The 144179-nt window shown below is 48.3% G+C and overlaps 1 long non-coding RNA gene across 2 annotated transcripts; it reads right to left on the bottom strand.

Moving 5' to 3' along the window:
• Positions 1–74252: 74252 nt before the first annotated feature.
• Positions 74253–137016, bottom strand: LOC119464803 (uncharacterized). Of its 2 annotated transcripts, none has more exons than XR_007463569.1 (4): positions 136766–137016; positions 88484–88510; positions 76390–76464; positions 74253–75653 (listed from the first exon to the last, which is right to left on the bottom strand). It is a non-coding gene; the product is annotated as an uncharacterized LOC119464803 (long non-coding RNA). The 2 variants fall into 2 exon arrangements; XR_007463570.1 differs by lacking the exon at positions 88484–88510 and adding an exon at positions 77889–77915.
• Between the last annotated feature and the right edge of the window lie 7163 nt (positions 137017–144179).

The raw sequence follows: 144179 nt of genomic DNA, 5'->3' as shown, positions 1-144179 counted from the left end.
GAGGGCACCTCAACAGCGCTGTATGGCGATGGGTGAGGGAGAGAAGAGAGAGAGTGTGGGGGAGAGAGGAGAAACAAAAACACATCCAAGTGGTAGGTCGTGAAGGGGCGCGGTTTACAGCCGCTTGCACAGGTTGGAATCCTCCAGATAGTCGAGGAGCGCCAAGAAGGCTCGCTTGACGATGGAGGGATGTGCATCCGGGAACCAGAGCCCCCGTGCGCTGTCGGACGGGAGCCCTAGGTGACGGTAGGCGGCAACAAGTGCGCCACGCTCACCTGCGTGCGCGGGGCATTGCAGGAGAACGTGGTCGATAGTCTCGACGTCGGCGCAGCTGTCGCAGAATGGTGAGCCGCCACCCGACGGCCGATGCACTCGCTCCGGCGTCCGGCAGCAGTCGATGCGGAAACGCAGGAGCAGAGCGCGATCACGTCGGCTCAAGCCCCTCAAAGCAGATTCTATGGGTTGTGCGGCGGTCGTCGGGAGCCTTGCAGGGATAACTACGGAATCTGTATCTGACCGTTGTTGCGGCTCGGCCAGGCGCATCGTGTCGGGAAGTAGCTGCTAAGGTTCAGCCAAAACAGGTATCGGCAAAGCGTGAGGCAAATGGTCAGCATGCACAAAGGCCACTTCACCCGCCACATTCACAAGATATGTCACTGGGCTCGCAATCTGCGTAACTACGCCGTCTTCCCAAGCCGCATTTTCACCACGAACGCATTTGACAAACAATTTGTCATCCACTAGGAATCCACGTTCAGTACCCCGATGCTTGTCTTTCTGCCGCTTGCTGTTCAGCTGTTTATTGAACATATCTTGCTGAAAATTGGGTTTCAGGAATGACAACTTGGTCTTAGGTTGCCTTTTTAAGAAGAGCTGTGCAGGAGTGCTTCCTGTCACACTATGTGGAGTGTTTCGATAGCTCATCAGAAAGCTGTGTAACCCTGTTCGCACTGATTCTCTGTTTTGCGAGACATTTGATAACAGCTGCTTCAGCAACGCCCGCTTCGTTTTTTGCTCCAGACGTTCGTCTGCCCCGTTCGAAATGGGTGATAGGGCGGCGTTCTTGTATTTTTTTATGTTATTTTTAGCCAAGAAGTGCTCGAACTCTTGTGATACAAAATGCGGCCCATTATCACTCACAATTTCGTCGGGAAATCCGTACGCCGCGAAGACACTTCGCAGTTTGGACATCATTTGGCTTGTGACGGTTGAAGTCATTAGCCATACTTCAATCCACTTAGAATAGGCATCAACTAAGACTAGGAAGTTAAACTGTCCTTTCATGGCAAAGTCAACATCCAGCCTTTGCCAAACATTGGACGGATAAGGTCAAGGGTGTAGTTGTACAGGCTGCGCGGCTGGTTGAACGACTTGACAAACCCGACAGGTTCGTACGTAATCTTCTACTGCTTTATCGAGACCTGGCCACCAAATGAAACCTCTAGCCAGCATTTTCATCCGTGAGCTGTCTGAGTCGTCCCCATGCAGCAAAGACAACACAGCCGGTTGCAATGCATAGGGCACGATCACCCTTGTGCCCTACGTGACGCAACCTTGCTCGAGTGATAGCTCTAGACGTCTAACGTAGTATGGTTGGAGTTCGTCAGGCACTTCTGAAGGCCAGCCATATCCCGTGTACTCGACGACTCTGCACAGTTTGCTATCACGTGCAGTGACCTTAGCTACGTGAGAAGAGTTCAACAGAGTGCTTTCGAACACGGAAAGGTATTCCGAACTCTCAGATTTGGGACAAGATGGGAAAGGTAGACGATACAGAGCATCAGCCTTCGATTTCAGCCCCTTTGCGATACTTAAGCGTATACCGGTACGCTGGCATTATCAAGGACCATCTTTGTAGTTTGGCAGCTGCTTGCGACGGGGTCTCTTTGTTTAGTCCCAAGATGCTTACGAGTGGCTGATGGTAGGGGAGCAACATAAACTTTCTACCAAAAATAACCTTGTGGAACTTTTTAAGTCCAAAGATAAGCGCTAGGGCCTCTCTTTCACATTGTGCGTAATTTTTCTCGGCTGACGTCAGAGCTCGCGAAGCAAAAGCTATCGGACGCTCTTCTCCGTCCGGTAGCACGGGAAAAATAATGGCTCCAACGCCATACGCAGGCGCATCACATTGCAACCCGAGCGGCTTGCATGCGTCGTAGTAGGTAAGAGCACGGCTGTTTACAAGCAGATGCTTAGTTGCTTTAAAAGCATTACTACACTGCTTCGTCCACAGCCATCGTTCGCCCTTCCGCAACAATCTGTACATTGGTTCTGCCACAGATGACACATTATTCATAAGTTTGCTTTAAATGTTGAGCAGCCCTAAGTATGCTCTTAATTCGGTTACATTTGTTGGTTCAGGAGCGTGCAGGATTGCCGTCACTTTCTCTTGTGTGGGAAACATGCCATCGGCGCTCACCTTGTGCCCAAGGTACGAAACAGAATCTTGGAAAAACATGTATTTTTCCGGCTTTAACGTAATGTTATACTCCGAAAGCTTGCCCAGCCCCCGCTCGAGTGTTCTTTGGCAATCGTCCACGTTCTAGCCTGCAACAAAGCGCACTTCTCCCGCCACATCCTCGTTGATTGTGTCCAGTGGGCCAGGTTATGGCGATCCCACCCTCGTCGCCAGATGAACTAACGCAGACGAGCGACAATTAACGGTCCAGGAGTAGAAAGGCAACTCGCTTATTGCCTAGAACGACTTGTTCTTATACAAAGAACGCTATGACGTTACACCAAAGCTTGCGCTACGACACTGATCAGTAGGTGGGTGGAGCTAAAGAGAGGGTATCAATGACGTAGAGGTGGAGAGATCGAGTGAGAGTGCGCGCCAAGCATTAGTTGAGCGGAGCTTAAGAGAGACAGAAGTGATGACGTAACCATGACGTGCACGGTTCTTCTGAGCTGAAGAGAGCAAAGCTCCTCAATATTCGAAAAGTAGCGACACGCTTTGAAGTATGCTGTCTCCTCCTCACGCGCCCTGTCCCTGGCCGACGCCGCGCCGCTATTGGCCTAATGGCATCACGTGGGCCCTCGCGCCGGCTTCGATGATTATGATGATGATGATTTAATGACATCCTCTTTGAAACAGGGTGGTGACAAATAGTCACCTAGACTGCTTGATTTAATCACGTATACTATACATGTTCTTTATCTATCATTTTTGTATACATCTAATTAATCTTTTTCTTTTTTCATAATCTACCTTGTACCGCTACCTATGATTTTAGGAGATCAGGTCGTATCAATCTCTTCCCTGCTGTTTTTTCCACCAGTACTCTAATCGTCTCCTGCTTATCTCTACGGCTGATCGGTTGATGTTTCCATCCATTTTAAACCAAAGAGCTTCTGAAAGTTGTACGTTACCTACGGTTCTCGCTGGATGAACCTTTTCGCATTCCACTAGGATGTGCTGAGTCGTCTCCGGGTCTTTACTGCAGCATACACATGCCTTATCTAGTTCCGAATATTTGCTCCGATATGTTTTGGTTCTTAGGCAACCTGCCCAAGCCTGAAATAGCAACGCTTTGTGTTATCGTACAGATTTTATCTTCTAATTTCTTTCTTCGCATTCTTGTAATCTCCAAGGTCTTTGTTGTTTATATATTTGCATCTGATTCACTGTCTCTATTTCTCTCACTTTCTTTCTCATTTATTCTTTCACTTTCTTTCTTTTTTTCTTTCGTTTGGTGACAGTCGTGCTCCATCGCCATTTTCCTTTGAGAAGCGTCTAGCGTGGAGCGCATGTCAGCGCCGTGGCTCTTCCGTCTCTCTCGTTTTGGTTTGCGAACGCCTTGAACTAAGTTTTTCGGCAAGTGCGACGTCGCTTCACGGCATTTTCCATCACCATGACCTGCTATGCCTTCGGATGCCAAAATAGTTTCAACAAAGGCAAGAAGCTCAATCGTTTTGCACGCCAACAGGCGTGAGTTCTCGGGCACGCGAGGCTACGTGTGAAAACATGATAACGAAACTTTTAAGATTCAGCGCAATCCTTTTGACAACAATTGAGGCTCGAGTGTGAAAACTCACCTTAGGAAAGCAACTCTGCCTTTTGTAGTTACTTACTAGATTTGTTTAGAGCGAATAGCTTTGTTTGCCCCTTTTGTTCGTCGTTGGCGGTCGCCCGATGAATTTGCGAAAGAAAGGCACTGATGAAGAGCGTTCGTGCTTTCCCAAAACCAAGTTACGGGATGCGTTCTTCGCCAAACGACCACATCATGAGTCTTCGAGACGTACGTGCTAATTCGCGTGAGCTTTAAAGTGTGTGAAGGTTACGATGCGGCGGTGGAACACTCGCAAAGAAAACGTGCGGTCGGCCGCTGGTTCACTGGCTGGTTTAGTCGTCGTTTGTTTAGTCGTTTGCTCGTTCATTTATTCGTTTGCACGCTCGTTTAGCTGTTCGCTTGCTTGTTTATTCAACTATTAGTTCATAAGGTCTCTATGTCTCGGAGACGCACTTGCTGTAGGGCACTAAGCTGGTGCGTCCGTGCCCTCTGCCACCCTTTGAGTGCCATAGCTGATACGCGCCGCGAGTTCAAGTGGTAGGTTTGGCGCGGATTATTTAGGTTACTGAGGGTTTGCTGGAGGCCAGGATGTTGGCATTCTATCGTAAACGTGTTATTTACAACCATTCGCACAACGATACTAGAGAGTTATAGCACGGCTAGGTCAGCTGGTATACCACCCAGGCAAACGGGAATTGCATCACGAGCGCCAGTTTCTCCCCTGGTGCTTGGTAGGCCATGCTTCTGAGAAAAAAAATCAAGCCTGCTGGTATGGCAACGGTTTTGCTGATGCGCGAGGGGGAGGCGGCCATCCCACTTATCTGCAATGCGCTCGACGAGTGCGCGATTTTCTCGGCAGACGAAAAAGTAAACTAGCACGAGTTCCGTTTGCTGCTACAGTCTGAATTATTCTAACGGTTGTCATTTTCAGCCTGTTCTTTTTTGCAATGACAATTTCCTTTTGCGTGTGTGGTTCATGTATTGAATAAATGCCAGCGGCACATCTGTGTTTGCTAACATTTTACCCTATTGTGTCGTGATACGTGGATCCAGCATGCCATAGCGTGTGGCTATTGCGTTTCGCCAGGAGACTAACAGGCATTGAAATGTGCTTTATCTTGCTATTTTATTTGCAACATTTGTGCAGCAAGAGATGCAATACACAAAAGAATATTGTAGACCTGAGTATCTCGCATCTACAGTACAAACTGCACATTCTATAGGCGCATATACAGAAAGCTTCTTACAATTTCTGAATCGCAAAAGTCATGTTTTGTTACTGTGCATGAGACAATCCTACCAACGCAAATCGTTTGTCGCAGCAGTTATCAGTGATTACTGATTCAAAAAAGCATAATTAAGCGAGACCGGTTGAAATACTGAAGGCAGCACAATTCGCATATCCTAACACAGACGAGGTGGAGTTATCCGAGCTGGAGCTGTGGTCTGAAAAAAAATGGAAGTAATATAAGTTTTATGCTTACACACAACGCAATTGCAGGAACAAATTTCAGCAATCCTTCCACAAAACAGTGCTTTCAATTCATGTACGTCAACTCTTATTATATTTTATTGCAGGTCTTATGCTAAAAATATGGCACAAAGATTAAACAATACAAATTATTATTTTAACTGCTGCTATATTGCAATAACAGGTTTGGTAATGCTGCTTTCTCAACAGCTGTCTGAAAACACTGATCAGTTTCTTACAGCTAAACTATATTGATCACTGAATTTCATATTCACGTGTCACTAGGGCACTGGCGGATTAGGTTGTTCAACCTATTTGTATACTCCTTGTCTTAGTTCTGCAGAATGCCTATTACTGGAAGACGATGTTTCAAAAGTTATAAGCCACTGGTAAACCACTGGTAAGTCACTGTCTATGAGCATTTCCTATTATTGACCGAATTGTTTTGCACAGGAGGATTTGCGAGAAGACCTGAGCACATGGCTCGCTCACGCCGACGTAAGCACCTTCGTACGCATTGCGCGCCAGCGCGACTTGATCCGAAGGTAAATTCGTTCGTTCTGAACAAAAACTGCTCGCCTGCTTAGTTCTCAGTTAAGAACCGCGAACATCGCACATCGCAGATGAATATTCATAAAGAAGAACAGACACATTATGACACATTTCGCTACGCAACGTAAAATGCACCCGGCGCCGTAGCAGTAACGCGAAGAAAACGGCGCTTACAGTGATTTCTGCACTAACGCAGCACTCCTTCAATTGGTTTCCGCCCCTTGTGAAGCTCAAGGTGACTTGCGATGTCTAACCAAGAACAGGCAAGTCTCTAAGTTAACCCCTTCGTCCGTGCAGCAAGCATTCAAGGATCGTCAGCAAAGTTATCAGTTATTCCATAAAGCGAACAGCAGTCGCCGACATATAACGAAACGCAATTTCCGTCCGCGGTTCAGCTAGCACTCACTCGTCTCAGAATCTGCTGTCGATAGGTAACTTCAATATATTTACAAACCACAGAGAAATATACCGCGTACGGAATAGCCTTCTTTTCGTCTTACAGTCGTTTCGATAATGTTAGTGGCTATTCGGTATAGCAACTGCATAAAACGCGTGCTTACTTTTCAATCTCTTGGAAGCAGAAAAAATTGGCCCTGCTGTCCCTTCCCGTGCTCGTTAACCACAGAGCCGTGCGGAAACGTCCTGTGGCCTTTCTTCTGTTTTTCGTACATCGCTGGAGCCACCGGCCGATACAAAAACAAAATGTTTCTGTTTCTGTAGGTGCAGAGAGCGGCAGGAGCAGACGAACGGAATGGCAGCCGAAGCGATGAGAGCGAAAGCGCCGCCCGTTGGCAGAACATGTGCAGAGATTAAATAAAGGTGTAGAATACTAAAAAATGAAAATAGAACACATTTTATTTCTACATAAAATTGTATGACTTTACTTTATTGCTAGGCAGGTTGAAAAGATACAGACACATATGCAAAAGTTAGTGCATTTTTCTTTGGCTACCCGTGTCATGGCGACGCTTTATTGCCAATACCGAAAATATCCACCGCCTGGTTATAGCTCAGAGGGTTAACGGGCCAGCGGAACGAGAGGGCGAGCGGAGAGGGCAGCGAAGCGCCGCACGAAAAGAAGAATTTTAGCTCAGCGATCCCTCGCTCGGTTGAGCCGAGTAAAGTCCCTATACATCGCTTGCACGTGACGTCACATCCGCGGGCTCGCTGCCGCTGCCGCCCTGCTTGCGAACCGCTTGTCGCTAGTCTGACGCGCGCGCACTGCTAGAATCCGTCGAGCAGTTGTTTTCTCTGTGTCGTGACAGGCTTCCATTCGTCTTTTCTGTGGGCATGCCAGCATTTCCAACTGCACTGCCCTTTTGCGAGGACTACTTCACACAGTTGATTGGATTTGCGCGTGTACGGTACAAAGAAAAAAATCAACTTTGCGAGAGCGTCGATCCCTACACACTGCCCCTGGGAATGGTTGGGTGAAGCGTTTGTCGGCGAGGAGGCTCGGAGAAGACAAAATGCTCCTACTTGGAGAGGTAAGCGCAGAATTTTTCACTTTCAAGGTCTCTCAACTGGTCGGTTTCTCCAGTCGGGTGCGGCGAGAGGGGCCGATCGGCACACGGCTGCAACCCTGTCCTCGGCACGCCGTTCCTGCAATTCGGCTTCCCGCTTTTTGCGACCGCTTGCGGCTGTTCGGCGAGTTATTTTTCCAGGTGTTGGTGTCGTGAGGGATCCGTGTTCATGGCGCTGTAGCCGGGGAGAAGCGACGGAGCCCAGTCAAGGTCCGTCTCGTCGAACAGTTTAGCTGGCTTCCCCAAGAACGCAAAATGAACAAAGTTATAAAACAAACGCTTCCTTATATATCGCCGTTATCACGCTGTCGAAGTCGAAAAGAATTATATTTACCTGCAAAGAAGTGTGCGCCACAGACTCGCAGGTTGCGGTTCTCGATGTCTAAGTTGGCACGTTTAATGCGCGCCAGCCATAGGCTGCGCCGCTTCGTGCTCAACGCGTTCATGCTCTCGCACTGGTTCTCCGCGATCTTCGGTAATGAAAATAAGTTGCCGTTAGTCCGTTTTCTTTTTCTCCCGCGGGTGTCACTGTGATTGGAACAACCACATAACATGCACATGATCATTATCACAACACGTCTTGCGGGACTTGCAACGACTGCGGGAGAGTGAGCGGTTCATATGCATCGCGGACGCATATTCCAGAATTCCTTTCACTGACGTCAGTGCAAGCTATCTATACCTTCGGAAAACTACCGCCATCCTTTGAACAACACCGCTTCACTCGCTCCTGTATCTCCGATTGGACGATGATAGCGCGCGCTTTCACTTCTTAATATTTTCCATTTTTTTCTGTCTCAGCGCCATGTCGAATGTCCCTCTGCGCAGCCGCCGTCGCCGGCGGCAGCGCGCGCCCAGCCTGAAAGTTTTAACGGTGGCTTTCGAGGGGCGCCACCATCGACTTGCTTTCGCAAGAAAGAAGTAAAGAAAAAAATCAAACAAGCGTTTTAGGAGAGGAGACGGCGTAGGATAGAGTAGATGGCGGTACTTTTACTATATAGGAACTTAAGAGCTGAGCGCTTTGCTGAGCCACCTGTGGAACATGGTTGCAGTAAGCGTCAGCTCGCGGCGAAGCGCACGCTTCGGGTTCTCGATCACGGTCAACCACTTCAAATCGCCGCCAAACGGCCTCGCTGCTGAAATCTCTCGCAGTATACAGAGGTCCTCTTCAGTGGTGAAACACATCCGAGGCTTCTTGGCATGCAGGAGAGCCAGCGCCGCGTTTGAATACGACGCGGACGACATACGGCTATCCGCGCGGGTGGTCGCCATGTTTGTTTCGCAAAAACGCTGGTCCGCCGAGCGCGCTCCTCTGGGGAGAGGAAACCAGCGGTCCCGTAGCGAAGGGCCCGCTCCGTCAACACGCTGGCCGCCCCAGCGTACCGCACATGCGCAGTGGCGTCTCCGGTGGCCCGCGGGACCCGCCGGCCCCTAAAACCGCTGAGCTATAACTCTCTATTGTGACACGCGCTTGCGAAATGTAGCGCATGTGATGCATTCGAAGTCGTCATGGTACGGCGTTAGCGCTCGCTTAGATACTTAAAAAACAGTTATCAGAACAGGAGAAGGAAGCTGCCGTCACTGAATTTGTATATATATATAACCCTCAGTATAGAAATCCTATGCTGTACACGAAGTCACTCGGAGCTAGAACGCGAACGCCTAAAGCGAACCGCATTACTATGCGCGCATTCACTCTGCGAAAGGTCGTCTGCTACGCTCAAGCGATGTAGGCAGCACCACGGTAGAGGAGGGAGCGCGATAGAGAAAATAGGAGTGAAGGCCCAGGACGAATGTCACTACTTTACGAAGTTTCATGGACTTTAGAAGAGAGCGTGCGCTGGTGGCGGCGTCATTCTGCGTGACCATGGCTGTGACGAAGACGCAGTTTTATCCCGAAGAAGAATAGGGGCGGTGTCGTCGGCGTCGTGATGCTATTCTGGAGCGGCTTCAACGACTGTGCGCAGATCTGGCATTCCGAGCAAGGCCTGCTGAATGAAAACGACGGAGGAGGGTTGGAGATCCCGAATTTACAGAGAGAGAAACTACGTCTGGGCAACGCTACGAAGAAAATCGCCGTCAAGATAGACAAATTGATGTTTAAGGAAAGTTAAAGCTAAGCAAAGGCAAAAGTTAAAGCTAAGTAAAATCAAAAGTTAAAGCTACGTGAAACTTCAAGTTAACGCTAAGTATAAGCCAAGTTTTACTTATAGCTAAGTAAAAGCCAAGTTAAAGCTCAGTAAAAGCTAGCATAAGCCACCAGCTCCGCTGTTTCATCCGTCTTCGCGCTGTTAAGTCTGTGAAGCTGGCTAATTTTTATTTCCCGCTTTAAGAAAGATTCGTCTCACATAGATTTCGATGTCTGCGTTGGATCTGCATATTTTCCTCCCTTGTTATTCTTGGCGCCAATTTTTAACTTGTTCGTTTAACACTATGCTCTTATATTATGTGACCCCTGCACAAAAGATAATATTCCTAATCTTGAGAAAGTCGGAAATGTGCCGTACAAATTATTTATAACAATTTAATTTGCCGTTCAGTTACTGAGTGGTTAACACGAGCAAAGGGAGCCCCCTTAGCAGCGAAGCTTGCTATGGCTAGGATCCGGGATTTTATGGTGTCCGCGCGGAAAAATTCTAACGTAAAAAGTGAGAGTGTAAAAGCCAACAACAAAAGCAAAAGCATAATGCCACTCGAGTAGGAGCTCGCTTTAACAACCACCCGTGTGTAAAACGGCGCACCCGCGGTGGTTGCTCAGTGGCTATGGTGTGTGAGCACGAGGTCGCGGGATCGAATCCCGGCCACGGCGGCCGCATTTCAATGGGGGCGAAATGCGGAAACACCTGTGTACTTAGATTTAGGTGCACGTTAAAGAACCTCAGGTGGTCGACGTTTCCGGCGTCCCCCACTATACGGCGTGCCTCATAATAAGATCGTGGTTTTGGCACGTAAAACCCCATAATGTTATTTTTTTAAACGACGTGTCTCTGGTGAATGTATGACGTAGGGCGTGACGTAGCGTGCGCCTGATAAGGCGAACAAGGGGAAACCGTTGATGACCCTCAGCGCAACCGCGCGAACCCACTCGTGCCACTGCTGACGCATTTTGCAGAAAATAGCGCCTCTTCCTCTTCACAACCACAATTTCTCTCTCTGCGCGTGTGTGTGTGATGCGTTCGTCGTCATCGTCGTCTGCCATGGCTGGCTCCGTTGCCGCTCATCATTCCAGCGTAGAATTTCACTTCTCTTCTGTCGTCGTAATGGGGAGGCCGCGGTTACGCGGGTATGAGCCCTTGCTTATGGTATATGTCTATCTTATGTGGCGGACAGATATATTAACAGAGGTGATACGCGAATGTGTGTGCGTACTTATCGTCACGATGAACACCGATCAGGGCCTTATGCTCATAACTCTGATGAAAATTCTGTGTCAGCTCAGCGTCGTGCCCTTAAAGGTTATTCGGTCATCCACCTTCACAGAGTGGAATGCCTCATCAATTTTTCCTTCTGTTGATGTGACACATCAGAGATACGACCTTTTCTTTTTATAAGGACTGTATAATATATCTTTTTCTGCCCACGAACAGTAAGGCACTGTTTAATTTTAGCAACAACGTTTTCCTAGCAAATTCATTATCTGCGTTTTCAACTTTTTGATAACTAAAGAAACGTTTATTCCAGTTTCCGCGTAGTTCTGTACCTTGTTTTATCTAGATTGTAATGGTTTCCTATTGATCTGCCTTGTTTATGCATATTTGGTAAGCTGTGAGTGCCCGTGTCATTATCTTGTATTTTCTGTTAGCCTGTACCAACCCAGGTAAAAAAACCCTATAATGCACCCCCCCCCCTCTGAATTCAGTACCAATACAGAAACTAAATAAATATATGTTACTTAGGATACATTTCCTAATCCCGAATTGAAATAAAAAGCTGTGCATAGTTGCCTCACATTTGTGGCATTTTAGTATGCCACTATGAGAAAATATTATCTGTAGCTTTTCTTACGTGTCGATGTTTTCGGATGTTGAGTATGTACATGAACTGGGAGATACGTCATGATTCAGCTTTCATGCAGCAGATGAAACCAGGATGCCATCGCCTAGTACCCGGAAGGCTTTCGGCTGGGGAGCAGAAGCACCCTCACATTATGTATAAGGACAAATCGCATGCACTCAATAACGCCACTACACATGTTTTATGCTAGAACTGTTCTTCAATCTCAGATTTTATGCAACTGATGGCCTTGAATGCAGGCTAGCACGCATGAACTAATCCTTTTATTATTGCGATAGCAATTATATGGCAACTCCACGGGCATTATTGCCGTCGCCGTATTCGTCGCCGTCGCCGTGAGGTTCCGTATAAAGTCCAACGGCGATAGAACCAGTCGCCGCGCGCCGTACGCCGTGTGTGCGAGTGAAAGCGCGCGAAGGTGAGCCGGAAACCGCAGCTTTATCTCGCACATGCGAGCGAGGAAGGTGGCCGGAAGAGCGAGCTTTTCGTTCGCTCGCGAGTCACGGGGAGGAGGCCACGGAGATAGTAGGGTTAGGGGTGCGTTGTGCTCTTGCGTCTGCTGCTGACGAAGCTTCCGCGCGGGCACCGTACCTTGAAAGTCGATATGCTCTGTGGCCGAAGTGCGCGGAGGCCTCATCTTCAAGGTAATCTGCGATGTGTTCAACGTGCAAAAGTGCACGCGCCGAGTGCCGGTAGCTTCGTATGCACCGTACTGTCGACGTTTAGTTCGCGTTGAAGCGAGACGTGAGGTACCGCGAAGGTCAATTTGCCCGCTGCTAATGGCGCGCTTTCTCAATCGTCTTAAACAGTTTCCGCGGTCATCGAGCGAGATGTGTTCATGTTTACCTGTGCGCGCGAGACACCGTGCTGGTTTATTTTGTTAGTGAGCGAAAATTTACAACTTCATACGGCGGATAAATCTACTATCCTTACTTTGTATAGCTGTCTACTAATTTGCTATCGTAATCAACCGCAAGTTTCGCCTTTCGGGCGAAACTGCGACTTTTTTACTTTCAACTTATACCAACTAACTCCTTGCAAGAACCATCACAAACCAGTATTTCGCTACTGTTCCGCTCAGACGACACGCCGGTTATTGCCTTCATCTCCGCTAGTAGAACTTCAAGGGGTAGTTTTGTCAAAACACAGGTTTTCGCAATCTTGCAATTAGGCTTATCGCAACTTGATAGGTTGCAGTAGCGATCTAAGAGTGCCGTGACGTGATATTTTATTTCAATCGGCTTAAAAAAAACACGCGCCCTTCTGCCTTTAAGCGTTCTGACAGCCCAGAGAGTTCTCGACACATTCATTTCATAAACACTACCACGAGGCGTACGCATTTGGCGCCAATGAGCTTAGCAAGAAAGAAAGGGAGAACAGTGCCGTTAAAAGCCCCAAGGAAAAGTGGAGGGTAGCGAAGGCACATCAGACGCAATGTTCGCGCTTTTTGTCACTGGGACATTAGTTGGCCACGCAAGGAGAGAGAGAGAAACAACTTTATTTTCCACGCAAGGATAATCTTACTCCGGGGTCACAGAATTCTTCGCGCACTCCTATTTGTCGAAGAGATTATTCTGCATCACTAGATGTATCCAAGAGATATTGGACAAGAGGAAAGCATGCGAGAAATTATTGATAGCTTTAGCTGATGAGTAGAAATGAAAACCCGAACCCACTACCTCCATAGTAGGCGTGCGTTTCACTTCGAATTGTACTAAGGTAGCGGCTATTATCCCGTCCTATTCTTTGATACTTATGTATACGTGCAATATAAAACCACTACTCATCGAAACAGCGCCGTGACAAATAGTCACCTGGCCTACTTGATTTACTTAGGAATGCTTTACACGCTTTGAAACTGGCAGTTTTGTTTACACCTCTTTAACTTTTTTTTTCTCATGCTGAACACTTCTATACCTACCTTGTACCGCTACCGATGCCTGTAATGGACCCGGTCATATCAATTTCGTCCCCGCTTTTTATTCACCTTTACTCCAAACGTCTCTTGCTAATCTCGACTGCTGACCGGTGGATACTTCCGTCCACTTTAAATCGATGAGCATCTGAAAGGTCTGCTTTACCTACGGGTCTTACTGGTGAATCCTTTCGCATTCTATAAAATTTAGCTGCAGCATACACATGCCTCATCTAGTTGCGAGTATTTGCTCCGGTGTGTTTTTGTCCTTAGGCAACCAGCTCGGGCCTCGAATCACAAGGCACTTCCCTTCTTGTGATTATACAGATTTTCCCTTCTGATTTATTTCCTCTCATTCTTATAAATCCCAATGGTCAATTTTTGTTTCCATTCTTTGCGTCCAATTGACTGTCTCTGTTTCTCTCAATTTCAGTCTAACGGCTCATGCATGGTTCTCTATTTACACATTCAGTTTCCCTGTACTTGGTTGCCGACTTTCTTGACCTATTCCTCCATTCTGTTGTCACGCTTTTCAGGTGCAGATGCTTTCATTCTTTCATTCATTCATTCTTTATTTGTTTCTTTCTGCACAAAGGACAGAAAATGGAGCAAGAGCAAAATGCTTGTAGCCTGACAAAAAACTTTTGCTCCAATACAGTGCACATTAGCCGGCTGTTTATTTCGATCCATGTTCCTGAGTCTTTCTTCAAAACTAATTTTGCTCTGCACTTCTCTCACTTTAAACGAGGCCCAACCAATGTAACCCTACGCTGCCTGATTTGTTGTTTCCATGGGCTCCCAAAGCCGATCTGCTTGCCGACTTTTGATTACCTTCCAGCCTCGAGAAGATATCCATTTTTAAGCACAGAATGACATTTGTAAACGTTAGCACTGGCACCTTTACTCCTTTGCAGGTTATACGCAGCACCTCATATTCATTGGCATAGGTCGGCGCACTCACTCATGAGTGCACTCACTCACACTCACTCACACTCATTTCAAAGGCGTGAGTGCGAGTGCGAGTGAGTGGCAGTGAGTGTGAGTGGAGGTGAGTGCGAGTGCGAGTGAGTGCCAGTGAGTGTGAGTGGAGGTGAGTGCGAGCGCGAGTGAGTGCCAGTGAGTGTGAGCGCAGGTGAGTGCGAGTGCGAGTGAGTGCCAGTGAGTGTGAGTGCAGGTGAGTGCGAGTGCGAGTGAGTGCCAGTGAGTGTGAGTGCAGGTGAGTGCGAGTGCGAGTGAGTGCCAGTGAGTGTGAGTAGAGGTGAGTGCGAGTGCGAGTGAGTGCCAGTGAGTGTGAGTGGAGGTGAGTGCGAGTGCGAGTGAGTGCCACTGAGTGTGAGTGCGAGTGAGTGCGAGTGCGAGTGAGTGCCAGTGAGTGTGAGTAGAGGTGAGTGCGAGTGCGAGTGAGTGCCAGTGAGTGTGAGTGGAGGTGAGTGCGAGTGCGAGTGAGTGCCACTGAGTGTGAGTGCGAGTGAGTGCGAGTGCGAGTGAGTGCCACTGAGTGTGAGTGCGAATGAGTGCGAGTGCGAGTGAGTGCCGCTGAATGTGAGTGCGAATGAGTGCGAGTGCGAGTGAGTGCCGCTGAATGTGAGTGGGGTGAGTGCGAGTGCGAGTGAGTGCCAGTGAGTGTGAGTGGAGGTGAGTGCGAGTGCGAGTGAGTGCCACTGAGTGTGAGTGCGAGTGAGTGCGAGTGCGAGTGAGTGCCATTGAGTGTGAGTGCGAGTGAGTGCGAGTGCGAGTGAGTGCCAGTGAGTGTGAGTGAGTGCCACTGAGTGTGAGTGCGAGTGAGTGCGAGTGCGAGTGAGTGCCATTGAGTGTGAGTGCGAGTGAGTGCGAGTGCGAGTGAGTGCCAGTGAGTGTGAGTGGAGGTGAGTGCGAGTGCGAGTGAGTGTGGGGCCTGGAAAAAATTATGGTGAGTGAGTGTGAGTGAGTGTTCTCCCACACTGCCGACCTATGTTCATTGGGGCCCCGCAGTGCTCTGTGTTTTATTCACAGTGCTCTGTATTTCATTAGTGTTGCATTCCGCTTGCCCTGTTTTGTGCAGCTTATCTTGGTGGGTGCTTGAGTAAGTCTTTCCTTAGTTTATCTATACGCCGAGGTATTTATATTGACTGACTATAGGTATCACTGTTAAATTGACACCACGTAATTACTCGTCTCTTCATTAAAGATCCTAATTCCCGATTTCTCTGTGCTAAACTCGAAGGCCTAGATTTGTCGCTGCATTGCCACACATATTCGCAAGTGTCTGTGAATCACTTGGTTTCTCTGTAAGTAACCCTATGTCGTCCGGATACATAAGTCCGGGGAGCTTCTGTTGCACCATTTGTCAATTATGCAGGTATGAGAATGCAAACCATAATTCACTGTTTTTCCAGTCCTCTTTCTGTGCCCTTAACATCAAGCGTGAAGAACAATGGAAGCGGAGCACATCCTTGATTCAGTGTTTGGTGAATTCCCACCATATAATTACCTTTTCGACCTTCCCATACAACTAGTACTTGGCTGTCTCTATATATCTCCCTCAGCAGCTCCGCGAAATCGTCATCTATGCCTTCGTGCTTATAATAACCCATACCACTTCCCTGTCTACGTTGGCACAGGCTACTTTAATATCTAGAAATGCTATCGATAAAGGTTCATTATGAGGTACTGAAATGTGTATGCGTTAGTTAGTGCAAACATTTTATCCTCTAAGCGTCTGCCTGGTCTCAACCCATTCTGTAGTTACCCCAGTACATCATTTTTGTCCACCCGCTTCGATAGTTCTAATTTTACAGCTTGCATTGTCGCTCATATCACCAACGTTACTGTAACTGGCCTGTGCGAGCTCGTCCTATCCTTATCTCATTTGCCTTTGTAAATTAAGTTCACGTTGCTTTGACGACGTCCAAACGCAATTTTCTTCGTTTTAACCACTTGTTTAGTGGCATTAGTCAGCAATGCCTTACTCTTCGGAACGAGGTTTTTGATGAGCTGTATTATTATTTCAACGCGTACTGCCACGGTGTTATTAGGGACATTTTCTGCTGTTGTTTTCCAGTAAAATATTTCTTTGCTAATTTTGATTTCTCAGGCTTCTCTGTTGCTGCTGGATCTGTTTGAGTTAGAACTACGCTTTCTTTCGTGCCAAAGTTATCCCTGATAACGTCCCTGGTGTACTGCAGGACATCGTCTCCTTCGAAGATGTTACCGTCTTCATCCCTTACAGCCGTTTGCGCATCTTTAGTTAGAGCTGCGATTGCTTTTGTATGCTTCCAAAATCTTCGCGGGGCACCTTTGTCTCTTTTCTGAATGTAATCCACTCAACGTCCAATTGTGCGTTTAATTTTCACTTGGACGATTTCACTCCCCAACCTAACTTTTTCGCGGTATTTCATCGTGAAATGCCAACTTTTTGGCTTCTCGTTGATCCCTAAATGCCTGCTTACCCTCTTCTATAGTGTGCATTATTTTCTTGTTCTACTTCTAACGTGGTTTTCCTCTCTCCAATCCAAAAACGTTTTTGCTGTGTGCCTAATGTCCTGCTGCATAACGTCTATCACTTTGGTATACTCACACCCTGTTGTAAGAAACGCCTTCCTTTTCTTCTCTATGTTTTCGTGACCTCTGTTAGTAGCTGGTCATTAATTTTTACAAATCATGTTGCTATTGGTTCTTGTGTTGGGTTACTATATGTCCGAAGTTTTAAGAATAAATGTTTGTAATCGCTACACAGGATACATTTTCCATGATCATCTATCTTTATCTGGTCAGAAGTACGTGATACATGACTGCCACGTTACCTGTCCCTGACACTTATTCTCCCTGTTAACTGCTAAAAGGTTGTGTTGATCGCACAGATGCAGATACACATCCCGAGAAGTATTATGCAGCGCCACGCATGGTCCTGACGGCCATTCTAAAGCCCAAAAATATAAAAAACAGCTAGAAGCATTCCTATACACAAGTCAGGAAGCAAGTAAGACGTAACTAGCTTGTGGCTTATTTTATAACATACGCGACTTCCAAGATACTAGAACTTACTATTCTCAAGCATAAAACATCTTGCCATGATGTTTATCATCTTATTGCCCTTCCATCATGACATTCCCCGTGAAGTGCCAAAAGTGACGCGAAGCTTTAAAAACTTCTCTATGACCTGCGTCCTTCGACATCGACACTAAACATCAAATCGACGTAACAACACCAGTTAATTCAAAGGCCCTCGATTGAGTATCACATGATAAACAGTGTGTAATCGTGAGTGTACTCTGGTAATTCAGCCAAATTTCTTTCGATAACTCATTATTTTAGTTATAATTTTTATGTTCATTTAAATTCATCGTCTGTCATACAAGACTACCGGCATACAAGACTACTAAAGTGGTACGTGGTGTTCCCAGGAATGGATTTTGGCTCTTGCCCTCTTTTTAAAATCTATATAGTTATACTTTACTAATGTACCCATTAATAGTACATTGTCTGCCAGTGGTCGTGTTCTTTATAATGCAATAGCTCGCATAAAGATAATTACCCTTCGACTGCATTTTACAAGCTGTATAGAGATGGTTCTTCTTCTTCTTTCTGGGGTTTTACGTGCCAAAACCAGTTCTGATTATGAGGCACGCCGCAGTGGAGGGCTCCGGAATAATTTTGACCACCTGGGGTTCTTTAACGTGCACTACAACGCAAGCACACTCCCGGGAGTTTTTGCATTTCGCCTCCATCGAAATGCGGCCGCCGCCTATAGAGATGGTGCTTGTGTTTCCTTCGAACATATATTGAGCGAAAAAGGATGTGAAGTCAATCAGTGGCTCATCAGCCTTGAAAGAAACATGCATCTTATTACACTGTCAGTGTTCTGGTGCAAAGCTTCGCTGCAGTATTTGAAATGTTGAAGCAAATTAGCATACACAGAATGCAGGAAGCATGACGAAGTAATCGATGAAATGTAATCGACCCCTCCTTAAAAAATATCGCTTACAGTGCTCTTGCTTCTCCCAGTTTTCATTTCGTCCCCAAAGAACAATTGCTGCTCATGCACCCCCCCCCTCTCCCAGAAAAAAGAACTATCGCTGTGAGCGCCACTGGCATTAAGTGAGGCTGGAATATTTTCATACCGGGTGCAACACGAAAGCTCACGCAAAACAGCAGGTTAGGTGAGCTCGTGTGTGCGAATTCTCAGTAACACGAGGTGACACAACTTGACACTAGGTGACTCACTAATGCTGCTATTGGCCATTAACTACTGAATACTGTGGGTCATCAATGTATGATCGAATGAATAAACTTTTATTTCCCTTTTTAAGAAAGGGGAGTTGAGGGGGGAGAGAGGGAGGCCTATGTGATCCAGTCCCAGCAGGCGTCCATCACCACCTTGTGTTATTAGACTTCAGTCTATCGGGTCGTGGTACGCCTCCGCTACCTCTTCAGCCCACCTCGGCACTCGGTCCAGCAGTGTGCGATCGCAGCTGCACAGGGCACTCTCTCAGAGCTCCTGGCTACTGAAGTAAATGGTTTGAGGGATGCGGGGGGAGGGGGGGGGCAGATCTGGTGGAGCATTTCCACATATGACGCTCGGCGAACGTTCCCACCCGGGGATCTGTCTCATCAGGCAGCTGTGTTCCTTCCGTTGGTGGCACAAGAAATATTTTCGAGCTCTCATGAATTCCGTACACATGTACACAGGCTAAACTTAGCGCTTTGTCAAATGTGCGGACAAATGTCAGAATATCATATTTATGCATCAGTCCACCGCTAGCACTTTGGCATGTGGAATGTGCTTCGTCTGAATATTTTTACGATTATCTGCCTCAGTCATATGCGTCACAAGAACGTCACGCGAAATATGTCAAAGGCCACTTCACCACCACATTTCCTGTGACGTAAATATGAAGCTGAACTTTTCTGTTTGATCACTGCATGATATAAGGTTCCACATATGTCCTTTTGAAGCCATGAATAAGCTTTGCAATTTTCTGAAAGAATGCGAATGGCGTTCATCATAGGAGCAAGATGCAACCGACGATAGCAGCACTTGAGGACGCCGTTTCGTTTCCGGTGCCATGGCTATGATATGTCAAGATCTTCAAGTGCTTGGTAATTTTTGAAAATAATGATGCTAATCTTTATCTATCATGAGGCCGCCGTATATAAATTATGCTTGTATGGCATTTGCTTAAACGATAGATTAACGATGACACGTAGCACTCTTCTTTTTACCGATTTATGTAGTGCCACTTTTTTGCATGCTTCTTTGCTTTAAACCAATGTGCCACGGCTTCTAATATTATTAACCGAGTTGGTTAACAAGAGCCACAATTCGTTTGTTCCTTAAAAAGTCGGCCCTTATGTAAAAAAATCGCTTAAAATGTCTTCACTGGAAAGGCGTTTTTGGTATTTACACTTTGCCCTCATGCATTAGCTCTTTTCGGGCATTCCTACATTTATTTCAGTGTCATACTTACGTGTACACATGTATTTGCACTCTTTCAACTGTTATATGCGTTTAACAATAATTTTGTAATGAAAGTGTTGGTATTTTGCACACGCAGCTACCAATAGTTAAAACACAGTGAGCGCCGTCCTTGGTAAAAAATACACCCAGTGTAGATGAGGATGCTACATAAATGCCGATGAACTTATTAAGGCTGAAGTACCATGAATCGCCGTAGCTAAAAAGCAAGATAGAACTATAGTTGGGTACAACTTGAAAGGGCAGGAGAGGCCCCGCCCAGATGACCAAAGCGCGGCAGCCGATGGCCTACGTGACTAAAGAAATAGTGTCACTAAAAAAACGGCCTTCTAAAACGCACGCCTATTTCCCGGTATAAATGAGACTTTATATCTCGATGACTGGTTCGATAGACCTCTCGCGATGGGAATGCTACAGCACATGCCGCATTGCGAGAGCAAAAAAAAATACGAGGGGTCCCCTATGCTACAACTAAGACGACTTGAAGGCGAAATCCCGAGCGCCAGTAACTGAATGACATGACGACCGTTTTTTTTTTGTTGAGTCATCATCACTCCGAAACAAAAATTAAGTCATTTTTGCAAGTCACCCTTCTGATGATTCATCAAACTCAAACCGTGACTCAGCACATTTTTTTTATTTTTTGCTGAGCCGCTCCCACTTGGACCCGCAAATCTAACATGCGAGGTGTGTTCAAAAAGAAACCGAACCTTTGAAATAGCGCACCAACCGGCAGAGGGAGTGCTGCTGTGGCTACTGAGCGCATGTAGCGGCAGGTTTACACAACAAACTGCCATTTGGCGCGTTTCGCTTTGACCGTTAGTTGGCGAGCTACAGCCGCTGAAGTGAGCAAATGAACTAGCTGTTCCTCGGATTGGTGCCAAAGTAACAATGAACGAATACACTGGTACCTTGTGGTAAAGTACTGTAACTATAGACTGGTAAGACGCATTGTGCATTGACACCATAACGCCGGGAGCACTGTTGAGCACTGGTGACAGCCGAACCCACAGTTTACGAATTACACGCGTGTCCTTATAGAAATAGCGCAATGGTAGTGGAATTGCAGTTTTTGGGACGGGAGCCGAACGTCCAGCTTTCACAATACACGTGCGTCGCACTACCAATCGTGCAACGATAGAGAAAATACGTGTTTTTTTTCGGGAGGAGCCGGACCCACAGCTTTCGCATTACACGTGCGTTCTTAAACCAATTGTCCCCGCAGGGGCGTCTGCGTCAGCAGGCGTTTGGTGCGTTGCGGCACCACGGACCCGAGCTCATGAAGATTGGCCCCTCCCGCGTTTAACCGTACGTGGCTTAGCCGTGTCCGGGGAAAGGGGGATTCTGGAGGTGGAGCCGAAACCGGGTGTTTGGACCTTTATGGCCCCCCGGCGGACGCAACACACCTCTTTGGCCTTCGCTTCTCGTAGACGGCACCCCCGGACTGACCCACACGGGGGAAATCGGTGGTCGCCTTCTCCTGTCCCTCTCCTAAATCTTTTGCTTTCCTATCAACTTACCTTTCCGTCCTGTCATCTCCTTTCTTCCCAATTTTTCTGTTTCTCCCAGGTGGCTTGGTTTAACCTGGTGCGGTATATCCAACCTTGAGTATGGCGCATTGGGTTATAGCAGTGATGCACGGCTGGCGTGTGCAAGTCATTGCTATTTCAAACTTGTAGCGTCCCCTTGTTGGGCTCCGTGGTGGGTGGCTGCCATTGCTGCCTTAGTAACTACATCCTGCATGCATAGAGCATCATTTCCTCTGCTACCCGATCGTACCGCTACAAAGCGCGTACGCACCGAAGTCTCCTTGACCTTTTTCACTCCACGCAAAGAATATTTTCCACGATATCACGTTAGCCACAGGGATAAACCTGGAAAGCCCGTAAGAGTAATATCACATTTCCTCGTATCTAAATCCCTGACGGACACCATTGAACCAGGCTGTAAAGCTAGCAAGAAGGCGAGCGGCGACCTCTTCCTTGAGGTTCGTGACAAGCTGCAGCATGAAAAACTCGCAAATCTCACAACCTTTGCAGACTTCCCTATAACAGTGACCCCACATCGTTCCCTCAACACAGTTCGAGGCGTGATTTCCGACTCCGACCTCTTAGAACTAGCAGAACTGTTGGGAGGCTGGCAAGACCAAAATGTCATTGAGGTAAAAAGAATAAAAATCAGGCGAGACAACAAAGACATTCCCACAAAACATCTTATCATTACATTTGCCTCTAGTGTGCTACCAGAAACCCTTAAGACTGGTTATACGAAAATCCGTGTAAGACCTTACATTCCCAACCCTCGTCGATGTTTTAAGTGTCAGAAGTACGGCCACGGCTCGCAAAGCTGCTGAGGCCAACTCACCTGTGCAAAGTGTGGCGACAAAGACCACACTTCCCATAACTGTTCTGGAACACCCAATGTGTGAACTGCGAAGGTGACCACCCCGCATATTCCCGATCCTGTGAAACCTGGACAAATGAAAAAGAAGTAATTACATTGAAAATCAAAGAAAACCTATCGTTCCAAGAAGCACGGAAACGTGTTTCTCTTTTCGTACCGCAACGTATGCTGAGGCGGTGTGCAAGGGGGCAGCGTCGCAGCAGACTCCGGCATCGGCCCGGTCCACAAACAGTGTGGCTGAGGCTGTGCCACCAGCCCCCTTGGCGAAAGCGGCTGACGCTGCTTCGGCGTCCGCAAAGGGGGGACCGTCAACGTCCGGGGTGGTGGCCCCAAAGGTCTCGTCCGACGTGTTGGACGAGACTTTTGGGGCCACCAAACTTGCGTCATTTATCGGACGCAAAGGTCTCGTCCTTCACGTCCAACACAGCGCTCTCAAGGGCGCATGTCCAGCGCCTCACGAAAGGCGACGGACATAAAACCTATTCAGACGGCGCAGCCAGCGCCTAAGCAGCGGCGGGATTCTCTCGACCGCTCCAAAAAAGAGAAAACTCGCGTCACGGCGCCTGAAAAGTGCCCCGTGAGCTAATATTAGTCCATTAAACACACAGCACAAACACTTTCTTCATTATGGAGATACAAATACTGCAATGGAATGTTAGAGGACTTATTCACAGCCTGGACGATACAGGCGAACTCCTACACAAACATCATCCAAAGTTGCTGTGTGTTCAAGAGACACATCTGAAACCTACAAATACAAACTTTCTTCGTCAATACACCATCTTTCGAAAAGACCGCGATGAGGCTAACGTATCGTTCGGCAGTGTAGCAATAGTAGCAGAAAAGTCTGTAGCTTGCTTGCCAACATGTTGCCCTCCAGACGCCCCTTGAGGCAGTGTCAGTTCGGGCAATTCTTTTCAGCAAGTTGATAACTGTATGTTCTATTTACTTACCCCCAAATCATCACCTCGAGAAAACAGACTTCTATAATATTATTGATCAGCTTCCCGAGCCTTACATACTCGTGGGATATTTTAACGCCCGAAACACGATGTGGGGAGACTCACGGCGCGACGCGAGAGGCCGTTTCGTAGAAAACGTTTTAGTAAACTCCGGTCCATGCCTCTTCAATAAGAAGGAGCCAACGTATTACAATCTTCAACACAATTCCTATTCATCGATACACTTGGCAATTGGATCTGCTTCTCTATTTCCCGACTTAGAATGGAATATGATCAAAAACCCTTTCGGAAGTGACCACTTTCCATTAACTCTAAGCTTAGTAAAGGAAGACGACTCCCCTCCTCATGTCCCTAGATGGAACTAGCCTCTGCAGATGGAAACTTTTTAAAGAATTGACTTTTCTATCCTGAGATTTTATCAGCGAATTTAGTATAGATGACGCGGTAGCGTATTTTATTGATTTTATCATCGAGGCAGCAAAGAAGTTCATTCCACAATCAAGCGGTCGCTCATGCAGAAGACAAGTTTCATGGTGGAATGATGAGTGCAAGGAGGCGCGTGAAAAACAGAGTAAAGCGTGGGGCATACTTCGCCGATTCCCAACTGCAGAAAATTTGATGGAATTTAAAAACATAAAATCACAGGGAGGGCGAACGTGACGGCAAGCTAAAAGGGCAAGCTGGGAGAAATTCCTCTCCGGCATCAATTCATATACACAGGAGGCAAAAGTATGGAATAGACTAAGGAGGCTTAAGGGACAACAAGTTCATTCGTTGTCCGTGGTGGATAAAGAAGGAACCACGTTGGAAGACCAGGCCAATGCTCTTGGTCAACACTTCGAGTATGTGTCTAGCTCCACCCACTACTCGGAGAGCTTCCTGAAGTACAAAGCAATAGAAGAATGTAAGCCACTGAACCGAAAATGTAGCCCAAACAACCCTTATAACGGCCCTTTTGGCATTGCCGAACTCAAAGTCGCCTTGTCAGCATGTCAGTACTCTGCACTGGGTCCGGATAGAATCATGTACGACAAGATTAATCAGCTGCACTCCGACACGCAAATCACACTACTCACACTTTTTAATACTATCTGGGCCGCCGGGTATCTGCCATCTAAATGCAAAGAAGTTATTGTCATCCCAGTTTTAAAGCATGGTAATGATACATAATTGCTGACCAGCTACCGGCCTATAGCGCTTACGAGCTGCCTTTGCAAACTTTTTGAGAAAATGATCAATCGCCATCTTGTACATTTCTTAGAGCTGAACAAAATGCTTGGCCCATTTCAATGTGGCTTTAGGGAAGGCCGATCTACAACCGATCATCTCGTGCGTATCGAAGCAAGCATCCGTGACGCATTTGTACACAAGCAGTATTTCTTGTCTATATTTTTTGATATGGCAAAGGCGTACGATTACGACATGGTGGTACGGTATCTAACGAGACCTGTCGCACATGGGCATTCGAGGGAATATGCTGAGCACTATAGAAAGCTACCTGTCTAACCGTACTTTTCGAGTCAGAATTGGCAACGTATTGTCCCGCCCATTTACACAAGAAACTGTTGTACCTCGATGAGGGGTGTTCAGTTGCACGCTGTTCATTGTTAAGATGACCTCGCTCCGTGCATCACTACCTTCAGCGATTATCTATTCTGTCTATGTAGACAATGTGCAATTAGGCTCTAAATCTTGTAACCTCGCAGTTTGTGAACTACAGGTACAGCAAGGCCTAAACAAAGTGTCTAAATGGGCAGACGAAAAGGGATTTAACCTTAACCCCCAAAAAATTTTCTGTGTTCTTTTCGCAAGAAAGTGCCAGATCCCAGTATCGAAGTGTCTGGGCAGCGAATACCTGTGAACAAAGAGCACAAGTTTTTAGTTATTGTACTTCATGAAAAATTGACCTTCATTCCACATATCAAATATCTGAAGGCAAAATGTCTAAAAACAATGAACCTAATGAAAATTCTCTCATACAACATGGAGAAGTGATAGGAAGTGCCTATTGAACCTCTACAAGAGCCTTGTTCGATCACATTTCGATTACGGTGCCATGGTATACCACTCAGCCGCGCCAATTGGGCTAGAAATACTGGATCCCGTCCACCATCTGGGTATCCGATTAGCCACAGGTGCCTTCAGAACACGCCCAATTGAGAGTCTATACGTATTATCAAATGAGCGGTCCCTTCACCTACAAAGAACATACAGCAAATTAACCCTCGACATCCTTGCTACAAACATGTTAACGATGTGGCATGTGCTCCACTATTCCATAATCGACCCTCAGTGAGAGAGCCTTTCTTAATGCGGGTCAGAAAACTTTGCGATGAAATGAATGCCCCAATCCTCGAACATTGCCTAATATCTCCAGTAAAGCTGTTACCACAGTGGCAATGGCAAATCGTTCAATGCGACACATCATTTGCAGATGTAACAAAACACGCCCCAGAGGCGCACATACATATGCACTTTCGAGAGCTTCAATTGAAGTACAGCTGTGCAGAGTTTTACACAGATGCGTCGAAATCACAAGCCAGCGTCTCTTACGCGGATGTTGGCCCATCGTTTTCTGACTCCGACGTTCTACATCCTGAAACCCGTATCTTCACGGCGGAACGCTATGCGTTACTGTCGGCTACTAAACACACCAAGAAAGCAAAGCTCCCAAAGGCCATTATATTCACAGATTCCTTAAGTGTCGTGAACTCTTTGAAATCGCTACGAAAACAGAAAAATCATGTTATAACCGACCTCTATTCGCTGCTCTGCAATATGTATGCTTCTAATCACCAGGTTGTAATATGTTGGGTGCACACGTGTATAGAGGGTAACGAGCTCGCCGACAAAATGGCCGCTTTCGTAGCAACAAAACCTAGTAAGTTGTCCATACCCGTTCCTACCACAGACTTAAAGCCATTTCTACGCAAAAAACGGAGAAACTATTGGCAACACTTATGGGATGAACAAACACTGAGTAAACTCCATGTAATAAAGCCACGTTTAGGCAACAGGCGATCGTTGACAAAGTCACGACATACTGAAGTTCTCTTTTGCCGCCTTAGAAATGGACATAAATAATGTATACATTCACACCTTTTAACTGGCGCTGAACCTCCGCTCTGTGGCAGATGTCGGGAAAGGCTGACCATACTCCACGTATTACTGGAGTGTCGGGAAGCCGAAACGGAGAGAAGGAAAGATTTCCCTGTAGTATACCTCTATCATATCCCTCTTCATCCTATGATGTTTATTGGCAAAGAACCGCTTTTTAACACCAAAGCAGTCCTCGGTTTCTTGAACGATGTTTCACTACATGTTATTAGCCCAATAAGTTCTTAGCACATCATCTCTCCAGAGGATGCCACTGTGATAGTTTATTTTTATAGCACATGCCTACAGGCCTTTGTGTTTCAAGGGCTCTGTTCAGGCACTTGTGTTTCTGACCAATTCTTGCGTCTGTTACATTTTGTAAATCGTACCATTCTTCCTCAATGCGTTCTTCATTTTCATAGTACACCTCATTAGTCATTGCCATGATCTTAATACATGTATATTTTACGCACTTTACAGCGACTATTTTAGGCCCCTTAACAGCCAACCCTCATCTACTTCTCAGAATTCATCGCTCCACTGCGAATTCACAAACACTGGCATGGCGCTCTTTGGCCATAGTTGCCCCTTGCACTATTAAACACCATACATCATCATCTTATACCAATTGTGCAATGGCAGTGGAATTGCGGTTTTTCAAACGGAAGCCGAACCTAAAGTTTTCGCATTACACGTGCGTCGCACTACCACTTCTGCAACGGAGCAAAATTGCGGTTTTTCAGACCGGAGCCGGACCCAGTAGGTTCGCAATACATGTATGTTGCACTAGTAACTGCGCAAAGGCCGTGAAATTTAGTTTTTTTTTTCGGAAGGAGGTGGACCCAAAGCTTGCGCAATAAACGTGCATAGCAATACCTATTGTGTCAGTAGTGGAACGGCAGCTCTCGGATCTTGAATTTTGGATCTTGTCCTCTCTTGCCCTCTCAGGATAGGACACACATACAGTACACACGCCTACTTATTGTCCGGTGGCGATCCGCCTATCTGTGATGACTGTGGTGAGCTACTCAGTGTACTTCATGTCCTCCTGCAGTGCCGTGAACTGGAGCCTCAGTGGAAAAAACAGTTTGCATTACCATTACGACAGAACCTACCATTGCATCCTTGTATGTTTTTGGGCAATGAACCTATTTTTAAATACCAATCCATTATCGCGTTCTTAAAAGATATACAGAACTTTCGTGTTATACATCCAGGTGACTTGTAGCACGGCCTCTCTGGAGAGGCCGCTGCGGCGGTATTTTATTAAAGAAAGCACGTGCCTCATAGTCTTTGGCCACAAAGGCCTTCGGTAGGCGTCGTGATACATTTATACCCTTAATTTTAGTACCATCACCACTTATCATACATTCACGACCCACAGTTCACTCCACACGTCACTGCCATAATTCTATTCGATGTATGTTTTACGCTCGTATACCGCGATTTGTTCTTGGGCGCCTTTACAGCCACATAGAATCCTATCATGGAAACTCACTGATCATGGCAAACATACCATTCATTGTCTTGGCGCTCTTTGGCCACATTTGGCCCTTGCGCCACAAAACACCAAATATCATGATCATCAGTTTTCGCATTACACGTGCGTCGCACTACCACTTGTGCAACTGTAGTGGAATTGCGGTTTTTCGGACGTCCCCGATTCTCCGGTGTCCATGTGTTTGTGCAAGATTAACATTGTACAAGATGTACAAGAGACATTGTACAAGATTTAACCCAACCAGGGCAGGGTTAGTCCGCGCCAGTAAGTGCCATGGTGTCACCTCATGTTTCGCCACCATGGCCATGACAGGCGACAACTTGTCATGGCGGCGGGCCATAACTGGCGGGCCATGACAATGCTGGCCTCTGGCGTTTTCGGAAACGCCAGAGGCCATAATTGAGGGCGACCAGTGCTGCAATATCGACGGAAAGTCGCCCCTCAGTGTTGTTCATCACCGAACGCAGTGGTGGCGTCCGTATCCTTGTGCACACAGGCGCAGAGGTGAGCGTTATCCATTCGCCTCCAGCTGACCGTAAGCGCCCGAGCTCATCTTCATTACAAGCAGTCAATAACACAACGATCGCTACTTACGGACATCGCTCGCTGTTTCTCAACCTAGACCTAAAATGAAGATTCCGTTAGATTTTTATACTTGCTGATGTGAAATTTGAAATCCTCGGCGCCCATTTCTTCCGTCACTTTGGTCTTTTGGTAGACGTGCGCAACCGACGCCTTTAGGATCCTGTGTCGCAAGCAACAGTGCAAGGCAAGCCCTCAAGACACCCTCCGTTAAGCCCTACCTTGGTCGGACCAGACAGGAACATCTCGTTTTGTAGCAATACCGAACGAGTTTCCCGAACTCGTGTGGCAAGCAAAGGTGGACACTGCGGCTGAGCATGACGTGCTCCATCATATAACTACGCTTGGTCCTCCCGTCCATGCCAGACCGCGTCGAATGTCCCCTGAGAAGCTCCATTTGGCACGCCAAACGTTCGATCATATGCTCGAGCTTGGTGTCCTTCGGCCCTCGTCAAGCCCTTGGGCGTCTCCGCTTCACATGGTACCAAAACCGGCATCAAATGACTCTCAAACATGTGGCGATTACCGGGCACTCATTCGAGCAACTGTACCGAACCGCTATCAAGTGCCACACATTCATGATATTACAACAGACTTGCACGGTGCTATAATATTTTCTAAGGTGGACCTCGTGAAGGCATACGATCAGATACCAGTGGCACCAGAGGACGTCCCGAAGACCGCGATAGCAACACCTTTCGGCCTATTTCAATTTCTTCGAATGCCATTTCGGACTTCGCAACTCTGGACAGACATTTCTGCGGTTTATGGACGGTGTCTTACGCGGTCTAGATTTTTGTCATGTTTACCTGGACGATCTGCTTATCGCTAGCGCCACTCCATCTGAACACGCGAACACCTGCGAACCGTTTTTCGGCGTCTCTCTGCACATGGCATCGTCGTCAGTGCAGCAAAATGCCAGCTTGGTGTGCCCGAGCTGACCTTCCTGGGCCATACCATATCGAGTGCCGGAATTCGCCCCCATCCTGGGACAGGTAAAAGCTGTGCGAGTATTCCTGGAAACCTAACACTAAGCGGCAGCTCCGCGAGTTCCGTGGACTAGTGAACTTCTATCGCCGTTTTGTACCTCAGTGCGCGGCTATCTTGCACCCTCTACACAGACTACTAACAACTGCAGAGAGCACAGCGGGGACCCTCACTTGGACTGACGAAGCATGCAATGCTTTTCATAGAGTCAAGGAGGCTTTGGCAAATGCTGCTTTACTCCTGTATCCGCAACCAGGCATACCGCAGTGCATAATGGTCGATGCCTCAGACACAGCCATCGGTGCAGTATTACAGCAGCTGAGCGACGGAATCTGGCGCCCGCCATCTTTCTTCTCGAGAAAGCTGACCCCTGCAGAAGAGCGCTACAGAACTTTCGACCGAGAGCTGCTTGCTATCTATGCCGCCATCCGACATTTTCGTCACTACCTGGAAGGCGTGGATTTCTTTGTGCTTACAGACCACAAACCTCTGACGTATGCCCTGAGTGTCCCGACATCGGACAGAGGAACGCACACAGCCCGTGAGCAACGTCAGATGTCTTACATATCCGACTTCACTACATACATCCGGCATGTGAGCGGCGTCAAGAATGTGGTCGCAGACGCCCTGTCACGAAGTCCTGTCAATGCCCTTAGCCTGTCGGAAGGAATTGATTTGATTCAGCTGGTGGCAGCTCAGTAAGCAGATCAAGGACTCGGTCAGTTGCTGACAACAACAGCGCTGAAGTTGCAATGGCTACCTGTGTCCGGCTCAAAACACCGAGTGTGCTGCGACGTATCAACGAACAACCCTCGTACTTTCGTTCCTTCTGGCCTTCGTCGTACCGTCTTCCAGTAGCTGCACAAGCTGGCACATCCGGAAGTTCGGGCGACACAAAAGCTAGTGATGGCAAGGTACGTCTGGCCATGTATAAATCGAGACGTCCGGCAGTGGACGCGAGAATGCATCGCCTGCCAGCGCTCCAAAGTGCAGCGCCACACCGTGACGCCATTGGCGAAGTTCCCAGCGCCAGACGCACGATTTGAGCATGTGCACTTGGACATTGTCGGACCGCTACCACTTTGTAATGGTCAGTGATATTTACTTGCGTGGACAGATTTACACGCTGGGTTGAAGCTGTGCCTGTCGCAGACATCGCCGCTGAAACAATCGCCCATGCTTTTCTGTACCACTGAGTGGCTCGCTTCGGCGCGGCGTCCACAGTTACGACTGACCGCGGCAGGAAGTTCGAGCCGGCTCTTTTTGGAAGCATAACACGGCTGATCGGCACCTCTCGCATCAGAACTACTGCCTACTATCCTCAGAGCAACGGTATGGTGGAACGCTTCCACCGCCAGTTGAAAGTGGCTCTCACGGCGACGGAAGGGCACAGTTGCACCGAAGCACTACCGCTCGTACTTCTTGGTATCCTCACAACGCTGAAATCCGACATTGGCTGCAGCGCCGCCGAGCTGGTGTATGGAACAACACTGCGATTGCCTGTCGAATTTTTTTCAGGCTGTGGAGATGAAAGCCTTGTAGCTACTGGCGACTACGCGAGCCGGCTGCGTGACATCATGGGCAAGCTTCGCGCCACACCACCGCGGCAGCCAGCGTCACGACCCGTCCACATGCACTCAGAGTTGTGGTCCTGCTCCCATGTGCTTGTGCGGCATGACGCAGTGCAGCGACCTCTTCAACCACCGTATGACGGCCCTTTCAAAGTCCTCCATCGTACAAACAAGCAATTTACGGTGGACATTCGCGGTTGACGTGAAGTAGTCACTACTGACCGCGTGAAACCGGCTCACATGGAGAACTCTGAAGGTCCCGCGGCTGTCGCTACTCTTGATGATGATGTATGGGGTGTTTTGGCGCAAGGGCCAGATATGACAAAAGAGCGTCATACACATGGTAATGAGCTTCCAATTAATTGTTTATGAAAAACAGGAATGTACTGTGAATGGTCGAAGTTGAATTGCTGAAAATAGGCGTAAAATCAGTCGCTGTAACTTGAATAAAATATATAACTATTAAAATGATAGTGACTAGAGATGTCCTAAAACGTGCACGTGAAAGTAGCGCGGTGCCTCAACAGGGCCCTTGAACGCAAGGCCTGAGAGGCGCGTGCTCTACAATATTGATGTCGCAGCAGCAGTCTCTGAAGAGAGGATGTGCTACGAATGTAGGGGGCTGATGACTCGCAATGTACCGGCATCTTCAATAAACTTTATAACCAACCGGTAGTCAAAAAACGGTTCGGTGCCCAGAAACATTGCGGGGTGTAGAGGAATGTGTTGTTTGTATGCTAAGGCGAAGTATTTCTTTCTTTGAGGCTTTAATTCCTTGCAGTCTATTAAGACATGGGTTACAGTTAGCGTCTCGCCACATTTGCTACAGGAAGGGGGTTCATTACCAGTCAACAGGTGAGAGTGCGAGCCTTACGGGTGCCCGATTCTAAGGAGGCAAAGAATGACTTCGGTTTGTCGTGTTTTCATAGTGGGTGGCCAATTCCCTAATTGTGGTTTAATAGCGTGAAGTTTATTTCTTGTTTCCGCGTCCCATAAGTGCTGCCAATAGCTCCTAAGACTTTTGTGCAGGAAATGCTTCAAATCTATTGCAGGGAAAGCTATAGAGGAGGCGTTCCCCTTTCTTACAAGGGAAACGGCAGTTTTATCTGCAAGCATGTTGCCCTCAATACGTCTGTGGCCGGGTACCCAGCATATAGTGACACGTTGGTTAGACGTGTATGATGTGCACAGCACTAAATAGAGCGCACTGAGCACAGGGTTTTTGTGCTTACGAAAAGACAATAATGCCTTTACTACGCTTAAAGAGTCGGTGAATATAACGGAATTTTGAAGCTTTGTTTTCATTAAATGCTTCCCGACACACAATAGCGCATGAGCCTCAGCCATAAATATGCTTGTTTCTGGATGTATTTCACCGGATTCAGAAAAGGATGGACCGATTGCCGCATAGGACACGCCAGCATGCGACTTTGATGCGTCAGTAAAGAATTGCAGGCAAGAGTATTTTGATTGAAGTTCACGAAAGTGCATCCGGATATGTACTTCCGGAGCATGGTTCGAGACCTCAACAAACGATGTCTCACATTCTAAAAGTTGCTATTGCCACGGTGGTAACGGCTTTGCCGGAGGCATTACATGATGCTGAAGCAGGGGAACGCCGCTTTCTTCGCAGAGTTTCCTCACCCGCAGTGAGAAGGGTTCCGTTGCTTTTGGCCGGTTACGGAAAAGTGTGGCACACGTAATGTCATTTATGATGGAGTAACAAGGATGTCGGCAGTCTGAGTTTACTTTCAGAAAATACAGAAAGCTAGAGTAGGACCTTTGAAATTTTGAGGGCCACTCATTTGACTCCAAATAAAGACTTAGCACAGGGCTTGTTCTGAAGGCTCCGGATGCCAGGCGTATGCCTAAATGGTGAACAGGATCGATCATCTTTGAAGCACTAAGGGCGGCGTTCTCATAGACTATCGCACCGTAGTCTATGCGTGAACGGATGAGGCTTTTGTAAAAGTTCAGCAAACACTTTCTGTCACTGCCCCATGTGGTGTGCGACAGTATTTTAAGAATGCTTATTGCTTTAAGCATTTGGTTTTAAGGTACATTATGTGGGGAATGAAAGTGAAATGTACTTTATGTGTGAATGAAAGAGAAATGAAAGGAATGAAATGTTTATGGTCTAGAATTGTGCCTACAAATTTAAATTCTGTGTTTACTGGTATGAGCTGTCCATGTAGTTCCACTTCAGGGTCAGCTACTAGCCCTCTCTTTCGTGTGAATTGAACACATGAACTTTTATTTGGGCTTAGTTTAAAGGGGCACTAAAGAGAAACAGGAAGTTCAGCTGGAATAAAAGAGGGACCTTCAGGAATGCGTGCACTTTTTGTTGGGTGCAAAAATATGAGTTATTAGCGGAGAAATTCGTAAACAAAGACCAAATATCTCTTCCTCAATTTCTCTCACCCAAGATGTGGCGCTGAAGCAGTGTCGTCACAGATTTCATTGCTCTCAGCAAATCACAATGCGCCATGATACGTCACCGCTTGTGTAAACGGCCGAGCCGCTGGATGCATCATGGCTGCATGCATGGTCGCTGCGTTTGCGTTCGCCGCGATGGATACCGTTGCTGCCGCTGAACCTGGCAACGAAGAGCTCGCCAGGGAAGCAGGACTGCATTTCAGCGATATTGAGTGAAACGGAGCGCGAAATGTTCCTCCGCGCTCGAGCGGTAGGTGTTTCCGCGTGCGATGGCGGTGAGCCGCCGGCCGTGCCAAGCAGAGCTTCGTTTTCTTCGACGGAAGGCGAAGTGTCCGGTCTGCCAGGCGACGATGTTCCCGACAGTACAAGCGTAGAAAGTTGCGCATGTACTCGGCAGGCGCGTAGCCAGGGGGGGGGGGGGGGGGGCTGATGGGGCTTCAGCCCCTCCCCCCCCCCGATATTTTTTTCGTGCCGGCATGCACCGCCGACCAAAACTACCACCGACGCTGGGAATAATAATAATAATAATAATAATAATAATAATAATAATAATAATAATAATAATAATAATTTATTTCCCATGAAAACAATTGCATGGTGGGGTTCTGGATGAAAAGTTGCACGCAGGCAACTTGACCAGCCCAAAAACCCATCAGAGGCAACAGAGGGCGTCGGGCGCTCACATGTGAGTAAACAGATGGGACGGTGTCATATTACAAAAAAAAGTGTATACGAGACAGCTAGTAATAGACTTTAACAATTAGAAAAACAAGTAGTCCGCATTAACAAGGAAATACTGAATTTATACATGAGCAATATAGATTACATAAAGAAAGTCTTATTATATGAAAACAGGAAGAAAAATAGGGGGGAAAAACATAACATAGCACTATATTCAGTGCCGCATAAACTAAAGCAAATAAAGGGGGGGGGGGGAAGTCATACAGTATTGCATATGAACAAACTCATTAAACAACAAGGATTAGTTTGACTGAAAGTAGTTGTGCAGGCTGCATAAGGACAGAAAGTCTATTTCTCGTAAGGCGAGGTTATTGAGTAAAGTCCAAAGTGTATGTCGAAGCATTTGTTGACCATAATTCGTTCTTGAGTGCGGAATGTCCCGTTGTTCAGGTGTCCTAGTGTCATAGGCTGCGACATGTTCGTCTAGGCGAGCTATGTTCAATCATTCTGCATTCTGTCTACACTGTCTTTTTCACGCTCGAAAGACATTGCGGCACGAACATTGCGAACTCGGGCTGCATTTCGTGGCACCTGGGGTCACGTAACGCAAGGAGCCCCATCCGAGCACAAACTTTCAAGGGCTTTTCGATAGCGAGCGGGCGCGTTGCGGCATCTCGCAGCGGCCGCGGAATCTACGGAGCGCATGGATTTCAATTCCGAAACTGTATGGGTGTAACGTTCTCATAAACTTTTGACGCGAAAGGTGCACTGACATTTCCAAAGGCGTGCTTTAAAAGATTTTCAATTCTGGAACTTTATGGGGTTAATGCTGTTATAAACTTGGACCAACATGAGTGCACTGGAGCCCTGGTGTCCAAGCCGTTCCAGAAATGAAAGCACGCGCGCGCAATCTTCCACACACGCGAAAATATAAATATTACCGTGACTGTGAGCTAGCAGCTGATAATTTTCTCCAAACATTTTCAGGACGCGTGCCCAATGTGATCGATCAGCTGGACCAGGGCAGGCAAAGTAAAATATGAGAAAACAGGAGAAAGGAAATGGCCTATTATTGAGGAAATTCTTTTTGCGGGCTACAAGATCTGGCTATCGTTGGCCACAGGGACAGTGGCCCTGTGGATTTAAGCATAGGCCCCGCTGAAAACACAGGTATTTTCAGAGCGCTTCTTCGCATGCGCGCTGATTGTGGAGGTACATATCTGAAGAACCATTTGGAAAGTTGCCCCAGTAATGCCTCGTATTTAAGCCCAGATGCACAAAACCAAATTATAGAAATTTGTGGCGAAATTATCAAAGAAAGCCTAGTTGCAAAAGCAGGCTGCTTCTCCATACTTCCTGACGAAACAACGGACATCGCTGGAATCGAACAGCGTACTGTTTGTGCAAGGTACCTAAACAAGGATGCCAACGACATCGAGGGAGTGTTTTAGGTTTTGACACCGGAATAGATGCCCTCTCCCTTTGCGACTGCAGGTTCTATGTAAATGTGTACAAACTGTTCCAGATTCTAGTCACCCTTCCAGTGACCACTGCCAGCGCAGAGAGAATATTTTTTAACAAGAGTTTACTAAAAAAACTACTTGCGCTCTACAATGTCTGTGGAACGCATAGTTTGGCTGGCGCTTCTATACAGCCACAGAGACGTCGGCATCAACCTGTCCGAAGTCATTGACCACTTCGCTCAACTTCCCCGCCGAGAGAAGTTTATCCTTTAGATAGCGAAGCAGCAAAAATTAATGCAAGTAAAAAGCTCTGTTCCTTCACGTCCATAAGCTCGTAATTATGAAGACGTGTCACTGTTCGTTAGCTTTTAAAACCGCAGAAATTTTAGCCGTTTATTCTAGCAGTTAGCATCATGATCAAAATTATCATGCGAATACGGAAATTACGTCGACATCAATAACCAATTTTGACCGACCTTGCTCATTGAAAGCCCGGCCCACGCGGCGTTGGCCAAAAACACACTCGGATATTGGGTAGTAACTTGCCGCATCACCTGTGGCATTCGTTTGTCCTTTTCTTTCCTTTTTAGGTACCTGCTTTTATTTCTTTTTTGAAACGAAGCAAAACCCTCCTTTATTTTGGGTGCAGAATAATTGTTGCCGCTGTGCAGGCAGTTAAATTACACATTTTCGTAGTGATTTCTGCATTATTCCTCTATTATTCTACCTGTATGGTTCGAAATCGTTCTAGCCACGCCCACTACGTCCTCCGCTGTGACCACCAGTGATATTGTCCACGTCTCCCGACTCAAACCCTACAACTCTCCAAGCTCATTGGATATTTAACAGCACCGTGACGGAGCTTATGCCGCCGGGGGGTAGTATTACAATATCATCGAAAGATGTTCAAGAGACGAGCCGCCGCGAGAAAGACGATTAAGTGTGTCTGTGCTCTGGGTGTGAGCGAGTGCGGGCCTGGCAGTCTGGCTCCAGTGTAAATAGCATGTAGATAGTCTCTTTCGTCTGTGTCCTTCCACGCGTAACAATATGCTGAACAGCTAGCGAGACACAACTGGCGTGCCTTCTGCGATAAGCTTCAGGCAACGCTCATTACCATGAAAACGTAGCACCTGCTGCGAGCTCTCCTCGACGAAGGCCCCACCAAGACGCAGCAACGGCAACACATCCGTCGATTAGCACACAACTAAGACGGCTCGGAGGAAGACCTACTCCGCGAACTATGCAACAAGCTCTGCGGTCCCTCCCAACCAGCAACAACCCCGCCACTCAAAGCATATGAAGGCAGACCCAACGCTGACTTGGACCGACCCTTCACAACAGCAGAGCTCCAAGCAGCCATCTCCAAACTCACGAGAAACACGAGCCAAGGCAAAGACAGGATAGTGAAGAAGCACCTACGACAGCTGCCCCAACAGGCCTTGACGGCTCTCCTCCGGTAATACAACGAGTGCTGGGACAAACGAGAGCTACCGGCCGCGTGGAACCACTCGGAAGTGCTCATGATACCAAAGCCCAACAAGCCCACAGCTCTCGAGAACCTGAGACCAATCTCTCTCACTTCGTGCGTTGGTAAGGTGTTTGAGCGTATGGTCCACGACCGGCTCACATCGCACCTAGAAGACAATGGGCATTATCCAGACACCATGTTCGGCTTCAGCCAGCTTCTTTATACGCAAGACGTCTTTCTTCTCCTGAAGGATGACCTCACTGACCACCTCAGCAAGAATAACAAGTCGTGCGTCCTAGCCATGGACGTGAAGGGCGCAATTGACAATGTAAGCCACAAAGCAATACAAAGCTCGAGGAGACCGCCTGTGGTTACAAGACCTACGGCTATGTTCGTAACTTCCTCACCAGCCGGACGGCCACGGTGGGGATATCCAACTTACGCAGTAAAGAATTCAAGCTGCCGAACAGGGGAACGCCGCAAGGCTCCGTCGTGTCACCCCTCCTATTCAACGTGGCACTCCTTAAGCTCCCCCGGCTTCTCGAAAACATCCCAGGCCTGCGTCACGCCTTCTACGCGGACGACATCACGCACTGGACGCGAGGCACGAGCACCGGAGAGCAAGAACGTTGCCTTCAAGAAGCGGTTGATATTATCGAGCACCACCTTGATAGCTGCGGCCTCCACTGCGCACCTGAGAAATCGGAGCTACTCGTACTCAAGGCACGCACGAGGGGAAGACCTCCCACCTGAGAAGCGCCAGGCCCGTGCATCACGCTCAACGGGATCCAAATACTGAAGGTCGCCTCGCTTCGAGTACTCGCGTTGCACCTGCACCGAGCCGGATCAGGAGTCACCACGCTCCCACGGCTCCAACGCACAATCTCCCAATTCAGACACCTCGTAAGGAGGGTAGCCAATCGGCGCAGTGGCCTCAAGGAGCAAGACACCCTGAGAGTCGTTCAAGCTCTACTGACCAGCAGAATAACGTACGCAACCCCGTTCCTGGCTCTCAAGAATTGCGAAGTCGACAAGGTGAATGTCATCATCCGCAAAGCTACGAAGCTCGCCATGGGTCTGCCACCCGTGGCATCTACCACCCTACTTCTCATAACGGGTGCTCATAACACCTGGCAAAAGCTGGTGGAAGCCCAGAAGACCAACCAACTCGAGAGGCTGAAGCTCACGCCGACGGGCCCATCTGTCCTTGCGCGCCTCGGCTACGGAGAACGCTACATCTCCGACGCGGACCGCAAGGTCAAGATACCGCCATGCATAAGAGAATCCCTGAGCATCTTCAAACTACCGCGCAACATGCATCGCGAATATCATCGGGGACGCCGGCTCGCTCGAGTCGATGCCATCTGAAGACGGCACAAGCACGCTCCAGATGCTCGCTACGTAGATGCGTTGAAATACACGGGCGAAACCGCTTACGCCCTGAGTGTGGTTGACTCGAGAGGCAAAGAACTGACATCCGCCACCGTCAGGGTGCGGAACTCGGAGACCGCGGAAGAAGCGGCGATCGCCCTCGCCACCACGGCGAGCACAAACGTGGTCGCAGTCTTCACGGACTCCCTATCCGCAGTACGCAATTACACGAGAGGTCGAATATCGGTGGAAGCAGTCAAAATTCTAAAGAAAAGAAGCACTCCGCTCCCTTACACCTGCGTCAAGTGGGTACCAGGGTACGAGGGGCTCGAGGGAAACGAAGCGGCACACGCCGCGGCATGCGATCACGTCAACTGGGCCTCTCTCGCCGCCTCGGGAGACCCCCGACCGCCTGGTGAAACAGCGGAGGCGGAGACAGTAGCCCCCACGTATAACGCCATCCGCCAACACTACCGACTGGGACGCAGGGTGTACCCGCCACTTCACCCAAAATTGACCAAAGAGGAAAGCACTGCATTCCAAAGACTGCAGAGCAACACGTACACCCATGGGATCCTCATGCATCGCATCCACCTGATACTGCACACCTACAACTGCCCGATCTGCGTCGTGCCAGACACTCTGGCTCATTTACTACTCGAGTGTCCGTAGCACCCCGAACACCCCCTTACCAAGCTTACAACGACTGAAGACGTAAACCTCCTCGCCGAGACGTGGGTGGCCAAGATCTCCACCGCGGCCCTGGGCGACCAACGACGTCTTGTCGCCAGAGCCCGGGATGCTATCGCGGCCAGAGGATTCCTGAAATGAGGGACCCTACCACCTAGAGTGATCCACAGCTCCAACGCTCGGGAACACTGTCTCGAAAATTAAAGTTGAATTCATCATCATCATGAACACACTGTATATTGTTACCAAGCACTCCTCATGAGGAAGCTAAGGACAGTGCGAAGAGGACGACGCTTTCTGGTGTCGCGCGGACTGTTTTAACATCTTGTATGCCTTGTATGTCAGTGGCCGTAAGGTAAATATCCTCTAGATATATTTTAAACCTCTCTTTCCTCGTAACAATATAGACTTAGTGTAGAAAGAAAGTAGACCACTACAGTTGCCTCAACAAGTATACCATATCGTCGCCCATACCATATAGAGAGAGAGAGAGTAGATTTTAATGAAGAGAAGGGAGGAGAGGTCGGCCTGGAGAGCGTGTCTCTAGCCTGCTACTCCTCACTGGGGTAAGGGGAAGTGGGTGATACAGAGAGAGGTAGGTGACAGGTGATTATGATATCGTACAAGGAGCTACTATTTACACACGTTGTCCAATACGCGGTTGTGCACTTTTCACACACTACACGCAGTAGTAGTGTTGTCCGCACAGAACGTCATCGCACAAACACATTTCGCGCACTGCACACTGCACAGGTCCTAGAGACGACCGTCTAAGCCCGTCTCACACATAAAGTTCAGAAGTGATCTTATGGTGCGCTGGGCATGATCAACGCTTCTCCATGCGCCTAAAATCTTGGCTTCCGAAAAGGGGCGGGAGTCCAAAGAGTCAACACTACGTTTTAGTGTCCTTCGCTCGGTCGCATATTGAGGGCACACGCAAAGTATGTGTTCTATTGTCTCGGGAGTGTGACAGACGCTACAATCAGGGTCTCGTTCTCGTCCAATCTTGTGAAGGTATTTGCGAGTGTACGCCACACCAAGCCGTAATCGATGGATTAGTGTTTCCTGGCCTCTCCGCATCCGAAGTGGAAGTCGGAATCGCAAGCCGGCGTCAAGTCTATAGAGGCGCTCTTGCCGATGTTCGGGGTTGTCCCATTGTCGCTCCATAGACGTTTTGATGGAGTTGTGTAGCAAGGCGTTGATGTCATAACGGCAAAAGGGAAGTTTTATAATCTTCCCGTCAGTGTGCGCAATTTTTGCTTCCGCGTCAACCTGCTCATTTCCGGCTATTCCACAGTGGCTGGGAATCCACTGCAGTGCAATGTTATGTCCGGATTGAGACGCCTCGGTGAGCAGAGCCATGATGTCGTATATTAGAGGGCTATATGCGCTTCTGGGATTCATATAATTGCTTATGAGTTGCAGCGCCGGTTTTGAGTCGCAGAACACTGTCCAGTTAGCCAGGTTTTGTTGTAGTATGCAGCGGACTGCTTCTCGAATGCCGGTCAACTCAGCTGCTGTAGACGATGTTTTGTGTCCTATCTTGAACCGCTGCGTAATCCCCATTGCAGGTACCGTGTAAGCTGCCGCGGAAGAGGTCTGTGTAACAGAACCATCTGCAAAAACATGTTCGGTATATCCGTACTTGTAAGCAATGTAGGATAACGCGAAATGTTTGAGACCCGCAAGTGGCATTTTCGACTTTTTCGTTATTCCGGGGATTGAGGTTTTCACCGTCGGCTTTGCCATCGTCCAGAGTGGAGCTTCCGGTATGCCATGTGGTGCGAAGTCCGACGGCAGTAGATCCCGTTGCGACAATACGGCTCCTGAGTAGGCGGCGTCAGGCCGTATACTTGTGACATTTGTCAGTGGATGATTCCTATGCCTTGTCAGTAGCCTTAAATGCACTCGCATTGGCTCATGTTGCAGATACACTCGAGCTGGGCATGCGCGTGCCTCTGCAATAGTGCCCCATGTGGAAGTACATCGTGGTAACCCTAGGCAAATTCTTAGTGCGCGAGCCTGAGCTCCTTCAAGTGTGCGGAGGGCAGATGAACTAATCCGAGAAAGTACAGGTGCGCTGTAGCGGAGGTATCCAACAAAAAGTGCCTGGTAGAGCTGCAGAAGAGATGATTGGGATGGCCCCCACGATTTTCCAGACATATGTCGAATGATTTGTGCAAAGCTGTCCAGCTTTTTTCTCAATGCAGAGATGTGTTTCGACCAAGATAAGTCACGGTCGATGGTGACTCCGAGAAACTTATAGTGGGTTACCGAAGGTATAATCTTGCCATCAATCATGACGGGGTAGCAGGCCATTGACTTCCTGGTAAATGTCATGGCTACACTCTTAGTCGGTGAGAGCTGAAGTCCACGACTATTTAGGTATTGCGACGTTATTGACACTGCACGCTGTAGCTTCGTTTGTACTTGTAAGCGCGTTAAGCTCGTGGTCCATATACAGATGTCATCTGCGTACACAGAGACCGAGACTGCGCCTGTGAGTTCTTTGACGAGCCCAACGAGAACAACATTAAATAAGGTTGGGCTCAGTACACCTCCTTGAGGCACCCCACGGTAGACAGGATGGTTCCTTGTATGACCGTCTAGAGTTGTCATAAATATCGTTCTCTCTCGAAGATAGCTGGCTATCCACTGATGCATACGGCCACCAATGCCATATTCTTCAAGGGCATTTAAAATTGCATCATGTAGAACATTGTCAAATGCACCCTTGATATCCAGAAAGACAGCAGCCGTCAATCGACGGCGACGTTTCTGATGTTCAACAGTCGTTACTAGATCAATAACGCTGTCGATTGACGATCTACCCTTTCGGAAACCTGTCATAGCGTCTGGATATATATTACGCTTCTCCAAAAACCATTCTAGGCGCATCAAAACCATCCGTTCCATGGTTTTTCCTATACAACTGGCAAGCGCCACTGGTCTGTAGGAGAGCATATCATGGGGTGACTTGCCTGGCTTCAATAATGCCACGATCTTGCTTGTCTTCCAATGTGCAGGCACAGTTCCCGAGGCCCAAGAGAGATTATATAAAGCCAGAAGCTCTTCAGTCGCTCGAGGGCCCAGATGGCGTAGGGTAGAATAGGTAATGCCATCAGGCCCTGGTGCACTTGAGTGTATTGAAGAAGAGATCGCAGCACGTAGCTCTTGCAGCGTGAATGGAAGGTCGAGACGATCGTCCACTGTTGGGGGAGCGCACCTGAACAGCGTAGATACCACTGTTGTAGAGCCGGAGAGATGTAAGCAGAAATCTTCCGCGATCTCCTTCTCACTGCGCATCTGATTGATAGCCAAAGCTCGGAAGGGACGTCGTTGTTGTGGAGTAGATGGCAAGGCTCGTACAACATGCCATATCGTGGACAATGGTTTTCTTGGATCCAGGCTGCTGCAAAATGACCTCCAACGCTGTCTGTCGAGCTTTTCCAAGCGTCTTTGAATTTTCTTTTGCACACGACGTGACGTCCTCAAGTCAGATATCAATTTAGTTCGCCTGTATTTCCTCTCGGCGCGACGACGGACTGCCCGCAGATGCTCATATACAACATCAACGGATGTTCTGGAATGTGATGTTGTGACGATGTCTGTTGTTGCGTGCATTGCTGCTGTAATTCGCTCTTCGACCTCTTGCGGAGAAGTTATACAGCCGCAGGAGTCTTCCAGTTTGGTTTGAAAAGCATCCCAGTCAGTGCGTTGTGCATGACGATTAGGGAGTCTCGTGAACCATCTCAATTGTACATAAGTAGGTAGGTGATCACTGCCGTACGTTTCAGCATCTGTGCACCAGGCAGCAGAAGACGAAAGGCATCGTGAAGCGATAGCTAAATCGAGACAGCTGCTGTACGTTGTGCCTCGCAAATATGTTGGTGAGCCGTCGTTGAGGATGTCAAGACCATTGCTGTTTGTGAAGTCAAGAAGCTGTCTTCCTCGAGTGTTTATGGCCCGGCTACCCCAAAGATGGTGGTGTGCATTGAAGTCACCTACCATAACATGAGGTCCTTGGCTGGAGTCAAGAACAAGTTTCAGGTGTTCAGCGTCAAATCTTCCCCTGGGAGAAATATAGCCACCGATGACCGAGATTGTGCGGCGCTTAAGCTTCAGCGTTATAGAAACGTACTCGTTGTTGTTGTGCACCGGAATTTGGTTTAGCGAGTACGTGAGGTCACATCGCACGCATAGTAAGACTTTGCTAGGATTTCCACTTGTCTCAGACGCGAATTGTTCGTAACCAGACAGTCTAAATTTCGAAGTCATATTCGGCTCGCATATCACAATAACTGGAAATCGATACTTGAGCAGTCTCTGTTTAAAATCTCCGAGGCGACCTCGTAGACCTCGTGCGTTCCATTGAAATATCACGGAATGGCTGATCCTTTCTTGCAGGGACAGCATTGAAGTTGATGATGCCATGGTTCTTGCTATCCTTTATATAGCAGCAAGCACCGGTTCGAGTGCGTCGAGAATTTGCACCGCCGCATTAGCAACGGGCGTCTTAACTCCCATAAGCAGCATTCGCAAGGAACGAACCAATTGTGTAAGCATTGCCTTGATTTGACCATCCGACGACGAAGCTTCGCGTTCATGCTGGCGTTCCGGCTGCACTTCTGCACTCCGAGACGGCAGGGCAGGCCATATAGTCCGGGCCCATACCATATAGTCCGTGCAGAAAGAAAGCAGGTCACTGCTGTTGCCTTGACAGGTATAGCACACACTCCACTATATGATACAATTGATGTAGAAAAAATTATGATCTCTAGTGCTGCCGCAACAAGTAAGTATACCATAAAGTTGGCCATACCATAATGTCGCTAGAAAAAGAAATCCCGGGCTGGTACAGTTGCCACAACACGTATACCATACAGTCGACCATACCATACAGGTGGTGCAGAAATAAAGCAGGCCACTTCAGTTGCCGCAACAGGTAAGTAACCATTAAGCCTGATTATGCTAGATATTACTTCGGCCTAATCAAGGCTAATTATGGTGCTTATGATTATATCGGCTTAATTTTGATTCAATATTATATTGATTGAATTGAATGATTAGTGTTTACTGGGGTTTAGGATGAATTGAGACTAAAATTATTTACTATTTTAATTTCGCCCAATAAGATCAATTTGGACTTATTAGGTTCATCAGTTAGGTTATTACAACAGGTCATTGCAATACTTGCAGCATGTTGCGTCATACTTGGCACAAGGAGCCGCCGTGTGCGTAACTCGGACACTCATTCGATCATTCGTTGCATGAGTTCAAGACAAGCAAATAGAAATAATGCTTGTGCACTATCCTACATGCTCCAATACGGAATTTCTGCACTAAAATTAATGGTTTGTGGCGTCTAGGGCGCTCAAAGCTGCCTTTACGGCCTCTACCCAACCTACCCCATCTATTACTAACAATAAGAATGAAATACTTGTTATTCAAGTATTAAGAATAATGACACTGCTGACTAAAACTAATAAAACTATAGGATACACCAGACCAGTAGTGCATTGTCGTTTTTTTTCGTCTGTGTCATGTCATATTATTAGTTTCAATCAAAAGTTGCAATCAGCCCACTACAATATGTACTATCACAGGCCAATAAAAACCGGTGCACTGGAGCTTTTGTTTGAACAATGTTTATTTTAAAATATTGTAACTGTCAATAGGAATCTCCCTTAATAACAAGTTGTGCGTCCAAGCAAGCGCTGAAAAGGCCCGGGACATTGGCAAGGGTTTGGACAGCTGAAGGTGTAGCGGCAATCCTGAAAAACCGATCACAGAGTGGTGCAACATGTCACTTATTATATATTCGAAATAAGTGTCTATTTATCTCGCCAAACAGTGCCCATAAAGACTGCCTTATAATACTCACATGCAGTTTTTAAACAAACATGTTCTGTTCCCACTTTGCATGGTCTAGCTTGTACTGTATTTCAGAGTGGAACAGCGGTGTATGTCCCACAAGCTGTACCTTACTAAACTAACTTATAAGTTTATTGCTAGTGAGCCAAGGTCCTATGCCAACGGAAAGCGATCCCCTACCCAGTGTTTCGCAGGCGCCTAATATTTTTATTAGATCGAAAGCAGACGCGAATGCAAGCAAACCTTTCTGCGAACAGGCGCGTATAGTTAGAACCCTCTTTTGCAAGGTTGGTTCCACAACCAACCTTGCAAAGGAACGTGTAGCCCCGGCAATATAAACACTGACATAGTGATGCTAGGATTGTAGAAGTTAGACTATATCAGCCATGAATCGATGCAATTTCTTTTGAGCAAGATTTAAGAACAAATTACGTAGAAGGGAGTTATTTGAATGATGCATAAGCATTTCGTAGTAAGGAAGTGGTGTTGAGTGCTCACATTCAACACTGCTGGTAATCCTAGCTCTCCTCAGGGGCTACGGTCGTATTCGCGCCATTACGGTAAATGCGACAGCGCTACGGCGACAGTAACTGCAGCGGAAGGCGTCGCAACGTTCTTGTCGTTCTTCTGTATGTGTCCTTCTGTCTGTCGTGGCTTGGTGAAGTTATGCTGTGCATTGTTACCCAAAGACTTTATGCATCACCCAAAGAAGATGCTTATCGCTGAGGAGTTTGAGAAACGCAAGCATCACCGCTAGGCGTCGGAGACCGCTCGCTGGGAGCAGTTGCGGGCGAAGAAAGCTTTGCCCCCGAAAGGGATGAGGAAGGTTCATGATAACACATTAAACCTATCGTCACCCATTACGCCCCCATCATAAGAAACGTTGTAAGAGTAATAATCTCGGCAATTATATCTGAAGGATTGATGCACCGAGAAATATTAAAGGGAGCTTTTTTCTGAATATACTACCATAAATTGTTTAAGCGTTTGAGGAAAGAAGTAAAAACATTAAGCCAGTTTCACACTTGTAATCTCTGATGAAACAGCAGAGCTCTGCAAGCGTGGGTGTATAACGTAGTGGTTATGACGCTCGCCTTCGGATCGTGAGTACCCGGGTTCCGATCCCGCCTCGCCAAAAAAGTTTATATTGTTGTAACAGCGAAGATGTTTAAAAGCCAGCCGTAATTTGAGGTTCGTATCAAGAAACAAAAGGAAATACACTTTCTTGCCGAGGCAAGACTCGAACCCGCGTACCCACGGTCCCAAGTCGAGCGTCGTAATGATTAAGATATACAGCCTCATTCTCATGAAAACTTATACAGTGAAAAAAAAATCCGGCAGATCCCACGCCCTGTGGGAGTCGATGTTATGCAAAGCAGTGTGCGGGGAGGTCTACCAAGTTAACGAAACGACAATGAGAGCACCAAGACGTAGGTGGCTCATACATGACGTACATGATACGCATGTCTCGACATTCTTGTCACGAGTCCTCAGGAGTCCCTTTTAGAGCACTGCACGGACTCGGGCTTACCCGAAAGCCCGGGCCCTGCCCGGCCCACGGGCCGGGCCGGGTAGAACAGTTTTTTCACGGGCTCGGGCCGCGCTCGGGCACGGCGTGTGCTTTTTGACCCGGGCCCGGGCCGGGCTCGGGCTTTCTGGTGGTGTGCATGTGACGTGCAGCGAGTTATTCTAGGGCGCCTCAACTCTGAAAAATATTATTTTTCGGTCTCGGGCCGGGTTCGGGCCGGTTTTGAGTTCGGCTCGGGCCGGGCTCGGGCCTAAGGTAAAGGGGTGGCGGGCCGGGCCGGGCGGGTAACGTAGATTATTTCCGGGCCTGGGCCGGGCCCGGGTCTCACCATAAATGTTTTGATCGGGCTCGGGCGGGCCGGCCAACGTAAAAACGGGCCCGGGCCGGGCCCGGGCTAAAAAAATCGGCCCGTGCAGTGCTCTAGTCCCTTTAGCTACAACTAAGAGACCTTAGGAAGAAAGCTGTAGTCATACTCGTGACTATAACATCTACCAACATCCTATAGTGTTTCCTTCACTTAGTAAGCACGTCCGAACCCATTTCAGTGTTTTTCAGTGTTAATGATTTTTTCGCTGAGTCACTGACGTTTTTTTCTGAGTCATGCTCATGACTATGACTTCTACCACCATCCTTTAGTGTTTCCTTCACTTGTATAGTCATCCGAACCCATTGCAGTGGTTTTTGAGTGGTAATCTTCTTTCGCTGAGTCATTGTCATTTTGCTGAGTCATGCTCATGACTATGACTTCTACCAGCATCCTTTAGTGTGTGCTTCCCTTAGTACCCACGTCCGAACCCATTTCAGTGGTTTTTGAGTACTATAATCTTTCGCTGAGTCATTGTCATTTTGCTGAGTCATGCTCATGGCTATGACTTCAACCAGCATCCTGTAGTGTTTCCTTCCCTTAGTACCCACGTCCGAAAGCATTTCAGTGGCTTTTGAGTGTTAATACTTTTTCGCTGAGTCATTGTCATATTTGATGAGACGTGCTCATGATTATTACTTCTACCAGCATCCTGCAGTATTTCCTTCACTTAGTACCCACGTCCAAACCCCTTTGAGAGGTTTTTGAGTGTTAAACTACTTCGCTGGGTCATTGTCATGACCTACATGACACGCATGTCACGATATTCATGTCATGACATATCATTTATGTTCGTCATATACTCTTCTCATAGTATGCCAATTTTGGTACATACCACGTTAACGAAACGATCATGAGAGCACAAAGTTGTATGCGGCTAGATAAATAGATACGGTAAAAATAGCAAATGTTCGCCAAGAAATGCTTCGCATTTAAAACAGGCGCTTTCGACGACGGCTTCCTCCCAGACGACGTTGGACGCTCCACGGCAACATGCAGGCCACTAGTCTATAGAGCCACGATTGCTGAACATGCATGCATTTATGCGAACCATATGATTGCGTTCAATTCAAGCGTCGTCGTCGTCTTCATCGACAGCTGGCGCGTTCGCACGCTCGTGTTCTGCCAGGTGAAGAAGAGGTTTTGCGCCCTATGAGAGAGAGAGAGATTGTGGTTCTGAAGAGGAAGAGGCACTATTTTCTGCAGCCCTTTAGGGAGCATGATTTAGCACCTTCGGCAAGGTGCGGGGGATATAAAAAGAAATAAAAGGGAAGGAAAAGAGGCTGAAGGTCGATGGATGTTTGGGAGAGAGATAAAGAAAGTGAGAGCGAGAGAGAGAAAGATGCATTCACGGAACTGGTCTGCTGGAACACGTTGTCGCCATTGCAACGCGGTGGAACGCGTTGCCGCCAATACAACATGGTGTTGGCATTGCAACACGATGGAACGCGTTGTCGGCACTGCAACGCGGTGTCCGTGTTGCAAGCTGCGATATGCAAAGCCCAGTGACGGCCGTAAGGCTGAGACGCACGAAAATAAATTATCATCATTAGTAATACGATGGAAAGTTCGCACGCACTTCCTCCAAAATGCTAGGCTACGATCGCCCAGCTGCGCTGTTTCAAGCGTTGCGCGGCCGAGTGCAAGGTTAAGCATTTTTATTGCGATAGCAATTATATGGACACTCCAAAGCAGATTTTTGCCGTCGGCGTCGCCGTCGCCGTCGCCGTCGCCGTGAGGTTCCGTATGACGTCAATGGAGATGAAATCGTCGCCGCGCGCCGCGATAAGTGGTTCTTGAGGGAAAGGGAAAGGTTGGCGCTATCTTCTGCAGCCCCTGAGGGAGCACGGCTCAGCGCCAACGGGGAGGGGTAAGTGGGAGCGAAAGAAGGGATAGAGTGGAGTCGCCATGGCTGGGCGAAGCAAAACCGGCAGGCATAGGCGGCGCGCCGCCGAACGCTGTATGTGCGAGTGAAAGGGCGCGAGGGACGCGCGCTTTCACGGGGAGTGAACGCACGGCGGAGAACAAACGCACGTTCTGTGCCGTGCTCCCTTAAGGGCTGCAGAAGTAGGCGTCTCTTTCCTCATTTACAATCACCATATATGTAGAGCAAACGCGAAAGGCCGTGGGAGGGGGGGGAGGGAGGGGACGTTTAGCTGTGGCACCAAGTACCTATTTATATCAGAGGCCCCGGCAACAGTCACCAACGCCGCACGCATTTTGTGCGAACGTGGGCAAAACGCCGACGGCGTCGACAACAGTTCTGCGTGTTGCCGGTGCTGCTGCATGTCCAAGTTTATACAGCTGATAAAGCTACTATCATTACTCCGTATAGCTCTCTACAAATTTGCTATCGCAATTGATGCTTCGCCTTTCAGGTGAAACTGCGACAACTTTTTTTTAATGCGAAGCACTTCCTGGCGAACATTTGCTACTTTGAAAGTATCTATCTATCCATCTATCTATCTATTTATATCTCTAGCCGCCTACATCCTTGCGCTCTCATGGCCGTTTCATTACTTTGGTATGTATCAAAATTGGCATAATATGACAAGAGTATGTGACGAGCATAAATGATGTGTTATGACATGATGTCATGACCTGCATGTCATGTAGGTCATGACAATAGGACATGACATGTAGGTCAAAGATTAACACTCAAAAACCACTAAAATGGGTTCGGATGTGGGTACTAATTGAAGGAAACGCTAAAGGATACTGGTAGAAGGTCCTAGTCATGAGCATGACTGAACAAAAATGACAATGACTCATCGAAAAAAGGAAACCACACTCAAAAACCACTGAGTTGTGTTCGGACGTGCGCACTAAATGAAGGAAACGTGGAAGGGTGATGGTAGAAATCATAGACATGAGCATGACTCAGCATAAATGACAATCACTCAGCAAAAAAAGATTAACACTCAAAAACCACTAGAATGGGTTCGGACGTGGGCATTAAATGAAGGAAACACTAAGGGATGATGGTAGAAATCATAGTCACGAGCATGACGCAGAAAAAATAACGCGTACTAAGTGAAAAAAATATTAACACTAAAAAGCAACTGAAACGGGTTCTGACGTGTGTACTGAGTGAAGGAAACACTAAAGGATGATGGTAGAAGTAATAGTCATGACCATGACTGAGCAAAAAAAAATGTCGCAGTTTCGCGACATTGTTGCGACATGCGACATTGCGGCTATGCGACATTCATAGTCACATAGTCATGAACATAACTCAGTAAACATACCATAGACCCAGAGAAAAAAGATTAACACTCAAAAACCTTTGGAATGGGTTTGGACGTGGGCATTAAGTGAAAGAAACACTAAAGGATGCTGGTAGAAATCCTAGTCATCAGCATGACTCAGCAAAAATAACAATTACACAGTGAAAAAATGATTAACGCTGCAAAAGTCACTGAAATGAATTGTGGAGTGGGTACTGAGTGAAGGAAACATCTAAGGGCGATGGTAGAAGTCATAGTCATGACTACGACTGAGCAAAAATGACAATGGCTCAGCGAAAAAAGATTAACATTCAGGAGCCACTGAAATGTGTTCGGGCGTGGGTGCTAAGTGGAGGAAAGGATGGCGGTAGAAGTCATAGTCATGAGCATGACTCAGCAAAAACGTCAATGACTCAGCAAAAAAAGATTAACACTCAAAAGCCACTTAAATAGGTTCTGACGTGTCCACTACCTGAAGGAAACACTAAAGGGTGATAGTAGAAATCATAGTCATGAGCATGACTCAGCAAAAATTACAATGACTCAGCGAAAAAAAGATTAACACTAAAAACAATTGAAATGGGTTTGGACGTGGGTACAAAGAGAAGGATGCTGGTAGAACTCAAAGTCATGAGCATAACTCAGTAAAAATGACATTGACCTAGCGAAAAAATATTAACATTCAAAAACCGATGGAATGGGTTCGGACGTGGGCATTAAGTGAAGTAAACACTAAAGGTTGATGGTAGAAATCATAGTCATGAGCAGGACTCAGCAAAAATAAGAAATACTCAGCGAAAAAAGATTAACACTCAAAAGCCACTCAAATGGGTTCTGACGTGGGTACTGAATGAAGGAAACACATAAGTATGATGGTAGAAGTAGTAGTCATGACCACGACAGAGCAAAAAGAAATGTCGCAGTTTCGCCCGAAAGGCGAAGCATCAATTGCGATAGCCAATTTGTAGAGCGCTATACGGACTAGGGATAGTTTTATCGGCGGCGTAAACTTGGACACATTCGCTTAATAACTGAATTGACAAGCGTGGTGTCAGCGCGCACAAGCAAACATGAATAGATCCCACTCGATGACCGCAGACCACTGTCGAAACGCTGGCGTGAGCACCCACGACCACCGCAGCGAGCGAAGTTTCGGGCGGTCTATCGCTTCAACGGGAACTGAGCGGCGAAAGCACAGCGCATATCAAGGTCAGAACAGTGTGGAGATCGCTTTTACGAGACGGTGCGCGCCACAGCCCAGCGCATAGTTAAGCGCAGCTGTTGACAGGACAGAAGCTCCCCCCCACCCGCCAGCCTTCCCTCCCACGCTGCTTTCCCACTTTCCTCCTTTCGCGTGGGAGATTGAGTCGCCAGTTCCCCTTGCGGCCGGTTGCAAGATACGCATTCGGTGCCTTAGCACAGCGTCTGCGTGATATGCTCATACGTTCAATCATTTGCAGTTTCAAACTGCGTCGCACTTTTCGTCACGGGGAGCTTTCATTGGATATTATAGCAAGGCAACCTTTTTTACAGTGCGGGCAAGCTCGGTTTGATTATTTAAAGATCAAGAAGCGAACTTTAATGAATTTTCTAAAATAAAATATTTTGTCCAAAATAAAGAAAACGGGGCTCAATAAAACTTGAATGCTGCCAAACTTGCTATATAAACTGCGTTCAAAGCTCTACTAAAAAAAATCAGAGCCCTTCCACTACTGTGAAGATGTAAGCCAGCAAAGCTGTGTATATGGTGGTTCTGCTATAGTGAATGTTGCTCTAATGAATTTATATATTACCATTACTTATTATATGGAGCGTGTTCGGCTTGTTCGTCAAAGAGCAAGGACACTGGCGTGTTGTTTTCGCCCGGCACGATGGCCAAGTAGTGTGTTTGCTGCGCCAAGTCCGCCCGCGATGCGTTCCGCATCGTGGGCCGATATGCTGAGGCGTTTGCGCGACACCGACCAGATCTGTCCCGCTCCTGCTCTCGGCGGCTCATACCCGCATATCCAACGCGGATAGGAGCCATACATTATTTCTTTCTTATCTTCCTTACATGTTTCTTTCTTTCTTTCTCTCTTTATTTCTTTCCTTCCTGCCTCCTTTCTTGTTCCTGGCTTATGATGCTGCTTGCCACGAGTGTGGAGTGATAGCCACGTTAGAACACATGATCGCTCTGGCAGTGTGTCCGATCACGCTCCATCAACAGGAACGACGAAGCCAGGTGGGATGCGGCCCTCCGCAATCCGCTTCTGGCTGACCAACTCTGGGCTGTCCAGCAGGCCCGCGATTCGGCCGAGATGCTTGGCCTGTTGGTGCCTACGTGGGAGCTGCCCTCTTCGTGATGCATCACGATCTGCAGGACTTCAATAAAGTTTATTCCATCCATCCATACTTGCATATCCCTGGCTCATACCTGCATATCCAATGCCGGTATGTGCCATTCCTGATTTTATTATTGTTAATCCTGACGTAACTGCCGAGCAGGTGATATTAACACGGTAGTGTTAAGGGCCCCGTGGCGTAGAAAATCCGGCTTGAGTTTCAACGTCGGCATTAAGCGTATGCATCTGACGGAAATAATCATACTGAACCGCGTCATCCCGAATCACCCCGACCACACTGGCCATCCGCGTGGCGAAAGGCATTAGTGAACAAAAATGGCATTTATCAAAGTAAAATTTGTCAGAAAAATTGTACAACTTAACTACAACCTACAGGCGTGATAGCTTCGGATTGAAATTTGAATATGCGAGAAAAAAGCCTGATAAGCAGCCAGAAATATTTAATGCTATCGTGTTCCACTATTAAAGGCGAAGCTTAAGCGTCCTCCAATTATGATGGTGATGGTGTTTCGCAGTACTTTGGTTCTAGGCTACATTGAGCGGAATGTTGAAAACCGAGCCTTTTTAAAATCTGATGTAAATTAAAATAAAGTGTCCCATGGTCGAGACCCTACCAATATAGCATTCTGGAAGCTTCAATGAACTTGTGCATAGCAGTAATCATAGACCCATGGTTGGGTGCCTGATTGACAGGCACCAAACGACGACAAGAAGATTGGTGTAGTAAGCGCAAATCACAAATGCAAGCCAGCAACATCAAGCAAGTCACGTCGTGATCCTCAGATCAGTCAATAGTCGCTCGTGATTACGTTCCACTAAATCCAAGGGTCAACATTATCTTTTTCGAGTATCAAGTGGCAATATTGTAGCATTTTTATTTCGGGAAAACATGCAAAATAATTGCTAGAACTGCACAAACTCATACGTTCTATTATGCTATCTGAAGAAAATATCCGTGTAGTTGGTTTGCAAAAGGAAACGCCATGCGCAAGGCTCTGTACGTATAGTTTGTGTACTTACATGTCTCCAGCAGTGAGTCCTATACGACCGTTCTTCCACAGATACCTTCACAGCTGCACTTTGTGGCAGACAGTGACAACTGAAAATCGAGGAGAGGTAATATCAGTGAACAGTATACACGAAGGAACCCAAGAGAGAGAATTTATTTGAAAGGCAGAGAGGTCGGCCAGAGCGAACATGCACTGGACTGCTACTCAGCACAGGGGAAAAAGGAAAGGGGCAGAAAAAAGTGATGGAAGATGATGATGAGGACAGAAAGGAGTCCATATATACAGTAACACAGTGGTTTCCTTAAAGCTTTGTGTCTAGTCCGGTGGTCTCAAGTAGTACAGGGCAGCCCTTGTTGCTATTGATGCTACTGTAAAGTCACACATGGCCGACAAAATAATACTTTCGGACAATGTTTGTCGTCCAGTGCCTGCTAGCGTCGAAGCCAGTATCTTCCGCTGTGATGCGTAGAGAGGGCAGTGTTGGAGAGTCTCCAACACTTGGCAGTGTTCACAGTTCGGGCTGTCCGTACGGCCAATCAGATGTGCATAGCGTCGACTGAAGGCGACGCCAAGACGAACCCGGAGAAGCATGCTTGCTTGGCATCGCTGGCGAAAAGTCCTCTCACAGTCTATTTCCCGCAGGCGCCTCTACCGATGGTCTGGTTGAGCCCAGTATTGTGCTGCGTAATCTCGCCTGAGCGTGGTCAACAAAGAGTTTGCATCGCTACTCCAGTAAGGAATTTTTACTTCGACGGCTGTAGAAATAGCGGTTCTTGCTTCCGTCACAGCTAGATCGTTGCCGGCCAAGCTGCAGTGACTGGGTACCCATCGGAAGGTAATTTAGTGACCGTTCCTCTGAGCAAGATCAAATATTTGAATGATGTCCAATGCTAGCATGTAGTACTGGCATCTCCTAAAGAGAGAATCGATAGATTGCAGCGCTGATCTTGCGTCAGAAAGAATAGTGCATGTACGGGGTGTCAGGTAGGAGACAAAATGGAAAGCTCCTCGTATTGCGACAAGTTCTGCAGCTGTTGAAGACGATTTGCGGTCCAATTTGTATTGGCGGGATGTGTCCAGCTGAGGGATCACAAAGGCCACGGTCGAGGCGCAAGAGGTAACCGATCAGTCTGTGTATATGTGCACAGTGCCGTCGTAAAGCTCAGCCAAATGGGGCCAATGTGAGTTGTTTAAGCCCAGTGGAAGGGATACGCGCCTTCTTCGAAATCCCAGGTATGTTAAGGCGCACCTTTGGTCTATGCAGTGTCCACGGTGGCACTTAAGTGATGATGCTAGGTGCGAAGTCTGAGGGTATGATATGCCTGTGAGTAGTGAGACATCTTGAGTAGGAGCAGCTAGGGCGGTTTTCTTGAAGTGAAGACAAGGTATGATGTGTATGTCGAATCCGAAGGAACAGCAATTTGATGTGTATATATATATATATATATATATACACACATCCGATCGAGCCGCTTACACCCTATGACAGATTTGTTGTCGCTGAAGACATAAGAACTTGTCTGGAGGAAAGTGCTCTTGGTATATTCTCTTTATTATCAGCATTCTGCAATTCTTTTACTAATTTTTGTTCTCCATTTAAACATAGTTCACCCGCGACCAGAACCTCTGTAGTAGCATTAGATTTCGTTGCATGCTTGCCAGGCTAACGTTGTAATCACGAAAAACTAGAAATTCACATCCGGCATGATGTACTTGCTACAATGGCTTTTATAGCCATTTTCTTATTTTAATTGTTATGAGCAATACCTGCTCCCATAGGTAAACTGCGAAGCTTTCTTTTTGAGAAACCCGTATGTGTTCCATTTGTAGCCTCATGCTTTATAAGGGTGGATGGCCATTTTTTCCCTATTGAACGCTTCTCCATCTTGCGGGATTTCGCACAACTAATTTGCGAGAAAATAGAGTGAAACAGCTTGTTGTAGACCAGTAATTGTGCAAATAGTTACGACGTTACGATCGTAAAATGTCGAGAAACACTTCCATACCCATCCATGTCATTTTGGCGCCCCAGGCAAGGAAAAATTATGGCGCCTCTCTCCACTGTGGCACAAAATATACGCGTATCATGCTAAAGAACTTGACTCAGAAGGGGTTTGGTGCGAGCTAGTTGGTGCGGAACATTCATATTTAAAACAGCGCCAAAAAACACGGACAAGGGAGAACAGCGCTCGTCCCGTGTTCTCCCTAGTGCGTGTTTTTTGGCGCTGTTTTAAATATGACTAATATCTTTACGTCACTCTGTAGTGGATTAGTAAGTTTAGCAGAAAACTGTAGTGGAAAGTTACAAAATACCTTGAGTGACTTAATGAGAGCAGGGCGTTCGTGGGCACATTTCACAAGAACGCTTCATGTTTGTACATGTGGGCCCAACTCTTTCCTGCCACAATGCGGTGGAATAATAATTGGCAGCAGTGAATATATATATATATATATATATATATATATATATATATATATATATATATTGTAAAGACGAAGTGAACTTGGCCGCGAGCGCTCGCAAGGCGGGCGCTGGAAGAGAAAGACGAATAGGAGTTAATAGAACAGCCGGCCCAGTGAACGGCTGCTATGTCTTTGTCTCCGTTCCTTACAGTGGCGCAGTCGACAATGAACCTGCCTTGAGGTGTTCCAGCCTTCAGTGTTCCTCGCACGGTGCTTCGGCGTGCCGGGTCCCTCCTTCCCAGGAACGCCGTTCACGCTTCCCCCGGTATGGAGCCCGCCACCCTACCGTCGCCGGTACCCACTGCATGCACCGTGAGGGGACGGCGTCCAAGCCTCCTCGGCGGCTCTCGGACAGGGATGTACACTAAACGGAAATAACTCTCAGGTGGGAGTATAATGCTTGTCCTCTAGTGACCCCCCAGTGGGGAGTTTATTATGCTCCGAATGATCGGAGTATAATTTTTACTCCGTGCGGGCGGAATTTTTGCGTGGTGCCTTCGGAGTTTTTTTTTCTGTCATTTTTATGTTTTACTTCGAGCTCGACGGAGTTTTTTCGAGGTGCGCCGGGAGTATAAAAAAAGACACGCCAATTTGCGTGCAGAATTTTTATGTAGAGCCTTCGGGTCAAATTCCGAAATATACGCACAAGAATAAGCCAAATTCTGCGAAACAAGTGAACGAGACCAGACAGACCAAGCAATACATAAACACAAACATTTGAGAAACACGCGATCAAGACCTGTGAAAGACATCCAACGGACACTCGACACACAACAAGAAGCAACCCTGCCAGTATATATAGCCACGATAATCAGATGTTTTCAGAATTACGACTCACAAGCTCGCACATATGAGATCGGCCTCTCTGAAAGTAACATGAAACCTAAATCCACACGGAACTGTTAACTTAGAATATTGAAAAAACTACGTTCATGGCATAATTTTTCAAAGTTAGAATGCCATTCCGTGAGCGCTGAAGCGACTTCGCACACTGCCGGCGTCCTCGGCCAAAACGTAGTGCGTTAGTTACAGTACGCAAGAAAAATATACGTGCGCGTGCTTCATAACAAAATTAGCTTCTTGCTAAAGAATTGTGGCGGGACAACAATTTATTACATGTGAGCATAACCCGTAGCAGCCTACGTAACACCGAAAATTCCGTAGCCATACATTTTCTTTTTGACCGCACTACTTGCTCCGCGTCCAAGCAATGTCTCTCGGCTGGGTAACGGAGCCATATCGCTGATCTGGCAAACGAATCCTCACGCTAGGAGCCAGCAGGTACGCTCCTAAATCAGTATGTTAGATGGAGCATGATGTTAATGCAATATCCGAAGCAACGACGTGATCGAAACAGAACTGCGCAATAACAATTCAATTCACATCGCTCAGTAAGAAGCTTTATTCACGTACTTACGTCCTACCGTATTTCTTGGGCGAGAATATCCGTACACAGATTCATAAAAGAGTTGCTTGCACCACGGTCTAACTTACTGGCAGCACAGCACCGTGACGAAGTCGGAATATGGCATTCATGTGCGGCTATCACGGACGTTGTCGCTCGAACAGTGGCTGCTGTTGCCATTTCTACGCGGCACTTTACACGGAACGTTGTCAGAATATACTCAAAAGGACATAAAAGTGGTATTGAACACACTGAGGAACACAAGTCAAGGTCACGCAACACGGAAGCACAGCCAGAAACCCGAGCCGACATCACGAGTCAACCGGCAGCTTCGTGGTCACAACTAAGCCTTTTTCCGCACTTGAAATCGTTGCTCTTGCATTCATTGTCGTTAGCCGAGTGACCACAGCTAACGCACATGAAGATGAGATACAGTGAGCTTCAGGCACGCCTATAACACTTTCTGGAAGGAAGTATAGGAAAGAAAATCGGCAAAACGCTGGCACGGAACGACACTTCACAGATGTATACAAACCGTCAGCCGACACGGCCGGTCGCTGGCGCGGCGCACAGCCTTATGGGAAACACCACGTGACGAACCTGTTCCGGCGGGGCAGTTTTTTAAAACTCCCTGTGCGGAGTTCCCGGGGAGAACAAAATTTTGAAGGCGGAATAAAATCACGTCATGTCCGCCCTTATCCTCCCACAGGTTGTGAGCGGAGTGAAACGAGGGAATGCCGTTGTATTCCTCCCATACATCGGAATAAATATTCAAGGATGGGAGTATATAGGGCACATCACCTTGTTAAAATTCCCATGTGGGGGTATTTTCGTTTACAGTGTACTGATGCCCTCGCCCACCCCATCGCCGAGCTGACACAACAGCTCCAGGGTATGACGACCACGTTCGCGTCCGTCGGTGGCTGCATCCTGCCTGGGAACGCCGTCCACGCTTCCCTGCCGCCGGCGTTCGTGGAAATACCAACGTTTCACGGCTTTCCAGAAGACGTCACCCTTTGGCTCCGCAACATCAATGCCTTGGGTGATCGTCATGCCTGGCCCGACCACACAAGATGGCTGGTTGCAGCACAACGACTATGCAGTGCCGCCAAGCATGGGAAAGCTATGAAGGCATCAAGAAGCTTTCCTGGTCTGCACGGAGCGCAGCTCTGATAGCTGCTTTCGGCCCGCTTCCCTATGCCTGCGGTGAGTCCGATCAGCACAGTTCTGCGCACGGCGCTCCGGAGAGCTACCTCTTCGGTCCTGCGGCAGGTGTGCCGAGCAACGCCTCAACAGGTAGAGCCGCAGGCTGCCCCGCCTTAGGTGCCGGCTCACCGGCTGTCATCGTCGGCTCTACCGAAGACAGTGGGACAGCGCTTCGGGCCCTCCATCTTGGACCTCCCTTGCCGGGGAACGCCGTCCACGCTTCCCTTGGCAAAAATATCATGCCCGGCGCTTCTTCGACTCTTCAGCCACTAAGGTATGCCGTTGATGTTTCCTTTGCGGTAGAACCGGCTGCCGCGACAACCACAACGACTCCACTGTCCGTGCAAACCGGCCATGGTTCCTCGGGCAGATGGACAGGTAGCCTGGCGTAGATGATACGCTGCGACTTCCAGCAGTTGGATTTCATACAAATACCGACATTTCGCGGCTTTGAAGATGACGTCATCCCTTGGATTCGCGCTATCAATGCCATGGGTGACCGTCATGCTTGGCCAGACCAAAAAAGATGGCAGGTTGTGGCAAACCGTCTTTGCGGTGCCGCCAAGGCTTGGGATAAGTACGACGTCATCAAGCAGGGGTCCTGGCTTGAATGGAGTGCAGCTCTTATAGCTGCTTTCCGCCCGCTCCCATATGCCTGCGCTGCCCCTGCAGCCCCGAGCATCAGCTGCGGCTCGTCGTCGTCGAAGATCGCGGCCGAGAACCAACGGTTCAGCAACAGCGGCAGGGAGTCGATCCCTCAGCCGCCCCCGCATCAATCACAGACCTCCGGTTCGAGCATCTCCACGTCGGCGTTCTCCGCTTTCCATAGCGTACTCGGCAGCATGGCCTCCAAGAGAGCAGATTAAGCTGCATCCGCAGTGGCGGCGGAAGCAGACGGATGCGGCGACGATGCGGGCAATCAGCAGTACAGTGACCCTTGGGACATGGACCCAGCTGCCGTGGCTCTACGGCTGCTGAGGGCCGAGGATAATCGCAAAGGCCCCACTTCGGCACACGCCGGCACACACCATCCACCAACGAGGTGGCCCGCCAGCCCATCTACGAGGCGGCGTTCGACTTACGTCTCAAGCAGCGAGAACCCGACCAGGGCCTGGACCGAATGGCGCAGACCCCTGTCCCACTCATCCCTGTGCTGCAGCAGCAGCCGCTTGCAGGCCCCCTCCACCCGGTGCCGTCCTCGTGCTCGTCTTCGGAAGTTTCACTTGTACCGGGTCGCAGGGGAGGCATCACGAGGCAGCCTTCACTGCGGGATGCCTGTTGCCCGGGGCCACCACCGCACCAGTGGAGCAGTGGCAGCATTTCGGTGTCTTCCAGTGTTCAGCTGCAACCAGCCCCAACACCTTGTGGTTCCAGCAGCAGTGACGGCGGGAATTCTTCAGGCCCGATTCCTGTTATCAGAGATCCTGATTTGGCGTTCAGGCAAGCGTCGGCGTCCATTGACCAGAGCCATCCATTACCATGGTCGCCTATTTCCGAGAATGCCCCTGCTGCACCTGTCGGTGCTGTCGCTGTTAAGCGTAGCATCCATGCAGGTGTCGAGGTGACCCTTCAGGGTCAGTCTGGCGCCCAGTGCACAGTAGCAACCGCAACGAAGCACCGCACCAGAATGGCACCCATCATGCCCTCCAGTCATTCTGAGCATCACCATCCGTGGACAGCCTCCACAACGCTGACAACGCTGAGCGACAACGCAAAATTGACAACAATGAGCGGCGAGACAATCGTCAGCGAGACCTGCAACCAGCGCGCAACAGTCAGTGCCGCCCGCCAGACAAGCTGGTTGCGCGCTGGAAGGCTCACCATCGACGACCTCACACCCTTGACATGTTTCTTTGTTGCAAGCGCGCCGGAAACTCAGTTGCAGCGTGGCGGAGTGTAAAGACGAAGTGAACTTGGCCGCGAGCGCTCGCAAGGCGGGCGCTGGAAGAGAAAGACGACGAGGAGTGAATAGAATAGCCGGCCCAGTGAACGGGTGCTGTGTCTGTCTCTGTTCATTACAATATATATATATATATATATATATATATATATATACATATATGCGTGTGTGTGTGAGAGAGAGAGAGAGAGTGAGACAGACAGCGAGAGCGTTGGAAGTGTTCGTAGGGCCTCAGCCCCTAGGGCAAAACTAAAAGTCGCCACCAATCAAGCCGACATTGTTACAGACTTCGACACCTACACCAAACGCGGCGGCCTTCGAACCTTCCTGTAACGTATACGGCAAATGGTGGATCATACACAAGCAATGACAGGTCCTCCAAACTGAAACCTTAATGTCAACGGAGTCTGCGCAGGCTTCCTTACAAATTGTTCAATTCATTTCCCCGCATTTGAACCCCTTCCAGTGATGTTATTGAATTTGTGATTTCTCACAATATGAATCTCAAACACCAATGCAATTGTCTTATTAGGATAGCAATTATATAGACACTCCAAACGTATTTCTGCCATCGCCGTCAGCGTCACCATGGTGTTCCATATGAAGTACAAGGGTGATAACGTCGTCCGCGCGTGCTGCATACAGATTGTGCGAGGGTGAACCGACGATGACGGCTATATAACTCACGCCCTCAAGGGCGGAAAGCGGGAGGATGCACGCCGTGTTCCGTCGCACGCAAGCCACCTGGGGGGGGGGGGGGGGGGGGGGGGGCTTGCGTGCACGCTATTTGGAACGCGATACGCATTGGCGACAAAGTCTAGGCGCCTAGGCGCACCAAGGACCGGCATTTCGTGTTTGCTGTGTTCTCACCGGTTAGTTCGCGTTGACACGAGAGGCAGCACGCAGGTCAATGCGCTCGTTCTTGCCGCAGCGCTTGCTCACTCCAGCCTTTGGACAGCGAGTGTGTGCATTCATCGAGTGAGATGTGTTCGTGCTTACTTGCGCATGCCTGACACCATGCTTGTTAATTTAATTAGTAAGCGAATGCTTACATGTTTCTACTACTACTATCCTACTTTGCATGATAAAAAACTACATAAAACTAGCCTTACTTTGTAGTTGCATCATCGACTCTAATTAGTCGTCCACTAATTTCCTATCACAATCGATGCTTCTCCTTTCGGGCTAAACTGATACCATTTGTTTCCCGGGCATTAGTTTGCATGAACCCCCCGAAGGATTGAAAGCGTGGCATATCTTGTGAGATTCTTTTCTGGCGACCACATTGCTAAAATCATGCTGAGGCAGCAGTCCTTAGAAACGTCGTTCACAAACAACTCTTGTCGGCTGCAGATCTTGTCGGTTCGATGAACCAATTTGCAGTCTAGAAACATGGCCTACAATTTCGGCACTCAATGCCACTTTTGAAGATTATTCTGCAGCTTCGATGCATAGATTATCATTCTGAGCAAATCACTTAGTATGCATATTCATCTTCTTTGTGGAGAAATACTGCTATGGAGCGGTCCTGCCCGTCATCTTTTGCCCTTAGATATCAGCTCCCACTAATGTTGACACTCAACGTTTTTCTCGTGAAAACTTCCAACTATTTGATAACACAGACTCGCAGGTCCTCACTGCACAGACTTGCGGTTACAAAGAAGACAGAACTATTTCACTGTGCGTGCTTTATCTTCTTCATTCTGTCTACCACAGGTAACAGATGACGTGGTCTCCTCAACACTTTCTTTTAGTTTAAAAAAGTTTGAATGTGGGCTTGTTGTTGTTCCTTTATGGCAAGAAACATTGCGAGAAAATTGTGACAAGATAGACCATGCAGGATGAGCGCTGACTACCAATAGGCGTACCTATAGTGCGTACAGAATTATAGACGCCCCAAAGGAAACGAGAGAATTCAATATGTTCCCAACCGCGGTTGTGCTGTAGCAGTAATCTTTCGATAGACTGCCTCAGCAGTACTGATTATCTGGACAGTGGCGCTGCTGTCGAGGCACGCTACTATTCTTCTGAGCGCACCGCCATCCTTGCGTCAAAAGTGGAGAAGGGGTGAACCGAAAAAGGCAGTCCTGCAGCAGTTCGTTTGTTCACGTGAGCGTAAGCCGCACGTAATTTTATTACTGGAAACTCTTAGGCAAACGGTTTCGCGGCAGGGTTACAATCCCACCCCGTCTTTGCCGCAGGCAGGAGGGGCATTTGCTTCCTCGTGTCCAAGCGATGTTCTTTTGTCGTACAATCCATGCGCATGGATCAGAGCAAGGTCGAGCATTCGCTAATCGAAATCATTCCCAACGCGTGGCTAAAATCCAACATCTTTATTTTTAACATATACATTTCCCCCAGGGACCAAAGACACCGTTTTGCGTCCCTCGTGGCGAAGGCCGCGGGGCTGGCGGTGGGCTCCCCGCTGGTGGTCGCGGGCGACTTCAACGCCCCGCACCGCGAGTGGGGCTACCTGTCGTCGACCGCGAAGGGGTACGACCTCTGGCAAACGGCAGCCGATCACGCACTTGTACTCTTGACAGACCCGGCCTTCCCCACCAGAACGGGCACTTCGATAACCAGGGACTCCACAGCTGACTTCACCTTGGTCAAGGGGGTGGGACCGGCCTCGTGGAGTAACCTGCACGAGAACTTGGGTAGCGATCACTTCATCCTGCTACCTCCTACCTCCTTCCAGGTGTCAAGCACGCCTCCCCGCGAATTTAGGGTCACGGATTGGGACCTCTTTCGAAAAAATCCGGGAGGGAAAGATGGTGGATCCCACAGACTTTAAAGAATGGTTGTTGCAATTGAAAAGGGACGTCGAGTCCGCCACCAAGACGATCCGCACGGACCTCAAGGTTGACAGGATGGACAGCCGTCTCTCTCACATCCTCGACGCCAAGGCTGCTCTCCTGGTCAGGTCGAAGGGGCAACGGCTCAATCGTAGACTCCGTAAGAGGATAGCAGTACTAAATCGCACCATTGAGGAACATTGTCGCATGCTCGCTATTCAACAGTGGGACGAAATTTGTAATTCGGTCGATAGGCAAATGCGCACGGGAGGCAAATGGAACCTCCTGAAGCAGCTCCTAGACGAATCGGCCTCAAAGTCCAACCAGAGACTTGCTATGGACAGGATTCTGCACGAAGCCAAACGGGCAGGCTCCACCGTGCCGGACATTATCCAATCATTGGCCGACATACCTACCCACAGGCCCCTCGGGCGACGGGGACTATCCCCGCTACCGGGGTCTCCAGCGGGAGGACCTGGACGCTCATTTCTCTAAAAACGAGGTTAGGTAAGCGCTTTTTACCCTTAACGGCCGATCGGCCCCGGGGCCGGACGGAATTTCGAACAGCCTTTTTCGCAATTTGGACGAAAATGCCATCTCCACGTTAACGGACGAGATCAATCGCGTGTGGGATTCGGGTGACGTCTCGGACGATTGGAAGTTCGCGCCGATAGTTCTGATTCCAAAACCAGGTCGAACTCCCGGACTAAACAACCTGCGACCAATCTCGCTCACTTCGTGCGTGGGAAAGGTCGCGGAACACGTCATTCACAACCGGATATCTAGGTACATTGAGGAACGCGAACTCTTCCCATACAACATGGTGGTCTTTCGTCCGGTCGTGTCATCTCAGGACATCATGAAAACACCAGATCATCGATAGGGACACCAGAGACGTCAGGGGTATCCTAGCACTGGATCTTGAAAAGGCCTTCGATAAAATTTCTCATAGGCACATCCTTCATTCCGCTACTGAGATGGACCTTGGATCCAAGTTTCACGGGTTCGTCATTTCGTTCCTTCGGGGCAGGCGCTCCACTCTCAAGGTGGGCGAGGTAAAGTCTGATCCCTTCGAGCTGGGGGCAAGGGGCACCCCTAGGGGTCAGTCATCTCGCCACTTCTCTTCAATGTAGCCATGCATGGTCTCTCAGCCCGTCTGTCCGAAATGGACGGCGTTAATCACGCTCTTTACGCCGACGACATTACGGTGTGGTGCGATGGCGGCAGTGAAGGCAGAGTCGAGGAATCCCTACAGGCGGCCCTGAGCTGCACGGAGGATTCCTTGGCGGGCACGGGGCTCCGGCTTTCCCCGTCCAAGTCCGAACTCCTTTTGTATCGACCGACCAGGAGGGGGCGCATCCCCAAGGGTCAGGTGCCACTGGAAAAGGTTGACATCTCCATTCGCACGGCCATCGGGCAGGTCATTCCCAAGGTGGAGGTCATCCGCGTACTCGGTATGCTCATCGAGGCAAATGGTAGTAATGGACAGACGATCGCTCGTATCGCCACCAAAACGAATAACATGGTCAGGCTCATCACTAGGGTCTCCAACAGTCGCAGAGGGCTGGGGGAGGACAACCTCCTCAGGTTGTACCACGCCTTCCTAATGAGCCACATCACGTACGTGGCCGCCGCGCATCGCTGGCACGGATACGAGAGGGCAAAGCTCGAAGCGCTGATGCGCAAGAGCATCAAAAAGGTGCTCGGCATCCCCATGGCCGCCAGCACGGAGAAGCTCATGCAGCTGGGAGTCCACAACACTCTCGACGAGGTTGTCGAGGCCCAGCAGACTGCCCAGGTCGTCAGGCTCTCTTCCTCGCCTGCGGGGAGGCGGATCTTGGAGGCGCTGGGCTGCAATCCCACTGCCGTCAGGGGGAGGCGGTGCGCGCTAGACGGGGATACGCGGGAGGCCATCACGGTCTCGCCGTTCCCGCGCAACGTGCACCCGCAACACAATGTAGGCAGATGCAGGGCCCGGGCGGCCGCACTTCTCAAATCCGTCGCTGGCGATCCGCGATCGGTAGCGTTCGTCGACGCCGCCCAATACGGTTCATCCGACCGATTCGTGGCGGCCGTGGTAGATCACAGGGGCAAGCTCCTTAACGCCGCGTCGGTGCGGGGCTCGTCTCCGGTACTGGCGGAGCAGGTCGCGGTGGCCCTCGCCCTCCAGGACGGGAGCAGGCCGCAGATCTGCACGGATTCCCGGGCGGCGGTCAGGGCCTTCGCCATGACGCTGCTTGTTCGCTGGCCGCTTCGCTCCTGCGTGTTTCCGAAAAAGGTCAGGTCCTGCCTTTTCTGCTGCCTTGTCCTGGTTGGTAGGCCTCCCTGAGCGTCTCAGGCTTCTCGCCGTGCCTGCGGTTTGCGTGCGGAGCCTGTTATTTCTCTTCCGGCCGGTTTTGGTGGCTGACCTTCGGTCGGCTGCCTCGCTGATGGGTGATACCCACTAGCGGGGCATGGCTGACACCCCCGCTGTTCTGCCGCTGCCCGGGGATGGCTCCCCTTCTGCGGGGGCTTCGACGCGATCGGACGAGTCGGCCTTCTCGTCCGATGGTGACCGCGTGTTAAGAGCCGTGGATCTGGCCTCCCGCGGCGCGGGACCACCTGCTGCCTTTGCCGATCAGGTTGTCGAACCGGGCCGTGCTGCTGCCCCTTCCCCCGTACGGAGTCAAGTCGACGCCACCTTGACTGCATCATTTCACCGTGCTGTGGATCTGCAAAAGCAGATCACGGACATCCTCTTCGATACCAACTGCAAGGTGACCAATCATCACCGGTCCCTGATTTTGGGCCATCTGCGTGCGCTGATCCAGGAGTGTGCTGACTTGCGGGCTGTGGCGGCGCGGCAGTGTGGCCGTGCTGATGAGCTGTGCGACCAGCTCGAGCGGACCCGGGCGACAGGCGCTGGGGTTTCCCCTGGTGTTGCTCCGACGACTTCGCCGCCTGCCTCGTACGCTGCGGTGGTCCGTGGTGGCGTGCCTGTGCGTGGGGCACCTGGTGTGGCGGGCCCGAGCCCTGGTACTGTCGTGCCTCCTGGCGGTGCTACCGACTCTGCTATCAGGCGAGATCATTCCCACATCATGTTCTTGACCCCACTCGTACCCACTTCCACCGCGGCGGACGATTTATCGGCTGCCATGAAAAACAATGTCGACCTTGTAAAGGAGCGCATAGGTGACATTAGCGTCCGCAAGACTCCGCGCGGCCTCACCATTCTCTCCGATGACAAAGAGTCTATGGACAGGCTTAGAGCCGCACTTGAATCCAACGTGGTGACCAACACCACTATGTCTATTCGGTTTGCGCAGAAACGCAAGCCTCATGTTAAGTTAACTGGCGTCGATCCCGACGTACCCGCGGTCAACCTCATCGCGCAGCTGAACGCCAGAAACCCCACTTTAACTGTCGACCCTTCAACGTGTTCAGTGCGTACGTCTTTCAAGGAGCGGTCTGGCAATTTCACTCACGTGCTCGAGGTTGACCCGCCGACGTTCCGGTCACTCATGGCCCGCGGTCGCGTTGCCGTGGGGTGGACGTCAGCTGCCGTGGTGGAGGATGTTCATGTCCCTACGTGCACCTTCTGTGCGACATATGGTCATCCCCGCAGCGCTTGCCCTGTGCGACAGCAGGCGGACAGGGCCGTGTGCACGCGCTGCGCGGGTGACCACCTCGCAACTCAATGTACGGTCCGTGTGGGTGGCGCAGCTGTGTGCTGCAATGAATGCCGCAATGCGGGCACTCACGGCGCGCACCCCACGGGCGACAAATCCTGCCCTATCCTGGTCGGCAGAGTTGCTCGTCTGCGAGCGCGAACCGACTATGGCTGACGCTCCGAGCTTTTCAACGGGGGCGACGCGCGGCGGTCTCGGTGCGTTTGGAGCGGGGAGCGCGGTTCGCGGTTGCGCGGGCTGGCACGCTCTCTCGCCGTGGTCGAGCACGCACTCGGGACCGCCGCGCTTATCCCTTCACTTTGGCGAGCCGCGTTTCCTTGTTCGCCTTTCACTTTATTCTTGCTTCACACGTTCTGCCTACATCTGGCTCTCCTTATCGATGCCCCCTCCTTTTCGGGGTGTGGGTATATGCAGTACTACGAGCGTGCGGTCACGAGAGTGGGTCCCTGCTTTAGGCATTCTTTTCTGGCCTCGCCGGATAGCATTCCACCATGGCTAATGTTACAGGGATTAAATTTTTACAGGCCAATAGGCACCGGGCGCGGGATGAATTTGTACCGGTGGCGCCTTCATGCGGCGGCGCCGCGCATGTAATGGCATGTGGCGGCCGGGCCGCGCGCAGCTGGCGCTGCCGTGAAACCAAGTCTGATCAAACATGTTGCGTGTTTGGGTGCACCAACAGTTACTGAAACATGACTGAAGCTGGTTAGGCCATTCAATTCAATCGTTGCTCATCGCGGCATCGCGTTTTTCAGGCGGAAAGTCTGTATATGTGCGGTCTGTAGGCAACAGCGCGTTCAGTGCTCAGCAATTGAAACGCGATACTCGAATCGTATGGTCGCCAGCGCTTTTTGCACTGACTGATGCAAAACACCAAACTGATGCATTGTGGTGTAGAGTGAAAGCGAGAACCTTCGTAACACATTATGACTGCATTTGGTCCCACGGCGCTCACTTGTGGCGCGGGAAAAAAAACTCACTTGCCGGTCTTCGCCTCCGCAGTGTAACGGCTCTGGAGCTTGGGCACCGAAGGCGAACACTAAGATTTGTCGTCATTTTGCCGTCTTATCAGTGTATCAGTCTTCCTTTTAATGTACATTTTCCTTCCTAGCAATTCCCAACTCTGGTTGCGTCCGGCACATGACTGTGCTGTGCATCGACAGCCAACGCAGTGGCGTGTTCACACTCGCCGCCACCGACGGTTCCTGTCGCACTAGGCTATATAAAATCGGCCGTGACTGAAGATTAGGTTAGTTTATAATCAATTAAGAATGGGGAAGCATTGCAAAGATGAACTACAACGGACAGAGAACGAGAACTTACTGACACATGTACGATCGGCGAAGCAACTCAAGAAACAGAATAAGGAAGACGTATGTCTCCTTTTTTTTCTGGGCATAATTTTTGTGTTCTTCGCCTATTTACATGATTAAATAAGCGACAATGTTAACTCGCACAGCAAAATAACGTCAGGAATATAACTGCTGGAGTTCCACGTCATGGCTTGCCGCTGTGAGCTCCGTTCGCGTGCATGGTGCATTTGCATCGCAATTTGCGCTCGTTTTGTGCTTTATATACTACCTGATGCCACGAATGTGATTTGCTTCGTACAAGTGACTACCTCTCTCAAAAGCAGACACACGAAAATGCGTTTTCCGGTGCGCCAGCCCTTAAATCCCGCAGTGCCAAATCACTGGAAGCACCGAGCGCCGTCGTCCCGTCGTCTGCTTCACATGCCAGTGCTCTGACAGCTGCCGTTCGCGGCGCTGTTCTCCAGCATATCGCCGGCGCGCCGCTGGCGCCTTACAACGGCCGCCCGGTGCCTATATGGACCACACTCGTGACGCGACGAAACTCCTTGTGGAGCATATGACACGCAGAGGCTTTGCCTTCGCCTTCGTGTCTGACCCCTACACGTGCGCAGACAGGATCCCGAACGTGCCTCCCACTATTACCATCTTCCATGCGCCGGCGCGCCCACGGGTGATGTTGCTGGCTCGCGCTCCCGGGTTTGATTTCTTTCCCCTGTACATCTCGCAGCTGGTGGTTGCCGTCAGTTGCGAGGGCCCGGGGCAATCTTTCATACTTGTAGCGACGTACGCTCCACCTTATCGCCCACTGGACCCGATTCTCGATGAACTAGCCCAGTGCTTCTCGCGTTTCCCGTCGCGAGCTTTCATTCTTGCCGGTGATTTTAACGCGACGCATCCACTTTGGGGTCCTGCTCCCAGTGATGCACGTGGGGTTCAGCTTGTCCAGTTTGCCTGCGCTAACGAATTGCGAGTTCTTAATAGTCCCGACTCTCCTCCGACTTTTGATACACCCTACGCGAGCTCCTGGATAGACGTGTCGTTGGCGTCTATTTCATTGACGCGTGCGGGGTTTGCCTGGTCAGTGTCTGATTCCGACACGCTATCCGACCACAGGTACCTCGAATTTTCCTTCTCGGGCATGCCCGGTGTGAGGAAGAAACGTTTAACTAACTTCGCGCGTGCCCAGATCCTGGACTCATTAGACCGCTCCGTGTGGTTTGACCGCGTCGTTGGGTGTCGGTTCTCTTCGTGCATGGCCCTTGAACTCGTCTTGGCGCAATTTTATCGCCTTTACGATGCCCTTCACACACGCAACCTACGCGCGGTCAAGCCGCATGCTACTTCAGGCAACGCCTGGTGGACGCCACAACTGGCCGCTGAGCGGTCGAGGGTGCGCGCTATGCGACGAAGGCTCCAACGGACGCGTGATCCTGACCTGCGCACTGTGTTCAGGGCACAATACGCTCGCACCTTTGCCTCTTATAAAAGAAATATTCGGCACGCCAAAGACACGTTTGACAGGTCCCTGTGCCAGGAGCTTACGACTCGCAACCTTTTCGGTGACCCTTTTAAGCTGGCGTTTGCCAAGCTGTCGCCACCGACGCATCTGCCTCCACTTTTTCAAACGGATGGCAATCTGACCTCTTCGGTTCTCAGCTCTGCCGCATTGCTCTTACGAGTGCATGTTGGTGCCGATGATCCTGCTGAGGACACCGAATTTCATCGTCGCGTGCGATGTGTCGTCGACGCTCCTTATCCTCGCACTGCTGACGATTTTCCCTTCACGCTCACGGAGGTGGAGCACGCTGTTTCTTTGGGCAACCCTCGCGCGGCGCCGGGGCTGTACGGGCTTACCGCCGCATTCATTAGGAACCTGTTCCGCCTTAAACCCCAATTTTTTCTTCGTATCTTTAACGCTGCACTCACTTTGGGGCATTTTCCCTCCTGTTGGAAGGCGGGCAGGATTATCTTCATTACAAAACCTGGCCTTCCCCTTGACCAACGTTCGGCCTACCGCCCCATTGTGATGAACTCCCTATTTGGCAAAATTCTTGAACGTCTCCTCAATTCCCGGCTCTACTACTTTCTCTGCTCCCGCAATCTCATTCATCCCCGCCAATTTGGCTTCACTCATGCGCGGAGCGCCCCTCCAGCCCTGTATGCCTTGCGGCAACGCCTGTTTTCGCTTAAAACAGCGAAGACCCCGGCGGTGTTGATTTCACTGGACTTCACCGGCGCTTTCGACAGCGTTTGGCATGCCGCGGTGTTGTTCTTTTTGCGTAAGCACCACTGCCCCACCAACCTCTACCATTTGCTTCGTTCCTTTCTGTCGGGCCGGAGGGTGGTTTATCGGTCCAGTGCAGGCGAGGTTTCGGCATGCCCTTCCATAGGCAGCCCACAGGGTTCGCCTATTAGTCCTCTCCTGTGGAACATTATCATCCACTCCCTCCTGGACCTCGACTTCCCTCCTGGCGTTCATGTTCAGGCGTACGCCGACGACACAATTATTTTACTATCTGGCACTTCGCGTCTGCAGCTGCAGGCATTAGCAGAATCTGTTCTCACCTTGATCTGTAATTGGGCCGCACAGAACAAGGTCAAAATTAGTTCTCAAAAATCATTTTTTGTTTTCTTCAATAATGGGCACATTGGAACGTCGAAACGACGTCCGTCTATTCGTTTGGACGGTGTCTTTCTTCAACACAAGGATCACATTAAACTGCTCGGCGTGGTCTTTGACGATCGGCTTAACTTCTTTGCCCATGTTGAGTACATTAAAACTAAAGCCGAGCTATTGGTATCCCGATTGCTAAATTTCTTCCGTCTGCACTACTCCCTTGCTCCCGCTATTCGGCGGTTGTATCGCCAGGTTCTGTTGCCTGCAGTTGCATATGCGTCGCCCGTCTGGTGGCCCCCTTTTCCGTCGGTCCACCTCGTTGCTCGGGTGAATTCCGTGCAACGATCGATCCTGGTCGCGATCACTGGTGCCTATCACACCACCCGTACGTCGGCCCTTCACATCCTGGCTAACTGTCCCCCTCTTACCGTGGAGTTAGACCGCCTCGCTGCGGAGTTCTCCATTTTCACCCTGCGGCAAGTTACTCATTACGGCCCCACAACCATCTACCCGGCCCAGGTGGAATATCCTTGTCCTCAATGGACCGATCACCCGCGTGAGAGGTACCGCTTTCCATTCACGCGGTTAACACCTCCTCAGGCGGCGCAGCTGACTCGTGCGCGGGCGTATCACGTTTTTACGGATGGCTCCTTCTGCAACAATGCGGCCGGCGCCGCTTTTGTTGCGTTTGAGCCAACCGGTCGCCTGACTGCGGTTCGGAAGTTCTGCTTATTGGGGGCCTCTAGTGCGTATGCCGCTGAGGTGTGTGCCATGTCGGAGGCGCTCGCATACGCGGCGTCTGTGCGTGGCAGGGCTCCGGTGTACCTGTACACCGACTGCTTGTCCCTCCTCGCCTCGCTCTCCGGTCTCCATGCTACGGACGCGCGCGTGCGACACATGAAGCGTGCGCTGCATGCCTTGCACGCCGGTGGTCGCCGCATTCTTCTGTTTCATGTCCCGGGGCACCGGGGAGTGGCGGGTAATGAGCTTGCAGACTTGGCTGCGTCGTCTGCTCGTTCGACAGGGATGGTTCGGCCTTGTGCCGCTTCCTTTCGAACTATCCGCCACCGTTTTTTCACTATTGCCAAAAACCAGTGGCATGCCTATTGGTCTCGAGAGGGGGTCGATACGTCCCTTTATCGCTGGGTGCGTAGTGTGCACGCCGTCCCTCCTTGGTTCCCCCCGAACCGCCATCTCGCACGACTCATGACGGAACATGGGCATTTCCCTCATTATCTGCATTGGTTTAATCTGAGTTCCTCGAGTCTGTGCGTGTGTGGGGAGGAGTGTGACGGCGTGCTCCACTACTTTACTGTGTGCCCGCGCACTGCGGACATTGCCGCTCAGTTGCGGACAGAGTGCAATATCCGTGACATTATCACGCCTGACGTTTTCCCGCGGTTGCTTCATAGTAAGCGATCGCGGGCGTTACTCCTACGCCTGACTCACACCATTACTTCACTCGTGCCGGCTGTTCCCGGTCTGTCTGCTCTACCTGACGCTTCTTAACTTTTACTCCTCTTTTACCTGCCCTTTTTTCATCCCCTTTTCGCCTCATATCCGCTTCCATATCCCTCATGTTACTCTTGCATGCTCGGTTTCATGCCAGTTGCACAGTTTACGCCAACCATGGTGGGGTTCGCCCCGTGTCATCTGGCTTAACTGCATGCATCATCCTCATATTGCTTGCCTTGTCCATCTCTTTCCTTGCTTTCCCATCCCCCTTCCTCTTTCCCTTTCCCAGTTTCTTGTAGCACTTAGCCTTGCGCAGGTCCCGGATGGACACGGTCTTCCTGCGTTCGAGTGCTGATACCATCCTGGTCCCACGAGTCGGCCCTACCACCTACACCTGCCAGCTGCTCAAGCCTTTGCCGTGCTTTTAATTTTCTCTTATGCAATAAACATGCAGAATCATTGTGGATCACTGCCGAAGACCACCACATATTCTCCCTCTTTCCCCCCGGAGCGCATTACTGGGTTTTTCGGTTGTTCTACAGGGACTACCAGCCTTATTGTTTATCGCTGCTTCCGCTTCCGCTCGCTGCATTTGCCTCCGAATCATTTTTTTTTCTTTAAGATTGGTTTTTTCTCGGAATTTGTCTTTAGGTTGTCAGCCTTGATGACCCCTCCTTTTTTTTAAATTTCTGATTGGTTTAATGCCCGTTATACCTTTCGGTGGTGCGGGCTTTCCCCCACTTTCTTTTTGATTCTTTTTTTTTTCTGCGGGGGACAAACTAAGCCATGGGTTCGGTCTCGAGGGAAGCGGCCTCCCTGCTTTGCGGCAGCGGCGTCTCCCCCCACGTCATCACTTGGTTCCCGGCCCACATGGGACCTCAGGTCTCCACCGTCGTTCCCAACGCCAACGAGCTGGCCCACGCCCGCGCGCGCGAACTCACCCACCGCGCCGGGGAAACGCCGCTCGAGGGCGCGGACGCGGGGTTCCACAAGGACTCGCTCCACACGTTTAACGAAATTTCAAAGCACTATCAGCTCGGCAGGAGGGTCTCTCCCCCGCCCCACGGCAAGCTTTCAAGGCCTCAGTCTTCAACCCTTCGCATGCTGCAGACCGGGTCCTATCCCAGTCTAGCCAGGGTCAGCAGGTACGCGGACTCGTTCGAGCCCGATTGTCCGGATTGCGGCGATCCCTTCTGCACTTTAGAACACATGCTCTGGCGGTGTCCCTCGTTACGGGACCACGATAATCTCACCACGGAAGAAGAGTGGGTGGAAGCGCTCAAGAGCTCCGACCTCACCGCTCAGCTACGGGCTGTCCAGAGGGCCCACGACGCGGCGGTCAGGCACGGCCTGCCCGTCCCAACGTGGGAGCGGCCCGCACTGGCTCCTCCCCCGTAAGGGGGTTCTCGGAGTCGCTCCTCAAGACCTAAAATAAAGTTCACTGCCTGTATGCCTGCCTGCCTGCCTTTTTCCACGATGGGCCGATCTCGGTGCCAATGTTTTGACTTCTCAGAAGCTACTTACTTCCATTTTCTTTGCCCACTGTGTCCCTGCTTTCCACTTGCTCACTAACTATTCACTTAGTCATTAACTTACTAATTAAATTAACAAGTAACAGGAGCACAGTAAAACTTCACCGGATCTTACTAGAATGTCGCGAACACTCACTGTCTAAGCGCTGTTGTTAGGATTAGCGCAAACAGACGGCAGCAAACGCCTTTGCTGCTTCTCGCTTCAGCATTTCTCCGATACTTGAGATTACGCGACATCTAGCGCTATGTGCACTGCAGAAACCGCACATATGCAGCCACCGGCCATCTCGGCTCGTCCAGACTTTTCCCCCGGTCGGAGATTACCTCCTAATAATGGCGGAAACGTGTACGCTCTCAGCCGAGCAGCATACAATGCAATACATAGCTGTGTTAGAGGGGGAGATGCCTTAACCTGCTGCACATACTCAGTGACCTAAGTTGAGGGGAGATTCATTGAAGAGCGGCCCATACCCAGAGCATTTGTGGCGCCGTCTGCTAAACCGTCGGGCTGCTGTCCGAAACCCGTGTGATGTGGGCTTTACTCTGCCCACCACTGGAAATATTTAAAGAATATTTTCTCTCATTTTAGAGCGGCACATTCCCAGGGGCACACACCTAGTTACGCAAGTTGACCTCAAAGACGTTTAATGAAGAACGGCTCACACATACTCTCAAATACGCAGTGACCAAAGTTGGCATAAGATAGGTTCATTTTAACCCTGCACAGAGCTAGCGGTACATACCCTTTTCTCCGAGTCAGCATATAGTTTATTCAAACAGGGGCACCTACACACTCCCGCTTATACAGTGACTCATATCGGCGTGAAATACGTTCGTTGAAGATTGGCGCATGTGAATACATTGCCACACAGTCAACAACCCAAATTGGTCCACCCGGTTGCTTCCGAAGCGTGTTTACTCAGCACAGCAGCCCGATGCCCTACCCGAGTCGGCCATGGACTACCATGTGACCCTGGTAGGTGGAAAAACAGATAACAACATTTATACACACATAGCCCCCGAAAATTCGAGAAAGGCCCTATAAATGCTTACGCTATCAAAAATACCGAAGCGCGCATCTCACTATTCATATTAATTCAATTAGCACTGAAGTAATGTAGCGACAGGCCAATTGCCACCGCCGAAAGGCGTCATATATAAGGAGTGTGTCCAGCCTGGATCCTCTCTCGTGATTCTCCTGTGGTCACATTCAGCCATGCAGCGGCACCGCCACGAAGTCAGCTCACGGTGCGTGTGTAATATATATTCGGAAGTTATTATCTGAATATATGTCTTGCTTGTTTTGGAGCGCCAAGCGGCCTAAGGTGGTGTCTCATTAGTTCCTTAAAGAGCGACATATACTCTGTAAACATACCCAGCAACACAAGTTGCCGGTCTACGAGGTTCATTGAAAACGGTACCTATCAAGTAGCACATACCCCGTCACCAAATTTGGTCATCAAAGTTGGCCACAAAAACCGGCCTCCCTCGACACATCCAGCACAGCAGGTCAATGCTCTACCTAGTTGATCATGGAATATATAATATGTATCAATCCACGTTTGTGAGAAAATGGCTTGTGGCAGATCCCGACCGCCCGATAGTCCCCTAAATGTGCGTGAATTACCCTAAAAATGCTAATTACATTAAAATGCAGTCCTAATGCGATTGCCATTCTTTGGGTAGGTTACGCAGGTGTTGTGGGCTTACTGTGGATCTGTTTATACCACTACCACTAACCGTTTTTTCCGCATACGTGGTTCACGGGTAGTCGGCGGTCGAATAGGTAGCACATCGGGTTGAACTGTTGATGGAACAGGATTTCAAACCAAGCGCCAGACGAACTTTGGTTGCTCAGTATGTGGCACTGTACCTTCAGCAAACCTCTTTCACGCCGACATTTGTCATTGGGCATGCAGCACGGGATATGTCACTCTTCAATGAATATCTCTGGCACCGACGTCGACCACAGAGTATGTGCAATTCAGTCCAGATTGCTTTTACTCAATGAACCTCTTTAACACCAAATCGAATGACTAAGTATGTGCCAATGGCTGTCCGCCATTCTACAATGACAAAAAAATCGTTAAAACTTCGGTAATGTTCATCGGAACTAAATACGTGCCACGCATTGTTCTAAAGATGGCACTTCCAGGTGGCGAAGCTTGTGCAGAAGGAAGCCAGAGAGAGGAGCCCGGCTACATATACGTTTCGGCGCTCGTATTACGGCGTGCCGACTCATTGAATCAACGTTAATATCATTACCATCGCCATTTATCGTGAGATTTGTTCTGCCGGAATTTTTCTGCAATCCACTACGTATGAAGCATGTCTTCATGTCGCATAAACACATTTCTGCACCAGTGTCTGTGATAAGTTTGTTGAAGTAAGAGCCTCACTGCTAACTAGGAGCTTTTATCTATTTTTTTAAATGCAATGCTTGGGAGAGGATTGATGCAGGTTTACACTCTTAATGAACACATAATATTGCGCATGCGCGCTATGAATAGAAATATGGCATGCAAGGACAATTTGCTTACCTCATTGCACACATTGCAAAAATGATGAGATACGCTAGTAGTTTCCTTGCTGCGGCCATCTGGTTTTAGCAATTGCTGATGGAAAAAAAATATTCGTAGTGGAACTAAGCTCATATCTCCCTTCATTTCAATCAATCAATCAATCAATCAACTTTATTTCCACTTCAAATGAACGAAGTAAAAGCCCTAGAGAGCTTTACAAGGCTTCCTAGCCCCTGCACAGTTCAGCAGCAGACTACATTTTACATGAGATTTCACACTTCGGCAAATTGCACGTTCAGCACCACAGTACATATCAATAGCATGGCGTATTTGTCTTGCGTACAAAACAGGAAAAAAATGAAAATGCATCACTTGTTCATGCGTCCATGCAGATTTAGTACATATTTAAGTGAACGCACAAAAAGCAAGCGCCATTTTTTCTGTAGAAAACAAGATTAGACACAGCAAAGGAAAGAGGAACATCTTAGGATACAGAAGAGTTATACATAGAAAACATGAAGTACAGGCCGGTTACATGAAGTAATATCGATACCGTTCTGCGCTATATTGCTTAAAACAGAGGGCATTGTAATTATTAACATTTGGGCATCATCATTTGTGCAAGGTATTCTTGTCTCAAAATATTTAGTATGCCGCAGAGGTTATGTAGAAGCGTAGTCCTGTAATTCAACTGTATCACTTAGGGCTGAAAAACTGCTTCATGGTAGTTTTCGTTAATCTAGAAATGTACAGAGTTGTTATGTACATTTTATTATTCTGCGAAGGCACATGGGAATGAAAATTACAAATATGGGCCATTTCCACGTTATATTGATATGATCTGAAGTGCATACGCAAGATACGCACTGGTTAGCTCGCGTCACTCGCATGTCGTTTTTAATACTTTTCGTGGCACAACCCCTTTTCGTTTTTACGACTTGGTACCATTGCTCTTTAATATCACAGCGTAGTGCCAAAAACGATGTCTCGTTCTTTGAGCGAACGGCGGTTATTTAGCGAAGTAGTAAATGTATGAAGCCCATAAACTTGTGGGAACGTAATTAGAAGGCATAGGCGATCGACAAGCCACTGTCTGGTAGGCTGATTCTGAGGTTAACGACACCGATCTACGGAGGACTGTGTCGAATCCGACATGACATGCATTCTGGAAACGCGCACTCGGCGGCATCGCGTCAGCACAAGAACCAGAGAAAGTAGGATGTCATAAAGTTGCAATTACGCTCGGCCATTTTGTATACGGTGTTCTTGATAAACAAGCTCTTTGCAAAGCCCAGAGCTCACCGAACATTTTGATTGGCGTGTGTCCGGTCGGGTGCCGAAGTGGTTTCTACGATGCACTCAAGTTTTACTAAGACGCACTCAAGTTGCAACTCTTTTAACTGCATGGCCAGACCATAAATTTTATCCTGACTCAGTTGTCATTCGAATTTGACCAAATGTCTATAAATTCTCTAAAGGTAATTTGCTCTGACATTGGTTCCAACAAAGTAACTTACCTTTTTCTTATGTCGCAAATTCCCTACCTAAAACACGAGAAGGAACAATATGCTTTTACTCAAAGAAGATTATTAAACACCCTCGGCAGTCTAAAGCCAGTGGGAGCACTTTCGTTGCGGCATTAGTTTATACTCGCCGCCTGAAAATCAACCAGCTCGTCCAAGTCCCTGATTGGCTGCACCACTGACTTTGTAAACTATGGGTTTCGGGAAACACACGCTTGGATTTCTCAAACTTCAAGCTGCAGTTGAATGTCAACGTTCTTATGTTAACATTGTTCTGAAGTGCACCAGAAAAGGATTTTTGGTCTAAGGGAAAGTATGCAGGTGGACAAACCCCTGTTTTACGAAGGGTTTTAGGCTACCGTATAGAACACTTAATCCGGGAAGTGCTGGGTCGCTGCGCTTTCGCTGATACATTAGCATTCGTTCGTATCATGAAACGTTTGATATTTCACAGCTCCAGTTCACTGAACACGGTTTTTGGACGCAAGTGGAGCCCCTCCAATATCCAGCCAAATCGCCTGCCAACACCGAAAACTAATTGTGGGTTCCGCCTAGGTACAACAATGCACTTCGTAGCATTACGGCATAGGATACGTCAGTGATATTACTAACATATTTTAAACGCAAAATTTACAATTGCAGTCAAATTACACTCACAATTGTTTTCTCGGGTAAAACATAGCTGTAGAGCGAAGTTATATATAAGTAACTTGGGGTTGCGGTATTTGCCAAATAGCTTCAATGCCAAATAGCTTCAATGATAGGTTTTCAAATCAAAGTTTGTCTTCTGTTTACCGAAAAATACTAAAACAATCAGAAGAACTCTTGTAGTGGGATTGAAGCCGCATATCTGAGCATTCGATTTAAAAAACAAAACAAAAAACAAAAAAGGAAGAAAAAACTCGACACAACGTGTTAAAAATTTAGGAACAGCATTATTGAAATCATCGGAACTCTTATGTAATTATCGAGTGGACCTTTTAAGCTATCTAAAATACAACAGCGCGAAATGTTTTTGTCCTTATTAAGATACATTAATTCAGAATTTAAATCGATGACTAAATATGGCCAACTATTGACTTATGTTGTACTAAGCCCCTCGCAGTACAACCACTATGAGAGGTGATTTATATCGGCAGAAAGGTGTTTTTTTATACCGTACAATTGTTTTATCAAAACGTTATAACTTATAAGTGCGGCGTGTCTGGCTCTTTCGTAATTTATTCCTAGGCTAGGCGGACGTATTTTGTCCGCCAACAACAATAACAGGGATTTCAGGAGAACGTTAAGAAAATTTTGGTAAACAACTTTTTAATTAGAGCTGCAAAGGCAGTTTATATAGCGAATTTGGACGGGGTCATGTTTTATAGGACCACCATGTTTTTTTTTCATTATTTTGGAAATCGGATTTACTACAGAATATCAATAAAATTTGGCTGCGCAGTCTCGCAATATGGAAACCGAGCATGCCGACAGCGCAGTAAAGGCCGCCCGATGTTAAGCAGATGAAAACACCCCGCGACAAAAAGCCCAACGAAGTTTGCAACTGAACGTGACTGAACATATGAGCCCGTCATGGCAGATACTGATCCGGCAAGTCTCAACATTCAAACATTTGCTCCGGCGTGTCGTGTCTACACTCGGGCCAACAGTTAATCACTAAAACTTCTGTACGCGCTTAGTTAGGAGGCGTCTGCCTTCAACGCAGCAGCGAGGCGCACTCGGTTTCCATATCGCCTGGATTGGGCGTTGACATTCAATGAACAATATCTCGGATTAGGGAGTATTTTCCAGAATATAAAATAGACGTGCATTAAAATGGGGCTGCCTGCAGATTTCCTATATAAACAAGTGCCCTCACGGTTCTACTAAAAATATTTACTGAAATTTCTGTACCTATTATTTAGTAACTCGCATTATTAACGGCAAATATGTTCGTTTCACCTAGGAACATCTGTGCAAAAAATTCCATGTTCCTTATGCTCGAATCCTCTTTAAGAAAGCTGTTATAAATACACACTGTAGCAGGCCTTCTGAAGACTCATACAGGGAACGAAAATGCTCTCAGCAGCCGCGGAGCTCCGCACGTTGCACACCCGAATGCCAAGTTTCAATCGTTTCCCCATAAACTTACTTTCAACGCTTTTGTGGGCGTGCGTTCACGCGATCTCGCTGGGCATGCATACCTATACAGGGTGTTTTTTTTAGGTGCACCAAATTTTTAAAATTAGAAAAATGTAAATCTTTGTCACGTTTTGTTTACCATTCGAGTGTACGGATTGGCGGCCTCTAGATACAGAGCAATTTCCGCACTTACGTGCGTAATTAGCGAAGTTACGCTAATTAACTTTCTAATTATCAACAATAGGTGGCTACAGCAAATGAGTACTTTGGGGCCCGTCCTCGACACTACCTAGCCCAACGATCAAATTTTGAATAGCGGAGTTCATGTGCGAGCTACGCGAATAATTAGTTCCCCTTGGCAGGCTGCTTGAAACTGAAACTGGCCGCAAAAAGAGCGTCTGTGTCGTCGATGTCGCCACCCCCCTGCCTTTCGTCACGTCTCCGACGTCAACGCTGGTCCGGCCCAACGAGCAGCTTGCGTTATCTCCTTGCTGTCTGCGGCGTTGGCCTAACGCTTCAATGCCGGCGGGCCGCCAAATTTACTTCGTCATTCCATCGGGCGTCACGTTGCGCTGTAGCGCCAACACCGCTCCTTGGGCTTTTTAAAGCCCCTAGGGGCTTTAGGGCTTTTAGGTACTACAGGCCCGGCGTCATATCAGTCTGTAGCGTCGACGGCGAACGCCGCAGTTAGCAAGGATATAACGCAAGCTGCTCGCGGTCCGGACCGGCGCCTACCTCGGAGACGTGACGAAAGGCAGGAGGGCGGCGACATCGACGACACAGACGCTCTTTTTGCGGCCAGTTTCGGTTTAAAGGAGCCTGCCAAGGGGAACTAATTGGTCGCGTAGCTCCCACATGAACTCCGCTATTCAAAATTTGATCGTTGGGCTAGGTAGTGTCGAGCACGGGCCCCAAACTACTCATTTGCTATTGCTACCTATTGTTGATAATTTCAAAGTTAATTAGCCTAACTTCGCTAATTACGCACGTAAGTGCGGAAATTGCTCTGTATCTAGAGGCCGCCAATCAGTGCACTCGAATGGTAAAGATAACGTCACCAAGATATATACTTTTCGAATTTTAAAAATTTGGTGCAGCTAAAAAAACACCCTGTATATTTGTATCGCTTATACCTTCAGGGAGACTTGGGCTCAGTCGGCTTAAATGTAGTGATCAAGTGTATATTCACAGCCAGTGGCGTCGCAACTTTTAAAGCGAAGCTTTCTATGTCTCACTGATTCGGCCTTGAGCACCGAAAACGCACTGCAGGAAAGCCAACTTACACAATGGAACTATCTGCGCATCTGCGCACACAATTGAACAACGGCTGCATATCTGCGAACACAATAGAATAACCGTGCACGACATACGTATCGTAGAACGCTACAGTTTACATTCGCAGTTGTACCAATAAGAACAATGCTAACTGCAATGCCACGCTACCCAGACGAACTGTATATATCTGCATTGCATTACGCGCGTCACGCAATCCTTTCCTGGCCGTCACCATTGGTAGGCCGCGGCTGCAGCGCACGGCAGAAGAGGCTGCCGTAGGCGAACGTAAGTGCAAGCACGATCGTGCCCGTAAGGCCGATCCTGCGTCTACCGCAGTGGTCACAAGGCAATACTGTGCAAGTGTAGAGTCGTCCGTGAAAGTGTGAGTGTGTGCGTGTAATCAACTGCTACATGATCTAAAGTAAAGGCTATGCAACTTAACGAAATGTGTCTTCATTCAACTTCAACGTTCAAAATATACAATCCTAAACAGGGAATTAAATCACATATGCATCGCATCCGGTCGCGCAGCATTTCTTAGGTTCGTTGCGTGGTCGTTGGCTTTGGACTTTGATTCAAATTTCATTGGAGAAAGATTCGCGCTTAACCATCTTTGTTCGAGAAAGGAGCTATGAATTTGTCACCGATAGAGACCTGACCGTTTCAAAATCCTACAAGTTGTAATAAAACACAAGAAACAGATATAAAGGCCAGTCCTTTCAACTTTTTTTCCGCTGGTGGCCGTGCATGGAAATGGGTCGAATGGAAAAACTGTTTCGTTCGTGCATTTGCCCAGACTTTTAATGAATGTTGGGACAAGGTTTTTTTTTTCGAGTATCGAGAAGGAACAGCTCTCGACTACTAGTTCGGAAAACGACTCTTGCAAATTGTCGACCCGAACCTATCTAAATCATCTATAGTCGCTCTAATGATTAATTGAACGACAAAGACCTCTCAGCGCGAAGTTTTTCCTAGACCACACCAGACATTAGAGCAACTATTTCATTCCCTGAGGAATATATCCAGTAATCTGTTCTCGCCCTACAACTAGACAAGTAACACGAGTGACCGATCCTCCGCCACAAGCTTAACGTGTGACCAGAGGTGCTCTTGCTGTAACGGTTATTGTAACCACGCCCCAGTGCATGAATCAGCCTTCAAGGGAAATACGAGAAGAACAAGAGGGAAAATGAGGGTGCTCTATTCTACCTGGCAGCGCCAAAACAAATAGTTCATTAGGCAAACTCAGCTGAAGGTTTGCTCTATGCCCGAATTACCGTCAACGGGAGACCAACTGAAGTCTGATTTGACACCGGGGCGTCGATCAGCATTGTCAACTCCCTACTGATTTCTCCGGAAGACATTCATCGGCAAGGTTCTTAACATGCGCAGCTGTGATGGCATTTCTCGAATAGTTGATAGATGGATTAGAGTATGCGTTAGATACCAAGGCACGAAAATGAATGTAAAGCACTAATTGTAGAGCACACCGCATACAGTTTTCTCTTGGCTCGTCCTGACATGAGGAGAATGAAAAAGTATATCGTAGCGCGACGATGTAGAAGTGGAGAATTCGGTTGAAACAATACATACAGGTGCTGTAGTGAAAGCGAAGCTAGTAACTGCCAGGGAAGAGGTACCGAATAAGTATCCAAAACTAATAGGCGTTGGAAAGTGTCCACCTGCCGCCAAGGTGCCAATGGTGTTTTTCAAGCTGAGTGACACTACTGTTATCCCGAAGAAACCATACAGAGTGTCCTACGAATATAAGAAATGGCTGAAGCAAGCATTGCATGGTTTGCTCGACGCTAGCATTATTCAGGCATGTACATCTTCGTTTGCGCTGCCTATTACTATAGTGCCCAATGACGACGGGACATTCAGAATATATACTGACTACAGGCTCGTGATCGATCAGACGGATTTATTTTCCTACCCAATGCCAAGAATCGAATAACATAATCGACAAAACAGGAGCCTGTTCCGGGCTTCGCTGCATCGATCTTTACTAAGGATATTGGCAAGTTCCACTCGAGGAAGAGTTCAAGCACTTCACAGCTTTTGACACTCCTTTCAATGTTTGGAATGTAACAGGCTACCGTTCCGGTGGAATAATTCTGGAACATAGATCCAAAGAATGATGAATAACGTAATTCATGATTTCACAGGTAACGTCTTCAACGTCAACGTGGCTGACATCATTGTTTACTAGAAAACACGTGACGACCACTGCTCACACTTGTCCAAGGTGTTAAATCCACTAAGTCAAGCAGGACTGACGATCAACATGAAGAAAAGCGAATTCTTCAAGATTTCTATGGTTTTCTTGGGGAGGTATTTTGACGGACATACAAGAGCACGAAGCAAAAGTCTGTTAAACGCATATCTCAGCTGACAAATCCCTGTGACGTACACTCGCTTCGAATGTTCTTGGGCTTGCAAGGGCATTTCAGAGCGTTTATCAAGGACTACGCTTTAAAGACGTAGTCCCTTCCAATGTAAACGCAAAAGGACACTTCATCTCTGTCAATAAAGGAATGTGAGAAAACATATCAGGAACTCGTCTGAGTAATATAATCTGACCCAGTACTCACTATTACAGATTTCACAAAGCTATTTGAACTAAACACTGCCGCATTACATTACGGGACAGGATCGGTACTATACCAAAAGGACGAAAATTAGCCCGCCAAACGACGACCTAAAGACATTGGTTACTACTCGTACATATTCACCAAGGTTGACATTAACTACCCGACTACTGAAAGAGAGGCCCTAGCTGTAGTCATGGCCCTAGCTGTAGTCAAGACTATCTCCATCTGACTGAATAATGACTGACTGACTCCGTCGCCGCTCATCATTCGAGTGCAGAATTTCACTCCTCTTCTGTCGTCGTAATGGGGAGGCCGCGTTTACGCAGGTATGAGCCACTGCTTAAGGGGTATGTACATCTTACGTGACGGACACATTTAATAACACATGTGATACGCTAATCTGTGTGCGTAGTTATTGTCACGAAGAGCACCGATCACGGCCTTATGCTCATACCTCTCCTGAAAATTCTGTGTCACCTCTGTGTCGTGCTCTTAAAGGTTCTCTGGTCATCTACCTTCACAGATTGGAATGTCTCATGAAATTTCCTTCTGATTATTTGACATATCCGAGATACACCTTTCCTTTGGATAAGGACTGTATATATATCTTTTTGTGCCCATGAACAGTAAGGCACTGTTTAATCTTAGCAAGAACGTTTTCCTAGCAAATTCATTACCTGCGTTTTCAAATTTTTGATAACTAAAGAAAAGTTTATTCCAGTGTCTGCGTAGTTCTGTACCTTGTTGTATCTAGATTATATTGGTTTCCTATTGATCTGCCTTGTTTATGCATATTTTGTAACCTGTGATTACCCGTGTCATTATCTTGTATTTTCTGTTAGTCTGTAGAATCCCAGGTAAAAACCCCCTATAATGCGCCCCCCTCTGATTTCAGTACAAATTACAGAAACTAAATAAGTAAATATTACTTAGGCTGGTTTTACTAATCCCAAATCGAAATAAAAAGCTGTTCATAATTGTCTCAGAATTGTAGGCCGTTTAGTATTTCACTATGAGAAAATCTTATGTGTAGCTTTTCTTACATGCCAATGTTTTCGGGTGCTGAGTGGGTACATGAACTGCGAGATACGTCATTATTACAGGCGACGAAAACGCCGATTCGATGACTGAAATGCAAGTCATGTCACTTGGTGTAGGCGACCGAGAGAGGGCATCCGCGTCGGTATGTTTACGCCCAGACCGGTAAATGACACGTATGTCGAAGTCTTGTAACCATAGAGCCCATCGTGCAAGGCGGCCAGACGGATATGTTAAAGTCGATAACCAAGACAGACCATGGTGATCTGTAACGACGTCGAACGGGCGTCCGTACAGGTAGGGTCGGAATTTTACAATGCCCAGATGATAGCCAGACACTCCTTTTCGGTGACGGAGTAGTTGGATTCCGCTTTCGTTAGTGTTAGGCTGGCGTAGGCTACTACGTATTCACTATGCCCACTTTTTTCGGTGTGCAAGCACGGCACCAAGTCCTACGCCGCTGGCGTCGGTGTGGACTTCCTTGGGGGCCGTGGGGTCGAAATGGCGCAGTACGGGAGGCGAAGTGAGCAAAGGCCGCATAGTTTCAAAAGTATCGTCGCAAGCTGTGGCCCAAGTAGAAAGTCGTGTGTCGCCGCCAAGCAGCTGAGTCAACGGAGCAATGATACAAGCAAAATTCCGCATTTCTCTCATTAAGGCAGAGGAGGGGCCGGGGAGAGAGAGGGAGGTCTATGTGATCCAGTTCTAGCAGGTGTCCGTCACCACCTTGTGTGGCTAGACGTCTGTCTACCAGTCGTGGTAGGCCTCCGCTGACTCTTCAGTCCACCTCAGCATTCGATCCAGCAGTGCGGGATTGTAGCTGCGCAGGGCAGTCTCCAACAACTTCTGGCTTCTGATCAATAGTTGGAAAGTGTGGAGGGGGGGAGGGGGCAGTTCTAATAGGGCATTGCCACATGATGTGACACTCGGCGAACGTTCACACCCGGGAATCTGTCTCATCAGGCAGCTTTGTTCCTTGTGTTAACGGCGCAAGAAATATTTTCGCGCTCTCTTCTATTCCGACCAGCCGTGGTTGCTCAGTGGCTATGTTGTTGGGCTGCTGAGCACGAGGTCGCGGGATCGAATCCCGGCCACGGCGGCCGCATTTCGATGGGGGCGAAATGCGAAAACACCTGTGTACTTAGATTTAGGTGCACGTTAAAGAACCCCAGGTGGTCCAAATTTCCGGAGTCCTCCACTACGGCGTGCCTCATAATCAGATCGTGGTTTTGGCACGTAAAGCCCCATAATTTAATTTTTAGTTTTTTTTCTTCTATTCCGCGCACATCTACACAGACAAAACTTGGCGCTTTATTCAAATGTCAGGAGAAATGTCAACAAATAATAATTATCGTTCACTGCCACTGCAAGCATTTTGCTATGTGAATGTACTTCATCTGAATATCTTTTACCATTCACTGCGTCAGTCATCTACGTCACAAGAACGTCACGCGAAAATGTCAATGGGCACGTAATCGTCACATTTCCTTTGACGTAAATTTGAAGGTGAAATTTTCCGTTCCATGACTGCATGGTATTAAGGTTCCACATGTGTGCTTTTAAAACAATGGATATGCTTTTCAATTTGGTAAAGGAAAGCCGAATGGCATTCATCGTAGGACCAATTAAGCAAGATCCAACCGACGATAGGAGAGCTTGAAGACGCCGTCTCGTTTCCGGTGCCATGGGTATGATATATCACGATCTTCAAGTGCTTGGTTATTTATGAAAATAATAATATTTATTTATCATGAGACCACTGTATATAAATTATGCTTAGATGGCACTTGCCGTAAACGATAAATTATTGATGACATGTAGCACTCTTGTTTTTACTGATTTCTGTAGCGCCACTTTCCTTGCGTGCTTGTTTGCTTTAAACCAATGCGCCACGGCTTCTAATCTCATTAACCCAGTTCGTTAAGAAGAGCCACAATTCATTCCTTAAAATGTCTGCCCTTATGTAAAGAAATACACTTAAAATGTCTTCACTGGAAATGCGTTTTCGATATTTACACTTTGCCCTCATCCATTAGCTCTTTTCGAGAATTCATACATTTATTTCAGCGTCATACTTACGTGTACGCATGTATTTCCACTTTTTCAACTGTTATATGCGCTTAACAATAATTTTATGATGAAAGTGTCGGTACTTTCCTTACGCAAATACCAATAAGTAAAACACAGTGAGCGCCGTCCTGCGTAAAAAATTCACTCAGTGTAGATGAAGATGCTATATAAATGCCGACTAACTTAAGAAGGCTGAGGTTCCATGAATCGCCGTAGCTAAAAAGCAAGATAAAACTATAGTTGGCTACAACTTAAAAAGGCAGGAGAGGCTCCGCACAGACGACGAAAGTGTGGTAGCCGATTGCCTATATACGTGACTAAAGAAATAGTCCCACTAACAAAATCTTCTTTCTAAAACGCACACCCATGTCTCGTTATAAATGAGACTTGATATTTTGATGACTGGTTTGATAGAGCTCTCGAGATGGGAATGCTACAGCACATGCCGGATCGCGAGAGAAACAAATTACGAGGGGTCCCTTATGTTACAACGAAGACGACTTGAAGGCGAAAGCCGGAGCGCCGGTAACTCAATGACACGACGATCGCTTTTTTTTACTGAGTCGTCATCACTCCGTAACCATTATTTAGTCATTTCTGCAAGTCATCGTGGTTTTTTGCAAGTCACCCTTAATATGATTCACCAAACTCGAACCGTGACTCAGCACAATTTCTTTGCTGAGCCACTCCTACTTGGACCCTCAAATCTAACATATTTTTTCAAGTCACTTCCCACTACACAACCCATTCATTCAACCTTGATTCACTGTTGATTCACCCTAGCACATCTTGGTTCACTTTCATTCGCTCTATGAACTCGGCTTTACTTTCATCACACTTGGTTTGCTCTATTACTTCAAATTTCCAATTTTCGTCACCCTTGATTCTCCTTATCACCACTTCATTCACCCTCGTTCAATCCTTACTCACTCTCATTTGCTCTTCATTTTCTTAGCTCACTCTATCTCGTCATTACATTTTGTTTGACTCCTATCACCGAACCAAACCCCTCTAATTCACCGTCAATTCACCCTTAATTCACCTCATTCACTGTGGCGTGTGGAGTAGGCGAAACGGTGGGGTGAATGATGATAAACAAGAAGCAGACGACAAGGCACGCGCGCGGAGGCGAATTCCGTGCTGAATGCAAGTCGATGACGTCGAAGAGCATCCGGCACGTGACCACGCGGCACAAGAAGAGAAAATATAAGGAAAAGACACCCAATCAGAAGAAAACACGGTACTTTGAACGGCCAATCACCAAAAGACGAATTAGCCAGAGCGCCAGAAAAGCGATGTCCGGTCGTGTGAAGAAGTGGTTTTTACGATGCACTCAAGATTTACTACGATGCACTCAAGTTGCGACTCGTTTAACTGCATGACCAGACCATAAATTTTATCCTGAGTGAGTTGTCATTCGAATCTGACCAAATGTCTATAAATTCTCTAAAGGTAATTTGCTCTGACGTTGGTGCCAACAAAATAACTTACCTTTTTCTTATGTCGCAAATTCCCTACCTAAAATAGGAGAAGGAACAATATGCTTTTGCTCAAAGAAGATTATTAAACTCCCTCAGCAGTCTAAAACCATTGGGAAGACTTTCTTTGCGGCAGTATTTTATACTCGCCGCCTGAAAATCAACCAGCTCGTCCAAGTCCCCGATTGGCTGCACCACTGACGTAAACTATGGGTTTCAGGAAACACACGTTTGGATTTCTCAAACTTCAAGCTGCAGTTGAATGTCAACGTTCTTATGTTAACAGTGTTCTGAAGTTCACCAGAAAAGGATCTTTGGTCTAAGGGAAAGTATGCAGGTGGACAAACACCTGTTTTACGAAGCATTTTAAGTGCTGGGTCGCTGCGCGTTCGCTGGTACATTAGCATTCGTTCGTATCATCAAACGTTTGATATTTCACAGCTCCAGCTCACAGGACACGATTTTTGGACGCAAGTAAAGCCCCTCCAATATCCAGCTAAATCGCCTGCCAACAGCGAAAACTAATTGTGGTGTCCGCCTAGGTACAACAATGCACTTTGTAGCATTACGGCATAAGATACGTCAGTGATATTACCAACATATTTTAAACGCAAAATTTACAATTGCACTTGAATTACTCTCACGATTTTTTTTCTCGAGTAAAACATAGCGGTTGTGCGAAGTTATATATCAGTAACTTGGGGTTGCGCTATTTGCTAAATAGCTTCAATGCCAAATAGCTTCAATGATAGGTTTTAAAATCAAAATTTGTCTTCTGTTTACCGAAAAATACTAAAACAATCAGATGAACTCTTGTAGTGGGAATGAAGCCGCATATCTGAGCATGTGATTTAACAAACAAAACAAAAAATAAAAAAGGAAGAAAAAACACGACACATCGTGTTAAAAATTGAGGAACAGCATTATTGAATTCACCGGAACTCTTAAGTAATTATCGAGCGGACCTTTTAAGCTATATAAAATACAACAACGCGAAATGTTTTTGCCCGTATTAGGATACATTAATTCAGATTTGAAATCGATGACTAAATATGGACCAGGCTTGAAACTATTGACTTATGTTGTACTAAGCCTCTCGCAGTACATCCACTATGAGATGTGATTTATATCGGCAGAAAGGTGGTTTTTTTATGCCGTACAATCGTTTTATAAAAACGTTATAAATGTGGCGTGTTCAGCGCTTTCGTAATTTGTTCCTCGGCTAGGCGGACGTATTTTGTTGCTGATAACAGCGCTTTCAGGAGAACATTTAGAAATTTTGGTCAACAACTTTTTAATTAGAGCTGCAAAGGCAGTTTATATGGAGAATTTGGACAGCCATCATGTTTTATAGCACCACCATGTTTTTTTTCTTTATTTTGGAAATCGGATTTACTACAGAATATCAATAAAATTTGGCTGCGCAGTCTCGCAATATGGAAACCGAGCACGCCGGCAGCTCAGCAAAGGCCGCCCCGATGTTAAAGCAGATGAAAACACCCCGCGACAAAAAGCCCAACGTAGTTTGAAACTGAACGTGTCTGAACATATGAGCCCGTCATGGCAGGTACTGATCCGGCACGTCTCAACATTCAAACATCTGCTCCGGCGTGCCGTGTCTATACTCGGGCCAACAGTTAATCATTAAAACTTCTGTACGCGCTTAGTTAAGAGGCTCCTCGGTTTCCTCGCTTCGACGCAGAAGCTAGGCGCGCTCGGTTTCCATATCGACTGGATTGGGCGTTGACATTCATTGAACAATATCTCGAATTAGGGTGAAGAATATAAAATAGATGTGCATCAAAATGGGGGTGCCTGCAGATTTCCCATATAAACAAGTGCCCTCACGGTTCTACTAAAAATATTTACTGAAATTTCTATACTTATTATTTAATAACTCGCATCATTAACAGCAAATTTGATCGTTTCACCTAGGAACATCTGTGCAAAAAATTCCATGTTTCTTATGCTCGAATCCTCTTTAAGAAAGCTTTTATAAATACACCCTGTAGCAGGCCTTCTGAATATTCACATAGGGTACTAATATGCCCTCAGCTGCCGCGGAGCTCCGCAAGTTGCACACTCGAATGCCAAGTTTCATTCGTGTCCTCATAAACTTACTTGCAACGCCTTTGTGGGCGTGCGTTCACGCGATCTCGCTGGGTATGCATACCTATATATTTGTATCGATTATAACTTCAGGGAGACATGGGCTCAGTCGTATTCAGTGTAGTGATCAAGTGTATATTCACAGCCAGTGGAGTCGCAACTTTTAAAGTGAGGCTTTCAATATCTCACTGATTCGGCCTTGAGCACCAAAAATGCACTGCAGAAAGCCAACCTACATAATGGAACTATCTGCGCATCTGCGCACACAATTGAACAACGGCTGCATATCTGCGCACACAATAGAATAACCGCGCACGACATACATATCGTAGAACACTACAGTTTACATTCGCATTTGTACCAATGAGAACAATGTGAACTGCAATGCCACGCTACTCAGACGAACTGTATATATCTGCACTGCATTACGCGCGTCACGCAATCCTTTTCCGGCCGTCATCATTGGTAGGCCGCGGGTGCAGCGCACGGCAGAAGAGGCAGTCGTACGCGAACGTAAGTGCTAGCGCGATCGTGCCCGTAAGGCCGATCCCGTGTATCGGCAACGGCAGAGCCTCTGACCGTCTACTGCAGTGATAACAAGGCAACACGGTGCAAGTGTACAGTCGTCCGTGAAAGTGTGAGTGTGTGCGTGTAATCAACTGCTACATGATCTAAAGTAAAGGCTATGCAACTTAACGAAATACGTCTTCATTCAACTTCAACGTTCAACATATACAATCCTAAACAGGGAATCAAATCACATATGCATTGCATCGGGTCGCGCAGCATTTCTTGGGTTCGTTGCGTGGTCGTTGGCTTTAGACTTTGATTCAAATTGCATTGGAGAAAGATTCGCGCTCAACCATCTTTCTTCGAGAAACCCCTACAAGAATTTTTTTAAAGTCTATATAAAGTCTGTAGACATTTGTCTATGAAGTCAACAGACTTTCTTTAGAGATTTCTTTAGACTAGTCTATAAACAGTCTATGGACTTATGGCCATACACTTTTTGTAGACTAGTCTACAAAATGTCTGATTTTATAGACTGACTATAGACGGTCTATGGAATAATGAAAATTCACTTTTGTAGACAAATGCCTGTAGAATGTCTACGGACAAGTCTATGGGCTTATATAGTTCTACTGTTGTAGACACAAGTATATGCAATGTCTATAGGCTGTCTATAGACTATTCCGATAGACCAGTTTATAGTCTGTCTATGCACTTATGGCCTTACACGTTTTGTAGATTGTGGTCTACAGACAATTCCTGTAGATCAGTCTACAGCTAATCTATATACTTCAGCCTTACAATTTTTGTCGGATATTGTTGATACAGAGTGTTCCAGCTAACTTAAATTTAGCGAAGCTGTTCAACGAAATATTTAAAAAAGACGGTTCAATATGATCCGATTTTAAGACATATCGCGTAAATTCGGCTTTTCAGAGATCTGACCTGTAGGTGTTTTTATGATAGTATACCTTGCACCATGTCTTTTTTAACCTTTTATTTTCATTAACCAGCTTGGTTAAAATAGATGGGACGCCATATACAGGGTGTTTCAGCGAGCACTTTCAAAAATTCTTAAAGGTTGCCTGTAGCAGATAGCACAATTATATTTCATGAGCTGGTCTACTCGAAGAGGCGAACATTACTTGCACAAGAAATTGAAATGCATAATCGAATAATTAACAAAAATTCACTAATTAAGTTTTTAACTAATTACCTGATGGCCCACATTGCAATTTACAAATTGTAACCGTGGAGTTCGCAAGGCAGATCCATTTAGAACGAATTCTCGGGATGACACCAGTTTCGAGATATTAATTCCCGAACTTTGCGGAGAAATGTATTGACGTTCCAGTTAGTTTCTTAACAAAACGTCGCTTTATGCATTGAAGTACAAAATTAACTGGAACGCCAATGCATTTCTTCGCAAAGCCTGCTTACGCGAACGCCCGCAGGGGCGTCTGCGTAAGCAGGCGTTTGGTGTATTGCGACACCACGGACCCGAGCACCTGAGGGTTGGATCCTCCCGCGTGTAACCGTGCGCGGCTTAGCCGTGTCTGGGGAAAGGGGGATCCTGGGGGCTGAGCCGATGCTGGGTGTTCGGACCTTTATGTCCCCCCGGCGGAGGCAACACACCTCTTCGGCCTCTGCTTCACATAGACGGCACCCCCGGACTGACCCATCGGCAGTCGCCTGCCGGAAATCGGCAGTCGCCTTTTCCTGTCTTCCTCTCCAATCTTCGTCTTTTTCTCCCGCTTTTCATCTTTCCTGTCTTCTCATCTTTTCTATTCACTTCCACTTTTCCTGGCGGCAAGGGTTAACCTGGTGTGGCTGTCCTACCTTGGGTATACCATATTGGGTTATAGTAACGGCATACTGCTGGCGCTGTGCAGACTTAATTGTTTATATGTTCTGCCACGTCCCCTTGTTGGGGTCTGTGGTGGGTGGCAGACGCCGTTGCCGAATAAATCACACATTTCCATGGGATCCTCAAACCCCTTTTCTACCGATCGTGCCTCCAAAAGGGTACGCACCGACGCAACCTTGCTATTCTGGCCCAAAAACAAAGAAACTTTCCCTAAATTCCACGTCCTTCACTGTGAGCAGTCATCTACGAAAGCTAGAGCAATTTCCCCATTTCTTGTGGCCAAGTGCCTAAAAGAGACCATTGGAGCTGGTTATAAGGTAACAAAGATATCAAGTGGAGATTTGCTCCTCGAACTAAAAGACAAGGAAAACACAACAAACTCGCACACCTCGTAGCTTTTGGTAACATACCTGTTTCTGTGAGCGCACATCGAACTATGAACACAGTGAAAGGTGTGGTATCAGATGAAGACTTAATGACATTGAATGAAGAAGAACTCCTGGATGGATGGAAGGACCAAGGCGTAATCCACGTGCAGCGTATCAAAATCAGGCGGAATGACATCGAAATCCCAACAAAGCACTTAATACTCACTTTCAACTCAACTACTTTACCTGAGACTCTCGAAACCGGCTATGTAAAACTTCATGTTCGAGCTTATATTCCAAACCCGCGACGTTGCTTCAAATGTCAGAGATTTGGTCACGCATCCCAGAGCTGCAAAGGGCAGCTTATTTGCGCTAAGTGCGGCACAACCGCTCACTCTGCTGACGACTGTAATAATGATGAGCTACATTGTGCGAACTGCGACGGCAGTCACCCTGCATACTCCAGCGCTTGTCCAGCCTTGAAGAAAGAAAAGGAAATAATTACAGTAAAAGTTAAGGAGAATATAACATTCCGTGAAGCTCGACAACGGATCTCATCATTATTCTCACTGAAAACATCCTTCGCCGAAGTGGTGCAACGGGGGGCGGCACCACAACGGCTTCTGGCGGCAGCCCGGACCACGCCTAGCGTGCCGAGGTCAACGCCATCCGCCCCTACGGTGGGAGCAGCCAACGCTGCCCTGCCATCTCTCAGTCTCCACACCAGTGGCATCTAGAAGCTCCGGCAGCAGCCAGGGCACCGCAGAGGCCACAGGGGTCCTTTCGGCCTCCGGCCCGGTGGGGACAAAGACTTCGTCGCTCGAGGTGAAGTCTACGCGACGCACACATCGCTCTCTGGAGCGGGTGTCCAGTGCCTCGCAAGAGGCTATGGACCCCAGTCCAAGCCAAATGGCGCAGGTAGCATCGAAGGAGCGGCGAGGTTCTCTCGACCGCTCCAAAAAAGACAAAACACCAATTACAGGGCCTAACAAAGGCCCTGTAAAGTAAAGTCACTCTCCTCCCTTTTGAGACACACAGCGCCTTTTATTCTCCTCCAACATGAACACAATAATGCAGTGGAATGTAAGAGGACTAATCCACAACCTAGACGACATCCAAGAACTTATCAATAAATTTAATCCAAAGGTGCTGTGTGTTGAAGAAACGCACCTAAACTCCAGAAACACCAACTTCCTACGTCAGAATACTGTTTTCCGAAGAGATCGCGAGGATTCTGCCGCATCATCTGGTGGTGTGGCCATCATACTCGACAGAAGTGTAGCCTGTCAGCCACTTCCACTCAATACGGCACTCGAGGCGGTAGCCGTTCGTGCTGTACTTCTGGGTAAGCTCATAACTATTGCTCACTCTACATACCCCCACACCATTCTTTACACAAGCATGAATTTCCGTCATTTATAGATGAATTACCAGAACCCTACCTCGTTCTTGGCGATTTCAATGCACACAGCAGCTTGTGGGGCGACACACGTATCGATGCGCGAGAACGCCTAATCGAACAATTTCTTTTCTCCTCTGGTGCGTGTCTCCTGAATAAGAAGGAACCCACCTACTACAATCTCGCAAGCAAAACTTTTTCTTCCATTGATCTCAGTGTAGCTTCCCCGTCTATATTTGCTGAACTTAAATGGGAAGTTATAAAAAACCCTTACGGGAGTGACCACTTCCCGATACTGCTGAGATCACCACTACAAAACGAACCTCTACCACAGGCACCCCGCTGGAAGTTGGATATGGCAGATTGGGAGAACTTCAAAAGCCTTACAAGTGGTATCTCGTGGCCTGACATATCTTTGCTGGGAATTGATACTGCGGTTGAGTATCTTGCATCTTTCATAATCAATGCCGCTACTGAATGTATACCAGAAATGAATGGTGCGACCTGCAAACGCCGTGTCCCATGGTGGAACGAGGAATGTGGGAACGCTCGTAGGAAACAGAACAAAGCGTGGGGGTTGCTACGCGACTCCTCAATTGCGGAAAATCTTGTTAATTTTAAGAAAATTAAATCGGAGGGCAAAAGAACGCGCCGACACGCCAGGAGAGAAAGTTGGAAAAAGTTTTTATCAGGCATAAACTCATATACAGACGAGGGCAGAGTCTGGAAGAAAGTTAATAAGATAAAAGGGCTACAAACCTATTCACTCCCGTTGGTAAACACACAAGGCCACAGTCTGGAAGACCAAGCTAACTGCCTGGGAGCACATTTTGAACATGTGGCCAGCTCATCTCATTATTTCCAAACATTTAAAAGGCACAAGGCTACAATAGAAAAACAGAAACTAGAAAGAAAAGGTACGGGAAACGAGGCATACAACCAGCCATTCTGCATTGCTGAGCTGCATGCATCACTTAGTTGTTGCAATAAGTCTGCGCCAGGCTCTGACCGCATAGCTCATCAAATGCTGAAACACCTTCCTCATGAAACAAAGAAAACTCTCCTCTCCCTATGCAATGCTATATGGACCTCCGGCAAGATCCCCTCTGCCTGGAAAGAGGCCATTGTCGTTCCTATACTGAAGCAGGGCAAGGACCCATCGTCTGCTTCGAGTTACCGCCCTATAGCACTAACAAGCTGCCTCTGCAAACTGTTCGAAAAAATTATTAACCGCCGACTAATACATTTTCTCGAATCAAACAAATTCCTTGACTTGTACCAATGCGGGTTTCGAGAAGGTCGATCCACCGCCGACCATTTGATACGTATTCAGACGCAAATTCGTGAAGCTTTCGTCCATAAACAGTTCTTTCTCTCTGTATTCCTTGATATAGAAAAAGCCTACGATACCACGTGGCGGTTTGGAATACTTAGAGACCTCTCGCACGTTGGTATACGTGGTAACATGTTAAATGTCATAGAAAGTCATTTATCTAATCGCACTTTCCGTGTTCGTGTGGGAAATGCTGTATCAAGACCTTTTGTGCAGGAAACTGGAGTGCCACAGGGTGGGGTGCTCAGTTGCACTCTCTTTATCGTAAAAATGAGTTCTTTGCGTCTGTATATCCCAAGAAACATGTTTTATTCTGCATACGTTGATGATGTACAGATAGGTTTCGCCTCGTGCAATCTCGCAGACTGTGAGCGGCAGATTCAGCTTGGTCTGAACAAGGGGTCTAAGTGGGCAGACGAGAATGGATTTAGCCTTAATCCACAAAAGACCACCTGCGCCCTGTTCTCCAGAAAGAGGGGTCTGCACCCAGATCATGACATTGAGTTTCAGGGACAACGCGTGCACGTAAAAACAGAACATAAATTTTTAGGTATGATTCTAGATACGAAGCTTACATTTGTGGAACACATACGGTATCTAAGAAACAAGTGTATGAAAACAATGAATATTCTAAAAGTGTTGTCACGCACCGCTTGGGGTAGTGACACACAGTGTCTTTTAAATTTGTACAAGAGCCTCATACTCACAAGATTAGATTACGGTGCCATAGTGTACCATTCTGCTAAGTCAAGCGCCCTAAGGATGCTGGATCCTGTACACCATCTAGGCATCCGCCTAGCCACTGGTGCCTTCAGGACAAGTCCTGTGGCAAGCCTGTATGTAGAGGCGGACATGTGGTCGCTTGATATGCAACGTTCATCCTTAAGCCTCACCTATTTCCTGAAAATAAACTCAAACTCGGAACACCCGTCCTTCTCAACCGTAAATGATATGACCAGTTCCACACTCTTTAATAACCGGCCGACAGCAAGAGAACCCTTTTCACTACGTGTAAGAAAAATTAGTGAAGAAATGGACATCCCACTACTTGAAAATACTCTGATGGCCCCAGCAAAGCCAGTGCCGCCGTGGCATTGGCAACTCATAGAGTGTGATACTCCGTTTGTAGAGGTCACAAAAGATGCTCCGGAGGCACATATACGGATGCGTTTTCTACAAATCCAGTTCAAGTACTCGTCCTGCACTCAGTTTTACACGGACGCTTCCAAGTCACATGCAGGGGTATCTTATGCAGTAGTCGGCCCATCGTTCTCCTAGTCCGATGTACGGCACCCGGAAACAAGCATTTTTATGGCTGAGGCCTATGCACTTCTGTAGGCTGTGAAGAGTATAGGTAAATCAAAACTCAAAAGATCAATAATATTTACAGACTCCTTAAGCGTCGCAAAAGCCGTCATGACTCTACATAGGCACCAAAACCCTCTACTTATTGAAATGTATTCTGCTATGTGCAAGGCATACCTGTCTAACCAGCATATGCTGGGTGCCTGGCCATAGAGGAATCGAGGGCAATGTTCTAGCTGATGAAATGACCGCATCAACTACATCGCGAGCGCTTAACCCTACCGCTTCAATCCCTGCCAGAGATCTCAAGCCCTACTTGAGAAAGAAACTTCGAAGCCACTGGCAGCGCTTGTGGGATGCCGAAACGAACAATAAGCTCCACTTAGTTAAGCCACAGATAGGTCCCTGGCATCCCGTTACGAAAGTACGAAGAACTAATGTCCTATTCTCTCGTCTGAGAATAGGACATACATACGGCACCCACAATTTTCTCTTAACGGGAAATGACCCGCCAACCTGTGGTAGATGAGGAGAGAGGCTTACCGTGCTCCACGTCCTCGTGGAGTGCAGGGAAGCCGAAAGAGAGAGAAAAGGGCACTTTCCTCTAGCGTACCGGTACCGTCTCCCTCTCCATCCCGCTATGTTTCTTGGCGACAAACCTCTCTTTCACAATAAGGCTGTCCTGGATTTTCTGAGCGATGTAGTATTGCATGTTATTTGCCCAAAAGTTTAGTAGCGCATCCTCTCTCCAGAGGATGTCGCCGCTATAGTAGTTTTGCATAGCACGCGCCTCCAGGCCCTTGCGTTTCAAAGGGTCTGTCAAGGCAGTAGTGCTTTTTCAAAGTTTCATCTGTGATATATTTTCGTTTATCTTAATTATCTTCTAATTTGTTCTTTTGTGTTCATAGTGCACCTCATTAGCCATAGCCATAATTTTACTACATATATATTTTACGCATTTTACAGCGATTGTTTTTAGGCCCTTTTACAGCCACGATACGTCTACCTTTCGCAATTCATTGCTCCATTGTCAACTCATGAACACTGGCCTGGCGCTCTTTGGCCATACCTGGCCCTTGCGCCATTAAACACCTTACATCATCATCATCATCATCATCATCAAGAGGTGCCGAACAAGTATCCAAAACTAATATGCGTTGGAAAGTATCCACCTGCGGCCAAGGTGTTAATGATGTTTTTCGAGCTGAGTGACACAACTGTTATCCCGAAGAAACCATACGGCATGTCCTACGAAAATAAGAAATGGCTGAAGTAGAATTGCATGGTTTGCTCGATGCTAGGATTATTGAGACCCCTACATCTTCGTTTGCGCTGACAATTACTATAGTGCCCGAAGACGACGGGACATTCAGAATGTAAACTGACTACAGGCTCGTGATCCATCAGACTGATTTATTTCCCTACCCAATGCCAAGAATCGAATCGCATAATCGACGAAACAGAAGGTTGTTCCGGGCTTCGCCGCATCGATCTTTACTAAGGATATTGACAAGTTCCACTCGAGGAACAGTTCAAACACTTCACAGCTTTTGGCACTCCTTTCAATTTTTGGAATATAACAGGCTACCGTTCGGGTGGAATAATTCTGGACCATAGTTCCAAATACTGATGAATAACGTAATTCATGATTTCACAGGTAACGTCTTCAACGTCCACGTGGCTGACATCATTGTTTACTAGAAAACATGTGACGACTACTGCTCACACTTGTCTAAGGCCTAATCTGAAAACACCCCGCTCGAGTGAGCGGAAGTCCAGCGGCTCCCAGGAGTCAATGGACACAACTCCGATCCAGATGGCGCAGCAAGCGCCTCAGGAGCGCCGCGATTCTCGCGACCGCTCCAAAAGCAAAACGCGCATCACGGCGCCCGGAAAGGGTCCTGTGAGCTAATCTTTCCTTTCCAGAACACACAGTACTCAACTCTGTCAAAATGGATACACAAATTATACAGTGGAATGTGAGAGGTTTTCTCCACAATCTTGATGACATAACAGAACTCTTACACAAACTTAACCCAAAGGTACTGTGTGCACAGGAAACGCATTTAAAAGCTACACAGACAAATTTTCTCCGGTCATATGCTATTTTTCGTAAAGACCGTGACGAGGCTAACACCTCATCCGGCGGTGTAGCTATAGTTGTCGACAAGACTGTTGCTTGCCAACACTTGCCCCTTCTGACATCCCTCGAGGCAGTTGCAGTGCGAGCAATTCTTTTTAACAAATTGGTTGCCGTCTGCTCCATTTACATACCTCCGAATTATCGCCTGAACAAAACAGAATTCTATGGCCTTATTAAACAACTTCCTGAACCCTTTCTTATCGTTGGAGACTTTAATGCTCATAACAGTCTATGGGGAGACTCCCGGACTGATTTGAGGGGTCGACTTATCGAAAGCTTTCTTGTTACTTCTGGTGTATGCCTATTTAATAAGAAAGCACCTACTTACTATAATATTGCGCATAATTCATATTCATCGATAGATTTAGCGCTTGGATCCTCCACACTTCTCCCTTACTTAGAATGGAATGTAATACAAAATCCGTTTGGGAGTGACCACTTCCCAGTTACTCTAAACCTACGAGTACTAACACAAGTCATTCCACCACATGTCCCTCGCTGGAAACTTAACTCGGCTGATTGGAAGCATTTTAAAGAATCTACTTATTTATCACAAGATTTTATACGCGATTTTAGCATAGATGATGCCGTAGCATATTTTACTGCTTTTATTATCGGTGCAGCGGAAAAGTTTATTCCACAAACAAGCGGCCAATCATGTAAGAGACGTGTTCCTTGGTGGAATGAAGACTGTAGAGATGCACGAAAGAGACAAAATAAGGCATGGGGTAGACTGCGCCGACATCCAACGGCGGAAAATCTCATTGCATTTAAACATATAAAGTCACAAGGAAGGCGCACGAGACGGCAGGCTAGGAGAGCAAGCTGGGAGAGGTTTCTCTCAGGCATCAATTCTTACACCCAGGAGGCTAAAGTATGGAATGGGCTGAGAAGGCTAAAAGGGCAGCAGATCAACCAATTACCTTTGGTCGATGACCAAGGGCATACCTTGGAAAACCAGGCCGATGCCCTTGGCATACATTTCGAGCGTGTGTCAAGCTCCGCAAACTACTCAGAATCATTTCTTAAATACAAGAAAGTAGCAGAACGTAAGCCAATAGACCGTAAATGCACACCAAATCTTCCGTACAACTGTCCATTTAATATTGCCGAGCTTAGAGCTGCCTTGAGCACATGTATGAGCTCCGCACCGGGATTTGACAGAATCATGTATGACATGATTAAAAACCTACACACCGACACACAGATGACACTACTAGCACTTTTCAACTCCATTTGGGCTGCCGGATATCTCCCATCCTCATGGAAAGAATCCATCGTAGTCCCGGTCTTGAAACAGGGTAAAGACCCATCCAACGCTTCAAGTTACCGTCCAATAGCCCTCACAAGTTGCTTATGCAAACTCTTCGAGAAAATGATAAACCGTCGTATTTTACATTTCCTTGAATCGAAGAAAATTCTTGACCCTTATCAATGTGGCTTCAGAGAGGGTCGGTCGACTGCTGACCATCTCGTGCGCATTGAGGCAAACATTCGAGACGCCTTTGTCCATAAGCAGTTCTTTCTTTCTGTTTTCCTAGACTTGGAAAAGGCACATGACACAAGTTGGCGATATGGGATTTTTCGAGACCTATCGGAAATGGGTGTTCGAGGCAATATGCTTAATGTAATTGAAAGTTACTTATCCCACCGTACTTTTCGTGTTAGAGTTGGCAATGCTTTATCCAGGCCATTTACACAAGAAACTGGGGTGCCACAAGGTGGGGTACTAAGCTGTACGCTTTTTATCGTCAAAATTAATTCTTTGCGCTTATCTATACCGCAGGGTATGTTTTACTCGGTATACGTAGACGACGTGCAGTTAGGTTTCAAGTCATGTAACCTTGCAATTTGTGAGCGGCATGTCCAGCTTGGCTTGAACAAAGTGTGTAAATGGACAGAAGAAAATGGCTTTAAACTCAATCCTCTTAAAAGCTCCTGTGTCCTTTTCACACAAAAAAGAGGCCTATTCGCAGAGCCCGATGTAGAACTACACAGACAACACATACCAGTTTCCACACAACATAAATTTTTAGGCGTCATATTAGACTCGAAACTAACCTTCATTCCACACATAAAGCGCCTCAAAGAGAAATGCCTAAAAACAATGAACCTGCTTAAAATTTTGTCGCATACAACATGGGGCAGTGACAGGAAGTGCCTGATGAACGTGTACAAAAGTCTTATACGTACACGCTTAGACTATGGGGCCATAGCGTATCAATCTGCCAGTCCAAGCGCCTTGAAGATGCTTGACCCTGTTCATCATCTAGGCATCCGCTTGGCGACCGGTGCCTTCAGGACAAGTCCTGTAGAGAGCCTCTACGTAGAGTCTAATGAATGGTCACTGCATCTTCAAAGGTCGTACACTAGTTTCATGTATTTTCTGAAAATACACGCGAACAATGAACATCCAACTTATTCAACAATAAATGATATGACCAGTGCCACCCTGTTCCACAACCGACCTGCAGTGAAACGGCCGTTTTCTCTGCGCGTGAGGAACCTCAGTAACGAAATGAGTGTTCCACTCCTTGAACATACCTTAATGGCTCCAACAAAGCTATTACCGCCGTGGCAGTGGCAGCAGATAGATTGTGACTTGTCTTTTGTAAAGTCACAAAACATGCCGCCGACACACACATCCGAATGCACTTTTTAGAAATCCAGGCCAAATACTCTTGCCCAGAATTCTACACGGACGCCTCAAAGTCGCATGCCGGTGTCTGTTGTGCAGCGGTGGGCCCATCGTTCGCGGAATCCGTCGCTTTACACCCAGAGACAAGTATTTTTACAGCTGAGGCTTATGCGCTCCTCTTGGCTGTAAAGTACATCGATAATACACAGATTCGCAACGCAGTTATTTATACTGACTCTTTAAGCGTCGTTAAAGCCCTATCGTCGCTACGGAAACATAAAAATCCTGTAATTGCAGAACTTTACTCGGCTCTATGCAAAGCTTACTCTTCCCAACATATCACAATATGCTGGGTTCCTGGACATAGAGGCATTGAAGGCAATATGCTTGCCGACAAAATGGCCACATCCACAGAAACAAGTGCTAGTAGCATTTCCATCGCTATCCCTGCCATAAATTTGAAACCATTTTTGCGGAAAAAACTGAGGTGCTATTGGCAACGTTTGTGGGACGCAAAACAGTCAAACAAGCTTCATCTGATAAAACCTTATTTAGGTAGCTGGCCACCTACAACAAAAACACGACGAACAGAGGTCACTCTCTGTCGACTCCGAATAGGCCACACGTATGGCACACATTCCTATCTTCTAACAAACAGTGATCCCCCTGCCTGTGGGAAATGTGGAGAGACGCTAACTGTGCTCCACGTCTTGCTTGAATGCCGGGAGGTAGAAGAGCAAAGAAAAAAGTTCTTTCCTTTAGCATACAAACAACATATTCCATTACACCCGGCATTATTCCTTGGCAAAGAGCCGCTCTTTGACACAAAATCATTGCTAGGTTTTTTAAATGATATTCGTATATTAAATGTTATACACCCATGTGATCCGTAGCACGGCCTCGCAATAGAGGCTTATGTTGCGGCATTAGTATGTATAGCACACGCCTCCAGGCCCTTGCGCACAAGGGTCCTGGTGAGGCAGTAGTGCTGCTTGGAAATGATCAATAACTGAGTGTTTTAAATTTAAGTCATTTATACACATAGCGCACCTCACAATAGTCATTGTCATAGTTTTATCCCAAGTACCTGTTTTACGCGTCTATACAGCGACCAGTTTTAGGCCCCTATACAGCCGAGATACATCTACTCAGCGCTCATCACCCATCGATCACTCTTTACCATCTCTTGGCGCTCTTTGGCCATACTTGGCCCTTGCGCCAGTAAACACTATACATCATCATCAGCGGGCGGGCGGAGAGGGCAGCGAAGCGCCGCACGAAGAGTTTTAACTCAGGCGATCCCGCGCTCCCTTTAGCTGAGTAGATTCCCTATACCTTCGGAAAAGTACCGCCATCCTTTGAACAACGCCGCTTCACTCTCTCCTGTATCTCGGATTGGACGATCACAGGACGCGCTTCCACTTATTTAGATTTTTTTTTCTGCCTCAGCGCCATGTCGAGTGTCCCGCTGCGCAGGCACCGTCGCCAGCAGCACAGGCGGCGCGCGCCCGGTCTAAAGCTTCAACGGGGGCTTTCGAGGGGCACCAGCGCCGACTTGCTTTCGCAAGCCAAAAGTATAGAAAAAAACAAGCGTTCTAGGAGAGGAGAATGCGTAGGAGAGAGTAGATGGCGGTACTTTTCCTATATAGAGACTTTAGAGCTGAGCGCTTTGCTGGGCCACCTATCGAACAAGGTTGCAGTTAGAGTCAGCTCGAGGCCAAGCGCACGCTTTGGGGTCTCGATCGTGGTCATCCACTTCAAATCATCAACAAACGGCATTGGTGCTGAAACATCTCGCATTATACAGAGGTCCCCTTCAGTGAGGAAACACATCCGATGCTTTTTCGCCTGCAGGCGAGCCAACGCAGCGTTTGAATACGACGCAGACGACATGCGGCTGCTCGCGCGACTGGTCGTCATGTTTGTTTCGCAAGAACGCTGGTCCGCTGTGCACGCTCCGCTGGGGTGGGGAAAGCAGCTGAGCGAAGGGCCCGCTCCGTAAACACGCTGGCCGCCGCAGCGACCCGCACATGCGTAGTAGCGTCTCCACTCGCCTGCGGGGCACGGTTTAAGATATATACTCTTTAGGTGAGGACACTCGCCAGACTCGATCGACCAGATAAAGTAGCAAAGGGGCGTGCCGATCTGCCCGGTGACGGCAGCGGATACCTATTGGCAGTATGACATAGAGGGCATGCGTGCGTTCCTTGTCGGCGCATGCTCTCGCGTGCGTTGTAACTGAAGTTGCGCCGTTCCGCCGATAGGTATTCGCTGCCGTCACCGCCCCGATAGACGCGCGCCCGTGCTACTTTATCTGGTCGATCGCGTCTAGCAAGCAAGCCAAAAAGTGTCCCCACCTAAAGAGTATACATCTTACACCGTGCTGTGGGGCGCGCTGGCCCCTAAACCCGCTGAGCTATAACTCTCTATCGTGGCGCGCTTGGCAAATGTAGCGCATGCGATGCATTCGGGGTCGTCATGGTACGGCGTTAGCGCTCGTTTAGATACTTAAGAAACAGTTATCAGAACACGAAAAAGAAGCTGCCGTCACTGAATTCGTATATTTATAACCCTCGGTATAGAAATCATATGCTGTACACGAAGTTACTCGGAGCTAGAACGCCAACGCGAACACTTAAAGCGAACCGCAACACTATGCGTGCATTCACTCTGCGAAAGGTCGTCTGCTACGCTGAAGCGATGGAGGCAGCAACACGGTCGCGGAGGGAGCACGGAAGAAAGGAGAAATAAGGAGGAGTGAAGGCCGAGGACGAGAGTGTCACTACTTTACGAATCGTAGTTTGACGGGCTTTATAAGAGAGCGTGCGCTGACAGCTGCGTCATTCTGCCGTGAGCATGGGTAGGACGAAGAAACAGTTTTATCAGGGGCCGGACACTTCGACTAGTTTCGGTATCTGAAATAAAGCGTCCGCCATTGTTTTGGTAGGAAGCGAAAATTCAGCAACTTTTGCATGTGTGGCCCTACCTTTCCAACCTACGCATGAATAAAGTTAAGTTGTGCAATTATGTGTTGAAAAAAATATGTCCTTGGCCATTTTCGTTTTTTTAACACCCTATATATTTATCCAGACTCGGCCTTCGTTGCGCCGAAGGGCGGCGCACTCGCTCTTATCTCGTCTGCTGCCATTCCGTTCGTCTGCTCCAGCCCTTTTCGCTGTCCACGTGTGAAACTTTTTAGAATTGCAGGAAAGCGACAATTTTGATGTTTGTGAGTGCGAACATCTGAAAATGTCGGCGAAACTAGGCACAGGACACAAGGCGTGTTGTGCTGCTCTTTGGTGCCGCAACTCGGGAAGGAACAGCGCAGCCAAATTTTTCCGCTTCCCAGCGGACGAAAGGTAAGCACACTTTTTTTCGGTACGAAGAATCATGTGCTGTGCTTATCAAAACGGCCACAGAGCGAACCGAAACATTTCTGCCCTTGCTTTACAGTCATTCTTTTTCCTGGCACTGCGCATTTTTCAGTAACGTTGTAAGCATGTAAAGCTACTTGTGGACAGTTTCTGGTGAGCCGGTTGATGCCAGCTGACGCTCAAACGGAAATTTCGCTTCGGTATTGGTTTTTTTAGCGGTGGACCTGCATGTTTTTTCTTCGCGAAGAAATCTTGCAAAGTATTATATATGTTCGCCGAACGCGCTTATTCGACGAACTGGCTCGGCTTCAGAGCATTCCGACGAGCAGTTCCTTGGGGTGACATTACCACATTTGAATGTTTAAGAAAGAAGCCCCCAAAATAATTACGTACGAGCGACTGCTTACATTCCTTGTCACGAGAAGTTCATGTTACCTGCGCTAAGGGGAGCTTCGCTTCACTTTTGAACTCGTGACATATTTTCTCGCTTTTTAGCACTCTATATATTAGTGTCGCTTTTATGTGTTGTTTATTGATATTCATGGTGGTACCTGTTTCATTTTCTAGGTGTGACGTATGGCGGAATCACGCCCAAAGAGCAGATCTTGAGGGACTCGCACGGGAGCAAATGTACAACGGCTACCGCCTCTGCTCGGACCACTTCGCTGAAAATGTCTACGCCGACCCTGCCAAAACACGACTCCTGTGGACGGCTGTTCCCACTGCTGCAGAGGAAGTGGGGTCCCCGATCGACGAGGGTAAGAAAAACAATTTATTAGCGGTTGCGAATGTGTGCGCATTTGTAGTTCGTTTTCACGCGCCTTATCGCTTGATACATAATTCACGTTCCATATTTAAGCATGAGTTCAAGGTGTGTCCTTTACATTGGATTTCATGCAACCAGCTTATTGTACAACTGCCTTCCTTCGCTACCTCCTTAACCGAGACCGATTTCTACCCTATCTTCCAGGACCCTCCCGGGCAGAAGCCACAGAAGCCACGGCTGGTTCGGCTCAAGACCACCCTGCCGGCCAAAAGAGCGTCGTCCAGGTTGTAGGTATGCAAAGGCCGACTTGTTGATTTTGGGCATTAAGGCAGGCGGCGTGCATTCTTGCTTTGTGTAGAACTAGTATGCAAGATACGGCGCAAAAGTGAACAGCACGGAGCGCTTCTTTCTTTCTTTTTTCATGTCGTCTGCTACGGCTTCGTGTGACGTTACGCCGCGAAATTTGTTGCGCGTGCTCCAGGGAATTGCGTTCTTTTCGTTTTTACTTAATATTCGATGATCATGCGTGGTAAAGGGTGTTCCAAACTGCTGGTGTAGCTAACGCTGCGAATATTTTCCAGCTTCCTGACGCAGCGAAAGATGCGAATATCTTCTTTTCACAACGACAGAATTCACGCTCGTAAGAAGACGCAGCCCACTTGGCCTTGCTGTAAGCGGCATATCTGTCGCCCACCGTTGTCGCTTATCGGACATGGCGTTACACTTTGAAACACGAGGTCGCAGAAATAAATTGAGTTTCGATAGGGCCGAAGTTAACGCACACCACCGATGGTCGAAATATTTCGCAGTCGGTTATTACGACGTGTCTCACGCACGCATCGTGGTACGTAAAATCGCACAATTCAATACGACGAAGCTAAGTCTTGGGTACACGCTGCAACGATCTCCATAATTTTCGTTGTATAGTAGAAATTTTACAGGAGCAGGTGTGCGCGTGCCGGCGCAGAGCAGCTTTTAAATTATTTTGACTTAATTACCTCTTGTGGGCTGTGTAGGCAATGGTAAAGCGAAAGTAAATTAAAAAAAAGAAACTGCAATACTACAATGTTCCTAGCCAGCTGATGAGACAACACCAATGCTAAACATGTTACGTAATTGTACAATAGCAATGCAACTTTGAGCAAAGCTTAATGTCTCTTAGAGGAATATTTTTAGTTGAAGTCATGCAAAGATACACAATCGAAGCTGACCCGCATAAGTTGGAAGCGCCATTTTGCGAAAAAAGAGCTGAGACTTGTTTAAAACATGTGACCTAAAATGCTGCTCATTTCCCACTTATTTCCAGAAGATGGAAAAAGAAAAAGGAGCTGGCAATGTTGGGCTCAACGTCCTCGTCACCTGCTCTGCATGATCAGTTCATTATTCACGAACGTGTTACTATGAACCTTCGTTTGTGGTGAACTGTACTGTGTACAGCCAATGAGCGTGGTGACCCCTGCAGCGATAATCTATATACGATGAATTGTGTGAAGACTTCTCTTATGTTTGTGTAACCAATACAGATGCCAACATTTGTATTTACTGTACGAATTACACAGCTCTGTGCTATTGTGGTATGTATTGAGTTGTATCGTTTGCAATACGTTGCTAATAAAATCAGTGAATACACCACATTTTCCGACTACTCAATTTTCTTGCTCAAACAAAATTGTCACGCTTCGAGCTTGCTAGCTCGCGTGCATTTTAACTGAGAAATATTTCCTAACAAATGTTTCGTGGACGTGCTCAACGTCCGAGAAAATTAGCGACCGAAAGCTGTAGAAAACAGTATATGCAGCAGCAACACAATCTAAAAAAGATGCAAGCGGTGCTCTTTTCCGCTTGCGGCTCACAAAGCGGTCGCGCGCTCGTCGAGCGCATAGCAGACGACGAGCAGCTCGGCGTTTCCTCCTCTCTCATCAACGAAAGCGTTGCCATAGCAGCATCAGCAATTTGCCGCTCACCTTACTTCGTATGACATTGCTGTGTTGCTATCGCATTCATTGCTTCGCCCTTAGGGCGAAACTGTGACATTTTTTTTATTGTTTATTGGTTTCACAGTTTGGCCTACCAAACACCAGGGGACAAATTGGCGCTAGTGACGCAAACATCGTTTACCCGGGGGTATACCAGCTGACCTAGCCCTGGTTTTATCCCGAAGAAGAAGCAGCGCGTTGTCAATGGTGTCGTGATGCTATTCTGGAGCGGCTTCAGCAACTGCGCGCAGATCTGGAATTCCAACCAAGGGCTGCTGAAGGAAAACAACGGTGGAGGGTTGGGGGATCCAGAGTTTACACAGAGAGAAACTGCGTCTGGGCAATGCTACGAAGATGATCGCCGTCAAGATCGACAAATCGATCTTAAATGAAAGTTCAAGCTAAATAAAAGCAAAAGTTAAAGCTAAGTGAAAATTCAAGTTAACGCTAAGTATAAGCCAAGTTTTATTTATAGCTAAGTAAAAGCCAAGTTAAAGCTAAGTAAAAGCTAGTATAAGCCACCAGCTCCGCTGTTTCATCAGCCTTCGCGCCGTTAAGTAGGTGAAGCTGGGCAATCTTTATTTCCGGCTTCAAGAAAGGTTCGCCTTCCATAGATTTCATGCGTTGGATCTGCATATTCTCCTCGCTTGCTATTATTCTTGGCGCCAATTTTTAACTTGTCCAAGTTAAACACTGTGCTCTCATACATGTGACCCCTGCACAAAGATGATATTCCTAATCGTGAGAAAGTCCAAAATGTGTCGTACAAATCCTTTTTAACAGTTTAATATGCAGTTCAGTTATTGAGCGTGTAACACGAGCAAAGCGAGCCCCCTTAGCCTAGAGACACCCTTCAACAAGGCTAAAGGTTTTCTACCAGATTATTGAAGGGCACGATAGGTAAGCAGTAGTGAACGCGTTTATTTTATGTTTTTTTATACTTACAGCGAAGCTGGTTATGGCTAGAATCCGGGATTTTATGGTGTGCGCACGGGAAAACTGTCCGGTAAAAAGGGAGAGTGGAAGAGCCAACAAAAGCAAATGCATAACGCCGCTCGCGTCGGAGCTCGGTTTAACAGCCACCTGTGTGTAAAACGACGTGTCTCTGTCAATGTATGACATAGGGCGTGACGTAGTGTGCGCCTGAAAAGGCGAGCAAGGGGAAACGTTTGGCGATTCTCGGCGCAATCGCGCGAACCCACTCGTGCCACAGCTCAAGCATTTGGCAGCCAATAGCCACTCCTCCTCTTCGCAACCACAATCTCTCTCTCTCTGTCTGTGTGTGTGTGTGTGTGTGATGTATTCGTCGTCATCGTCTTCTTCCACGGCTGACTCCGTCACCGCTCATCATTCCAGTGCAGAATTTCACTTCTCTTCTGTCGTCGTAATGGGGAGGCCGCGTTTACGCAGGTATGCGCCATTGCTTAAGGGGTATGTACATCTTACGTGACGGACAGATTTAATAACAGAGGTGATACTCGAATCTGTGCGCGTAGTTATTGTCACGATGAGCACCGATCACGGCCTTATGCTCATACCTCTGCTGAAAATTCTTTGTCACCTCTGTGTCGTGCCCTTAAAGGTTCCCTGGTCATCCACCTTCACAGATTGGAATGCCTCATGAATTTTTCATTCTGATTATTTGACACATCAGAGATACGCCTTTTGTTTTGATAAGGACTGTATAATATATCTTTTTCTGCCCTTGAACAGTAAGCCACTTCATTATCTCCGTTTTCAAATTTTTGATAACTAAAGAAAAGTTTATTCCAGTGTCTGCGTAGTTCTGTACCTCGTTTTATCTAGATTATATTGGTTTCCTAGTGATCTGCCCGGTTTATGCATATTTTGTAACCTGTGGGTACCCATGTCATTATCTTGTATTTTCAGTTAGTCGTTAAAAACCCAGGTAAAAACCCTCTATAATGCGCCCCCCTCTGATTTCAGGACAAATACAGAAAATAAATAAATAAATATTACTTAGGCTACTTTTACTAATCACAAATTGAACTAAAAAGCTTTTCATAGTGGTCTCACAATTGTGGGCATTTTAGTATGTCACTATGAGAAAATCTTATGTGTAGCTTTTCTTACATGCCAATGTTTTCGGGTGTTGAGTGGGTACATGAACTGCGAGATACGTCATTAATACAGGCGACGAAAACGCCGATTCGATGACTGAAATGCAAGTCATGTCACTTGGTGTAGGCGACCGAGAGAGGGCATCCGCGTCGGTGTGTTTACGGTCAGACCGGTAAATGACGCGTATGTCGAAGTCCTGTAACCGTAGAGCCCATCGCGTATGGCGGCCAGACGGATCTTTTAAAGTCGATAACCAACATAGAGCATGGTGATCTGTAACGACGTCGAAGGGGCGGCCGTACTGGTAAGGTTGGAATTTTCCAAGGGCCCAGATGCTATATAGCCGGGCACTCCTTTTCGGTGACGGAGTAGTTGGATTCCGCTTTCGTTAGTGTTCGGTTGGCGTAGGCTACTACGTATTCATCATGCCCACTTTTAGGGGCGAAGCTCCTTATAGCGGCACCCGTTCCGTCCCCGTCGTCGTAGTAGTATTGTGTAACCAGTCTGAGAAAAAAAATGTGGTTGATCCCCCTTATATAGGAATCGGTATAGAACACGAAAGTGAAACGTGTCTTCACAGAAGTAGTGTAATGTTTATTGCAGATTGATATATAATGTCTATTGGTGTTTTGTGGCTAAAGCGCCCTTAGGCGTTGATGCACCCACGCTGACGCCTGGTGGCACGTCTCCTCCATCACGACTACCAACGTCGATGACCATGAGCAACCGTCGTGCATATGGAAGCTGCACTACGCTGCACACGCTAGCACAACGCGAAAGACGAAGCACGTAACTGACACACTAATACAACGCGCAAGACAAAGCACGTAACTGAATCGTCACCGAGTCAAATCAGCGCGTACAGCGCGTCGTAATTGCAGCCTCCGCGATCAACTTCAGAAAGATTTTCAGAGCTAATTGCGGAGGCCACGCTCTGCTGTGCTGAGTACGGTGAACGCCACCTAGGTGGCGTTGGTAGTGCTTCTTGATGCCAGCGTCCCTTCGAATGCTGGCATCGAGGCGTCGTAGTGCTGAGACCACCGAAGCGTTCACTGTCGGTGCGCGTTAGTGTCATAATGCAGTACTTCTCTTTTCTGCTCGTAGGCGGCGGCACCGCCCCGAGCAAGAGCGCGGGTACACGGAGGAGTGTTAGATATATAAGGCGCGTCTGTGTAGCTCTCTGCAAATGCGTTTGTGGCGCAATGGGATTAAACGCTCGGCGATCTATCGTCGCGGACCGAGAGGTCGTGGGTTCGATTTCCAAATTTTGCATGTTTGTGGAACTTTTTCTGCTGGTTTCTTTCTTTGTATTATGTTCGTGTACATTGTAAGAACGTCATTCCGTATTTCCGTATGACGTATTTCCGTGACGGAAATACGTCAGTGAAGTCTTGGTGGACCCCGGCATAAAACACTTTCGTGTTAAAATGAGAAAAAAAATTCCGAAGTTGTGTCCGTAGCGCGGAATCGAACCAGGGACCCCTCGCTTCCGAGCGCGCGGCGTTAGCCCACTAGGCCACGAAGCGGACATGGACACACTCACCACGATGGCAATAAATACCCAACATTAACGAAAGGCCGCGTTTCTAACGCGTTTGTGCTAGCGCGTTACGGCCCATGTAAGAAGCTGGTGTAAGACGCTGTGGCCTCTCCGCCTTACCTTCAACGCGTTTCGAACGCGCTGCCCAAAGCGGTGGCAAGTCAAGTTCAAGTCGAGGAGCGTTTATGAATCCGGGGGTATACTCTCTCAGCAGTCATGCGATGGCGTCGGCAAACGCGGTGCACGTTCCGGCATGTGTAAATGGCTGCGTAAGACGCTGTGGCCGCTCCCCCTTACTAGAGAGTACTGCACGTTTCTAACGCGTTTGTGCTAGCGTCCCCTTAAGCGGGAGATCCGATGATTCCCTCCGGAGCTTCGCCCACTCATCATCATTCACCCCGTGGATATGCTGTGATTTTTTTAGCTGTGCAAGCGCGGCACCAAATCCTACGCCGCTGGCGTCGGTGTGGACTTCCGTGGCGGCCGTAGGGTCGAAATGGCGCAGTACTGGAGGCGAAGTGAGCAAACGCCGCATAGTTTCAAAAGCATCGTCGCAAGCTGTGGCCCTAGTAGAAAGTCGTGTGTCGCCGCAAAGCAGCTGAGTCAACGGAACAATGATACAAGCGAAATTCCGGATTTTTCTTTTTAAAACAGAGGAGGGGCCGGGGAGAGAGAGAGAGGTCTATGTGATCCAGTTCCAGCAAGTGTCCGTCACCACCTTGTGTGGCTAGTCGTCTGTCTACCAGTCGTGGTAGGCCTCCGCTAACTCTTCAGCCCACCTCAGCATTCGATGCAGCAGTGCGGGATCGTAGCTGGGCAGGGCAATATCCAACAGCTCCTTCCTTCTGATCAATAGTTGGAAGGTGCGGACACATGATATGATACTCGGCGAACGTTCACACCCGGGAATCTGTCTCATCAGGAAGCTTTGTTCCTTCTGTTAACGGCGAAGGAAATATTTTCGCGCTCTCTTCTATTCCGCACACATCTACCTAGACAAAACTTGGCGTTTTATTCAAATGTCAGGACAAATGTCAGCACCGCTAGCATTTTGCTATATGAATGTACTTCATCTGAATATTTTTTACCATTCTTTACCTCAGTCATCGACGTCACGAGAACGTCACGCGAAAATGTCAATGGACACTTAATCGTCACATTTTCTGTGACGTAAATTGGAAGGTGAAATTTTCCGTTCCATGAATGCATGGTATTAAGGTTCCGCATGTGTCCCTTTAAAGCAATGAATATGCTTTTAAATTTGCTGAAGGAATGCCGAATGGCGTTCATCGTAGGAACAAGCAAGATCCAACCGATGATAGGAGCGCTTGAAGACGCCGTCTCGTTTCCGGTGCCATGGCTATGATATCTCACGATCTTCAAGTGCTTGGTACTTTATGAAAATAATGATAATATTGATTTATAATGAGACCACTGTATATAAATTATGCTTAGACGGCACTTGCCTAAACGCTAAATTATCGATGACACGTAGCACTCTTGTTTTTACCGATTTCTGTAGCGCCACTTTCCTTGCGTGCTTGTTTGTTTTAAAACAATGCGCCACGGCTTCTAATATCATTAACCCAGTTCGTTAACAAGAGCCACAATTCGTTCCTTAAAATGTGGGCCCATATGAAAAAAAAGACACTTAAAATGTCTTCACTGGAAATGGGTTTTCGGTATTTACACTTTGCCCTCATCCATTAGCTCTTTTCGAGAATTCATATATTTATTTCAGCGTCATACTTACGTGTACGCATGTATTTCCACTTTTTCAACTGTTATATGCGCTTCACAATAATGTTATAATGAAAGTGTTGGTACTTTGCACTCGCAAATACCAATAAGTAAAGCACCGTTAGCGCCGTCCTGGGTAAAAAATACACTCAGTGTAGATGAAGATGCTATATAAATGCTGATTAACATGAGAAGGCTGATGTACCATGAATTGGCGTAGCTAAAAAGCAAGATAAAACTATAGTTGGCTACAACTTAAAAAGGCAGGAGAGGCCCAGCACATATGACCAAAGCGCGGTAGCCATTGCCAACGTGACTGAAGAAATAGTCCCACTCAAAAAATCGTCCTTCTAAAATGCACGCCAATTTTTCAGTATAAATGAGGCTTTATATCTTGATGACTGGTTTGATAGAGCTCTCGAGATGGGAATGCTACAGCACATGCCGGATCGCGAGAGAAACAAATTACGAGGGGTCCCTTATGTTACAACGAAGACGACGTGAAGGCGAAAGCCGGAGCGCCGGTAACTCAATGACACGACGATTGCTTTTTTTTACTGAGTCGTCATCACTCCGTAACCACAATTTAGTCATTTCTGGAAGTCATCGTGGTTTTCCAAGTCACCCTTAATATGAACTCGAACCATGACTCGGCACACTTTTTTTGCTGAGCCACTCCTACTTGGACCCTCAAATCGAACATATTTTTTTCATGTCACTTCCCAATACACAACCCATTCATTCAACCTTGATTCACTGTTGTTTCACCCTAACACATCTTGGTTCACTTTCATTCGCTCTGTGAACTCGGCTTTACATTCATCACACTTGGTTTGCTCTATTACTCCAATTTTCCAATTTTCGTCACCCTTGATTCTCCTTATCACCACTTCATTCACCCTCGCTCAATCCTTATTCACTCTCATTTGCTCTTCGTTATCTTAGCTCACTCTATCTCGTCATTACATTTCGTTTGACTCCTATCACCCAACGAAACCCCTCTAATTCACCGTCAATTCACCCTTAATTCACCTCATTCACTGTGGCGTGTGGAGTGCGCGACACGGTGGGGTGAATGAAGATAAACAAGAAGCAGACGACAAGGAGCGCGCGCACGGAGGCGAATTCCGTGCTGAATGCAAGTCGATGACGTCGAAGAGCATCCGGCACGTGACCACGCGGCACAAGAAGAGAAAATATAAGGAAAATACATCCAATCAGAAGAAAACACGGTACTTTGAACGGCCAATCACCAAAAGACGAATTAGCCAGAGCGACTAAAAAGCGCGGCGCACTGGCAGAAGGAGGGAGAGTTCCAGGAAGTGACGCCAGGAGAATGTCGGCCACCGGACCGGGATTCGAAGACGGGCCGTCAGGTTCGAGACATTCACCTTTCTGTATACCTATTACCACTAAGCACTAGTTGGTAATCAATGAAATCTAGAATATTGGTTAATTCCCCATGCAGTGGAAACCCTCGGTGGTGATGCCATCACCGAATCTAGGCAAGAAACAAGACGCAATAGTCAAGCTTTGACCAATCTCACTCACATCGACAGCATGCAAGTTGCTTGAAGGAATGAGCCTCTCGAGATGGGCTCAACTACCATCTCAAAAAGATTACTTTTTCCACCTAGTGCCAGATTGGTTTCTGACCTAACGTTAAATTATGCGACCATAGCTTCTTTCTAGACCAAAGCATCACCAATACCAGCCGCTGCGGAAGAAACGTACCTGGCATCCTAGTCACAGTAGAGACATAAATGATGTTCAACACAGTCTGCAACGAGGCGCTACTGATGGCCTTTCGTTAAGCCTGCCCTGTTATTAGGGTTTCCAGTGTTGTAAAAGCCTTCTTATGCAACCGGACGTTTCAAATATGAAGTTCCAGTTAACAGCCAAGGACTTTTGCCAACTGCACAGGCAGAAACGCACGTAAAGCCTGGACCAGCAGACTTGATTGCAGAACTGATTTGCTGCAGAGGTTAGAAGCTGACTTAACAGTTCCTGATAACATATACAAAGTGCAAGTAAGCGCATTATGCAATACCAGTTAGGCCGAAACAAATGCATTTTCTCCAAACAAATAGCAAAAGCTCAACATTTTTTTTTTGCCTGCAGGATGCCGCTCTTCTGTTTTGGCTAAGTATGCGCAGGTCGTATAGCACTGCATAGGTGAAATTATACCACTACATAGAGCTGTTAATCCTAATGTTTGTTTTTGGCTAAATTCTTGCTCCTTGCACTCACTGGAGACCATTAACTGCTGCACGAAAGTAAAGGGGCACTATCAGAGAGAGAGAGAGAATGATTTATTGAAAGGCAGGGAGGTTAACCAGGACTGAGCCTGGTTGGCTACCCTACACTGGGGGAAGGAAAAAGGGGAGAGAGAGATTAAGAGAAGAATAGAAAGTCCACTGTTGATATTGCCGACGTAGCAACAGATCTCTGTTCTATCACTGATGATCAATCAGTCCGGGTCATAGACGGTCACTGAGTCCTGTAGTTTTTAAAAATCACAGCAGCCCTTTTGTGGCCTTCTGCAGCTGTGATATTCGAGGCCATGGTCCCAAGATCTTGCTCAAAGTGAACGGTCTTCTATCTAGCCTATTGAGAACATTGCAGAGGTCATGTCTTTCGTTTTCAAAAGATGGACAGTAGCATAGTAGGTGTTCTATAGTCTCATCGACACCGCAGGCATTACACTCGGCGCTATCAGCCATTCCAATTAAACACGTGTAAGCATTGGTGAATGCAACACCCAAGCGTAAGCGGCACAGCATTGTTTCCTCATTTTGCGCAAATCCAGGCAACAGCCGCAGCTGCATAGATGGGTCGAGAGAAGGCAACCAATGTTGGGCGAATTCAGTTGTATGCCACTTCTCCAATGTCATAGTTTGAGCACTATCAGAATAATAAAAGCATGTAATAGGCTTGTTTCAATTGTTGGGCTTGTGCCATCTTCTTTACAGCTATAACTGCAATGGGCTCACTCCCTTGGTTGGTTTGACATCTACTAATGCTATCGCTTGAATTCCCAAATTTCATGCGAGAAAATTGCAAATTACCGAAATATTGGCAGTCCATAACATTTCAGCCACTCTGCTGAAACTTTAGTGCTTCTAGGGCAAGGTTGTTTTTTACCGCGCCCTGCAAGTACAGGTCAAGAATTCGGAGGGTAGGTATTTGTTGTGTGGGAGTGCGTCAGAGAGATTAATCATAATGGGGGCGATAGGCACACACTAAGCCGCAGTATGAGGAAAACTAACTTGGTGGGAGAGCATTCAAGGCCAATGCTCGCCGCATGGGCATATTTAGCTCTGGCTGCTTCTTGAAGTGTCGATTCTATGTCGCCATCCAAATCATATGTGGTCCAAACCGTTATATCATCCGGGTAAAGTGTGTGTTCCAAGTGTGGGATGCGGCTGAGCGCCTTTGCCAAGGGAATGAGGATAGTATTGAATAGGAATGGGGCTAAAACCTTTCCTTGCGGGGTGCCAATGTTACTAACGGTGAATGAGGGGGCCTGCATATCACTTTTATGCAGGGTAACGGTGCGTTCGCTTAGGAAGGCCCGAATATAGTTATAGGTCTTAGGTCCTAACTGCAGCTCTTGGATTCTCTGCAGGATGGCACTGTGCTTAACCTTGTCAAATGCTTTGGTGAGGTCTACTGCCCGGATTGCTCTGGTGTGGTGTAGCATATCATTGAGGATTGTGTGTGAAATATGCAGCGGGGCGTCCTGTGCCGAGAGATTGGGTTGAAATCCTACCATGCTATGGGGATATAGTCCATGGAATTCCATGTGTTGTCTGAGATGGGTGACGATGACATGCTAAAACACTTCGCCCAGGCGCGAAGTGAGAGAGATAGGACACATATTTTGTGCATTAATAGGCTTATTGGGCATGGGGATGAAAACTATTTTTCCATGCTTCCTTTCAGTGGCAGAGCACAGAGATCAACCGACCACACATAATGAAATTACACAGCACTTTTATCTCGGCACGAGAGACTCTCCCCTTCATCACAAGTAGTTAAATAGAGCGCAGGCATTGAACCTCAGATTATTGCAAACAGGCTCGTATCCCAGCCCGGCTTTATTACACAAGCTTTATCCCGACACTTATGCCAGTAGTTCTTGCAGGCACTGGAATGACTTCGCTAGCTTAGACCATATGCTCTGGCGTTGCCTCTCGTTGCGAGGCAAAGAACAAATAAATGAGGACAAGTGGCTCTCCGCTATCAAGAGCCCCGGTGCCGGGGCGCAACTATGGGCTGTCCACAGGGCCCATGATGTGGCGGTCGGGCATGGCCTGACTGTCTCAATGTGGGAGCGGCCCGCTGCGCACTGAGCCGCGTACCTTAGGACTTTCATTAAAGTTTTACATCCATCCATTCATCCATCCATGCTTCCATTCAGCAGATAGCTCCCCCGTTACCCAGCACTCATTGGAGTAGTCGGTAAGAAGGCAAACAGAACAGTCATCTAGGATTCTGAGCACGACATTGGTGATTTGGTCATCTCCAGGAGTTAAATTTCTGAGCTTAATGAGGGCTGCTCTTACTTCAACCTTCAACCTATGTAGTCGGGATATTGACACGTACACATGTTTATCTTTCACCGGTGGCCGCTTTCCACCAGCTAACAAATGTTAAACGTTAACACTCGGCGCAGGACGCGCCTGTATCGGAAGTTTCTAGAACGTTATCGATGCTTCTTTCCGTTGCCTGTTTTCACCGACGCTTATGTTATCTGATTGTATGATCGACGCGAATTGTCTAGAACTTTCTGGAAGACACACGGGCATCAGGGATTAATCTGGACCCTTCGATGACTCAGGTATAAAAGCCGACGCGCTTCACCGCTGATCAGATTTCGACAACGGACGACTGTGTTCGCCGCTTTCGTTGTGCTTCGAGTGTAGCTTGCTTTTGTGGGCACAGGTTCGCCCAATAAAGAATCAGTCTCGTCATACACAGTTTTACGACTGTTTACTTCAGCGTCACTACTACGTGACATCTGGGGCGCGATCTTGTACGCGTCCCAAAATGGAACGGAGGCGTTCCGTTCCATCGAGCCGCACACGATTGGCCAATTTGAACGTCGCGGTTGAAATTGACCAATCGTGTGCGGCTCGATGGAACGGAACGCCTCCGTTCAATTTTGGAACGCGTACAAGATCGCGCCCCTGGTGGAGGTGCTAGTGCGTTTATGCAGCGAACGCCTCCGCAAAGCCGCAATCCAAGCCCGAAACCGGAGGACAACGCCAACGTCGCCAAGGACCAGCGAGCTAGCCGTAGGCAGCATGGACTTCTGTCGGAGTACGGACTTCTTCCCGAGAAGACCACAGCGATCAAGGCCAAGTCAACGACCCCAATGGGAGCCCCAGCATCCCCCATGCTGCTGCAACAACCTCGGGAGCCACCAAACTTCCGTGGATCATCGGCTGACGACCCTGAAACCTGGCTGGAGACATACGAGCGGACCGCGACGTTCAACAAATGGAGCGACGAGGACAAGCTGCGCCATGTCTATTTTTCGTTGGATGACGCTGCTCGGACCTGGTTTGAGAACAGAGACCCTGGTTACGTGGGACCTTTTTCGTGAGAACTTCGTGAGGACCTTCACGAGCGTCGTACGAAAGGAAAGGGCAGAATTTCTCTGAGAAACCAGAGTGCAATTGCCTCAGGAGAGCATCGCGATCTTCACGGAGGAGATGTCTCGCCTCTTCCGCCACGCCGACCCCGACATGTCTGAAGAAAAGAAAGTTCGGTTCTTGATGCGGGGTGTCAAAGAGCAACTATTCGCCGGATTGATGCGCAACCCGCCCTAGACTGTCGCCGAATTTCTTTCCGAGGCTACAACGATCGAGAAGACGCTTGAAATGCGCGTCAGGCAATATAACCGCCGTGCCCTGACCAACTACGCCGACGCTCAAGCGCTAGGCGCCGACGACCTGCGCGAGAAGATCAGAGCGGTCGTTCGCGAGGATCTGCATAAGCTCTTTCCCAGGTCGCAGCCTCACGTGGCATCTATCGCCGACGTCGTCAAAGACGAAGTTCAGCGCTCACTTGCAGTTCCCGATGCGCAGCCACAATCGCCGCAACCCCAGCCGGAAGCGCTGACCTACGCCGCCGTCGCCCGTCGTCAAGGCCCCCCTCCGCGCTCGCGCCAGGGCCCCGTAACGCCGCAGTTCCGTCGTCCACCGCCGCCGCCGTCAACACGCCCGCCCGTCACCCAGCGCAGCTACCAGAGGAAGACTGACAATTGGCGCGCCCCCGACCACCACCCGCTCTGCTATCACTGCGGGGAAGCCGGCCATGTCTACCGCCGATGCCCATACCGCGAGATGGGCCTACGAGCGTTCGCCGTCAACGCGCCACGTCCACAGCTTGGCGAGCGACCACGCGACATCGCTGACTACCTCGCCGGAGCCCAGTGGCAACCACGACGACCATCACGCTCGCCGTCACCAGGACGTTACCTGTCACCGCAGCGCCGACCATACACTGGCCCAGCCCGGGGCCGGTCCGTGAGCCCCTATCCGGGAAATTAAAGGCAGCAACCGATGGAGGTGCGGTTGCTGTACGACGCAATTCCGAAGATCCGCCGCCGCCGACGAAGATTCGAGAATGATCACGACGAATTATCAGCACGCCACCTGGCAAGAGTCTTGACGACAACACTTCGCCGCCGAAAAAAGACCTTGTGACGCGACGTAGCAGCAGCAGAGCAAGCCGACGCAGCCGTGATCCGACGCCACGAATTAACCGCAACTCCAGACCCCGGTCTACCGATCTAGACGTGCTAATCGATGGTCATAACGTCACCGCTCTCGTCGACACTGGCGCCGATTATTCCGTCTTCAGTGGCGCGTTCACCGCCAAGTTGAAGAAGGTGAAGACGGCCTGGCAAGGAGCCGATATCCGGACAGCGGGAGGCCACCTAATAACGCCGGCTGGAATCTACACAGCGCGAGTCACGGTCAATAACCGCACTTACCCGGCGAGCTTCGTAATCCTGCAGCACTGCTCCAGGGATGTCATCCTAGGCATGGACTTTCTAAACCAAGACGGTGCAGTCATCGACTTACGGTCTAATTCGATAACGCTTTCAACGTACAACGCGATGCCACCGGATAGAAACATCAGTTACCATGCCTTGAATGTGCTAGAAGAACAAGTCACCATTCCGCCTCGCTCCAGCGTAATGATTTCCGTCGGTGCCGAAGTGCCTGCAGATGTGGAGGGCGTCAGCGAGGGCAATCATCACTTACTGTTTGATCGTGAAATTTGCGTCGCTAGAGGCATAGCTGAGCTACGTGAAGGGAAAGCGTGAGTGCTGCTCACGAACTTCAGCGACGAATACAAGCACATTAACAAAGACACAACGGTCGCCTACATCGACGAAATAGTACAAGCCAGCAGTGCTTTTGCCTTCACGGATTCTAGTGCACCTGCAACGAAGACTATAGTACTTGAATCAACTTTCGACGTCAATCAGAACCTTCCCTGGCATAAGAAAGAACAGCTAAAAGCTCTGCTCCTGCAATACAAGGACTGCTTCTCGTCGTCGTCAAAAGTTCGACAAACCCCGGTCGCCAAGCACCACATCATAACCGACGAATATGTCCGCCCACTCCGCCAGAGCCCGTACCTGACTTTCGGTGCGCGAACGCGAGGCCATAAGGCAACAAGTCGACGAAATGTTACGCGACGACATCGTCCAGCCGTCCAAGAGTCCGTGGGCGTCCCCCGTGGTGTTAGTGAAGAAGAAGGATGGAACCCTACGTTTCTGCGTCGATTATCGTCGCCTCAACAAAATAACGAAGAAGGACGTATACCCTCTCCCACGGATTGACGACGCCTTGGATCGACTCTACAACGCAAAGTATTTTTCGTCGATGGACCTCAAAACCGGATACTGGCAAATCGAAGTCGACGAGAGAGACCGGGAGAAGACTGCATTTATAACACCAGACGGACTGTTCGAGTTCAAGGTCATGCTGTTTGGTCTTTGCTCGGCACCTGCAACTTTCCAACCGGTGATGGATACAGTACTGGCAGGCTTGAAGTGGCAGACTTGCCTCGTCTATTTGGACGACGTCGTTGTGTTTGCCTCAAGCTTCGAGGAACACCTCCGGCGCCTTGAAACAGTTCTTCAAGCTATCAAGACCTCTGGACTCACGTTGAAGCCAGAAAAGCGCCGCTTCGCATACGAGGAACTCTTGTTTTTGGGCCATGTCATCAACCAGTCTGGAGTGTGCCCTGACCAACAGAAAACAGCGGCCATCACTGACTTTCCTCCGCCCGAAGACAAGAAGGCAGTGCGTAGATTTCTTGGCCTGTGCGCCTATTACAGGCGCTTCGTCAAGGATTTTTCACGGATCGCCGAGCCACTGACGTACCTCACGAAGGCGACGTCGAGTTCAAGTGGGAGACGCCGCAAATCGAAGTATTTGAAGAACTGAAGCGACGCCTGCAATCACCGCCCATTCTTGTGCATTTCGACGAAAACGCCGATACCGAAGTCCACACCGACGCAAGCCGCGTAGGACTCGGCGCCGTGCTTTTGCAGAGGACTGACGGAATAGAAATGGTTGTAAGTTACGCTAGCCGGTCGCTATCGAAGGCGGAATTAAATTATTTCACAACAGAAAAGGAGTGCCTTGCCATCATCTGGGCTACATCAAAGTTTCGCCCCTACCTCTATGGCAGGCCCTTCAAAGTTGTGAGCGACCATTACGCCTTGTGTTGGCTAGCTAACTTGAAGGATCCTTCAGGTTGCCTCGCACGATGGAGTCTGAGACTTCAAGCATTCGACATCACCGTCGTCTACAAGTCCGGCCGAAAGCACTCTGACGCCGACTGCTTGTCTCGCGCCCCCGTCGAACCACCACCACAGGACGACCAGGATGGCAACACTTTCATGGGACCCATCAGTGCCGACGAATTCGCCGAACAACAGCGAGCCGACCCGGAACTAAGGAGCCTTGTAGACTACCTGGATGGCAAGACCGTCACTGTGCCGAAGGTGTTCAGGCGAGGATTAGCGTCGTTTTTCTTGCAAAACGATATTCTCCTAAAGAAGAACTTTTCGCCTCTCCGAGCCAACTACCTCCTCGTGGTACCCTCAGCATTGCGTCCAGAGGTTCTGCAAGCTCTCCATGACGACCCAACGGCTGGACACCTCGGTTTTTCCCGCACGCTCGCGAGGATACAAGAAAAATGCTACTGGCCTCGCCTCTCTGCCGACGTCGCATATTACGTAAGGACATGCCGAGACTGTCAGCAACGCAAGACACCACCGACAAGGCCAGCCGGGCTTCTACAGCCGATCGAACCACCTCGCCGACCATTCTAGCAGATCGGGATGGACTTACTTGGGCCTTTTCCGACGTCGACGTCCGGGAATAAATGGATCGTCGTAGCTACGGACTACCTCACCCGCTACGCCGAAACAAAAGCCTTGCCCAAAGGCAGTGCCGCCGAGGTAGCCCGATTCTTCGTTGAGAACATTCTCCTGCGTCACGGTGCTCCAGAAGTCCTCATCACCGACAGAGGCACGGCCTTTACGGCAGAACTAACTCAAGCCATCCTGCGATACAGCCAGACAAGCCATCGCCGGACCACCGCCTAGCACCCGCAGACGAATGGCCTCACCGAGCGTCTAAATAAGACCATCGCCGACATGCTGGCAATGTACGTCGACGTCGAATACAAGACGTGGGATGCCATCCTTCCGTACGTGACCTTCGCATACAACACGGCCGTGCAAGAAACGACGCACATGGCGCCGTTCAACCTGGTCTACGGAAGGAACTCGGCAACGACGCTTGACGCCATGCTACCGGACGTCACCAATGAAGAAAATCTCGACGTTGCCACCAATTTGCAGCGTGCCGAAGAAGGTCGACAGCTATCCCGCCTGCGCATCAAGAACCAGCAGAGGACCGACAGCCGACACTACAATCTTCGACGACGCTACGTCAAGTACCAGCCCGGCGACCGTGTTTGGGTCTGGACTCCGATACGCCGGCGAGGACTTAGCGAGAAACTGTTACGACGCTATTTCGGACCCTACAAGATTATCCGACGGATTGGCGCACTGGACTATGAGGTCGTGCCAGACGGCATTTCGCAGTCACAGCGGCGCCGCGCACGACCCGAAGTCATCCACGTGGTGCGTCTTAAGCCTTGCTACGCGCGCTGACGAACTTAGGTACTTCGTTGATTTGTTGTTTTTATTGTCTTTATTACGCGTGGTTTATGTTTTCGGATTCGTGTTGGTTAGTAGCATCGGGAAGATGTTTTTTTAAGAGGAGGGTATTGCCACGTGTACTTGTTTATGTTTCACCAGTGACAGCTCTTCACCGGTTCACAAATGTTAACCGTTATCGCACGGCGCAGGACGCGTCTGCATGTATCGGAAGTTTCTCGAACATTATCGATGCTTCTTTCTGTTGTCTGTATTCACCGACGCTTATGTTATGAGATTGTATGACCGACGCGAATTGTCTAGAACTTTCTGGAAGACACGCGGGCACCAGGGAATAACCTGGAACATTCGATGACTCATGTATAAAAGCCAACGCGTTTAGCCGCTGATCAGATTTCGACGATCGCCAACTGTGTTCGCCGCTTTCGTTGTGCTTCGCGCGCAGCTTGCTTTTGTGGGCACAGGTTCGCCCAATAAAGAATAAGTTTTGTCATACACAATATTGCGACTGTTTACTTCAGCGTCACTACTACGTGACAATATACTTAATGTCATCCTTGAAGCACCTTATGCTTGGCTTCAGTTGAGTGAACGTAGTCTGCAGCAGAGCTCTCAAGAGCAGGAGTCGACACTAGTGCAATGGTACGGTCGACACACATCATCAAGAACATAAACAAATAAGGGCGTTGTTTGCTCATATTAGTTCCATATTACCCCACACTGTTGCGACCATTACTTCACTCAGCAAGCGGAACAACTATTAATATGATGAGGTTGCATACTCCCGCAATCGGTGGTTCCATCCGCCGGTACGTGCTTGATGGAGGATAGATAAAGGAACAGAACATTGAAAATGTGATTTAACTTTCTTTATTACGAAGCGTAATAAAGCACGTTAGAAGTATTCTTCAATAACACGTGTATCGTCCAAAGAAGTGTTTAATGATCCCGGGACAATTGCAACAATCCGGACCCGGGTTACCTCGTTCACGGCTCTGTTAAACATAGGTCAATGATTTATTTCGCAGGTAGACATTTTTCGCATGTCTTCACAACAAGAATAAAATTAAACAAACACTACTAATAAAATAAAATATTCCGACAATTCTCGCATGCCAAACGTTCTTTTGATACCGTCGCTGCAGCCGGTTTCACCACCCTATGTTTTTACTGCTGATCATCGACGAGCAAACGTCAACCAAAATGTCAACGCAAAGAATCTGCAACAAACATAACACATCGATAGTAAGCCATCCTTATGTGTCATCCGTCAGGCTAGACTTGAAACTTTCGGTGCGTTGTCAATGGCACTATGCTCGACAGCCGCTCAGGAACGCGCTCTTTCGTTCTCTGTTTTTATCAAGAGAATGTCAAGCATTGGCGAAACACCTGCCAAGGGACTCGTGAGCGCTGTTCTCAGCGCAAGCCCACCATGCGGACGCCACGTAGGGAGTGAAAGTTATTCACATTTCTGACAAGGGTGCATCTTCGACAGAGGTCCAGTTTTAGAGTGGAATAAATTTATGCAGATTCCACGTACTGTGGAAATTGAATTTATGCGAAGCTTTTTGCAGATAGCTGGCTGTGGCGTCAACGCTGCGGTGAGCCTCACCCAGCCTCACCCAGCTCTTTGACTCTCTCGATGAGTTCGAGCAGGCGTTCACTGTTGACCTCACTACATGCTGAGGATGAAAAAGAGCGTTATCTTGTCTAGCTGCTCGATAATTGGGAACCGGCTCCTCGTCATTTGTGCCCAGTACAACGCCATCTCGAGCTGCTCAAGTAAACCTCCGAGGAAAGCTTCGCGCACTTTTCGACGAAGCTGGGGCCCTCTAAAATTTCCTTTGTTAGCGTCAATAGCTGAGGTCATCGATCCGAGTCTTTTAATGACACTTTCATGCTGCAGTTCGGCGCTACGTTGTTGTACATAGACTTCATGTGCTGCAAGAAGAAGCAAGGCCTCTACGGGTGATTAAACGGCCTGGTAAAAAATTCGTCGGCCCTTCCGCTCCGTGAAGATAGGTAACCAACGAAGCTGATACGTGCGGCTCCGGTGTTTATCACTGGGTTAATACCGAGGGTTCTATAAAGTATTTCTCAATTATGAAGTTACACACACGTTCGGCTGCGACGGAGAGAATGGCGTCACAGACGGCATGCCCGCAGTCCTCCGTTATCGCTTGCGTTCAATATCTCGAGTTTGCTCGGCGGCATGGTTAGCATTCGCCCACCATTGCCGCTTGTGATTCTTCGAAATTAAATTGCTGAAAAATAAACCTGTCTGTTACGTAAGACAATAAATGGCTCATACCCCCGGAAGCAATGGCTACTACCCACGTAAACGCGGCCTGCCCACTACGACGACAGAACAGAAGTGAAATTCTACGCTGGAATGATTAGCGGCAACGCAGCCAGCTGTGGAAGCAGGCGACGATGATCAACGCGGGAGAGTGGCACGAGCGCGTGCCGAACACGAGCACGAGCCAACGAGCCAGCTGCAGAAGAAGACGACGTCACTCGAGCCAATGCTGGTGATGATAATTTTCTCTACGCAGGGGACTTCGCCTAAACATATGCGATTTCGCCTAGATATTTAAAGCTTCGCTTTAAAACGAGAAGGGCCGTGGATGTCTGGTGCAATTGTGGGGAGAAATGAAAAGACGGCGCGTTGCTATGTGCTGTTCGGTAATCAACGCTCTTGGGAAGCTTGCTTTTGAATCGCTATTCGTACGGAGCAAACCACCACCCGGTGTTCCGGTGGCGAGATGCTCAAATCTAGGGAGCCTACATGCAACGTTGCATGTAGGCTACCTACCCGAATCTTCTTACGCGCACCGCCTGGCTCAAGCGCAGATAGGACGCGAGAATCAGAGGCGAGTGCCGGATGACGAAGCTCGAATAACGACGATGCAGAGACTGCAGCGGCATCGTGAACACGACCGTATACCTAGCGGCTCAACGTGGTAGGCAACGCAAATACCGCGGCGTAGATGGATGGATGGATGGATGGATGGATGGATCGATGGATGGATGGATGGATGGATGGATGGATGGATGGATGGATGGACGGATGGATGGATGGATGGATGGATGGATGGACGGACGGACGGACGGACGAACGGACGGACATTGCGCAACTACCAAGCGCAATGTTGGCTTCCACGGATACGGTGGCAAAACGCGTTCCAATTCTTTGCATAAACTTCGTGTGCGAATAGGGTATGGCATCACATCCTTATTAGCGCCTTAGCATCAGGACTTTCAAAGTGGAGAAAAGTGGACGGACGGACGGACGTGTCGCTGCTAAGTATTGCCCGAGGCATGACGCAGGCGGGCTATTCCAGCATCATGGGCGTCTGGTGGGTGTCGGGACTGGAAGATTCGTCACTTCGACGTCCCCTCCAGTGTTGGTGCTGCACTGGCTCCCACCGACAGTCGTTCGCCTCCCGAACTTTGACTCCCGACCTAGCCAACGCGTCTTACCTGCGTCTCGTCTCAGCTTCGTCTACCTCTGACGAAGTATAGCCACTCCTCCTGGTCTTCTCCACTGCACGAGCGACACCAGCCACCTTGTGTTCGACGCTTGAGCGCCGAAACACATCCTTCTTGGTAATCTGGTTGAGGTGGCGGTAGTCTACAGAGAATCTCCAGCTATTGTCCTTCTTTTTCACAAGTACGACCGGAGAGGCCCAAGGACTGCATGAGGTTTCAATTATGCCTTTGCCCAGCATTTTCTCCACTTCCTGTTGGATGACAGCACGCTCCGGAGCTCACACACGGTAAGTCCGTCGGTGAATAGGACTCGCATCGCCGGTATGAATGCGATGGGTGACGACGGAAGTCTGGCGCAAAGGACGGTTGCCAAAGTCAAAGATATCCTGGTAGGAAACCAGCACGCGGCGAAGGGCAGCGGACTGTGCCGGAGCGAGGTCTCCTGATATCATGCGGGCGAAGTGGTCGCAGGACGAACCTGACTGCGATGACGGCGGTGAAAAATCCGGTGGAGGTTCTGTGGTCAAGGCAGAAACCGTGTGGCCGGCCAATGGGGTCAGATGAGCGAGTGATATGCCGCGAGGAAGAACTTGCGTCGACTAGCCAAAATTGAGGATGGGAAAGGCGGTGCCGTTGTTTGTAACTGTCACCACCGTATAGGGGAGCGCGACGTTGCGTGTCATGGCGACCTCAGGAATGGGGCAGGCAACGGGTAGGGGCGGAAAGGCTGAAAGCTGGACGTATATTGCGGCTTGCGGAGGCAGTCGAATAAACTCGACGGAGCGTAGGCGGGGTGGGCCGGCATCGACATTGTCGGGGCACGAAGGAAGTTCTAGCCGGGGAAGGCCCGCGGAGCAGTCGATAAGGGCAGCGTGTGTGGACAGAAAGTCGATTCCCAAGATGAGGTCATGGGGGCACTGTTCTAGAACAGCAAAAATAACAGATGTGTGGCGACCAGAAATAGTGATGCGTGCAGTGTAAATGCCAAGTACGGCAGGTGTACTCGCGTCGGCTACTCAGAAGGTAGGTGAAGTCGCGGGCGCCAGGAATTTCTGGAGGCAGCGCCGGAGGCTTGAGCTCATTACAGAAATTTGTGCGCCGGTATCAACAAGAGCGGTAACTGTCACACCATCAACCAGAACTTCAAGAAGGTTGCATCGGGTATAAGGGACAATCAGAGGATTTTCAGGCCGGGTCGTACATGCAGCGTCACCTCCGGGGGCTGCACTGGCTAGTTTTCCGAGAGGCGGCCAAAGGGAGACCGAGAGCGGCGAGGTTGGGGCGAGCGGGACTGACGGCGCTGGGGCGATGGTGAGCGGCGGATTCGGTTTTCCCTAGGAGGACGTTCAGCAATTGAGGCCTCAGGATGGAACGACGGGGCATATGGTGCACGGTCCGGGCGATTGTAAGTGTTTGGTCGATAGGACGTGGGCCAGCGGCTGCGGCAATGGCGGGCGATGTGTCCAATCCTAGAGCACGTGAAGCAGATGGGCCGGTCATCAGGTGTGCGCCAATCGGCTGGATTTCGATAACGTGGCCTGAAGGTCGTGTTCGGTCTTGCAGCCGCGACGACAGGGGCGACCGGGTTGGTAGCAGCATGACCGTTATCAAAGGTGGGTAAAATGCCCATATTCGCAACCTCTTGGCGAACAACGGCCTGAATTAGCGAAATCGGAGCCAGGTTGTTGCTTTGCATACCGCCATGAGGGGTAACGGGTGCCATGGCCTCGAGTTCTCGACGGACGATCCTGGTGACGTTTCCTGGAGCTTGCGCTTGCCGAAGCGTGGCTAAACCTTCGCAAGAGGACGTGGCAGCCGTATTGGGAAGTCGGTCGAAGCGGTGAGTGATACGTTGACTTTTGGCCAGCTCAAAACGACGACATTCAGCGATGACCGACTCCACCGTTGAGCAGTTCTTACACAGTAGCAGATTGAATGCGTCATCGGCTATGCCTTTCAGTACGTGGCCCACTTTGTCCACTTCAGGCATGTCCTTGTCGACCTTGTTGCACAGAGACAACACGTCCTGAATATACGAGATGTACGGCTCCGTGGACGTCTGAGCACGAATTGCGAGCTCCTGCTTGGCCGCTAGTTGTCGTGCATACAAAGCTTACATAAGGCCATTACTTGAGTACGCCTGCCGTGTGTGGGATCCGTCCTATTCTGTACGAATTAAAGCGTTGGAACGCATACAGTCTAGTGCTGCAAGGTATATCCTGGGGCGGCAAAATCGGTTTGATAGTGCAACGGAATTAAAAAAATTATCACAGTTTCGCCCTAAGGGCGAAGCAATGAATGCGATAGCAACACAGCAATGTCATACGAAGTAAGGTGAGCGGCTTTGGTAGCAATATGAATTGTAGTAAACATGAGCTGATTAATTAAGCAGGTGTGCTGTGGCGTAAGTAGACCGACATGAAGAGAGACTCGATGACCACGAGAAGGCGCGTGTGAAACGGTGGTGTTGATGAGAAGCGCTTCCCGTGGGCAACGCGTGCGAAGGGACACACCTGTAGCTCTGCACTGCCGATCCGGGCAGCATTGCATGTGTAGCGTGCGTTGGAAAATGTGGCCCGGCTATTACTAACTAAATGAACAAGCGTGGTGTGAGCGCGCACAAACAAACGTGAATAGATCACACTGAATGACTGCAGACAACGACTGTCAAAACGCTGGCAGCAAGCGCATATATACGCCGCAGTGGCGAAGGTACGTGCGGTCTATCGCTTCAACGGAAACTGAGCGGCGAATGCACGGCGCATAAAGGTCAGAGCCGTGGGGAGATAAGCGACGGTGCGAGCGAGCGACGAGCGCGGTGGTTGGCAGAGTAAAAGTGCGCACCTCCCCCCCCCCCCCCCCGCTCCTTTTGGCGCTGGCTTCCCGCTTCCTTGCTTGCGCGTGGGAGAGATAAGAGACTGTGCGGACGAGCGACGGGCGCGGTTGTTGGCAGAGAAGTGCCCCCCCCCCCCCCCTGCTCCCTCCGGCGCTGGCTTTCCGCTTCCTTGCTTGCGCGTGGGAGATTGAGTGCGTTCGCTCTCCGTGATAGCGCGCGTCCCCGCACGCTGCCTCTGAGGCATACAGCGCGCGGCGAAGATTTTATCTATACGGAACCTCACGGCGACAGCGACGCCGACGGCAGAAATCCGGTTGAAGTGTCCATATAATTGCTATCGGAATAAAAGAAATCTAGGATGGACTCCTCTAAGCGAACAGCGCAAAAATCTTGGCCTCAAGCTTTTTTACGCTATATGTAATAATAAAACTGGAATAAAGGCCTCGTCATATCTGCGTCCTCCATATTACTTGTCCACCCGAAGAGACCATGTGTTCAAGGTTCGGGAGTAGGCCCCCAGGACTAACCTATTTAAGTTTTCTTTCTTTCCGAAGACCATATCGGAGTGGAATTTGTTACCGGCTGAGGTTGTGAGCCAAAACTCTGTCGATTTGTTTTATTCTGTATTATGCCCCTCGCAATAATGCCAATGGCGCTGTGAGTTTCGTTTGAATAAAGAATAAAAGAAAGATAATGAAGCCAAGGAAAGCATGAGGGAGGGTATTTATAATATAATGGAGCGTTTGGTATAAGCGCTCTACGACTAATGACAGACGCAGCAATTTAGCCAGCAATTGCGAAACCAGCACAAAGCTTGCAGTGCCGAATCGTCTTCTTTCTGCGTGGGCAGTACACTCTGCTGGTCTTCTTCTTCCCGGAAATGCTGGTCTTCTTCCCCTCCGGAAAAGAGTCATGCTGGCGATTGATGGGCAAAGCATCACTGCAGAGCCATAGTAAGACTTTATCCGGTCTACATGCACAATCCCACGCCCTCGGCGCCGTTGATCTACGGAAGGCTCAAGCCGCTCTACCGCGTAGTTCATGGGCGAGGTTAGCTTGACAACACGGTACGGGCCATGGTACTTCGGACGATGTTTCGTCGACTGACTGGGGCTAGCTGAAGGAATCCAGAGCAGCACAAGTGAGTCGGGAGTATACGACGCTGAACGCTGCTGACCAGCAGTGGTGAGACATCGGTCAATCTGGCGACACTATTCAGCGTGTTTAGCAGCTTCGGAAAGTGTCGTCGACTCACCTACGTCAGGTTGGTAAGGAAGTATGGTGTCTAACCTGCAGGAGGGCTCGTGTCCACATAGCAGGAAGTAAGGAGCGAATGCAGCCGTGGTCTAGGTAGCAGTGTTATGGGCGTACGTCACAACGGAAAAAACAAGGTCCGAGTCTGATTGATCGGAAGTGACGTACATTGCTGGCATATCGCCCAATGTTCGGTTAAATCGTTCTGTCATGCCATTCGTTTGAGAATGGCAGGCCATGGTGGTCTGGTGAACGACGTTGTATTCTTTTAGAATTGCTTCGACGACGTCGGACAGCAATAAACGTCATCGTTTGCTAAGCGGCTCACGTGGTACGCCATGCCGCAGAATGACGTCGTGCAAAATGAAAGAACCAACGTCACTACCGATGCAGATCGCAATGATGAAGTCTCTGCGTAGCGCGTTAGGCGATCGATGGCAGCGATTATTAATCGGTCGCCAGCAGGGTTGATGGGAAGGGTTCCATACAAATCAACGCCTATGTAGTCCATGGGGCGCGCAATACAAGACAGTGGTTGCAAAGGAGCACGGAAACCGCAAGAGAGATTCTTGCGGCCCTGACAACCGACGCAGAAACGGACGTAGCGGAAGACGAAGCGGTACATTCCGCGCAAATAGTAGCGGAGTCGGAGGCGGGTGTTAGTCTTCTACACTACGGCACCCTGTGGGTTAGCGTGGAAGGTGGTGCATATGTCTGTGCGTAAATGTCGCGAAATAACCAAGAGCAATTTGCGTCCGTCGAAGAGATAGTTGCGATGGTCGAGCAAACCGTCACGAAGAATGAAATGATGCGCTTGGCGGTGCATTTCTCGAGGGACAGCAGGCGACGTTGGTTCACGCTGAAGGTCCAAAAGGTAAGCAATTCAGGGGTCCTTCCGTTGCTCCAGGTGCATGTCGGTGACGCCGAGTGATGGTGCGTAATAGAGGGACACAAACAGGGATACAGCACCAGATGGGAGAGCCGACAGGAGAGGGGAACAGAGCGTTTGAGAATTTTACCAGCCGAGGTGTTTAAGCTCTTGGTTGCACCGCGTAGTGCGAACGAAAACTGCTCCTAGTGATGACGTCACCACGCGTTGCCTAGCCCCCACCTCATGGAGCGGCGTGTGCTTCGCCTCCTCTCCGTGCCGTACACATGTTGCCTTGACATGGGAGGTTAAGGAAAGGGAAGGAGAGCATGCACGTGGCGCGCTATGCTCGAGAGAGAGAAAGATAAAATTAGAGAGAGAGAGAGAGAATACATTGTAGCAGCACCAACGAGGCAACACGCAGAGCTGCTGCCGACGCCGTCCGCGTTTCCCCGCGTTTGCGCCGAACGCGCTCGGTGTCCCTGACTGCAGCAGGCGCCTCTGGCGGCGGCTCGGCAGGTTTCAACCAGCGATGCCCCGGAATACATTTAGAATACTATGCCTAACAGCACTTATCATTGCCTAGCAAACTTAGCCAAACCTAGCAAAACCTGGAAGAAGCTAGGTCGATCAGCAGCTCCGCTGTTCACTCCAGCCCTGCACCACTAGTGCAAGCGGCCGAGATTTTTTTTTTGCGTGCGGAGCAGTAACTGACGGGCATGTCGTACTTCTGAAGCCAGAGTGCCCAGTGAGCGAGACGACCTGATGTATCTTTCAAACAGGGGAGCCAGGATAACGCATTGTGGTCTGTACCCACGTCGAACGGGCGGCCACAAAGGCAAGGACGAAACTTCCCTATGACCTATATGATGGCTATGCACTCCTTGTCCGTAACGGAATAATTGGATTCGGCTTTGGTAAGCGCACAGTTGGCACGAGACGACGTACTCGTAGAATCCACGTTCACGGAGGGCAAGCAAAGCGCCGAGGTCGACACCACCAGCGTCTGTGTGAATTTCATTTGGGGCGAGAGGGTCGAAATGTCGCCGCATTGGCGGTAACTGCCGTGCTCCCTATTTGCGCTCAGCCGTGCTCCCTCAAGGGCTGCAGAAGATAGCGTCAACCTTTCCCTTTCCACACGAACCACTTACTACTACTACTACTCCCTATTTGGCAGCAGAAATAAGCGTCATTTTCTTCTTCAATAAAATCACTACTACTAAGAAGGCGTCGGAGTTTGGTGAATGTATCGTCGCATGCTCGTGACCACGCTGAAAGGACGCGGCTGCTGCAGAGAATGTCAGTCAAAGTCGCTATAATTGATGCGAAGTGTCGGATCAAACGTGAAAAATATGAGCAAAAGCCACGGAAGCTGCGAATGTCTTTCATTGTCCTCGGTTTAGGGAACGCAGCAGAAGCACGAAGTTCGTGGAATCCGGAAGGGCACTATCTTGGGAGACATCACGCAGAATAAGCAGCTTTTGTGATTCAAAGCAACAATTCTTTAAACTTACCTCTAGGCCAGCGGAGCTGAGGCAAGTGAGGAAAGTTTCTTGGCGTTGTAGATGTGTCGCAAAGTCATGTGAAAAGATCAAAATATCGTCCAGGTACCAGAGCACGTCTGCATCTTGAGGCCGCGAAGGATGTTGTCTATCATGCGTTTAGAAACCATAGGCGCTTGCAGAGCCCAAATGGCCTCACATTGAACTCATATTGTGACGGGGATAATAGCAGGTGAAACAAAAGGAAAAATGTATTATCGGAATACATACAGAGTGAAGCCGCAATGGCGGAACACCAACGACACGAGCCCTTCTTCGATCATCTTTATCCCCTTGCTAGCGCCTTCTCCAATGTAGAAGAATAGCTTGTAACATATGAACCCCCGCCGGTGGGAGCGCCGTCTCGGCGCTAAGGGAAGGGAAGGGTTGTTGTCGGAGAAGTGGCACTTCATACGGGTGACGTGAACGATATCACTAGGTGGTACGGACGATGGCGAGCTACCGTTCACCGGGGTGTCTCGTATGTGACTTTACTGAGATGATAACAAACATTATAGGGACCAAAGTAGCGAGAGAGAAGCTTTAAAGACAAGTCCACGGGGCGGGACGGCAACCAAAGAAGGATCAGGGAACCTGGAGAGAAGTGAATGGTTCTGTGGCGGCTTTTATAGCGGGCCTTTCGGGATATATGTGAGGCAGAGAGACGATGCCGTGCCATCTGGCGACCTGTTTGAGGCCTAGTAGCAGCATCGTGGGCGTACTCTATAGGAGCGTCGGCAGCTGTTGGCTTGAGAGTCTCAATGGGAAGCTCAGAAACTCAGAAAATGCCGATTGCTTGTGCTGAAGAAAACTGAAGAAAAGATTATCAGCGTTCTAACAGGGCACCTTGACAGGAATTTACCCCATACGCAATACAGCAGACACGCCGTTTGAGTGGACCTTACCAGAAAAATAAGTGTAGGGCTGATAATGTCAGGTTTTGCAACTCAATAAAATAGTGTTTTCGAACGTTCCAAGCCCAATTGAAGTAACCTATCTGTAGCTGAAGAGTTTTCGCTTGCTGCTTGTCAGGCTCCCAAAAAGTTAACTATGTTCGCCAAAGCGTTACCTGAGTCACCTGTTTTCCAGCTTCGATATGACAGGCTCTTTGTAAATTTTAGGGGCTAGCGGGATAATAATTTGCAAGTTTTCCGGAATTTTGAAAAATCTCCCGTGGCAGATAGCATTATTCTTGTCCTTGAGTTGGATCATTTAAAGAGGCGGACATTACTAACTGGAGAAATCAAAACACATTCAACTAAATAGAAAATTCACTAATTAACTTCCTAATTTACTACATTAGTGTAGATATTGCAATTTGCGAATTGTCGCCAATGAATTTGCAAGCGATATCCACTTGAAGTTATTCTCAACGTGACACCAGTTTCGAGATAATCTTTCCCAAAGTGTGAGACAGAATACGTGGGCGATCTAATTGATTTTGTGCTTCAGTGCAAAAAAAAGCGTTTTGTTAAAATAGTCGCCGTTTCGCCCGAAAAACGAAGAATCGATTGCGATAGCAAATTAGTGGACAGCTATAGAAAGTAAGGATAGTAGTTTTGTCGGCCTTATAAAACTAAATTGACAAGCATAGTGTCACGCGCGCACACGCAAACATAAGCGCATCTCACTCGATGACCACGGAAGCCAGCCGTCAGAATGCCGGAGTGAGTCAGCGTAGCAGCAGCAGCGAGCGAATTTAGCTTCGTGCCGGAGCTCTCACCAACGTGATCTTAGTCGCGAAAACACAGGGAAGGCAGACTCTGCCGCCGCCGCAGGCGACTTTCAAGATACATACAGCGGCGCGGGCAGGAGCTCGCTGCACAGAACACGCCCTCCCCCTACTCCCGGAGCATTCCATTCCGGCGGGACCGCGCGGCCGCAGTAAAGCGTGGTTCCCTCCACCCCCCCCCCCCCCCCGGGAGACATCCCGCCCGGCGGGAGTGCGCGGCCGCAGTAAAGCACGCCCCCCTCCCCCCCCCCCACCTCTCTACCCTCCCTCCTGAGCGTTGTGCGTGACAGGAAGACTGCGCGTTTCCCGCCCTTGTTTGTGCGAGCCGCGATTCCCAGCTCACCGTCGCCTGCTTTCACTCGCACATACAGCGTACGGCGCGGGGTGCCGATTTTATCCCCCTTGGACTTTATACCGAAACTCACGGCGACGGCGACACCGACGGCAGAAATTCACCGAGAGTGTCCATATAATTGCTATCGCAATAAAATAATGATGACTAATCGAACAAACTGCTGAAACGCATAACCGCAGATGTAGAGATGCCTTCTGTATCAAACGTATCATGTTTTCGTTTATAACGCAGAACCTTTTGTTTCAAGCCAATGGCGGTCTTTACGATAATCAAATCTTGATTTATAGAAGCACTAACTTCAGAACAAGTCAGCGGTGGCGTCCAGTGCGGTAATGGGGAGCGGCCCCTTATCGACAGGAAAAGTAACTTTTTTATTTCTTAAGCATATCGCTGAAAATAGGCAGCGAAAAGCATAACCCGTCTGCCCATAACGCGTCAGCGGTAAAAATAAGGAGGTCACCAAAGGCAGATGTGACCTTGATGTGCAACAAAATGGTTTATCGCTCTTAGACATTAAAAACGTTCTATTTTGTTCGGTATAACGGTATATTGCAGATGTCTATATGGCGCTTCGTTACTTTGTGCATACGCGGACAAACTAACAAGTTCAGATACTAACGTCGATAATTTTATTCTCCTTGCGGTTTGTAGCACATTTATTTAGTATACTTTCGTTATCTTTATATCATTATGAACACTAAGATTCAGTCAAGTTGCAACTCTTTCCCCTGAAAGACCCGACAGTAAAATTGATCTCGAGTCAGTTGTCATTTAGCTTCGGCCAAATATCTATGAAAACTCTAACGGTAATTTGCTCTGTGGATAGTACCAGCAAATTAACTTACCTTTTTCTGACGTCGCAACTTCCCTACCAAGGGAGGAATTAATGTGATTCCTCCCTAAAACCCGAGAAGCGAACAAGAGACCAATGTGCTTTAACTAAAAAAAAGTAACATTAAACTCCCTCTGTAGTAGCAAGCCATTGTAAATGGTTTGCTTGCCGCATGCTTTAAACTCGCAGCCTGAAAACCAAGTAGCTCGCCCACGCCCGCGATTGGCTGCACCATGCACTGACGTAAACTATACGTTTCGGAAAAACACGTTTGGCCTTCTCTAATGGGGAGTATTTACTAAACCTCAAGGTGCGCTTGAAGGTCAACATTCTTCTGTTAATTTTGTCGTGATGTTCATCAACGTGAACTATGGAGGTGGACAAACACATCTTTATCTACCTGCACACTGTTTATTTCTGTTTAAGGTTAACATTCTTATATTAATCTTGTCGTGACATTATCCAGAAAAGGGCAAACGCCTGTTTACCCCAAGAGTTTCAAGCTATTGTATAGAAAACTTGAGCCATGGTTCCATGAAGTACTGAGTAGCTGCACTTCTGCTGATGCAGTATAGCATTTATTCCTATCAGGAAACGTTTCGTACTAGACAGCTCCAGTTCTGTGCACACGGTTTCTGGACGTCAGTAAACCGCCTACAGTTTCCAGACCAATCACCTGCCAACTCCGAAAAATAATTCAGGTGTTCACCTAGGTACAGCACTGAATTTTCTAGCATCCCAGCATAAAATACAATAACGAAATTACTAACATATTTTGAACGCAGAATTTTGAGTTGTACGCGGGTTACTTACGCATTTTTTTCCAAGATAAAACATAGTTGTACAGCCAAGATATATAGAGGGTGTTTCAGCGAACAATGGACAATATTTAACGGTTCCCTGTAGCACATAGCACAATTCTAGTTCATGAGTCGGTCTACTCCAAGAGACGAGCGTTACTTGAACAAAAAATTGACATGAATATTTGACTAAATAGCAAAAATTCACTAATTAAGTAATTAACTAATGAAGTTATGGCCCAAGTTGCAATTTACAAATTCTAGCCGTGGCATTCGCAAGGCTAGAATTGGAACGAATTTATAGGATGACACCAGTTTCTAGATAATAATTCCCGAACTTTGCGGAGAAATGAATTGGCGTTCCAGTTACTTTCTTAATAAACCGTCATTTTATGCATTTACTGTCAAAAGTAACTGGAAGGGCAATGCACTTCTCAGCAAAGTTCGGGAATTAATATTGTTACATTGTATCACTGCCAGCGGAAAACGAGGGAAGCAGGTCTCGAAAAAGAAGAGGACGGCGTTGCTCCTATGATTTCAACGGTCTTTGTACCTTTGCGATCATTTAAAACCCCTTTAACCTCTCCGAAGACCGTAAGAGATTGGTGGAGGGGCGGGGTAGGACAAACCCAATCATGGAAGCTCTACTCCCTGGAGTTCTTCGCAGCCGCCGCCTTGCCGGACTTCCACCTTCGCCGATGCAGATGATGTCGGAAGTCGAGCCCTATGATGCGTCGGGGGCAACTCCGATGGGTTCCTTGCCGTACTACCGAGTGCCGTCAGACTTCTGCGGGACCTCAGGCGAAGACGCTGACGAGTGGTTCAAGAACTATAAGCGGGTGAGCCTGAGCAACGGCGGGGACTCGGCAGCGCAGCTCAGTCAGGCTGTATTTTCGCTAACAGTGCTCTCATGTGGTATGAAAACCACGAGGACATATTCGCAGCTTGGGATCATTTTGTTCAGGGTGTGCAGAAGTGCTTCGGCGATTCTGACGCGAAGAACAAGCGAGCGGAGCAGACATTGGCTCAGAGGGAACAGCTTCCAAGGGAGACATGTACCACGTATATCGAAGAAATTTTGAACCTGTGCAGGGCACTAAATCCCAGGATGCCTGAAGAGGACAACGTTGGTCACGTTCTTATGAGGATAGCCGAAATCGTGTACAATTTCCTGATTGGCAAAGAGAGCCTGAACTACATGTCCGACGTGGCGCAGCACTGTCGCACATTTGAAGCACTGAAGATGCGACGGAGAGCTCCTAAATTTGGTCGTCTGTCTAACGTCCGAACCAGCAGTTGTTAGTGTCTATTCAATGTCGCGTAATGACCTGTTGTCGACAATACGGCAGATTGTAAGAGAAGAATCGTGTCGATGTCAGCAAATCTCTCATTGCCCCAGCGACTTTCAGGACGGCTGTGCAAGAGAAACAAAACGCGTGCGATTACCGCCGCTCCGGCCCCATGGCAGCCATCAATTATAGCCGCAGATGTCGATGAATACCAAGCAACGCTGTGATCTGGGTACTCACGTCGGGCACCCTCCAATAACCAACTGCGTTTTCGCTCACCTCGAACGAAGCTCAGCTGGCTACCGTCCCCATGAAGTGCGATACCGATATTCAATTCCTTCTAAGAGGGCTGACCACTCCTAGCTGCCGCGGGTGTCTCGACCACAGCTGCGCTACAGCTTGGCGTCCCGGGTCACATCTCGCGATTTTGCAACCACAACCCTTTATACCAGCGAGAGCCCTTGCTTATGTCTTTCCAGCTTTTGGACCGCCCCGAAATAACTGCGCAGAACTCTCAATAAAGTTGTGCAATCTTTGGACTGAAAGTGATGTTTTGTCTAAGCCGTGGTGCGGCATTCCGTTGTGTGAACGGTGGTGCGTTGTGTCCTGTGGGACGTTCTTCTGTGGACGTGTTTCGTGCGGTATAGTGTTTTTCATAGAATTTACGGTTATTACACGAACTACACATGACGTTATTTTGGAAATAGATTTTTGAGACAATATCTCGAAACTGGTGTCATCCTGAGAATTCGTTCCAAGTGGATGGATGGATATATGGAGAACTTTATTTGGTCCTGCAAGGCTTTGGTGTGGCCCATAGAAGGGCTAATCCCACGTCGGGACCAGACGACGGAGCTTCGCGGCCGCCGGTTAGTTGAGCCTCTGGGGGTGTGGCATTAACAGCCGACCTATCTTTTCCCTAAGCTGTGTTTCTTTTTGAATAGGTGCTTGGATCTACTTTTCTTGGATTTTCGTTTGGAGGAGGCATAACCTCCCTGACCTCACCACAGCGAATGTCACTGCTGGAAATCGGGGCTGATGTGGTGTTTTTTGTTGATGTCCGTCAGGAGGATGTGGTTCTTACGCGTCATCTTCGCCTTTTGTTCCCACTGCGTCTTCTGCTACGCTGTTGTCTGTGTCGAGGGAGGAGTCAACCTCAGACGTGCATAATATGGGAATGGCTTGCGCCGTGCCTTATCTGTTGTGTCTGCGCTCTCCGTGCAGGACGAAGACGACAGCTCGCTCGTATTCGACTCTTTGTTGGGCATGTTTGACGCCTCATCATTGCCCTCCAAGTAATCATGTTTTTTTTTTGCTTGGGGACATCGTTGCACAAGGCTGATGGACCTGCATTCTCGAGTTGTCGGTAATGCTGGGAATTTTTGTCCGACTGCGTCCTTCGCGGTGGCGTTTAGTCTGCAGGCGGGAGTTGCCACGCGGCACCGGCATACAATTTTGCGTATGTTTTCCCACGAAAGCACGCGTTGGCACCATGCCGCCCAGCACACTTTCTGCATTCTTCATCGCACCCGGCAACTTCGTGCTCAAAAACTCCGTATCACTTGCTGTAAGGGGCGATGCACGAGGTCGCCATGCGGCTATTGTCACCGCACCTCGTACACACGTGACGCGTGCCACGGTATTCACACATGACCCGATTTCCTTTATTGGTAAGAAAATGGGGTATGGGTCTAGTCATCTCAATTCGGACTATCCGCACACCATTAAACTTGTTATTTCGATTTGCCACCTTTGCGAATGCTACAATTTTAACTTTACCATGAATTTGCAGAGCAAAATACAAGGTGTCGACAGACAAGTACACGGAAAACTGGCATACATTGACAAATATTACAGGTGGGCCGACAGCTTCTAATGGCATTTTAACAAGATTTACACGGAAACCTTCCGCCACCATTAGCTTGGTTGCCTGGGTTGCGTTTCTAGTACATACTAAAACTTAGCACCCCCCATTTGTTGCACTGCCAGTACGCTGTCATCCCCAGCTCTGGCTTCCACAGTACCAATCAAATCATGTATTGAAATATCACCATCAGCTGCATTGAATATGAAGCAGCTTACCGTAAAGATATCTCACTCAAGTTCTCCATGTTGAGGAGGGCGTCGCCGCGTAGCCGCTGGCTGCGTTGCCTCCGGGACTCGTGTAGGTTCTGGTAGTACTAGTTCCGTGCAGCTGGCGCTGGTGGCACACTGGTTTAGCCAGGATTCAGCAAAGGGCATTGACTCCTCGGCAGGCTTGTAGGGTCCCGGCAGTTGAAGGAGGCGGCAATGAAGACCCAGACAGCGCCTGGTTCATCGACCGCTCAGCGGGAGCCACCAGGGAAGACCCCTGGAGTGCAGTGAAACCAAGCTGGTAGCACTTAGCAGGACCCGTGATAGCAACCAGGTGGGCCGCCAGCAGCCCGGCGGTGGGCCGATCCCGGGGCCGTGCAGCGGAGGTCTACGCCAGCAGCCCGGTGAGACTCTCCAGGTGGGCCGATCCTGGCGGCGGTGCAGCGGGGCTCCAGGCACGGCCAGGTCCAGGGTTCGAGGTCAGGCTTGATGGCTGAGGTCTCGTCGACTAGCTTCTACCAAGAGTCAAAGGTATTAAAGGCCGGGCAAGCCAGCTCCATGTACTTCACTTTAATGTGTGTTTAGAAAAAGTTTATTTTAACAAAGGATGATACGAACACTGAGTCACAATGACGGAACAATTCCACTAGGACGATAACATATACAAAGTACGGAGCACTGTATACACGGCACGTTTTCGCAGAAATGTCCGATTCCACACTCACTAACTTATAGCCACGTAAACCCACGGAAACGCACAGGTACACATAAACTAATTATCACATCACATAAAATGCTGTTGAATATATACAGTCTACACAATGGTAATTTACAATGATGATGTTACAGAGGCACTTTCAATAAATTTGTAGTGACGATATGAGATGTGTATTTACAAAAAAAAATGATCGCGCTTAGCCAAACTGAAAGACAAAGTCCTTTTCCAGCTGTCGTTTGATGTCCAGCCCCATCCATCCTTATTCTTTAAAACCCTCCGCCAGGCGCATGTGCTTTATTGAACTACCTGCGTTTCTCAAAGTGAACTGTGCGACCTGCACATAGCCTATAGACATGATAGCATCGAATTGTAATTACAACGTACGAGAAACCATCATTCCGTTACGCAGAAACTGAAACACAAACCCTTTTCCAGCTATCGTGGCGGTACTCTCGTTAGACAGTGATTGCATAACGTCGATTACGGTCGCAGCACAGGCTGTGCGACAGACGCAATGGGCAGAGCACCCAGGCATCAAGGATAGATACAATGGGTGTGTTCCAATTCTGGCAAGCATCGGAGACTGCCTACGTAAGACAGCTAAGGAGAGTCAAGACAGCTTTGAGGCCACGTAATGGAACGCGTTTCGAACCCTATGGATGACGTATGAAAGACGCGTCTGGGACGAGACGCCACCTCGCGGCGACAAGAAAAAGTGAAGAAAAGCACGGATTGTTTCTGTATTTTAAGTCCTTGCGCCTCCGAACCTATGAAAAAACACGGTGTGACTGAAGTTACGGGCGTAGGAAAGCACGTCTACGTTTTCTTGTGCGCATACGACCTTCCTCTCGGCTTTCCAAGCATCCTGCTCAGCCTCCATATTCTTTGGACAGGAAAGTAACCTGCATCGTTTCTGACTTCGATGCTGTCTTCGCAAAGCTGTCTACTTTGACGCCTTCGTGAGACTTGGAACGAGACTTAAGATGGCCGCTGTCCACTTAGGCGTCTACTTAGCCGTCTTAGGCGAGTATTGGAACGCAGCCAATGTTTGCGCACGCTCGTCACGCGGGCACGGGTGTGAGCAAAAGTGCAGCCTGCATCACCATTCTTGTAGGCCCTCCACCTGGCGCAAGTGCGTTATTGAACCATTGAATTTCTCAACGAGGATTGTTTAACGAATTCGTAAACTCCGACTTGCACTCAACCTACATACTTTATAGCATTGGATCGTAATTCGTGTATACGAGAAAACATAATTCTGTTACGGGCGGAAAGTGATACAGAAACCCCTTTTTCCAGCTGCCGGTTTTTGGGTGAGCAGGACACAAAAAATCCAGACCAAGTAGAGGCTCACAGCCTCGCTGTAAGAAATGGGGGTGCATTAAAAAGTGGCTGCCTACAAATTTGCTATTTAAACAAGTGCCCTCACGGCTCTGCTAAAAATAATTGTAAATGTTTGCTAATTATTATTTAGAAAGTCGCCTTATTGGCGGCATCTATGATCATGTCAGCTAGGAGTATCGGTCGAAAAAAAGCCACGTTTGTTAGGTTGGAAGTATCTTTAAAAATATGTTTTAAGTACGCCCTGTAGAAGGCCCTCTGAAGACTCATACACAGAACTTAAATGCCCACAGCATCCGCGGATCGTCTTAAGTTTCACGACCGTGGCCATGCCAAATTTCCTTTTTGTTCAACAAACGTACTTTCAACATTTTTGAGCGTGTGAGTTCATTCGATCTCGCTTTTCCCTTGAGAGATACATACCTATATAATTTCTACTGTTTGCAACTTCAAGGATACGTGGGCCTTTTTACCGCTCAATCGAATAGGGTGGTCAAGTGTACAAGGTCGTCCACTCTTAGTTCGAACACGGCGCTGCATGGCCACGCTATTCGGAGCGCCAGCGCATACGGCGCGGCCGCGCATCGAAGCTAAGCGACGCAGGCGCACAGGAGCTTGGAGGTGGTGCTCCTTGTCATCTGCTAAAGCGTGGGAGCACCCCGTGCTTTAACAGAAGGCAGACGACACGGAGCCCCGCCTCCAAGCCCCTGTGCGCCTGCGTCGCATAGCTTCGATGTGCGGCCGCACCGTGTGCGCTGGCGCTCCGTATAGTATAGCTTCACCGTAGCTACCGTAGCCTTGGCAACGCATCAGGTGACTCGCCGTGCAGAGCTACATGTCTAGCCATTGTAGCAGAGCTCCGCCGGACCTGAACTTCACGCTCGCCATGCTCTATAATCTGCGGATGCGCGAAAAAATAAACTGCACATAGGGACTTATCTTCCTTGAAGATTCGCCTGTGTCTAGGTACTACTGAGGAGTTGTCGAGTTGCCGGTTTTGCTCTCTTCGTCCCTAGCGGAGCTCACTGGGCGCGAAGTCGTGTTACGAGATAAAATTAGGGGGCTTTTGCTCCTTGAATATCTTCCTTTGCCTAGGTACTACGGCAGAGAACTTCCTTTGGTCGTTTTGTATGCGTTTGTCCCTAACGTTGGCTACCGAGACTTGAGGTTTGTTTACGCGACGCTGACCTTCCCGCCGCCGGCGTT

Source organism: Dermacentor silvarum, chromosome 9 (genome assembly GCF_013339745.2).
Source record: "Dermacentor silvarum isolate Dsil-2018 chromosome 9, BIME_Dsil_1.4, whole genome shotgun sequence".
In the NCBI taxonomy this organism is placed as follows: domain Eukaryota; kingdom Metazoa; phylum Arthropoda; class Arachnida; order Ixodida; family Ixodidae; genus Dermacentor; species Dermacentor silvarum.
This window is presented reverse-complemented; position numbering and strand designations above follow the sequence as displayed.